Consider the following 136,967-nt stretch of genomic DNA (forward strand, 5'->3'; position numbering starts at 1 on the left):
CAGGGGGTGGCAGCATGTGGGAGCTGTGAGAGCTGTGAGCTCTTACCTGAGCTCTGCAGGGGCTCCACAGGCTGTGGAGAAGCTGCTTCTGTTCAGGATTCAGAGCAGGGAGAGGCTGATGGAGCTGGATGTCCTGGGAGATCCTGCAGTCCTGCCTTGGATGAGCCACCAGCTGAGCAGCAGTGGCATCACCTGAGCAGCAGGGTGGGGAGGCCCTGGCACAGGCTGGCCAGAGAGGTGTGGATGCCCCATTCCTTGGAAAAACTCACAGCCATGTTGGACAGGGCTTGGAACAACAGAGTGTCCCTGCTCATGGTGTGAGGGCTGGAATGAGATTGTCTTTAAGGTACCTTCCACCCCAAATAATTCCAGGATTCTGTGATTCCCAGGCTTGATTTCCCTGTATCAGAAACACATCAACACCTGCAACCCCTGCAGAGCTGTCCCCACATGGGAGCTCCTGTGCTCCACAACCAGGTCCTGACCAGGGCCACACACAGGCAGGGGATGAGTCCTGTGGGGCCTGACCTGCTCACCTCTTCCCAAAATACTCTGCCAAGCCTCCAAGGACAGGGCTGAGTCACCTCCACAGATCTCAAGGCATGCAGGGCAGTCTGGCCCTGGGAATTCTGCAGCTCATTTGTGCAGCTGGGCAACGGAGTCAGCAAAGGGTTAAAGTCCCCCTGCCTCTCCCTCCATAAGCAACAATTTTTTCGAGGAAGTTTGGATGTTCATAAAGAGTCTTTAGGGACAGACAGCCACAAACTCCCTCCAACCCACTCTGAGGAGAAAGGAGAGTTAACATCCCCCAGCCCACCACAGGTACATCCCCCTCACTGGGGATGGGGCTGAATCCAGCCTGGAAGAAAACATCCGGACAACCTGTTCCTTCTGTGTTTGCCAAAGCAGGTGTCCGGGATGCAGAGGTGCAGTGCTGTGCCACGGCAGTGAGTGAGCCTGTCCCAGCCCCATGTGTGCCCCTGACACATCCCTCACGTCCTGAGCAGTGCCAGTGCCACAGCTGAGGCACCTGGAATAACCCCCGTGGGTTATTTAGGGAGCCTGGCTCTGGGTGGTGACCCCGGAGGTGGATATGCAGCTGCAGATCCTGGCATGCCACCCCAGCAGCACTGCAGCAGGCTCAGCCCGTGCCTGGGATGGGGTCACAGCCCCCACAGCCGCTTTCATGCACTCTCCGCAGTGACCATCCCCTCCCGGAGCTGCCGTCCCACCCTGGAGCGCAGCCTGCTCCCAGGGATCGTTACCAGGAGCTCGTGTGTTTGGTTGCAAACAGAGCAGGAGCGGGAGCCAGGCGCTCGTGTTTGTGTGCCTGCGGTTGCTCAGGCAACTCGGGGCCAGCCAGGAGCTGCCAAAATCCTCGGTGGCCAGGGCCAAGCCCCCGGCACAGCTGCCCCGGGGCAGAGCGGCTCCGGCTGCCCGGCCGTGAACAGAACCAGAGCGGAGCGTCAGTGCGGACGGGGTTTATTGCAGAGCCGGGTTACAGCGTGGGCCTGCAGCATCCTTTGGTTTGGGCTTCACGAAGGGAGCGGGGCGCCACGGGGGTTCGGCTCGGACACCTTTGCCGATGGCCAGGCGACACCAAACTCTCTCCTGGGCCAGGAGCATCCCGGCAGCTCCGGCACCGCAGGGTCTGAGCCTCGAGTGCCGGGCAGCCCCGAGGGGAGGGGAGGAGGCGGCTGTGGCGGGACTGGCGCGGGGTTAAGGCAGGGCCCCGGAGGGGAGCACGGGCGGCGGTCCCCGTGGGACGAGGGAAGTGCCCCGAAAGCCGGGGCTGAGGTAGGGAAGGTCTGGGCGCCGGCGGGGCAGGGAAGCCCTGAGGAGCAGCGCTGTTAGTGCGGTGTGGGGCTGGGGTGACACACGGGGGACGCGGGAGGGGCGGCGGGATCACAGCGCAGCGGGGACGGGCGCGGCGCTGGGGCCGAGATCGCGGCCCGGCGACTTCCCCAGCGCCCCCAGGCCGGGCAGCCGACACCCCGCCAGCCCGGGCCGGCCCCAGCGCTGCCCCCGGGCCCCAGCGCAGCCCCCCGGGCCCCAGCGCTGCCCCCCGGGCCCCGGCTCACGGGCACGTCCCTGGGTGGGCACCGAGCCGCGGCCGGCGCGCAGGGACCGGGGCGGTGGCGCCACGGGCACCCGTCCCTACTTTTTGACTTTGGCGTCGTAGGTGCCCGCGTTCTTGTAGGCACTGACGTAGCCGCTGGTGTCCACGATGTTCTCCCGGCCGCTCTTGCCCTTGCCCTTGCCACTCTCGTCGAAGCGCTCCTTGTGGGAGCCCGTGTACTTGGAGGTGTCCGTCAACCTCTCCACGGCTCCCACTGTCTTGGCTTTCTGCAGTGGGGACAGGAGACAGGGGAGATAAGAAGATGCTCCTCAGGTCCCCCCTCACCCAGGGCCTTGGGGTCTCCCAGAAAGCATCTGCGCTGTGGGCAGAGTTCCATCCTCCCCTCCTGATGATCACTCCTGCTCCCACAGCCCCGGGGCTCTCACTCACCGTCACACCCACGTTGATGGGCTCCTTCCCTGCCACCAGCTGGCAGATGGCTTCGTACGCCTCCTCTTTGCTCTTGTCCTTAAACCTCTTGGGGGCCAGCTCCTCCAGAGCCTTCTTGAACTCCTCGTAGTTGATGACACGGGCTGTCTTCCCTCTGCAAGGACAAAACTCAGGCTGCCACCAGCACCTCTTTGGGTTCTGCCTCCAAATGGGATGAGCAGCATCAGAGAGACTCTGACTTTGACCTACACCACCCTTGGGTACCTCACCAGGTTCTAAAATTCAGCTACAGCTGAATGGGCCGGGCTGGGCACAGCTGGTGCTGAGCTCCAGGAGCTTTTCAGCCACATGCTGTGGAAATCCCTGTTACCAAACACCAGGGTGCATGGAAGTGCTCTGGGACTCAGTGCTGGAGTCAGGAGAGGAGTGCATCCATCCCCACTGCTCCCAGCCTGCCTGGGTTGCCCACCACACTCCCCTGTCAAATTTGGAAGGACATGCACAGAGTAGCTCTCCCCTGAGCTCCTGGTCCTCATCTCTGGGGCAGCACAGCAACCTCCTCTCCTGCAACCCAAAAACCTCCCAGTGTTCAGCTCCGTGTGACCTAACCCAGGAACATGGGAATTCCTGGACAGAGCACATGGAGGAATCAGGCTCTCTACCCATCCTTGTTCCCAGACCCTGGTGTGGAGCACGAAGCATCATTGTGTCCCCAGGGACCCTAAAAGCAGTTCCAGGTACCTTTTAGTCCTTCAAGCTGCCCGTGTGGCTGCCATGGACCAGAGTCCTCCCCCCCAACCTTGGGCGTTAGCTGGCCAGGCCCAGGGAAGGGCCACATCTCATGGGATAACCCTGAGCACCTTCCTCTGCTCCCTGTGGCACATCTTGAGAGATGGGAACCTGGCAGAGCCAGCCAGGCCGACCCCAGTTCTTGGAGTGGGAGCAGGGGCACAATCTCTGCACCAAATCTGAGCCTCCCACCCCCAAATTTGAGTTGATTCATTATTAGGTCTTGCAGAAGCAGCCACATGTCCCACCTGAAGGTGGGACACTGCAGGACAGCCCCCACAGCTCCGTGACAAGTGGGAAGCACAGCCTGGGCACACAGCAGGGGTAGCAGAGCTCTGTGGGGACCCCCACACCCAGACACCGACACCCTGCCCATGCTGCAAAGGCATCCAAGTCACTTACTTCACCTTGGAGAAGACAATGTCCACGTCGGTGCTGGTGACGCTTTTGCCGTCGGTGACTTTGCAGTCTTTGCACAGCTTAGCCCAGTTCTTGCCGTTCATCTCCTGCCCCGTGGCCTTGGTGTCGCCGTAGATGGCGAATTTGCGGAAGCTCTCTTCCAGGGATGCCATCTCAGCGTTCCCGGCCATGGTGCTCAGGACGGGGCAGACGGGCCCGGCACCGCCCAGGCTCCTGCTGGCTGCACGCAGAGCTCAGCCGGCTGCTCCAGGCCCTCGAGGGCAGCAGGAGGAGGAGGAGGAGGAAGGCTGGCGAGGGTGGCGGCTCTGCAGCAGGATCGGGGTGTTGGCAGCACCTGCGGGCGTGGGATGGGGGCTGACGGCAGGCTCGGATGAGCCCCGAGGCCGAAAGCCAAGAACGGGTCTTGGGGAATGGAGGCTCCTGGCCGAGAGCTGCCAGCAGCGAGGCTGTCGGCTCCGGGGCTGGCGGGGAGTGAGTGCATCAGCCTGTCTGTCCCCTCGGGAGTGCTCTCCGGGAATGACGCAATGCGTCCGCCTTCCTCCCGCTCGCACATCAGGAGAAGCGGCACCGCCGCCTGCCCTCAGCCCCACCTCTCCCCTGCCTCCATCCCCCCGTGCGGAGCCTGCAGCACCCCAGCCCTGTCACCTGCCCCCAGGGCTGGGCCGAGCGTGGTGCCCTGCAGGGTGACGAGTAGCCAACAAGTCTCTGTACCCCGTGGCGGCACTGTTGCTGCTGTCCCATCCCCGCCTGCCATCTCCTCGCCAGCCTCGCCCTGGCGGCTCAGCATCCCTCACCACGCGTGGAGCACCCACAGCATCTCGGCCAGGACCGGGCACGGCAGAGCTCGGGGAGCTCCAGCACCCGGAGGGTTCTCCGGCACCCCGAGGTGCAGAGCGGGTACCTCGCCCGGTGGGTGCCCGGGCAAGAGAGGCTGGCATGGGGCCCCGGGGCCACGGCGAGGGCCGGGGAGTGGTCCCTAAGACCGTCGCTAGGGAGGATGGGCGTTGCCTGGCGACCGTCGCTAAGGAGGCGCGGCGGGGCGGGGATGCCGCCGGTCGCCTCCCGGCCTCGTCCTCCCGCGGGCTCCCGCCGCCCCGGGCCCGCACGGCCCCGCAGCGCCAGCCGGGGCTCTCCCCGCCCGGCTGGGAGGTCACCGCCGGCGGCTGCGGGATGCCGGGGCAGCGACGATCCCCGCCCGCCCTTCCCCCGGGTTCCTCCCTCCCGTGCAGCGGCCCCGGGACGGGCACCGGAGGGGCCGCGCGTGGTCCCGGTCGCTCGGTCGCTCACCTCCAGGGCACTCAGTCCCCTCCCGGTCAGTGTCTCGCCTCCCGGCGCCGCGCTCTGAGGCGGGCGGGGGCGGCCCCGCCGCCTGTTTAAGGCGCCGCCATGGAGCCGGGAGGGGCCGGGCCGCCCCCGCCCGCCCCCCCGGGCCGCGGCACGGCGGGAGCGCCCTCGGGGCGGGGAGACGGAGCCCGGGCAGCGCACCCGGACCACCTCTGGGACCCCCACCACCTCGTGAAGCCTCTCTGATTCCCCACAAGACCCTACCGGCACCTGACCGGTCTTTCCTGCACCCCGCGAGGTCGCTCCATCACCCTGCAAAGCCCCAGCGTTGTCCCACAAGGTCACTGCAGCACCCCCGAGGCCCCACCATCAACCCACAAGGTCTCTCCACCACTCCCTCAGCACAGACTCCCTCCCCCTGGCACCCCGGCTGTGCCTTACCCTCCAGCCCTTTCCCCTGCCCCACACAGTCACCATGCCCCATAGAGGAACTGTCCTCTTGGTGGGTGACACCAAGGACCAAAGCCTCTGCCCAGGCTCAGGAGACAATGCCAACCTTTCTGGTGTGCCAGGGACTGTGGTGAGCACCTGTGGCCCAGTGAGACACCCTTGGAGCAGCCACAGGCCAGCCAGCACTGCCCACCCTGGCAGCTGCAGCATGACCACACGCTGGGCTCCCAGTGGGTGCTGCGAGCTGAGGCAGTGCCCAAATATTGTGGTTGTCATGGAGCCCCAACACAACCCACAGCTCTTACTCACTGCCCCACCTCAGCTGTTTGCCCAGAGCCTGCTTTGATCCCAGTGCCCTCCTGGCATTGCTCAGGGGTGCAGGGCATCGTGGGTGATCAGCTGCAGCACCAGCAGGAGCTGTGCACAGCCGGGACACACGGTGTGAGATTTGCTGCTGCCTTGGGGGTCCTGAGGACAAATCAGCAGCCTTGGGAACTGGGAAGTGGCTCAAACATCAGTCTTTGGCACCCTGTGGTCTGTCTGCCCTGCTCCCTGTGCAGAGAACCTGCAGGTTAAGGACAAACACAGGTGTCCCCACGGCTGAGCTGCCCCAGGGCATCAGTTCTGCTTGTGCACCCAGAGCATTTTGCTGTGGGGCACAGTGCCAGTGACAACCTCCCCCACTTGGCTGAGGGGTACCTGTTCTCTGCGGCTGAGCTGCCCCAAGGCATCAGTTCTGCTTGTGCACCCAGTGCATTTTGCTGTGACAGTGCCAGTGACAACCTCCCCCACTTGGCTGAGGGGTACCTGTTCTCTCCTGAGGCACTGTTGCCTGTTCTTGACTGGACAAAGCCATGAGCACCCCACTCACACTGATTCTCTCTTGGATTAGTGCCTGAAGACCTCCAGAGGTAACCACCAGCCAGCTCTGGGAGTTAGGGATCACTAACCTTACCTGTCCCTTCAGAGGTGAGTGCCAGGGCTGGTGCCAGAGGCCCCAGGTGTGTCACAGCCCCCAGCCAGCTGGTCAGGCACATGAAGGACCCCACTTTATTATGCCCCCAAACCAACCCTGGGGCCCCTCCATCAGGGGCTCCACAAGAGCTGCTCTTTCACAGCCCAGCCAGAGGCAGGATGGCAAGGACATCCTGGAGGGGACAGTCCAGAGTGGGAAGGGCAAGTGTGGAGGCTCACCTGATGCCAGAGTCCAGGCAGATCTCTCCAAGTGTTTTTCCTGTCTCTGGTTTGTCCTGGTAGAGCTCAGACATGGCCAGAGAGCCTGGGAGCTACCAGGAGGACTCTCCTGATCACACATCTTCCTGCTCCTCATACAATACTAAAGCAGGTTCCAAAGTGCAGGGGGCCAGAGCTGACAGTGCCTGCCTGTGAAGTGGGAATTTCAACCAGCCTCTCTGCAGGCCAGCAAGGACCCAGGGGTGTGATCCCACCTGCAGAAGGTGGGGAGGAGCTGTAAACTCTCTGTTTTAAGAGCAAGGGAATAACTACTGCCACACAGAGGAGGGTGGTTAAATCTTGAAGGTACAGTCCTATCCTACAGCCCTGCAGCTGCCCACCAAAGCAGGTGTCTGGCTCTGCTTCCAGCTGACAGCTCCAGACAGGAGCCAGGTAATATCAGCTGGAGCACCCAGCAGGATTTGGCAGCTGTGGGCAGCGTGGGAGCCTGGATCCTTCGAGCCAGCAGCAGGTGGAGGAGGAGTTGGACATGTGGGCAGCTCTTCTGTAGGAGCTCCAGCTGGTCCTGGGGCTGCAGAGCCCAAGGAGCCCAGCAGTGGCACACGGGGAGAGCCGGGTACGGGGGCGCTGAGCCACGGCTGCTGAGCTGCCCACGGGGTCGGGTTGAGCAGGTCAGATTTCGGTTCCTAAGGGCTGGGCTTTGTTGTGCGTTTGTTGTCACCATGACAGCCCTGTTGGGATGGAGCACGGTCCTTGGCCGGCTCCCGCTGTTCCTCATGCAGCCCGGAAAAGGAAGCCCGGGAGGAGGCTGTGACTTGGTCCGCAGCCCACGGGACGGGCAGGAATTGAGGGAGGTTGCACAGGTCCTGTGATGTGATGTGATGGAGGAGCATGCAAAAGGCTTCGTGCTCAGCTTGCCGGGGGCCTTTCCCTTCTAATCAAGGTCAGGATGTTCCCAGGCTGTCTCCTGCCCCAGGGACATAATAATGAACCGAATACTCCAGCGCTCACCCCAGACACACCGAGGTTCACACACAGCTGCATCCCCGAGGTGCAGCTTCGACTGCCGGGCTGCTTCCTGCTGAGTGTCCCTCTCCCCACCCTCACACGGAGCTCGGAGCGCTGTGGCTGCTCGGGTGCAGCTCAGAGCTTGCACGAGGGCACAAGCACAACCTCTGAGCACCCCCTGTGCTCACCCCCATCCTCTTTGCCCTCGCTTCCCCCGGGGCTGGGCACCGCAGCCTCCCGGGACTCATCCCGTTTCAGGAATGAGTCTCTGGCTCGGCCGTGTCTGGGGTGGGATGAGGTTATGCGGGAACGCCGCTTCTCTAGCGCGAGTTGCTACAAAACAGAGGGAAGTGTTTCGGAGGTTGTGCAATATGTACACGGTCACCCCAGCAACAGCGTGTCCACAAGGCATTAGCGGGGCTTAGCTGCGGCTGCCGAGCGGGACCGTGCCGTGCCGTGCCGTGCCGGGTGTGCCACCGAGCACGAGCTGCGGCCGTGCCGTGCACGGCACCGGGCACAGGAGCGGGGCAAAACTCCATCCCTCGGCAGGAACTTGCTTTTGCCCACCCTGCAACTCAAGGCAGCTCATGGAGATGCTCTCAGGACGTGTCAAAAGCAGCGCAGGAACAGCCTCCTACAAAATCATTTCCCAAAGGAAGGTCCCCTTGACTTCAAAGAGGAAACAAAGAAACTTGAGCCAGGCTCAAAGATGAAAGTAACCACGAGGTGCATCCCATGCCAAGGCGGAGGCTTGGAGCAGGCACTGCGGGGCCTGGCACAGCTGCCAGACAGTGGCCAGGGACCATGACATGATTTCAGAGGATTGTGGAAAGCTGTCATCCTGCAAATCATTGCTTCTTCCTAATAGAAAGCCACAATGTCTTGTGGTGGAAACAGCTGGTCCAGGGCACTGCCTCCAGCTGGTGGGAGAGTTCATGTCCTGGCAAAAACCTTTTATTTAGTGCTGGAGAAAGTGCTTGAGGATGTCAGACCTCAGTGTGTCTGCAGTGATGTGGAGCTGAAGCATCAGAACTTCTGCTGTCAGGACCTTAGCCCAGCTTCCTTATGGCCTTGGGCTGAAGCTTGTGGTCATTGCAACCTTCTGGTGCTGAGCCCAGCACTGCTGTGCCCATGCTGCTCTGCAGCAGCACCCCAATGTCACTTGTTCCTTCTGCCACAGGTCTGCGATGGACATTCCTCATGCAGAGCAGCAGAAATGCCATTGGCACTTGAACCTGCAGAGCATCAACATTAAAGGCGCAAGAGGATAAAAGCAAGGTTGGGAAGGAGAGTCCAGGAGCTAAAACCATCTCAGTCTCACCATTTTCACTCTTGGGTGCTCACTGTGCATCTTCAACAGTGCTCCTTGGATGTGGCAAAAACATAAACCCCAGCCAATTTCTACAACCATGTGGCACACACAATTCTCCTGCTGCCCCTGAGGTTTAGGAGATCAAAGTGCAACACTGGCAGTGCTGGGAGCCCATCCTGCTGGAGCCTGGCTCTTGGCTCAGCACCCAGCTGCTCCAATGCATGGACACAGCCTTGCATGTTTGGCAGTCTTGAGTTATTCAGCAGAGTGGAGCAAATGCTCCATGCTGAAGGCAGCAGAAGGATGTGCCTGGACATCTGCTGGCCCAGAAAACCCAGTTCCCCTCAGCCCAAAGAGCACAGCAGCCTTTCTGCAGCACAATGCAGAGCTGGCTGGGCTTCCTTCTTCTGGTGCTCATCCTGCTCCAGCACAAAAAGCAGGCTGGGTTACACAGCTCAGAGAGAAGATGGTCTGATCCCTACCCCTCAGGGAAGACACTCCCATCTAACACCCAAAAGGCCCCGTGGAGAAGGGACTGCTGTCACCCCCACAGCAATTACAATGCTGAGTCCTTCTGGGACTGCAGTGGCTCAGGGAGAAGTGAACCAAACAGCCTGGGGATCAATAGGACAGAGCCAGGAATTGCTGCAAAAGAAAGGAGGAAACTATTTAGCAAAGAATATAGAAAATTTTATTGTGGTCAGAGCTACCAAAGAGCTCCATACATGATTTTGGGACTGATTCTGCATGGACAGAGTAAGAAAACACACAAGGTCTGCTCAGGGGCACTTGCTGAAGAGGAATTACCAATGCTTTCTGGTGGAGGGACAGCTGGCCTTGGCAAACCATGAGCCCAGCATTGCTGCAGGACAGAGTTTCCTTGGATGACAGAGCACATGAGGAGAAACAACAGGAAGGATTTTGTCTAACTGGGACCCACTGGTGAGCAATGCCCTGGTCTCTGTGTACACCCAGTGCCATGTCTGCTGGTCCACACTCCCCTGCTTTCCCAAAGGGTCACACTGCCAGCAGGCACCACTGGCCACAGCAGGCAGGGAAGCTGCAAGGAGTGTGACCACAGGACAGCCCTTCCTGCAAACTCAGACAAAATTACTTCAACAGCTACATCAGACTTAACTTTTTCTGCTCAACAGATTGTGTAATTTGATGAAGAGTCAAAGCTCCTCATCCCAATTCTTTCAGGAGACAAAAATCACACAAGAGAAGAGTGGTAAGGCAGCCCTTTAAAACACTCCCAGGTCCTTCTCTCAGACTAGTCTCTCCCATCAAGGCTGTGAGACCAACCTGCCTGTCCCGTGTTGACTGTGCCCCAAGACCCTTCGACCCCAGATCCCCTGCCCTGCTTTGACCCAGGTCCAAGGAATGCTTGCAGACTGAGCTAGACAAAGTGACTTAGCTTGACTCTCACAGCACTGTGCTTTGTCCTTCCTTCCCTAATCTGCACCCACCATAGGCTGGAGAAAGGTCAGTAGTGCCTTCCATGCATCAAAGCATTTTGGAAGGGTGATGAAGACTCCCCTGGATTCCTTTTCTTTGCTGGTGCACCTGTTTGTTCACAGCACCAGCAGTGTGCTGTGCTGGGGATGTGCCTGGAAATGTGCATCCAGCCATGCCAGTGCTGCTGCTCAGGGCTGTGCCAAATCCTGTCAGAGATGGCCATGCTGGTAGCAAAGCCCATGGAGATGTGTGTGTAGCTGCTGTCAGGGCTCTGAGATTAGCTGGCTGCTGGGCAGACCTGGGCTTGCTGAAAGCTTGGCCTCAGCACTGAGCCAGGAATCTGGAACAGGGATGCTGCCTGGGGAAGCCACAAGGGCAGGGAGAGCACAGGTGCTGGAGGATGGCAGCCCAGACAGCTCTCTCAGCTCACCCAGCACAGGCTGCTGTGGCTCAAGGCACCGGCCATGTGCCCCACTGTCTGATATGGGATCTTTCTGCACCATGCACACCCCAGGCTTGGCTGTGAACTAATACAGATCTAGCAGCCCAGGAACTGGAAAGGTTTCAGGGCCTGCTGTATCCCAAAAGTTCTGATGAGAATGCTGCAGCATGGGGCACCCCAGACTGCTGGGAAGGGGGAGCAGGTCAAACTATGCTGCCTTACAGAGAAGATGCTGGTGGTGGACTTGGCTTGAGGGTGCACAGTGGAAAGCGGTTATAGGGATGGGGCAATCCTGAGGTTACTCCCTGACCACCTGCTGAAGCCCCTGAGCATGATCCAATGACAGGGAGTAGGCAGATGGAAATACAGCATTCAGGGTGCAGGGAATGGCAGAGGTGCATCCTTGTTCTTCCCCATACACTCTGCTGGGAACTTAATGCAGTATCAGTCTGCAGAGGGCCAAGAGGGGTTGGCCCTTCCCCAGGGAAAGGACTTGAGTTCTCATGAGCAACAAGTCCACCTCAGGTTTGCCACCCTGCTGCCTCTTGCCTTTGGCTGAGGATGAGAAATGTCCCACTGCAGCCTTACAGCACGTGCACAGTGAGGAGTGAGTCCTGTAGGCCTCCACACAGCACTAATGCTGTTCCCAAAGGCCATGGCTTTGGAAGGATGATCCCTAGGCTGCTGTGGAGCTTGTCCTTATGTCCTTTGAGCATGGATCATGTGTGCCCACATGCTGCTTGCTGGTGCATTTTCTGTGGTCAGGCTCTGACGTGCTCTCACTGGGCTGGGGCTGAGGAACAAGAGGTTCTCCACTGCTCTTACTTACAAACACAGCAGGAATTTTAGAAAAAAGCTCCAGGTCTCGTTCCACATGTCTATCCTGCTGGCAGCTTCTCCTTTTGACCTTGTGCTCAGAATACAGATTCTTCTTCCTGACTCCTCTGGGATTGTCTGTGGACAAGGGATAATGTTGAGAGTTGCCTGAGTTATTCTTAGGAGGCCCTTGAAGGACTGGGCTCCCAAGGCGAATCTGAGCCACAGGAATCTCATCCATGGACTCAGCAGACTCTGAGTGATAGTCAGCTGGGGGTCCTGCTGCCTGGATGAAGCCCGTGCTACTGGGGGACACAGCAGCTGTCAGAGGAAAAGCTGGCACTAAGAGGTGAAGCCTGTGGGAAGGTGAGGCAGCAGCCGTGGCTGGGAACTCTGCAGATGGAAATAAAGGGAGAAAAAACCTTAAGGAGAGAGAGATCTCTCAGCCCCACTAAGACATCAACAAGCCCAGGAGCTCTGCTATGGCTGATGCACTAGTGTTAAAGCAAATCATACATATGTTTATGCAAGTTTCAGCAGAGAAGCTGACTGGTTCACTCTCACCTGACAGGGGATCTGGGAATGAGGGCCGAGGTGGAGCATGTGCTTTAGATCCACTGTCCATTGCTGAGGAAGAAGCTTTCTGCATTTTCTTCCTTCTTTTCTTCTGTTGCTGTGAAAGCAAGTGGCCCAAGAGGAAGAAAGTCACTTCACCAGCCCAAAGTAAGGAGACAATTTTTTACTTGTTATCTCTTTTTAATTCTTCCTTCTTTGAATAACAAACACTAGGTATAACCAAAGTCCAAGAATATTTTACCATTCAAGACTGAGCTACTACGAAGCAGTAACAGAGAGCAGACATGTAATGAACACACCCCCACATTATCTGCATACTGTGACTCTCTCTGTAGGTACCTTGAAGCTGCTGTCTCATAGAGCTGGGGGCTGTACCAGACACTGATCACTTGCATTTGTAAAGTCAAACTAGAAGAGGGAACCAAAACTCACAGAGCACAGGATGTCCCAAGAAAGGGACAGTCCTTGTCCCAAATACAGTATAGATGAATTTTTCTTACCATCTAGATGGCAAGACTGATTAATAAGCTTGGAGGAAAGAGAAAAAGCACCACCACCTGCCATCTGAGCACGAGGAGAGAGCATCTGGATGCAGATACATGAGTATCAGGAGCCCAGTCCAAGACTTTGGAGAGCTGTTTCATACACTCAAGCTCCATATCCACACACACCATCTTTCCCTGGGCAGGTGCCTTGTTTGAACACTTAAACTGTTGAATTTTGCTCTACAGAAACATGCAGAGCTTCTTACATCAACAAAGCAGTATAGTCAGAGTCACTGAGCAAGGCACTGGATTACAGCTGTGTTACAGCTGTGAGCTTATGAGGGGACTGTAGGATAGCTCTGATCATGCCTCTGAGCAGAGACAGGAGAACATCACCTGGATTTGGTGACTGCAGGGCACAGCCACACCTGCAGACACACAGTGAGGGGAGGCAGAGCCTGTGTGAGCAGGGTAAGCACAGCCTGCTCAGAGTGAGCATGCCCGAGCACATGGCTGGGCTGTCAGCAGCAGGCTGGGTGTGTGGCAAATCCTCCTTACCTGAGAAGGGGCCACAGAGTGAAGAGATGGGGACTCAGGGGATGAGCTCTGCTTGGGGTCACCTTCTTGGTCATGGACATAGAGCTTTGGAAAGCTAAAAACACAGCAGACACACAAGGTGATTCCCTGAGGCAGCACTTAATGCCCTCTCTGCCTGCACGCACAGATCAGGCTGATCACAGCCTCCCCTGCCTTACACAGCATTCCCAGCAAAACTGCAGGGGAACTTTTCCTGCACAATTGTGCAAAATAAGAATGAAATCCCCAGGGACACAAGTTAACAGGAAAGGACTAATTAAGAGACAAGGATCCTGTTTTCTCATGAGTGCTTGCCTGTGTTATAAACTTGTAACTGTTGTGATTCATTCCTGCACAATCTGAAATCATGTAACTATAATAAGCTCAATAGAGGAGTTACAGGACAAATCAGCCAGCCCGTTTTAACACAAAACAATTAATAGAAAGCAGTTTTCTATAAAATATTTAATATCAAACAGCCTAAATAGAGTATTCTAGGAATGATATTTTCCCACAAGAGGGAAGGCAAGTATTCCTGCAGGTATCTACCCTCCTGAAACTCAAAGATTTCACCACACCTTGCTCAAAACACTGGTGCTCCCTATCCTTCTAAGAACTTTTGTCTTAGGGCCCACTAGTGACCTTGACAGCAATTTCCCATTCACCACACATGGTGCTGGGAGAATCTTATCCTCGACTTTTCTCACCTTTTTCCTGAAGTTACTGTTGAGAATTCCTCTACTTGAATTCCAGGGTCTGTGTAGCCAGGATTACCTGACAATAAGTCTGCTTCCTGGAAAAAAAAAACCAAACCAAACAACATTTTCAGACTAATACAAACATAGAGGGGAGAAGAGGGATTTTCATTACAGATGTACTCTTTCTCATTATGCCAGACATCTTTTGTCCTTACAGGCAGCACAGCAGGAAACTGCTGCTTAAGAAGATGGAAAACCCAAGACTGGCACAATTAGGAGTCCTTGATTCATTTGTTTAGTCCAGCCAGTATTTCATGTGACTCAAAGCCAAATCACACTTCTAGAGATCAGCTTGGTCATTTCTTGGGAGCACATTCAAAATACCACTTAAAGCTTCTATTAGTTACACAGTCCAATCTGAGGAGCTCTGCAGTGAATGCAAAAAGTGTCTTTAAAATGCAAAATGGAGGTGAGGAGAATGGAAGCATGAAATATACAGGGAAAACATAAAGTGTTTTCTATTTCTTGTGTGACCCTGTATGGTTAAGGCCTGTTGATTTTTAAAAATTAGTGTGATATATATTGTTTATTTGCCTCAGGTATGGATGAGTTCAGAGTAATGACAGCTGAACTTGAAAACTGCATATTTTCAGAAACATTATAAACATTATAAGAATAAGTCTACTAAATGCTACATTACAGGAAAGGACCCCAGTTCTCCCTCAAAAGCATCCAGTTAGGATGGTCAGAGTACCAAGGGATGAAGAGTATGAAGCCCTGCTATTAAAAAAGGATAAACCATGCTCAGAAGGACCTGGACACCATTTATCAGCTGCTTTTAAACTTGAATAATCATCAAGAGAACTTCTGCAGAAGTGTTTCACTGTGCAGTGACTATAAAGATATTTTAAAGTAACTTTTAGGTTAAGATGGAAGGATTTAAAATGTGATAGGCATTAGCTTCAAAAATAGCTAAAACAAGCTCATGAAGACCTTTTTTTCTGAAGAGCCTGATCAGCAAACTTGAGAAAATGAAGTCAAAGTTGGACATGCCACAAATGAGTTCCTGAGAGATCCAGGGCCTCTGCACTTGAACAAATTCATAAACAATCAACAAAAGAGCAGAGCAGTGAGAAGCCTGGTGATGACACTCCCTGATGTAAGGCATTAAAAATGAAAGCCAGCCGCAAAGAGCTGCGGAAGATCTTTGCAATATTGAATTACAGTGGCACAAAAAATCAATATTGCTAGAAGTAAAGATGGAAAGTGAAACATATGGGAAAAACAGTTTAAACTATATATACAAAGCAACAGCCTCTGAACTAGAAAAGAATCCAGGGAGCTCCACATTCAGTGACAGCCAAGGAATAAAAAGGAAATTCAAATAAAAAGAGAAAAAAAAATTCAGCTGTTTTATAGGTGGTAACATAACAACTGAAGGGAATTGGTTTAGAAATCAAAACCATGTCTTTCTGATTTAAAAATTTTTCGAAGTGCAAGATTAATAATCTGCAGAAATTTACTACATGTATTTCAATTGGAACTTGTAACTCAAGTCACATCATCACTCATCACCAACTGAACACAAAGCACACACAAATGTCTCCTCAAAGCTCCTTGGGACATTTACAGTCACAATTTAAATTCAAGCCTCAGCACCTGAGTCACAAGGGAAGGGGATCAGACACAGTCTTGTGTCACTGTGAGTGTACAGGCAGCAGATGCAGGTCTTTTCAGAGAGAAGCAGGTCATGGCTGAAATGAGCTGCAGCAGGAGAATTCCCACTGCAGAATAACTGAAAACAATCAGGACTCGATGTCCACAGCACATAAACAGGACTGCACGACTGGCATTTCAAGGGAGCTTAACAAATGATTCATCTTGAGAATAACATGGACAATTTCTTTCCAAGCAGGGAATGAAAGAGCCTTTTAAAATCCATTTTGTTCATTTCAGCCTTCTATAAATAATGTAGAACCAAAGCAGCCACATAAATGAAAGTAAAGCATTAGAGCTGACTACGAAAACAAATGAGACTCAATCAGTAGAAAAGACAATGTTCTCTCAGAGTGTGACACAAGCTGCAGCCATAGCAGAGTCCAAGCCTCCCTCTGCTCCCAGGCATTTAGCAGGAGAGTCAGAATCCTTCCACTGCAGCATCAAGACAAGCCACCCTTTGCAGCTGGGTTGCCAGGATTCAGCTGCTGCTCCTGCTGAAAGCAGACTGCTGGACTGACACACTGCCCAAGTTCTGTCCCTGCGCAAATCCTGGCCACGTTCACCAGCTGCCAGCTGTGACCAAGGTCCATGGTTTACAAGCCCAGGATGGATTCAGCTCCCTTGCACACTGCAGCTGCCCTTATCAACCACTTCAGTGTCAGGAAGAGCCCTGAAGTGCTGTCTGCCTGGAGGGGAAGCAGAACTGAACAGGAAAAAAGAGTTCTTGTCCCGAGGAAGGTGAGTCTGTTGCAAGTGTTGAGGCTGAGAGTGAAGACTAAGTTTGTCTTACATGGACATTGGAAGAAAGAAACAATTCTGAAAGTGTAAGGGAAGCTGAGTAAAATCTGTGTTTAGTATTTAAAATCAACCCCCACCAACCTGAATCAGTTTCCAAAGCAAGTTCAAAGCTTTAGGAATGTGAGAAGAATCACATCCCAGCTGGCCTCATATGAAAGCCTGCTCCCTGGCATGAATGTAATTATGCATTAAAGCATAGGGTTTGGTTTAGTTTATATTTCTTTGGACTGCAAATGACTACAGAAAAAAATGGTTACTTGCACATCCTGCTTTAGGCATGGTAATAGAAGCAAAGGCTCAGTGTGCCCAACTGTTCTGCATTTTTTGTGACATGTGAACCACTTAAATGTGCAAAATTAGGTCTCTTATTTTGTAGATACTACAAGTACATAAGAATCCTTTATCCTGAACAAGAATCCTTTAACCTGAACATAGCTGAAGACTTAACCACAGACCAAGATGGAAAACTGAAGCCAAAACCAACACCCAAGCTTGAATAAGGCTCAAAAACAAGCATTAAAGGGGAAATGCATGTTTCTTCTTAGTCCCTAAAATGAATGAACAGTTCAGACAAAAGTGGGAAGAGGATAATTTCCATTTTATGCTTACAACATGTTGGATCAATTACAAAGGGTTGCAGTGTTCAAGCTAAAGAAGGCTGTATTCAACACAGCTTACAAAAGGCAAGTCACTTGGTGTCCTCCTACTCCAATCTATTTGTTTGTGTTTATCTCTGGTTGCTATGTAAGAAACAAGGAAAATCTAGTGGGTTAACATTTTTCTTGACAATGTTACTGGGCATCATCCAGTCTTTCTTGTTCCCCAAGGTCCTAACTGCAGTCCTGAAACATCAAACTCCTTTTCACCCTGCTCCTTCCAGCCTTGCTGCTTCAAATGAACCATATTCACACATATCTAGATAACAACCAGTGCAGACAGGGAACAACACAGGACAGGAGAATGCCAACATCCCAAAAGTGCACACACACATGAAGTCCACCCCTGTTTAAATACATTTTCAGTATCAACTAAAATTCAGTAACTAGATGATTAGAGCTAATGCTTTATTATTGTTTTAATTTTCATAGTAAGCAAAGCTCTGTGAAACAAAGTGCCAAATATTTTTGTTGTTATGGAAACCTCTGTTTAAACTGAAAGTTTAACTTTTCCAAAACAGTAAAAAATATATATGGAAAGCTAGGGACTTCATATTATAGAAAACTGAATGAGCTCACTTTTCCCTTTGCTTTGATAGGAAGAACTATGGATGAATCCAGAGACATCCCAGTATCTCTATAGAGAATACTTGGATGAAGCTTGTATTTAATCAATTTCTATGAAATACAAAACTGTTTGTATAGCAGATAACATACTTGCATAAAATGAAAAGCTACACATGACTGAGAATCACAGAACAATTTAGACTAGGGAGAATTTTGGAAATTTCTAGTTCAAGTCCCTGCTGGAATCAGTATAGAATGTGTCCAGTCAAAAATTGAGTTAATCTAATAATTAATTTTGCCTTGTAGCAAAATAAAATACACTGAACTCTCAATTCAGATCCTGATATATCTGCCTCTGCAGAGTCTAGCAGCACTTAAGAGCTTGTAGAACTCTTGTTACAGAGATATCGATCAACATCATGGTAATAACAAGGACCCTTATCATTATACAGACTCATTTCAAAGAAAAGCAGCTATCTGGGTCATTTCTGAAAATCTGGTGTCCTTTTCATTTTCAGATGGTTAAATTACTGGTATTATTAGCTGCCCAGTGACTAGCCCCAGTTTCCCCAGCCCCAGAGCCTGTCTCATTTGAAGTCATGACACAAGCCCCCAAGATGTGCAGTGCCACCCAAACAGATGGTCCTGTCCTTTTCAGGGAAAGGATTCTTCCCACTCTTCAGTCACCCTCCTTTGTGCTGAGCCAGGCATTTATGTGACTGCTTGGTGAACCAAATGGGAGGGAGCTGGGCCAGCTCAACTGTTTTTTTAATAAAGTTTATTGTTACTCAGATGAGTTTCCCCACCCTGTCCTAATGAACAGCTGTGCTGGCAGAAGAGATGAGACAGTGCAGGGCCCAAAACAAGTGGTGGAGCAAGAGAGTGGGTGGGATTGATTCCTTTGAAAGCAGTACTTGCTTATATCTAAAGTGTTCATGGAATTACAGGCCTTACACTCTTTCACATCCTACTCAGCTCCATCAAAGTACCAAGTCTTATCTCTAGCAACTGCCTTTGAAATCTGGAGCACAAGAAAGTGAAGCAAAGTTTACACAGCAAACAAACAAAGCTGTTTTTGGGCAATGGGCTGAAAGTAGGATGAGTACCTGACTGGGTCTCACTTGGGAGGAACAAGACTCCTGTTTCTTGTCCACCTTGTCTGGCTGCTGCTGGGGACGCTGCTGCAGGATGTACTCATACGTAGTCAGCTTGTGCCACACTGAAAGGGAAGAGAGAGACCTGTCAGCACAGGAAAAGCCCCTCCCTGACTGCACTTACACAAACAGCCTGGATAACTATACCATCAAACAGTAACTATCAACATGAAGAAACTGGTAATCCAAGCCAAAAGTAGCTGTGCACTGTACATCCTACTACATCCTTTACTGTCACCATCACAATGCTTTCTTATAGTCCTGCTATCCTAAAGTGTCCTAGAATGGTACAGCCTTCTATACTGTAGCAATTTGTTCAGCTCATTTCAGGGAAAATCCATTATTCTTGACTAAGAGGTTTAAGATCTGCACTGTACAAACAGCTCAGTGAGCAATCAGAAGGTATTGCAGAAGGTGGTGCTAAATGGAGAGAAGAAATTGAGCAGGTTAGTGTGTCCTGTAGTGATTGAGACACTTAATGTGCAAACCAGTAAGCCAAACAGATGTGCCCAGAGTTCACATGCCCCTGACTTTATGAGCTCTCCAGGTCCCCATGCAAACACATCTGCTTCCATGAACGACCAAAAGCATGTGACATTTCTGAGCAACTTGGTTTCTTCATGAGACTCAAAAGAGTCCAAAATGCAGACATTCTTCCCATAATGACCTTAAGTATTTTTAGAGAATAAACCCAGAAACAGATGCTGAAGGGTTTTAGTGCACAGCCTGGTGGTTATTCCTCCTTTTTTACAGAAGCACAGCAGTTAAAGCAGATGCCTAGGATCATCTGGACTAAAATCCTCCCTCTGCCTGAAGACATTTAGATCACTGACATCTTACCTCTCAAAACCATGACCTTGAAAGAAAAGTGGGGGAGAATCACTTTATGAAGAAATAAAAATCACCTCATGAAGGAATCACAATCACCTTATGAAGAAATAAAAAATCAGGATCCATTTGGCCAAGAAGGGAGAACATAGAGATGAATGTGAGTCTTCAGCCAAGTGATTACTTAACAGGAACAGTGCAGGGTGCTGGCAAGTGCTCCTAGAATGGCACCCTTTGCTTTCTTTGAAAAACAGAATGTTTCTTCATAAACAAAGGCCTATTAGCCATTTTAAATTTGGATTTTGTTGGTTTCTGAATACTTACAGTGTAACTTTTAAAATATTTTAATAGAGCTATTTAGTTTAAATTCTGCATTTTTGGCCAGATAACACTGCAGCACATAACATGCAAAATATAATCAGTCTATGAATAATGCTATATGCTTTCCTGTATTCCCTACTACTTTTTTTCTTTTTATTCTACTCTCAGCCTCTTGGTATTGAAGAAAAAAATCCTCCCTCCAAGCTTCTGAAGTGTCATGCTTCACCAAATGCCTCCAGAACTGAGTCTGAATCAAGACTAGTAATTTTGAATACATGGACCTACTATTTTGAGAATAACCTACTTTCTTTGAGTGATCATAGTGAGTAATTAAAATCTGGAGAGTAACTTTGAGATTTTCACTGTGCTTGTAACAAAACTAGATTCTAAATTTTAATAGCCATACCTGACTTAGGCCATTTTGTAATGGGAAGCTTAAGGGCAGTACCACTCACAGAGGTGCTATTTAATTTCTGTAATTTAATTACTGAAAACCAAAAATGTATATGAAGAAATACTGACCAACAGTATTTATACTGGAGTTGGTAAAGTGTATTTCTAGTCTCAAAAGAGGGAAGACAGCTCATTACAACACTGTCTACCTTAAAACATTCAGAGGACACTATTGACAATTACAGGTATAAAATAAGAGGAGTTTAAGTTCAGACATTGTCTCCCTGAAAGCCAGTATTAAGTGCAAATGCAGTGGTAAGTGCAATGCATACTCATATGCAGCACACAATAAAGGCTTCAGTGTGGTGACACCCCTCCTTTAAAGCAAGGTCTTACAGACTATATTGTGCACAGCTGGGAACAGTTTCATTAGGGCAGCAGATTATAATGTAATAAAACATTAAAAACATTACTAATAATTATGTTTCCACGTAAGATGGAAGATAAAGATTTAAAACTGGGTCAAAAGTAGAAGTTAATTTGGCTCGAAATTTATTCTGAAAGAGGAAAAAGAATCACCCCAAGACAAGAGCAGCAAAATCTCCCCCAAGCCCAGAGCACAGCTAGGGGCACACGCAGAGGTTTCTGTCTGACAGATAAAGCAGCTCATTATCTCAGGCAGGGAGCACCCTCTTGTGGAAGCTGCACACAAGGACAGGATAAATACCACTTAGGACTAAACAGAATAATCGTTTTTCATTCAGGAGAAACCTTCCTGGAGCTTTGTTAAGCTTTTTGTCTTTAAAAAGTGCTAGATCAGCCTTTCAAATCTCCAGGCAGTGCCATTAACCCAGAAAAGCCAACTGTCAATTCTGCCAAGGAAGTGACATTGCAGCGTGCCCAAATTTCAGTCAAGCTCAAAGAGGCTGTAGAAGAAAATGATGCTCAGTGTCCTCACTGAGTGCACTGTCCATGCCAGCTGGGAACACTCACCCATCAAACACCACACTTCAGCAGTGCAACTGTTTTGCTTCTGGAGCCGTGCTGGTTTGTGCTGACCTAGTTTGTGTTGGCATCTGCAGGTCTGTTAACTGAGAACCTGAAAATCCATCCAAGGATCCTCTGTAACTGCTGTCCTCACTTCTCTTCCACCACATCCCTTCTTTCCTACTTCTGGCACCACCACCCACTGCAAATATCAGATCTTTCCCTATCATGACTTTCATCAGCAGCCAAAAAGCATTGGCTTCATTTTAGACGATGGCTGAAAATATGTTTTTGATGCCCATCTCCACATAAACAAACATAAATATCCTTTCTTGACAGAGCAACAAGCAGTAGATCTAAAGAGAAGCCTTTCTGAAAGCCTCTTCTTCTGAATTCCACAAATCTTGTATCAATATGGTTCAATTTCCATAAAGGGACCTTAACCTGGATGGCAGTGCTCCAATCAGAAATTTAGCTCCGTACATCCACATTTCTCTGGGGTAAGGGGAAAAAACAGGTTCTTTCACAAAACAGAAGTACTGAGGAGCACAGTGAGGAGACTCACAAAGGCCATGTGTGGAGTTAATCTGAATCTGCCATTGCTGGCACCAAGCTGGGATTGACCAGTTCATCCCACTTGGCCTCTCCAGTACCCTAACATATGCTTTCAGTTTCAGGATAACATAGCTTAAACATGGCTGCAGAGGCCAAACACAAGCCTCACACTCACAAGCACTGATAAGCCTACCTGGTACGGGGGGAATTCAGAAATATAATGTTAAATCCCAATTTTGCACAATAGTTGCATATTAGTGACACGGGTGAACACACAGTGAATGCAGGATGAGTAGAAGGTCAGCAAAAATGAAATGGGGGTAGAGATGACAGGAAGAAAACACCTACAGAGATAGATGTGAAAGGTCAAGAGGTGGCCCAGCAGGATCATGGTCACTAGGCTCAGAAGAATAAAAATCCCAGCTGTCACCAAAATGGCAGGTGCCCGAGTCTCAACAGGAGATGCAGGAAGAAACACAAACCAGCGGTCCATGTGGTTTCTCAAAGCTGTAAAACAAAGAGAGTGGGAGGTAAGTAGATTGTCCAGGAATGAATTATCTCTAAATAAACTTTACAGCTGGAAATCCTGTTAACTCAAAAGTAGCTGCAGACCCCATTGTGCACTGGAGGCCTAAGAAATCCAGTGTCTGCAAGGCTTTTAAGAAGAGCAATTAGCTCTGTAAGGAAAGACATTCCATCCAGCTGAGCAGAGATACTCTAACAGAACCATAAAATGGAAGCAGTAAGGAATGGAGTTCCTCCTCAGTGGAAGAGCTGACAGAATCCAAACCCCCATCAAGACATGCTGGCTGATCCCCAGGATGCTCATGTGAAGCACTGCAGTACCATCGAAGTGCTGGTCAGAGCGAAGCACCGCGGGGTCCACGAAGAACTCCACAAAGACGTAGAAAGCGACGAGCAGCAGAAGCCCCAGGCCCAGAATGGCAGACAGCACACTATTCAAAAAGAGCCTGCCAGGAAAGGGAGAGGTCTCAGTGGTTTCAATAACATCACACACACAAATCAATATCCCAGCCTCTAATAAACAGAGAGATAGAGAGAGCTATCTCAAATTACTATCATGTTTTTTACACTTATGATAGATACTGGTGAACAGCTTTACTTATTATTTGTTACTCTGAGGAACTAAACTGTGACCCTTTAGTGAAACCATGGTTACAAAACAGTCAAGTATATCTAGGACAGACAAAGAGCTCCCTTGCATAAAATCTGAAGTGTAGTGTGTGTCAAAGGCAAATCCCTTCCCGATCTGCTTCACCAGCCATCAGTGTAACATGGCACCCAGTAACAACACCACTTTGCTTTCCATGGGGTTTAAGTGCAGGAAAGTAAACTGAGAAGCATCAGTGGCAGTGTCCTTATTCTTATCTCAAACCTGGCATGGATTAGAGGTCCCTATATGCTTCTGTGACTCCTGCCAACTGGCAAGTCTTGTAGGAAAAGCACATGATGTGGATGTCGGTTGTTTCAAATGGGAACAGCACCATCATGGTTTCATTCCTACTCCAGTTTTCAGAAGCACTAAGGAACTCAATTAACATCCTGTAAGCATTTCCTAATACCAAACAGTAATTCTATGCTCTCTGTTTTTACTTACAGATGTTCAGCTACAACATTCTAAGTTTAGGAACATTATCCCTGGTTATTTGAATGTCATGATTATGCTTGTATTTTCCATCTAGTTTTCTCATTACTGATTCTATTCAGCCAGGGGATAAAAGAAAAGTGGTTCTGCATGGCTAACTACAGACTGGACTGAGATACAGGAGAACCCTGGAAAGAGAAGAAGCCACATTATTGATGCAGTGTTGTGCTTCTGCCACAATGCCAAGCTCTTACCAGTAATTCCTCTCTCCCACACAGTTGTTGAGCCATTTGCAGTGATGATCAAAGCCACATACACACTTGTTGCAAGTTCCACAGTGCTTTGACTTGGCACTCCTGCCAAAGAAAGGGTGGCATTAGCATGGCAGCACCAGCTCATTACTATGACTTTTCAGTGACTCAAACAAAGAGGGATACAGCAGCAGAGATCCTGGTAATAATGAGTAAACCTTCTGCATCAGGAGTACTTCATCTCCCAAACTTATCTATCACTGCTGGACCACAACCCCAAAATTTGCCCTTCAATGCACTGCATGATTTTTAATTTGGAGATTGTTGAATTCTTATTTGAATCCCTTTAGCAATACTACAGAGCTTGATCTTAATGCCTGCCCTCCAAGTGTTTCCTGCAACTGGCCAGCATCCAGCCAGAGACAAGCACACACATACACACACACTACTTCCACACTGATGGGTACAACACCAACACCCAGGGAACATGGCACACTACAGCCTTCTCCACACAACGTGAGCAATGAAATAAAACACAGAACCCTGTGCACATTTGACAGAAGGCCCCTACCCAGCGACCTGAACCCCGCCACAGGATGAAGCTTAACTTGCACTGTAGCAGTTCAGGGGCTCGATTTCAAATCCTACAGTCTGACATTAAGGACTAATGGAGAAATGCAATGGTGAAGAAGACAGAGCAGAGAAAGAAGAGATACTTACACATCTACATCACAGACATGGCAGTGGTGGTTCTCAATGACATGTGCGTGCTGGTTACGGTTGAAGGTGGCCAGAGGCCCCAGATAGTTTTTTTCTCGCACGTTTGCATCCGCAGGATCAATGGAAACTGCAGTAAGATGAACAACTAAATGGTAGATAAAACACACTCCTGGACACTGAAGCACACAGTTAAGGATTTAACATCTTTTAACCCTTAATACATAAACCCCACACAGATGAAAAATTTATGGAACAGAATTAGAAATTGCTACATAACTGATCACAGCACATTAATCTGAGCTCTATTGATAGAGACGTTTGCCTTGTAATAAATATCCCTGGAAGAAGACAACTAAATCTACAGGAACATCCCTCCTCACTACTCTGCCTTGCAGAAGTGCCCTTCCTAGCACAGAGTGTCTTCAAAAGTTACCTGTACTTACCAGAATCTGAGCCCAAGTACAGGCTGCTGACAAAGGTCCAAGTTTCTTAGTCCATACAGACTCCTTGGAAAGGCTGTGCACATGCCCTTTCACTGGACCAGACTTTCAAGGAAAGAAAGGTCACATCAAGAAAGTAGTATTGATTACCTTGCTTTCCTTTTCCTTAGAATCCCAGGGAAGAGGAGCACACCTGTAAAGCAGGCTCCTACAATGGATCCAGGGTTTGTCATTGTTTCTATACACCCAGATGTGCACATCACTGATCATACTAAGACCTACAGAAAATAGATCAGTGTAGTAAGATAAAAAAGGAGGCCTCTGAGAGGTCCAGCTCACTGGAGCTCTGATGGCTGGTGAAGCAGATTGGGAAGGGATTTGCCTTTGACACAAAAGAGACATTAGTGCTTTGTTAATTGGAAGTAGAACTTGAGGAAATATTAATCTGTTTAATTAAGAGTAACTTTAGACTGCATTACTAAGATATTTGGTAGACAAATTCACAGGGTTTGAACTGTGATAATGTCAAGGATTTGAGCAAGCTAAGTAGATATAAGACCACTGAGCTAATTATATTAATGTCTAAATCATGCAGGTGTAAAAACTATAACAGTAATAAGTAAAATCATCCCAAACATATCAAACACCTAGAGGCATCTGTGTCAGATGTACAAATTATGTAAGTGCACACCCCATCCCTTTAGAACAAGGTCTGGTCTTGAGGAAGTTCCTTCCCTGGGCACAGGTGATAGTACAGGTGGCACTGGGAGTACTGGGAGCACTGGGATCACTCCCCAGCTGCTCAAGGCTGAACAAGCCAAGTGTCCTCATCTCCTTCTCCTCTAGACCCTTCACTGTCTTTGTTACATGTGTACTCCTCAAAAACTGCTGCTGCAGACTGTCCCAAAAGAGACCTCTCCTCTGAGGTTCACACCACACCACCTGTGTGTCATTCCCAGATTTCCTGCTGAACACAGGGGAGTGCCCAGGGAGCATATCCACTCTGAGCCACCACAAGCACCCCACCATGCAACCACGAGCATGCCAAGCTGCCTTTCATGACTCACCCAGCCAGCACAGACAGGTGGGGCTGCCTTCACAACCAGGATGTTTCAGGAGGGGCTTTTTTGTATGACTTCCCTCAAACCCTGCAGCACACTGGTAGAAGAATATAAAGCAAAGGAGACACACAGGCAGAAGCAGGCAGCAGAAGAGCACTGGAGGCAAAGGCAGTAACATGATGGAGAGTGATGAAGCAGAACATCAGTGACCTACAGTAAGGATCTCAAAGCAACTGTTTTTTTATAGTCAGGAGATGACCAAGATGATGGTGACACTTCAGAGAAATGTTCTCAGAGAAATGCTCAGGTGCTTGTCTCCTGTGCTACCTGACAAGTGTTCTGTGCCAACAACCCCCGGTGACAGCTTGTCCCAGCCCCTGCTCTCCTCTCCATCCAAGGATACGATGTAGCCAGCGGGCAGCCAGTGGCGGGGCAGGAGGGGAACCAGGATCCCAAAGCCAACCAGAGCAAAGAACAGGAACAGCAGCCAGGCAATGACCTGGAACAGGTGCAGGGGCCAGCTCCAGCCATTTCTTCGAGCACGCTGGACCTTCACCTCAGGGACAGCTTCGCCCAAATCCTCTGGAGCTATCTTATTATGGGGTTTATTGCAGATATTCATCTACAGAAATCAAAAATGGAAAACAATGTGAAACAAAAGTACTGTGACTGAGCCCTCGTGCTGGAGAGATGCTCCAAGGCAGGCAAAAATGATGACACATGTGAAGAGAAACAGCTCTGAGCTCAGAAGCAATTTCTCCTTTTCTCAGTTTGTGGTGGACTATTAGATGCTGCTCTTCACTTGCCACAGGGCCAGGAGAGTTTCTAACAACAGGGAGTTGGGCTGCTCTGCTTCACAGAAAACTTGATAGCAGGGAGAGCAAACCAGGCAGGAGATCAGGGGCAGCATCCCAAAACCAGCACAAAGGAGCTCTGCTGGACCTGAGCTGACACAAGGTACCTCTGCACCACTCCCACCCTTCCCTAGTAACTAAAGAGGATGTGAAATTTACGTCTAACGTGACAGACAACTTCAATTAGTCTGATTAACGTGCACAGGAGAGTGATGAAAGAAAAGGAGGAGGTCTCGGGCTCACTTGTGGTATTTTTGATCATGGTTCCAGTGCCAGAACAATTCCACAGGGCTGGAAGAGAAAAAGCATGGCAACTGCTGAAAGGGTGAGCAGGACAATTCCAACCTTGGTACGCCTCAGTCCCTGGCAAAGGGCTGGAAGTGTCTTTTTGGGCCAACTGGTAGAGGAGTGGGTAAGAAAAGCAGAGAATGTAATTTATGTTCATCAGCACGGTCTTATCAACATGTAGGCTGGAATAAAAAATTCCTAACTCCACCCTTTGATTTAATTAGCAGTAGCAGTATCTGCCTGCCTTCACCATTTAAGTTGCTACCTTGCAACTGGCTCATCACTGATGAGAAATCATTACCAATCATGTCATCCTTTTCTCATTAGGCTGTTGAAAACTTGCTCGTGCATCACTTTGAGCTACCTGTTACAAAACCCACAGTGGGTATACCCGGCATGCCTTTATACCCAGCTCCAGAAAACGCTGAATATAAAAACCAGCATGAAGTCACTATCAGGGTACACGGAGAGAGAGGCACCGGGACGCAAGGGCAAGAAGCACCAGCAGCCGGGCTGGGTCAGCGGTTTCCCGGACAGCCACTCTGGTGAGAGCCGGTAGACCCCTCCCGCACTCCACCACCGCCCACCCCTCACCTTCTTCCCGCAGAAGCGGTTGACAGCGGCCCCGGCCCCGCCTCATGCCCAGGCAGGGCGCGGGGCCCCCGGCTGAGGCCTCCACGGCAGCTCCCGGCGCCCCCGCGGGCCTCGGGCCGCTGCGCCCGTCGCCATGGCAACGGCTACGGCGGCGCGCAGGGGGCAAAACGCGCCGGGCGCGATCGTTCCGCGGGGGTACGGGAGGAAGGAGCGAGGCTTCGTCCTACAGCAGCCCCGGGGTGGGGTCCTTTCACACCCGGGAAAACCCTGCCCGCGCCACTCCCCAGCCTTCCAAGGGGTGACATTCCATAGAGATGGGGCCCAGTGAGCCAGCGGTGGAGGCTGGATGGGAGCTAAAGCCATCCCACTCCCGGAAAATTCCATTCCCTGTTATATTGACCAGTCTTTATGGCATAAAAATGTAGTACTTTTGTTAAAAATATATATATATTCAGATTTACACTGTGTCACAATGAGGTTGCAGAGTTTTATTGGGGAGCTTGGAATTTTACTGGAGGCTTTGCAGTGGTTTGTGCTTAAGTAAAACAAAGTAAAGTACTTGGAACTAAGGACTGCTTTATCAGTGAAGGATAAAGGATACCCCTGGGCAACCAGGATAATATAGAATTTGATGGATTTGAAACCCTCCTAGCATCACCTGGCATCAGTAATTCCAGAAAGATGGATTCCAGGGATGCCTGGATCATGGAATCGAGTTAGAAGGTATTCACAAGGAACATCAAGTCCAACTCCTTACCCTGCCCAGGACTACCCCAAAAATCACACCATGTGTCCAAGCGCTTCCTGAAGTCTGTCAGCTTTGGTGCTGCAAACATTTCACTGCATCCCCAGACAGGCAGCAAGAACACTGGGAAAACAGGATCACAGCAGCAGTAAGGCTGGAAAAGCTCTCCGAAGATCATCGAGCCCACTAAGCCAGCACTGCCATGTTCACCACTAAACCTTGTCCCCAGGTACCACATCCACACACCTTATGAGCACTTCCAGGGATGATGATTCCACCACTGCCTGGGCAGCCTGTCTCAGCACCTGGCCACCTTTTCCATGAAGAATTTTTCGTTAATATCCAATTTAAACCTCTACTGGCACAACCTGAGGCCACTTCCTCTTGTCCTATCATTTGTTACCAGGGAGAAGAGCTGATTCCCCCTGGCTCACCCTGCTCTGAGGGAGTTATTGAGTGACGAGGTCCACTCTGAGCCTCCTTTTCTCCAGGCTGAGCCCTCCCAGCTCCCTCATGAGCTCCTCACCAGCGTTGTGCTTCCTCTGTTGCCTTCTCTGGGCTCACTACAACACCTCCATGTCCTTGTAGTGACCTTTGCAAACTTTCACTGTCATTAGCAGTCAGTGATGTGGCTGTCAGTGACTGCTCCAGCTGTACCAGCGTTTCAAGGGTAGAAGAAACCCTGCGCAAAACCCGGTTGGTTTTGTCCATTTTGGCTGGGACACCTCATGCGCAGGGATAAATATTTACCTCATAATTCCTGACTTTTCATCCCAGCCCGCCGCTGCAGTCGGCACGGGCCAGCTGCGGGTTTTGGTGCTGCAGCCCCCCCAGCCCAACCTGGCCCAGCCCGGCTCGGCCCAGCCCAGCCTGGCCCGGCCCGGCCCGGCCCGCTCCTCTGCTGGCCCTGGGGAGGCTGCGGTGGCCATGCCCCGGCAGACCGGCCTAGAGGAGCCGGGCCGCGGTGGCCGTGCCCCGCGGGGCACAAGGAGCTCTTTATGGCCTTGGGTCGGCGCACAGCGGCTGCTTTGTGCGCGGGGCTTGGCCGGACACTGGGCTCACAGGGGTTCTGTGTGCGGAGGGGAGGGCGGCCCGGAGGCGGCGTGTCCTTCGCTCGCTGTCCCCAAAGGCCCTCGTCACCTTTTGAACCCGCGGTGATCTCTCTGCACGGGGTTCTGGCCGTGCTGGCGGTGACAGGGGGTGCCCCAGGGGTGCCCCACTTGTTCTCACAGCCCACCCTCCTCCAGATGGGTGCAGGGGGACAGCTCGAGTGCTTGGCGAGCTGCGGAGCTGCGGTTTTGACCAGCTCGTGTCAGGGCTGCTACAGAGGGAAGCCTCCTGCACACAAGGAAGAGCAGCCACTGTCACTGTCCCCTGCTCACCAGTGCCAGCGAGCCCTGCTGTGCTTTCCAGGCACTGCCAGGGAGGCTGAGGACAGTCTTGGCTGTGTGTTGGAAGTGAACAGTGTACCTGCCCATGGCAGTAGAGTTGGCACAAGATGATCCCTTCCAACCCAAAGCATCCTGTGATTCTCTGTTCAGCCCATCTCCCGTTTTTGTGCTGGGGGAATCTTCAGCGTGGCCCCAGGAGCAGTGGTACTGGGAAGGGCATGGATACTGCATGGTATCCATGGATGGGCTTGGTAGCTCTATTGGTAGCTCACCCCAAGCTCTGCAAGGTGACCCTGCCATTAGCACAGCCACCAGCTATCCCCAGGAGCCTTGCCCAAGGAGGACAAAACATACAGCAAGGAGGACACTCTTCCTACAGCCACTTTTTTTTATTAGAGATTACAAGACATAAGAAGCTGAATCTGCTAGCCAAGTGCTCTTGACTCACTCTGTCTTTCCCCTCTGTGTGCCATGTGGGCAGAGAGAAAGGGGGCTAGCAGAGCCAGGCACCCCCAGGCCAGTCCTTCCATTGGCCATGGGGTTTTTCCTACAGGGACACAGTTTTTGCTGTGATGGCTATAAGAAAGCATTATGGCAGAGGGATATCTCCAATGGGACAAAAACTGGGATCGCTGAGCTGAACCTGCTCCATTCCTCCCCAGGATAGGCCCTGGCATGGCTCCACGCCTGCCTCCAGAGGGAATCAAAACACATATGGGGACACAAAGGCTGTGACCTTGAAGATGTGCTTGCCCAGGAGGACTTTGTGGGAGAACTCGCTCATCTCCAGCTCCACCTCCAGCGTGGCTGGCCCTGCCACGGGGCTGGTGAGCAGCAGCTCTCCCGTGTGCCGGTCCGAGCGCCGCACGGCGAAGACGCCCTGGCCCCGTCCGCCTGTGATGGAGAAGCGCAGGCTGTCCCCCACGGAGCGCGAGGTGGACATCTTGAAGAGGACACGGGGCACGGTGCGGTTGGCCTGGAGCGGCAGGTAGTGGAAGGAGATGGAGCTGGCAGCCAGGTGGCAGGCTCGGCTGTCCATGGGGCAGGGGTTCCTCTCGCACTGGCTGCCAGGAGAGAAGGGTGCCACCGCTCAGTGCCGTGGTTTGCCTCTCAGGGAGCTGCCCATGTCCTTGCACACAAGCCCAGCCCATGGCACAGGCATCATCTCCAGCCCTGCTGTCGGCCCTGTGGCAGAGCAACCCAAGACAGCCACATCCAAGTGTACCCATCATTGAGTCTCTGCCTCATCCCTGTTTCTGCCAGGAAAATGCCACGGCTTGCAGGGACACAGCTCTGGGTGGCACTGAGGCTGGGACTGGGTGAGTGCCACAGTCCCAGCTGAAGGCCAGGGATGGAACCAGATATGTCTCCTGAAGAGGAATCTGTCAGGATCAGGGATGCTCCTCTATTTGAGTGGCACAAAGCAGTTTAATCTCAAGAGTGGGATGTCTGGGAGTGCTGGAAGGCAGCTGATGGTGCTACATGGTTGTGCAGCAGAAGAAAATCAGCATCATTCCCCCCAGGCTGGAACTCTGAGAGGAGCCAGGATCCTGGATAAAGCCACCACATATTGGGGCGCTACCACCTGCACCCCCAGCATCCCAAGACCATCAGGGAACATGCCAAGCACACCTATGCATCCCATGTGGCAATTTGCTACCAGTGGTGGCTGCTACCCTCCCTGCTGCCCCTGGGTGACACAATACAGCCCCCAGCCCACAACAGGACCCATCACCCTGGGAGAGGCCATGACACAGCCCGAGCCATGCACAGTAGGGTACTCACAAGGCAGAGGTCTTGACATAGCTGGTGTTGTGGCGTGGTGGGGGGCACTTGGGGCGCACGCAGCGGTGGCCCCCGAAGGTGTTGATGCAGAGGTCACCCTGGCTGCAGTTGTGCTGCTTCCCAGCACACTCATTCACGTCTGTGGTGGTGACACGGGGTGAGTGGGGCTGTCCCCACTGCACCCCTCTCCCCATGGCAGGCTCCCTCCCCTGCACCCTGGGCTCTTACCCTCACAGGCATTGCGGTCAGCATGGAGCAGATACCCAGGGGGGCAGAGGCAGCGATAGGAGCCAGGGAGGTTGAGGCAGTCATGGAGGCAAATCTGTGTCTGGGGGCTGGACTGGTAGAGCTGGCATTCATCCACATCTAGGGTGGACAAAGTGGGGAATGGCCAGATGTGCCATTGCCACCAAGCCTTGGTTCTCCACCCTCCATCGTCTCATCATCTTCTTCACCCCCCTTTTACCTTGGCACACACCACCAGGTTGCAGCTGGAAGCCGGTGTCACAGCTGCAGCGCCGGGAGCCCGAGCGGCCCTCGGCACAGCGGGGCTGGCGGCTGAAGGAGGTGTTGCTCAGTGTCACCCAGTCTGCAGGGGACAGCAGGTGTCACATGCTGAGGCACGGGGAGATGGTGGGGGCCAGGGAAGGGGCTGCCAGGGAAGGGGGAGACAGGTGCAGCATGGCCAGGTACTGTCCCCATGAGAATCCCCCTCCTCCGCAGCCCAAACCCGAGCACGTACAGGAGTAGATGGGGCTCTGGCAGCTGGGGCCTGACCAGCCTGGAGGGCAGAGGCACGTGTAGCTCTGGTTGCCATCCACGCAGGTCCCACTGTTGGCACACGGGTTGCTGGAGCAGTCATCAATACCTAGGGAGAAGGAGCTCGTGAGCATCAGCTGGAGAGGTGCATCCTTGCCCAACCCCGGTGCTCATTGCTGCAACCACTGGGCAGAGCAATGGAACAACCCCACAGCTCAGGGTGACAGAGGAGCCCCTTGGGAAGGCGGAGCTCATGGCACCCCAACCCTGCTCCACTTCACTTCTGCAGAAGGGTTGGGTGCCGCTCCACGTGCGGTTGTGCCGGCAGGCGCGTGTCTCCGAGCCCACCAGCCGGAAGCCGGCGTCGCAGATGAAGTGAACCTCGTGGCCCACCCGCAGGCTCCGGCCCAGCATCCGTCCGTTCAGGGGCACTGCCAGCTGCGGGCAGATCTCTGTGGACAGACAGACACGGGTGGGGATGGGCACTGCCAGCCTGAGGGAGCTGGGCGCCCTTGCCCAGGCTGTTGTGTGGGGCCAGGGATCAGAGCTGGCCCCGTGGGGATGTCACCCATGGTGACATGGTGACCAGCCAGGATTACCATTGCGTTTGGTGGCCGGTCTCTGGAGGTGGCTCTGGAGGATGGAGAGCTGGTGCTGGAGCCCGCGGGTGCCCTGCAGGTGGGCAGCCTCCTGTGCCACCAGCAGCTTCTGCATCTGCCGCACCACACTGAGTGCCTGCTGCCGGTTCAGGCATTCCTGGGGGATCATGGAGACACCTCAATCATCTGCTGGGTTCCCCTGCCACAACCTGGGAGGATCCTTCCAAGCAGGCAGCATCTTTAGGGTTGGCTTGGATGCCCTGCCCTGGACAGATCCCCTTCCCGTCCTGGCTGGGGTGTGCCCCTGGCTCCGTGTCTGCTCCAGGTTCAGCCCCCATCTCCCAGTCCTGCTCTGGCCCTTGGATGCTGCGGAGAAGCTGCATGCCCTGAGTGCATTTAACATCATTTCACTGCTGCAAGGGAAAAGCCCCATGACAATCCCCCTGGACCTGGCATCTCCACAGGTGCTGTGGCTGTGCCGTACCTCCCACTCCGGGCTGGTGTCAGGGTGCTGGGGTGTGAGAGGGGGGTGCTGAGCAGCCCAGAGAGGGAGATCTGCTGAGAGGCTGGAGGGGAGGGAATGCAGGTCCTTACCTGGGAGCTGCTGAGGGGCAGCTGCAGGATGCCCAGGGCCAGCCAGGCTGGCAGTGGGATGAGGAGCATCACGCCGGGGCTGACTACAGGGGCAAGACGCTGACGGTCCGTGTCTGCTCCCAGCCGTGCTCCTGCACTCGCAGGGATTTATCCGCAGCCTGTGCCCATGTGTTTGTTGGTTTTTCCCCTGCCTGAGGCCGAGCTGTAGGAAAGTTTCCCCTTGGCACTGGCTCTAGCCTCTCCCTTCCCTTCCCTTCCGTTCCTTTCCCTCTCTGCACATCAGAGGCTTTGGGGCCTTTCATGTCCCGGGGCCAGCAGATATCGGGGCCAGGCGGTGGCTGTCACGGCACTTACGGTGGTACCGGCGGTGCCGTGCTCACCAGTCCTGGCTCTGGGGCTCCCCGGCATGCAGAGATGCAGGATGAGGCTAATCCCGTGCACTAGCTAAGCCTGGGAAAGTCTCCTGGGAGAAAAGATGACTTTGGGGTCTGTGTGGGGGTTCTGCTCACCGGTGGGGCTGGGGCTACTGGGAAGGGTAGCCCAGGAATGCTGAGGACTCACTGGACTCAGCACAGCTTTGCTGGGGTGAGCTCGGCCTGGCTAGAGTTCGGAGGGGAACCCCAGTGTGCTGCTGCAGCCTGGAGCTGGGATGCAGTTGGTGTTAGGTCCACATTAACATAAGGCTCAGGGTTAATGTTAGAGTCAGCATTAGGGCTAGGGATGAGGTTAGGATTAGAGTTGGGGTTAGGGTTGGGGTTAGGATTAGAGTTGGGGTTAGGGTTGGGGTTAGGATTAGAGTTGGGGTTAGGGTTGGGGTTAGAATTAGTGTTAGGTTTGGAGTTAGCATTAAAGTAATAGAGCTAAAGTTAGTTTTTTGTTAGGGTTAATGTTAGTGTTAGGATCAGTGTCAAGGGTTCAGATCCATATTAAAAGGAGTGTTTGTATGAGAGTTGGGGTTGGCATTAACATCAGTGCCAGGGTTCAGGCCAGGGTCAGGTTTAGACTCAGGCTGAGGCAACTGAAGCATTTACAGCTGGGTTTATGCTGACACCCAGCTCAGCCCTGACAGCTGGTGCATAGGATGCTCCCAGTCCCTCCTGCCTGTGACATTTCAGAATCCTGAGCAGGGATGTCTGAAGCCCTCACCTCTGCCCTGTGCCAGGGGAGCACCTGCCGTGGGTTCTGCCAGCCCTGTGCTGGGGCAGAGCTCTCATGGTGCTGTTGAGCCCCCTGAGCAGCCTGGGCTGTGGGACCCCTGCTTGCCTCCAGGTGCCCACCGAGACACAGCCCCCCTGGGCCCAGCATGTCTCCCGCTACTGCCGGCCCCCCGGCTCTCACATCCTCCCACCCTGTAACCACGCTGCCCAGCTCTCCGGAGCGGGTATTTGGCTTCGTGCCTGCAGCGGTGTGTGTTACCTCCCCGGCATGTTTAATTCATGGGGCAGGAGGAAGGCTGGCAGCAGGGGCCCCCTTGCTGCCCCAGCCCCTTGGCTTCCAGTCTCCCAGTGTCCCAAAGTGGGTGCCGGTTGCGGCCCCTGCTCCTGCTGCCTTCACAGCCCGACCCCGGCTGGGCAGCGGGGCTGGGGCAGAGCACGGAGGGCTGACCCCGCTGCGGGACATCCCGGCGGGGCTGCAGCCCGGGGCCCCGGGAGTTGTCTGCCACATTCGCTCCAGCGAGCAACTGTTTTGACAGAGCCATTACTCACCCGTCAAGCTTTTGTTCCCGCTGCCCAGCGGTGCCTGTCTGGAGTCCTGAATAGGATCAAATCCTGCAACCAGACACACACACAGGCACGCAGGAGCGCACGGCCGAGCTCGCCCCAGAGCGGGGCTGCTGCGGGACGGCTCGGCTCTCCCCAGTCCTCCCTCCGGAGCTTGGGGGTCTGCTCCCCACATCCCGGGACCTACATGAAGCTCTTGGTCCTGCTGGTTTGCAGCCTCCTGGTGTGGAGGGTGGGTGAGACGAGGTCGGATGCTCCAGAAAAGTTGTCCCCGCTGGCTCCGGGAGGTAACTGGTGGAGGGGCTGCCTCTGGCAGCAGGGCTGGGAGGCAGATGGTTTGGGGGATGAGTGCACCCTGAGCACCGTCCCCTTGGGCCAGTCCAGATGTGTGGGGGATTGGGTGGGTGGTGGTCACCCAGGGATGGCAGTGGGGGGCTTGGTGGGTGATAGGGGCTGAGGATGGAATGGGGCTGGGAGAAGGAGCATGGACTTGATGATGGGATGGAGTTGGGGGGGCTCTGGGGCTGGTGTTGCAGTGGAACCAGGGGGCTCTGGGGCTGGGAATGGGATGGAGCCTGTTATGGAATGGGGCTGGGGGTCCTGCAACTGGTGATGGGGGCTAGTGGTGGGTCTTGCCCAGTAGGGTCTGGATCCTGGCAGGACAGAGGCGGGGGGGGGAAGAGGGGGGACATTCCTGGCAGTGTCAGCCCACCCGTGTGAGACAGGGGCCCAGCGGGCTGCCCCCCCTCGGCCCATTGCCCCTTTTGTGCTCCCAGCCCAAAAGCTCTTTCTTCTCTCCCCTCAAGTCTCCATGGAGACCCGGGTGCCTTCCTGGTATCCCCGGCTGCGGTCGGACCCTTCAGGGGGAATTCCCACGGCCCCCTGAAGGGTCCAGCCACAGCCAGGGATATTGGGAGGGCACTTGTACCTCTCAGCCCCCTTGGCCCCTTCCCTATCCCCTGCTGTCCCCCCAGCTCTCAGCATGAAGGAAACCTTCCTGGTGCTCTCGCTGCACAACAAGTTGAGGAGCAAAGTGCAGCCCCCTGCTGCCAACATGCAGAAGCTGGTGAGCCCCCTTGCAGGTCCCGTGTTCCCCACCTTCGATGTCATATCCACCTTCCTGCCCGTGCCCGGGGTGGTGGGCACCCATAGGTGATACACAGTAGCTTGCTAACAGGCTAATGAAGCAGAAGCGCTGGCTGGAGTGGGGCCCCTGGGGAAGAGCATGTCACTGCGGCATCCAGGGCACACCAAAAACAGGGCTGATCCCTTCTGGTGCCTTTTGGTGTCCCCCATGTCCCTCTGATACCTCCTAATCACCCAAGGACACAGCAGGGAGTGTGTGTGTCCTTTGGAGTCCTTTGTGGGGTCCCCCATTCCCCATGATGGCCCTTGATATTCCCTGACCACCTAACACCTGAACACACCAAAGGCAGAGCTGGTCCCTAGGCGTGTCTCCCATGTCCTGTGGTGGCCCTCAATGTCCCTCCATCACCCCCCAGCCACCCACACCAGGGGCAGGACAGGTCCCTAGGGGTCCCTTGCAGCATTGCGCATCGTCGACCCTCTGATATCCCCCAGTCACCTCCTGGACTGACCATCTTGGTGGTCCCCACGCCCCCTGGGGCTGTCATGCTCATCCCCGCAGGAGTGGAGCGATGAGCTGGGGCGGCGTGCAGGGGCACGGGCAGCCAGCTGCCTGGAGGGCCCCGCGCCACCGCCAGCCCCGCAGCTGGGCTGGAGCGAGGTCCTGCTGCCGGCGGCCGTGGGAGGCTTCGGGGCCGTGCTGGAGCTCTGGTTTGCTGAGGGACAGCGCTACGACCACAGGACGGGGCGCTGCGCCGGCAATGCCACCTGCAGCCACTACACCCAGGTGGGCACGAGGGGCACGGGGGGGGCTGCTGGGGACCGGGACCCCGGTGACAAACGCTCTCCCACAGATGGTGTGGGCCACAGCGGGGCAGCTGGGCTGCGGCCGGCACCGCTGCCCCGGCCCCCACGGCCCCAGCGAGGCCTTCGTGTGCGCCTACTCGCCGGGGTAAGGGGCTAAGGGTGGGGCCGGGGCGTGGTGGGTGTGACTGAGAGGGCGGGGCCTGGGTGTGGGGGGTGTGGTTGAGAGGACAGGGCCTGGGTGTGGTGGGTGTGGCTGTGAGGGCGGGGCCTGGGTATGGCAGAGGGGGCGTGGTGGGTGTGGCTGATGGGCGGGGCTTGTTGTGAATGGGCGGGGTTTAGCGGTGTGGGTGGGGTCTCAAGCAGGGAGGCGCATGGGTTGACCTATGGGATGTGTGGCAGGGGAGGGGGAGCTGGTCCCGGTGCTGGGTGGGACTGCGCACTGAAGTGGGTGGGGCAGGGTGAAGTGGGTGGGGCTTGGAAATGCAAATAGGGCCATGTTTTAGAAGAGGGAGGGTTGGGGTGTTCTGGGCGAGGTTGAGTGCTGCGGACAGGACCGAGTGCTGGAAGTGGGTGGGCTGGGTAACGAAGGCAGGGCGGTGATTTAGGAATGGATGTGGCTTCACAAGGTGGGTGCGGGCTTGCCCCAGAAAGGGGTGTGGCTTGCCCGGGTGGGTGGGGCATCTTCCTCCAGCTGTCTGTGGGCCAGGGGCAACTGGGAGGTGGCCGGGACGCCCATCCTGCCCTACAAGCAGGGACCCTGGTGCTCCCTCTGCACCGCTGGCCTCTCTGGCTGCTTCAAGTCCTGGGACCACAGCGGTGGGCTCTGCGGTGAGTCCCCCCTGTCACCATGGCCTCTGCATGACCCTGGAGATGCTGCCTCCACCCCTGATGCCCCACTGTCACTCTGGTGCTTCCAGAGGTGCCCAGGAACCCCTGTCGCATGAGCTGCAGGAACAGTGGGCGCCTCGACATGAGCAGCTGCCAGTGCACCTGTCCCCCCGGCTACACGGGCAGGTACTGCCAAGGTGAGAGGGCACCGTGCAGCCTTCAGAGGCCTGTGCGTGGCTGCTGCAGGGCATGCGGGCGCAGCGTTGGTGCAGGGCATGCACGGGCGCAGCCGGTGCAGTGTGGGCAAGCCTGCCGAGCCCCCTGGCAGCTAATGCAGGGCTGTGCCCACAGTGAGGTGCAGCGGGCAGTGCCTCCACGGGAGGTTCAGGAAGGAGGAGTGCTCCTGCCTCTGCGACGCGGGCTACGGAGGAGCTGAGTGCGGCAGTGAGTGTGTGATCTGCAGGCAGGGCACCCCAAGGTGGGGCAAAGGGTCCTCTGTGGGCCCATCTCTGCTGGCACAAGGACCCACCTGCTTCTGCCTGTGTCCCCAGCAAAGATCCATTTCCCCTTCCATGCCTGTGATGTGCGGATAGACAGCGACTGCTTCATGGTGTCCCCTGAAGCTGACACCTACTATGGAGCCAAAATTAAATGCCAGGTGAACTCCTGGGGTGCTCTGAGCATCTCTGGGCAGCTGAAAAGTGCCTCTGGGCATCTCTCCTCTGCCTGGAGCAGTGCTGAGCCATGCAGGTGGGGCAGACTCACTCCCTTCCCCTCAGGAGAAAGGAGCAATGCTGGCCCAAATAAGAAACCAGAAGGTTCAGGACATCCTGGCTTTCTACCTCAGCCGCTTGGAGATGGGTAACAGGGTGACAGACACTGATTTTGAGACTGGAAACTTCTGGATTGGTGAGAGACAGCAGTAGGCAGGGTGCAGAGTGCCTGGGGTGCTGGCAGACATGCCAACCCAAGTCCTGCTCCCCCAGGTCTCACCTACAAGACATCCAAGGCTTCCTTCCGCTGGGATGTGGGCGAGCCATCCTCGTTCACCAGCTTCGCTTTCGGGCAGCCGGACAACCAGGGGTAAGTGGATCTAGAGGACACCAGACTGTGCATGGTGTTACTGCTGACTGGCTTCACCACCATCCTGGTGGGACACAGGTTTGGGAACTGTGTGGAGATGCAAGCGTCAGCTGCCTTCAACTGGAACGACCAGCGCTGCAAGACCCGGAACCGGTACATCTGCCAGTTCGGTGAGTGAGCGGCTGTGAGCCCTCCCGGGCACCCTGGAGGTGCCAGTCCCCTGCTCTGCTGTGTCTGTCCCTTGCTGCCAGCCCTGCCCAGACTTCTGTGTCTGTTCTGGGGTGGGAGGCACTGACTCTACACACGCCATTGCAGCCCAGGAACACATCGCCCTGTGGCAGCGGGACCCCTGAGCTGGTAGCCCTGGGAAGTGGCCGGCGCTGGCTGCTGTGCTGAACCTGGGGCTCAGGAGGAGCCTGGTGCTGTGCAAAGCCCGACCGTGCCTCAGGAGGATCTCTGCATGGCTCACTTGTGCAGGGCATGAGGGGCTGAGGGGACCCATGGCACTGGGACCTGGCAAGAAGGGGTGTGCTCTACGTTAGCATCCCTGTCACAGCATCTTCTTCTGCCCCTCACCTTCCTCTGTCACTATCACTCTGCAACACCCTGGGCAGGAGACATCCCTTGCAACAGCCAGGTACAAAAGCATCCTCCTCCAAAACTGGCAGCTGGGCTGTGTCTGGACTGTGGTCTCAGCATTATGAGGGGCCAAGGGGGCTCTTTGGGGGTGCAGGCCTTGGCATAGCTCAGGGAGGACTAGGCTCAGCTCTGAGCCATTGTCCTGACCTGGGTGAGAATGCTCGAGCCTGGTGGGTTTCTCACCCTCACCTGGTCCTTGTTCATATGCCTGGTCATTAATAAAGACCCTCTCTCTTTTGGGAAGAGCAATTTGTCTTTTTCCTCCCCTAAGCCCATCAGACTCTCCTTAGCCATAGTCCATATCCTGCCTGCACTGGATGGAACCTCCAGTTTCATCTGTGGAGTGGGTTCTGGGGTTGCTGGAGCCAAGGCCAGCCTTGGCTGAACTCATCTTCAGCATGTGGGGTTGCCTTGGAGAGATGGTGTTAGCCAAGAGCTGCTTCTTCCAGCCCCAGGATAGCCCCAAGTCACAGCACCCCATGTGCTGGGTGTAAACTGGTCCCCCCAGCACTGGTGGGTGTCAGTGGATGCTTTTGGAGGCAATGTGCCACTGCCCTCCTCCTGTCATAACAGCCCATCCGGTGCTGGGCTGGGAATTAAAATATCTTCATCCAGGGTGTTTAGTGGCCTTTTGGTTGTGCACTGTCCCAGCCGAGGGAAGGCACCATCCACATCGCTGAGCTGGGCTTGGGGCCCCGGGCAAAATGGGCAAACGCAGGGTGAAACTGAGCGACGGCCAGGAGGGGAGGGTCCAGCAGGTGTGGGGTGGGAGAGGATGGAGGCGGAAAGGAGCCCAGGGAGGGTGAGGGTGAGGATGGAGACCCCGAGGGCAGGGTCCAGCAGGTGGAGTGGGAGAATGGAGCTGGAAGGATGAGGATGAGGGTGAGGATGGCGACCCCGAGGGCGGGGTCCGGCAGGCGGGAAGGGGCGGGAGGATGGAGCTGGAAGGAGCCCAGGGAAGATGAGGGTGAGTCTGGCGGTACCCGGGGGAGGGTGAGCCCGGTCCCCGCGGTGCCGGCGGTGGTGCGGGCAGGGACAGACAGCGGCGGGGACAGATCCCCGTGCGGGGCTTGGTGTCCCCGGCCGTGCCGCGGTGGTGCGGCCCGCGACCCTCCGCCCGGCGGGGGTGGCGCCGGTGGCACCGCGTTCGGTCGGGTGCGGGTGCGGTGCGGGGTGCGGGGCCCTGACGCTCTTGGGCAGCAGGAACGCGGGCTGGAGATGTGAGTACAGGCCGGATCCGGCCCTCCACCCTCCCCGAGTGCCCCTTCCCCCGCGGGATAGGCTCTCCTCTCGCACCCCTTCCCCGGGAGATGCTCGCCCGGCACTGGGGTGCTCCACAGGCACCGGCAGCTCTGACCCAGGCGGGGCTGTCCCCCTGCAGCCTTCTGGTGCCTCTAAGGCCGCCCGACCCGGACATGGCACCCCCCGGGTGCCCACCACAGTGGTACCTGTCCCTTCCCAGGGTTGGATGGCCTCCCAATACCCGGGACGCCTGGTCCTCCCAATGCCATCGCCCCTGGGACAAGGGTGTCCTCCCAGTACAGGGATGTCCCCTTGCCATTACCCCTTCACACCGTTAGCCCCAGGACAGGAATATCCTCTCAAAGCTGGAATTCCCCATGCCATTCCCTCCTAGGACAGGCATTTCTTCTACTTCTGGGATGCCCCCATGCCATTAAGTCCAGGTCAGGGATGTCCTCTCAATACTGGGATGCCCCCTTGCCAATACCCCGCCAAGGACAGGAATATCCTCCAAGTACCGGGATGTTCCCCCATGCATTATTCCCCATACAATTACTCCACCAGGACAGGAATATTCTACCAATACCCTGGGAATTGGTGCAGTGGGCATGGGTACAGCCCAGGATGGCTTTCAGAGCTGCTCAGCATCCCACCACAGGAAGAAGGAACCGCGCCAGCCAGCTTCCTAAAGCCAGCTTTAGGAAGCTTCTGTGGGATTTTGGGATGGTGCCAAGCCTAGCTCTGATGTGACCTGCAGGACCAGCAGTAGGGCAATGCCAACCCAATCTCTCCTATTTGCCCCAGTTCCCAAATGTGTTTTCCTTACTGGTTTTCCACAGGCTGTTCTCGGTCAGGCATTGCATCTGCAGCCAGCAGGACTCTAGTAAGAGCTTTATGAAGGCCCCTGGCCTGCACCCAAAGAGTCCTGGTCACCCCTGTGCTCCCAGTATCACATTTCAGTTCCATGTCCCTCATTTCTCAGTCATCCTTCTCTCACTGGTAGGAACTTGTTCTGTATTTCTAATTTGCTCTGGTAAAACAGTGTATTGTATTGGAAAGAAAAATAATTTATATTTCTTTTCTCTGGTTATTTGACTCCAATGCAGTTTTCAACCATCTGAAGTGCAGTTTTGTACCCCATTTTTTGTGCTGCCAGCTTTGAGTGCTTTCTTGGATGCTGCCTTTCCTACAGCTCAACCCAGAGATACAGAGTGCAGCTCTGCCCTGTATCCCAATGAAAAATATCCAGAATATTCCCTACCAGCCCACCATGGTGCATCCTGGCAGACAAGACCACCTGCTCCACTCCATCCCCAGGAATAATCAGACTCCAAGGAAGCACCCAGCTCCCTCCAAACTCCTCAAGGACAGTGGGAGCAGAGGGGGTGACCCTGATTGTAGAAGCACATCTTTCCACCTCTGCCCATGGCTGGCAGAGGCCCCAGGAGGGCCATGCAGGCAGAAGACTCACCAGAAAAAATACGATTTATTATTATGAAAAAACTAACAAAACACAACTCTGCCACCCTGAAGCACTGCCTGGGCAAGAAGTCCAAGGGATGCACAGTCCATGCTGTGACTGGTTCCTGCCTGGTGCTGCCTGCACAGATGGATATGGTGGGGAGCTTGGAGTGAGGGTTTCAGCCTGGTGCTGTGACCATCCCGGGGGGAGATGTGGGGTCCTAGAGTGCCAGCAATTGCTTGGAGGGAGGTCTCGGGCAGCCTCTGGCTGCTGAGGCAGTATGGAGGTTGTTCTTGGAAGGCTTCAGCAGCGTGCAAGGCTGTTTGGGTCCCACTGTGCCAGTTGAAAATGATCTTCTGCAACACGAGGGCTTCTCCGCTGCACTCTGGGGTGCCTGGGCAGTGTGGGGGGGTGCAGATTCCCGTGTCCTCGGGCACAGTTCTTGGGCCTCCAGCTGTGAGGGCAAAACGAGGGGTCTCCAGCAGTGCAGAGGCTGGCTCATCCAGTCTCCAGCAGCGTGAGGCGTGGATCAGGCCGGGTCTGGGGGTTCACCAGCAGTTACAATTAAACTTAATAAACTTTTAAGACTCTAAAAGTAAACTTATTTTAATCCCCAACAACGATGTGTGGATCAGGCAGGCTCCAGGCGTCTCCGGCAGCACTGAAAGCAGCTCGGGCGGGCTCTGGGACATGCCCCATCCCCAGAGTGGGGCACGCAGGTCTCACGGGCACTCAGGCACTGGTGGCGGCGGCGGCAGCGGCGGCGGCATCGCGGCGCTGTGCGGCCCGCAGCAGGCTCTGCCGCAGCACCGGGTACTGCCGGTGGCAGCCATCGAGGCCGAGCCGCAGGGCTTGCGCCCAGTCCTCGGGCGGGCCGCCCCGGCCGCCGCCCAGCACGGCCGACACCTGGTTGAGGGCGGGCAGCAGGGCCAGCGTGAGGCGGGCGGCGGCGCGGCGCTCCTCGGGCTCGGCAGGCTGCAGCATCCATGAGGCGGCGGGCGCGGGCGGCCGGCACAGCGCGCAGCCCACGGCCAGGTCGTACATCTCCACGCCCGCGTCCGCCAGCGCCAGGGCGGCGGCGCTGACGGCGGCGGCCAGCGCCGAGCCCCCGTCCTGCAGCAGCAGCGCGCTGACGGCCAGGCGGGCCCGCGGGTAGCGGCCCAGCCGCACCGCCGGCTCCAGCGCCTCCCGCAGCGCCNGCGCCCGGCCGGCCCCGCGCCCCTCGGCCCGCGAACGGCGCCCGGCGGAACTCGCAGATCAGCCGGCCCGGGCCGGGCTCGGCCGCGTCCCGCGGGCCCCAGGCGGCGCAGAGCACCTTGGTGCCGCTGCCCAGCTCCACGTAGGCCGAGCCCTGCGCCTGGCTCAGCAGCCCGGCCCGCGCGAACAGCGGCCGCAGCGCACAGGGGTCCCGCGGCGCCGCCCCCGCGCCCTCCTCGTCCTCCTCATCCTCGGCCGCGGTCGCTGCCCACAGCGCCGGCGGCTGCGACTCCTCCGGGCCGCGCAGGCGGCGGTGATCCAGCGGCATGTTCGGCGGGACGCCGTGAGAGGGCGGCGACGGGGCGGGCCCAACCAGGAGGCGGGCACCACGGAAAAGCTGTGACTGGCAGCGGGATCCCTCCCCATCCGTCCCATCCCGCCCCGCCTCCAGAGCCGGGGAGCAGAGCGCGGGCCAGGGAGCCTTTATTACAGGAAAGCTGCGCAGGGAACAGAGAGGGGGACACAAAGGGACCGGGGTTCCCCCCTCAGTCAGTTCTTCAGCTCCCCAAGGCGGAGCCTGGCAAAGTCCGTGGCCAGTTTCAGGGCTTCCTGCAGGCAGCCCACATTCTTGCCTGTTGCCTGTGCAGAGATGTCCTTCCCACCGCCTTTGCCGTCCATCAAGCCAGACACTTCCTGCACCCACTGGCTGGCCTTCAGGCCCTTATTTGCAGTCTCCTGGGCAGGAAAAGAAACCCAGCGGTCAGCACGGAACAGCAAGTTCCCTGCCCTGTGCCTACCACCCATTAAATCCTGACTCTTCCCCTTCCCTGTTTGCAGAGCATAACCCCTCTTTCCTCACTTCAGCAGCCTGACAATAAGCCCAAGCACAAAGGCTGTGGCTCTTGCCAAGCCCCAATCAGTTCTGGCTGTGTAATGTTAGATAGTTCCTGCCTGGAGGCTGCAGCTCCTCCACGGAGCAGCTGCAGGGAGAGGCAGCCACACAGCCTTGGCATTACCTGGGGTACTTGACACAGGCAGGTGATCCTGCCAGCTTCATTATCCACAGCAAAGAGCATAGCAGCAGTCTGGGGGGAATTAGTCTTGAAGAGCTTCAGAGATTCGTTCAGGGCCTGGAAGAGAACAAAATCATTTTGTAACTGCCTCCCTGCACTTGCACCCAGTCCAGCCCCAACAGCAACCACAGAGAAGATGCTTTTATTTCCCCACTTTGAGGTATACAGCAATTGGCAAAATCAGCCCCAGAATAAACCTTTGCCTGAGTGTACTGGCTGGAAGGGAAAGAGCTCCTCCCAGCAGAAGGGAGCAGCTGTTCCAAAGGGAATCAAGAGTACTCAAACACAGCATGAAGAGCCTGCAAGGGTTATCAGACACAGCAGGCAGGGAAGAACCAGGGAGACTGCCACACATTCTATTATTCTCAAGGAGACCATCATCCCTCACTCACACAGACAGCACAATGCAGCACAGAGACCCAGGAGCGGGTCCTCTGGTGAGCAGTGCTGCTCTGGGAGAACTGGGAACATGCAGCTCCCTGGGCTGCCAGCACTGCCATCCCATGGGATGCACCCTTCTGCCAGGGAAAATGCTGCAGCAGCACCCCCTGGGAACAGAAGCGTGGGTATCATGGTGATGCTGGTGGCCACAGAGAGTGAGCAGGATCAGCTCCAAGACTCTCAGAGAGGAAATTTTAACAGAGCATTAGCCCAGAGAGGTCTAAGCCCAGGCACAACCAGCTCCACTGCCTGACACTTACTGGGCTCAGCACTGTGACACAACACACACAACAGAGCATTCATTCCAACAGAAATCACTTGGAAAATAACTTGTGTGTGGAGGAGGGAAGGAGCAGATTCAGCCCTGGCCAGGGAAGAACTTGAAGCCAGCTGAGCAGACAGTGCTGGGAGCAACTCTCTGCCTGGCCCTGTCCACACTCAGCCCAGGACACCACTCCTGGAGCTGATCTGCAGGGGCCACAAGCATCATGACTGTCATGGCTCAGCAGAGCTGCTGCTCTCAGTCCCTTAAGTGCATTTCAGTGACTGCAGCAGGATGAGTCTTACCTGGGACACAATAGGATTCCTGCTGGGCTCCATGTCTACCAGAATGTCTGGAAACTCAGCAAGTGGTCAAAACCCCACCATTCCTGCAAGCCCATGTGCCAGTCCAGGAGGTGGGACACAAGAGACTATCCTAGTGGTCCCTTCCCCTGCTCAGGGATGGGAGGTGGCAAGAGGGACAGGTCTGTAGCACTGAATCGCCTCCCCAAGTGCTGAAAAACCACCCAGCTGCTCCTCAGGCAGAAGGAAGGCTGCTGAGGACAGATCAGACTTTCCCATACCTTTGCTGAGGCTCCATTTTCCATTTCCATGATGACCCATGGCTGGTTAGGGTGACTCTCAATAACTTGCTTTGTCTTCTCCAGTACCTGAGGACAACAGTGGTCAGCCACTAAACCATCCACACTGTGTATGGACACAAGAAGCACCTGGGTAGAGCAGGGACAGAGGTCCCCAAGCTGCCCAGACACACCCACAGCCCAGCCTGGAGCAGCCTCACACTATGAAGCCAGGAGGAATGCACTCTGACAGGCAGGTCATGCAAGATGGCATGTCATGCATGATTCCTCCTCCAGAAAACTCCAGTGGGATCCAGGAGGAAGGCTGCACCCAGGGGCACTGTTAGGGCAGGAACAGGCTGCCATGCTTCAACTCAGGAAGCAGGCACAGAGGTAATTCTGCTTCAGGAGGGAGCAGGAGAAGCTGAAAGGCTGAACAGTGTGAGGGGCACTGCCACACATCAATTCTCTTCCATCTTGGATACTAACAGAGCTCCCAAAGGAGCTCACCACAGCCCTCCCACACTGTCCTTTATTCCAGCCCACAGCTCACTCTTTTCTGGATGTCAGCTTTGCTTGCTCGGTCCAGGTCATCCATGACCTTCTTCAGTGCTTTAACAGCCTCTCTCAGTTCATCTTTCTGCCACTGTGGGATAACAGCAGTGGCCAGTGTCTGCAAAAGAGGAGCAGGTAGAAAAGGTTAAAGGCACCAGCAACCACGGTAGGAGATGCAGCACCTCATGAACTCTGCCTCAGCTGGCACAGCCCAGTAAGCTCCACTCTGCTCCCAGTGCCAATGACCTGAGGAAGCAGGTGCTGACTGCAGCACCCATGGGATGCAGGGCTGTTGGACAGGAGCAGGAAGGTGAACTCAGGCCTCATGAATACCCAGTTCTGGCAATCAAGGTCCCTTTCACTTTGGGGAGGCAGAGAACTGCTACCATCCTCACCTCACTGAGATCCGTGATCTCCTTCTGCACGTCTTTGTTGGGAGCTGTCTGGACCTTCACCTTGGCCTCCAGGGCTGACAGCACTTTCCTGAGGCTGTCGACTTTCCTGAGGGCCTAGGAGGATACAATCTGAGTTAAATCCAGCTGGAAGATTGAGCAGGCTGGGCTTTTGGTCACCCCAGAGTGCAAAGAGGTGAGCAATGCTGGAATGCCCCAGGATGGAGCTTAGTAACTCTTGGAAAGCCACAGGACCAAAGCAGGCAGCACCTGACCAGAACCAGGGTGTGATGCTGGCATATGGGCTCCAGGACTATTTCCTTTGCCAAGATCCCACCAAAAGAGAAATAATCTCCCCCATGAAACCCCTTTCTCCCACTTTAGGGAGCACCAGCCCACATCCAAAGTCATTGCCTCCTGCAGCAGAGGACTGGATTCTCAGAGTTCACCACTCTCCTGCTGGCCCTGCCAGCTGCTGAGAGCTCTACATTGGCAGCCACTTTGAAAAGCAACCTGAGCTAACCCTGAAGCCATTCCACACACCCACCCAGGTTTCTCTGCCACAACACCTACAGCTAAGACTTCCCTCTCTCTTCCCTGCTCCGACTGTAGTACAGCCATGGTCTCCAGAATAGTCTTTGGCAACAGCAGCACCCTTTTCCATGAGTCCCTCAGAGGATATTGTGCAAATTTGAACAAAATGAACTTTGGCACAGGGTTAATAGGTGGAATTTCACAGAGGATCTCTCCTGCCTGCCCTTACCTTCCGAGCTTCAGCCCCGGTGACTGCAACTATCCTCCGAATGCCTTTAGCAATTGCTTCTTCTGAAACAATCACAAAGGGGCCAGCATGGCTGGAGTTCTGCAAGTGCCTTTGGAAAGAACCCAGACAGACCCAAAAGAAAGTTAGAAGTCCACTTCTCATCTCAGCAAGAATCAGCAAAGAAATAAGACAACCATCCTGCCAGGGAAATGCAGCAGTGTGGGGACAGGCAGAAAAAACAACCAGTGCAGAAAGCAAATGAGTGAGGAAAGGGTGGTAAGACCTGTGCTCCCAGCACTGCCAGAGACCCTGCATGAGGGCAGGGGCAATACAGGCAGTTTCCTGCCTGCAAAAGGTAATTTTAATAACTAATTGACTCAGGAATGGGAATGCAAAGGCACATCATCACCACCACCTCCATCTCTGCCCTGGATCTGCCCAGGGTATGCTCATGACACTCCCAGGAGCTCAAGCTCCACAGGAACTCCTTTCAGCCACCCTGCCACCTTCCCCAGCCTCTCCAGGCACTCACGTCCCTCCGCAGAACTCAATAGAGGTGATGGAGCCCCCGGGGCCAGAGGGGTCAGCCAGCAGCTCCTCCACAGGGATGCCAATGGAAACCACACGGACAGGATCAGGATAGGTCTCGTCAAAAACTGCCCGAAGCCCTTGGATAGCTTTGGCTTCTGCAAGAGGGCAGTCCTTGGCATACACAGTCTGCAGGGAACAGCAAAGGGGTGCAGGTAAGAGCCAGTCCTGTCAGCTGTGACTGAGGGCCCACATTCCCAGGAAATTTCTTCCTCTGAAAGATTCTAGAAGTGAAGCCTTGTGCCTTAACTGAGCTGGGGTTTGTTGAGCTACAAGAATCACAAAGTTACTAAAAGATGTCTCATCTTCAAAACTCCCAATACCCCCTGCTCAGACTCCCTGTGTGTTACTGCACATGCAAATGGTTCCAAGCACAGATTCCAGGGTCTTTCTGGGTCAGCTCTAACATTTGGCACCAGACAGGGCAACTCTCCTGCCACTGGGAACACATCACTGGGTTGTCTGTAAATCCAGCCAGGCCTGCAAAACTACTCTGCCAAACTTCCCAGCTCTTGCAGCTGATTTGACACTATTGCAGGCATGGGAACACTTCAACCCTACAGAGGGTTTGAAACCAATGAACTGAACAATCCACATGGGGTTTTCCCAATCAAAACCCTCTAAGGTGATGGCAATCTGTGCACAGTACTGCACCAGCAGCTCGGAATCCTCCTGTGCATGCCAAACTCCCAGCAATCCAGATCATCCAAAACAGAGACTCTAGGTACACAACGCGTCACCCACACCCACCTTTGACTCCTCGATCATCTGGTTGGCAATCCCCTCAACTTTCTTGATTTCCTGGGTGGACAGGGCTCCCTTGGCAGTGAAGTCGAAGCGCAGCCGGTCCGGTGCCACCAGGGACCCCCTCTGGTCAGCCTCCCCCAGCACGGAGCGCAGGGCGAAGTTGAGGATGTGGGTGGCCGTGTGGTTGCTCATGACCGGCCTCCGCCTGGCCTGAGGGAAGAAGCCACTGTTAGATGGGGTCCCACACCCCAGAGCCACAACCACCTCCAGCAGCTAAAGCTAATGCCCTGCTCCAACAGAATCCTTAGCTAGCTCAGGACATCAGAAACAACTGGTCACACTTGCTGCCTTGGAGCTTCAGCTACAGGAGTTACCCACCAAATCTGTGCGTGGCTTTTTTCCTCACAGTTCCCTTGTTTGGCCTGTGTGGAAAGAGGCCAAGACACAGATAACTAATCTCTGTTCCTCAGCAGGGAAAAGCACTTCAAGATGGAAGCCTTCCCTCTTCCTCTAAAGGTGCTGCCTCCATAGGGAAGGGAAATTCATCAGCTGACTGTGCTCAACCCAGCATTCACTCAGCAAGCTGAGCCCAGAGGAGCAATGTTTGGACTGGGGCAGATAGCCCAGGCTGTCTGCTGGTGTCCCCACACAGTTGAGCACCACATGTTCTCCCTGCAAGTCATGACCCAAAATGTGTTTCTGCCTGTGACCAGCGAACCCAGCAAGAGTGGCTCCGAGCTAGCTGGGCATTATCTGCCTCGTGGTAGGAGAAAGCCAGGTGTGAAGCAGGAGAGACAGCCAGACACTGGTTGATCATGTGATGCAGGGAGAGCAGGACCCAAACATCAGGCCCCCAGAGTGGCACTGATGAAAAGAAACAAGACAAAATCCAGAGCGAAAAGACAAGCCCATGTGTTACACCATGTTTTAACTCACCTCATCAATAGTCAAGTGGACTTGATCTCCTACTTTCAAGCTCCCATACAGAGTTCCTATGTGGAGCACGTAGCCTCCCCGGACCTGAACATTCTTCACAGTGAATTCTGTTTTCTGTACAAAGAGGGAAATGCCCCATGTGAGCTGGGGAGACATCCAGCCAGAGGTCTGAGCTGCAACTGGAAAGGTCCCAGCTGGGAGCCAGAGTAATGTGTGTGCTGGAGAAAGCTGAGTGTCCCCAGGACCAGCACACAGCAAAGCAGAGAAGTGATAGAAGGTGGGGCACAGAAAGAGCTTCCCACCTCAGCTCCCCATCTTGGCTTGAGAGCACTGCCCTTGGGCTTGGCAATCCCAGCAACACCACCACAAGCACCCACATGCTGGTGACAGCAGCACAGAACTGAGCTCCTCAAGGAGCAAGGGGAACAAAACTCCAGCACATCCATGGCATTCTGCACACCCAGAAAGGAACCCCGTGCAACGCGTGACACCTGACATGGATGGGAAATTGCTGGAGCTTGCTTGGCCCCTTCTCCCCTCTGCCCAGCCCCGACTCAGACTGAGTCTAGCAAAAGGCTCTCAGGCCCACTCACATCCTCCCTGCTGTCGTCATCCTTGACCATGTAGCCCTGGTCGTAGATCTGCCCACCCTGCTCGGCGTAGAAGCAGGTCCGGTCCAGCACTATGCCGCACTCCTGGCCAGTGGACACCTCCTCCACAAACTTCTTCTCCCTGCGGATGGCTTTCACTGTGGCCACGAGGCTCCCAAAATCTGCCACCGGGATGACAGGCAGTGTCAGTAAAACAGGAAAACCTTGTAGCCACCACATGGGAGCAGAATGTCATAGCAACACTTCCCAGTTACTGCAGGAGCTCATGGAAGATAACACATTTGCAGGGGGTAAGGAGAGAGGAGTAAGGCAACAGTGAGTTGGAAATTTTATTTAGTGCCCTCCAAGGCAGGGACTGTCACTGCCTTCCACACCTATGCAGCAAAAGTCAGCAGCACACATGGCTATGAGCCTACAGCCTCCTGAATCTCCATCAAACCAAAGCATTAGCAGATGAGCCAGGGCAAGCAAGCCAAGGGCCTTCCAACAGGCCAAGCGGAAGCTATGAGCCTGCAGCCTCCTGAATCTCCATCAAACCATTAGCAGATGAGCCAGGGCAAGCAAGCCAAGGGCCTTCCAACAGGCCAAGCGGAAACTGCAGTCTCCTGCAGCACTGGCAAATGAGCAGCTGAGCAACACCAACATAAGAGTGTGGAGGCATAAAGCTGAAGGAAAAGGAATTCCCTTAATTTGGCAACAGGAGTACAGTTGTACTCAACAGTCTGTCCTCTTTCTCTGCTCAATTAGTAACAAGCAGACTATTCACCTGCACAGCCTCCCCCTTCCATGTCTCAGGAAAGGGAAGCCCAGAGGTACATGCCAGGGAAGGTTTAGAAGCAGAACATGACCATGAGAAGGTGTTTTCATACCATAGGTACCGCTCGGATCTGAAGCATAGCTGTACTTTGGTGAGTCATCTGTCACCTCCAGCCCTCGGGCTCTCAGCTCCTCAATGGCATAGATGTCCAGCATGAGGAGATCTTCCCCTCCAGCACCCTTGCCCTGGGATTTGAGCTGCCAAGGAACAAGGTTTGAGAAATGACCTGCCAAATACCAAGGTTTAAGAAACACCAATGCATGCCAGCCTAGCTGCACATTTCGCTCACATCCCTCAGCACTCCCTGATTTAGAGCTCTGCCCTGGGAAGCTGTGTGCCAGCACCTGGAGTGTGCCACTTTTTCTGGCTTCAGAGCACCCAGTTCCAGCATGCAGACCTTATCAGCCTGAGCCCAGTAAGGACCAGGCAAGTACCCAGCTGGTCAGTGCCACTCTCTGCTGCTGCAGCAAACATACTGGGAAATGCACCCAAGGTGCAGGCCTGTCTGGATACTGATCCTTGGACAGGGAATAACTTCCCTAACCAGAACAGGACAGGAGAAGTGCTCCCAGCACTTTGCTGTCTCTGTCTGAAGGCTGAGCTCAAGGTTCCAGGCTTTGCTAGTGAGCAGAACCAACGCCAGCTGTACAGAAAAGACATGTCCCACAGCAACTGCAGTTATCCTGTTTTTTTCCCATGGGACAAACCATGGGGCATATGGGGTGTGAGCAGACTCAATGAGAAAGGAGCAACTCATGACTACAAACTGCAAGGAAGGGAATTCTTCCTTCCAACTCCTAAACTAGCTTCCCCTGGAGCTGTTACCCACCTGAGCATTTTTCCGCTCTTCTTCAAAGCCCTCCATGTCTACAACAAGGCCCTTCTCCTCTGCAATCAGCCCAGTGAGATCCGCAGGGAAACCATAGGTGTCATACAGCAGCCAGGCAGTGTCACCTGCAGAGAAAGGGCAAAGCAGTCACCTCTTGTGTTCCATGAGACACTGCTCCCTTCCCTGCTCCCCCTGGCTCTGAGCTATGGCAGGACAGTAAACAGCTCTGGAGAATATGAACATCCAAAAGGTTCCTCCCTGGCAGCACAGAGATGTGTGTCTGGGCAGCTTAGAAACCTCAGCAAGTGAGCACAAGCCAGAGGAGAGATGGGTGGTTCTGCTCTAAGAGATGTCTTCTGATTCCAACTTTGTCTCCCCACCACCTTCCACCACCTCTAATTTTTCCAACCTTTTCCCTTTCCCCAACTTCCCTAAGCTTTTATGCAATCCCAGACAACAAATGCCTTTTGCTGCATCCAGACACATCTCACAGCCTTACCAGGAATGACTTTACTGTCCCCAAGGCTCTGGATCTTCCTGTCCAGGATGCGACGGCCTCTGCTCAGTGTTTTCAGGAACTGATCCTCTTCTTCATTGATAATGTCCTTTACCATATCCGGGTCCTTCTTCAGCTCAGGAAAGGCATCTCCCTGCAGACCCAGGAGGAGGAGCCCTTTAACATGGAGATCTGCACAGCTCAGCAGAGGAAGTCTTAAGCAGATACAGTGGAATAGAACTTACCAGTGACTGCACCACCACATCAACCAGAGTAGCAAAGAAACCCTTGGGGGCATTGAGCTTCTCATGGGAGTAGCGCACAGCCCGTCGGAGAATCCGCCTCAGCACATACCTGGGGAATAGCAGAGCCCCCCAGGCAAATGTTACACATCTGAGCTGTTCTCAGGGCCTCCACCAGCATCCACCTACCAGCACCCCCTCCCAGAACCAAAAGCACAGGCTTTTCTCCTCTCATTTTCCCTCTAATAGCTGCTCATGGTAGCAGCAAGGCACAGATGAGGTGCTAGGTCCCAGCTCCATGACCCACATTCACTGTGTGCTTATGGAGTCCACTGGCACCTGCAGCACAATCCCCCAGCCCAAAATTCCTTGATTTTTCAACAGCAACATTGCACTGAGCCAGGCTTTGTGCCTTTCTGCCCACAGTCATCTTATCTGGGGCTGGCACAGCAGCAGTGGTGCTCACAAGAGCTTTCAGACTTGTGCATCATGTGGGTGTAAACCTTACTACAGCGAATATCCCGAGCAAACACTGCTACCCACTGCTTTAATGATGAATCCAAAGAGATCCCAGAGACACAGGAGATCCCAGAGCCTTGAGAGAAATCATGCAGAACAGAATGGGAGTGGTGACAATGCAGCAGCTCCTTCTTACCCTCTGCCAGTGTTGTCAGGCCTGCCCCCATCCGAGAGGGCCAGGGTGATGGTCCGTGCATGGTCAGCCAGCACACGGTAGGCCATGTCTATCCCATCAGCATCCTCGGCCCCAACCTGCCCCAGGTATGGCCTGGCACCTGTGCCCTTTGCAGAGGAGAAGGCAGTGGGCAGAGGGAACAATTACAGACAGTGTCACCATGGCAGAATTACAGGGAAGGGCCTCAGAAGCCAAGCCAACCCCACCACCCACAACCACAGAGGAGAATATTCCTCTTGGAATGAGGCAACACAGTGAACCTAGGGGAGGCACAGAGGGCTCTGCATGGTGCCACAACCCACATCTCAATGTCCAAAAGCTCTCCAAACCAGAGGGAAGAAAATCCAATTTATCCCATCATTAAGAGCCCAAGAGAGAGGAAGAGGGAGAGTACAGGGAAATAATTTGTTTTGCACGTTGGCTCAAGCACTCCAACCTGGCATAACCTGCCCAGCCAAGAAACCTTTCAATTTCTGTCACACAGGAGATGGTCCCAGCTTTACTCTTTAGGATGTTTTTATCCATACCCTAGGGAAAAATATTGCTGTAACCATGCACTGCTTGCACATGGTGCAAACCTCCAGCCACGGGCACAGTCCCCTCAGCCAGGCTCCCTGAACACAGCAGGAAGGCAGACAAGGACACAGGGGCTGTGTCTAGCCAGTGGACTTAACACTGAAAAAAGGCAGCCCTCCAGTTTAAACTCTGGAGCTTGGCACCTCATTCCTTAGAGGTAGCAGGAACCTGGGCTCTTCTTCCTGCATTTTATCCAGTGTGATCTACAGTCAGGAAGCTCTGCTTCCTTCATGGAGGAAAAAAAAGGCTTGGACCTGCACACAGAACTCCCAGCATGGGTAACACGGTCCCCACACAGAACAATGCAGCAACAGCACACAGGTTCTGCCAGTGATTGTTGTGGTTTATGGCAAAGCACTCCTGGCTAAGGGAATTTTCTACAGATCAGCATGTTCCAGGTGTGAGACTGAAGGACAAATTGATTCTGGGTTAGCAGCACCACGTGCTCTCTAGCACGTGGCAAAAAGATGGCACTTGGCCATGTTGGACTGCAGAGTATCTCCCACTGGGAGAGGACCAAAGAGTGTCCATCAGGACAGTGCACAGAAACTGGGAAAGCTGCACCACTCACTGTCTTGTTTTCCTCTGGAAATATGTCCCAGGGCAGCAATTACTGTGCCAGCCTGTTTCCTACCCTCAGCAAAGTGCAAATGTGTGGGGCTCACAGCAGCTGAGAAAGCACAGACCACCCTGTCCAACCAGTCCCATACATCTCCCCAAGAATTCAGGGAATGGATGCAGCTAGGTCAGGCTGCAGTTCATACCTTTTGGATGGCTTCAAAGTAGGGAAGGAAAAGGTCAGTGTCATAGTTGGACATCTTGTTCTGCAGCACAGAAACCAGCCTCTCCAGGCCCATTCCAGTATCAATACTTTTCTTAGGAAGGGGTTTCAGTGTCCCATCAGCTTCCCTGTCAAAGAAAGGTGAGATGTTATGGATGGAGGTTCTGCAAGGGGAACCCCATTTCTCTCTTAATCTCTGTAAGATTTAGTTCCATCAGATTTGTGACACAGGCCCATACACAAACAACACAAAGGACAACTTTGCTAAAATATAATTAACAAGACCCTCAGCAACAACTTAGACCCAGAGCAGACAACAGCTTATTCCCTACTGAACACCTGGCAGATAATCAGAGAAAATATTCTCAGTTTGTCCCAAAAGAAGCATGACCAACCTGTTCTGTACCAGTGGGTAAGGGGACAGAGCATGACAAAGTGCTCAGCTGCTGGATAACTGGGAATGGTGAGTAAGCCATGGGCAGTTGAAAGAACACACAGCCCAAGCAGCCTCCCAGACTGAACTGGAGTAACCTGGCTCACCTGGAAGCAGATCTGGCTCACCTATTGAACTGTATGAACACCAGGTTCCAGATCTCCAGGACGTTGGGGTCATCCTGATTGACCAAGTGTGAAGCATCTCTGTCCCCAATCCGGTCATAGTGGATCTCGCTGCAAGGGCCACAGGGGCCGGTGTCTCCCATTTCCCAAAAATTATCCTTCATACTGCCAGGCAGAATCCTGCCCTCAGCCAGCCTGTAAGAAGAAATTTATTGAACAACATAGACTAACTAAAAAGAATTCCCCAAACTAAAGGCTATGCCAGAGAAACCACAGCTCACTAGTTCCCTAGATGTGCTGATGAATTCTTAGTGTCTTGAGACAGATCAGTCCAAGAGCCTAATGCTCAGGATCCCTGCTGAGGGGATCAGTGAACACTGGCACCTGGCAGTCATCTCAGGTGGAGACACAGATTTACACAACACCTCAGTAAAGCCATCAGCAAGAAGACACTGATGGGATGAAGAACCCCTCCTATGAGAAAAGGCTGAGAGAATGTGGATTGTTCAGCATGGAGAAGAGAAGGCTCTGGGATTGCCTTGTTGTGGCCTTTCAGTACCTAAAGGAGACTACAAGAAATCTGGAGAGGAACTGTTTTGAAGGGCATGGAGTGATATGAAAAGGGCTCTAAGCTAACAGAGGGCAGATGCATGTTATATATAATGAATAAATTCTTCCCTGTGAGCATGGTGAGGCAGTGGAACGGGCTGCCCAGAGAAGCTGTGTCTGCCCCATCCCTCAAAGTATTCAAGGCCAGGTTGGACAGGGCTTGGAACAAGATGAGCTGTAAGGTCCCTTCCAACCCAAACCATTTTACAGTTCTATGATTCCATGATCTTCTCAAATGCTGTCAGTGGCAGCACACTGGGCAGGACATCCCATCCACCTCACCAAGCAGAACTCTTAAGCTTACACAAAAGATTTTGAAACCAGAGCTCTCAGTATCTTCTATCTAATATGAATACTTTGCTTTGGTTTGGAGGCTCCACCACCCTGCAAATGGTATTTGTGACACTTCAATTTTGTGAAAGTCTCCTTTTATATGTGTTCTACCACGTAACACAGGCCACCATTGAGTCATAGAAACATTAGAATTGGAAAAGATCTTTCAGATCCTCAAGTCCAACCATTACTCCGATACTGTCAAACTCATCACTAAACCATGCCCCAAAGTCCCACAGCTACACAGCTTTAAAATCCTTCCAGGAATGGGGACTCCACCATCGTTCTGAGCAGCCTGTTTAAAATCCTTCCAGGAATGCGGACTCCACCATCATTCTGAGCAGCCTGTTCTGTTCTGCTTCTGTGAAGATTTTTTTCCTAATATCCAAGCCAAATAAATTACTATTGCTCAATCGTTCTGAGCAGCCTGTTCTGCTCTGCTTCTGTGAAGATTTTTTTTCCTGATATCCAAGCCAAATAAATTACTATTGCTCACCAAAACATGCACCTTCCTCAGTGAAAGGCCTTACCCCAAATCCAACCAGATCTGCTTGCACTCCAGGTCTGGCTGCAGTCCTGCAGCCTCATTTCCACCAAAGTAAGTGACATAGAGTCTTTCAGCAGGGATGCCAAACTCCTTGGTGAGAAGTTCCAGTGCCAGTTTACAAGCAAGTTCCTGCAGAAGGAAACATGAGGTCAGCAAGTGAATGCAAAGACAACTTCTCTTCAACATCCAAAGTACTGGCTAGTACTGATACTGAAACATCTCATCTGAGTTCTGGATGCAGCCAAGTTAGCACGTAGCATGTCCACTGCTTAAAAAAATACTTTTAATTCTAACTTTGAATACTACACTAGCAAGAAGCTTGGTTAAGAAAGTCATTATTGCATGATCACTCCTGTTTGAAGGTCAATCATAGCTGCCTAGCACATGCTAGTCCCCAGATCTCCAGGACAGCCACTAAAATCTCCACCTGAAGACAACGAGCAGAGTTAATGGAATCAGCTTTGTAAACCTAAAGTAATTAATCTGCAGGGTTGGGGCAGCTTCCAGGCTCATTTATTCCAAAGGAGCCACATGCACCTCTTTGCCAACATATTCTCTTTCCTCTTGGCAACTGCTCTGCTGAGCTTACAGAGATGGATAAATCTGCGCAAGAGATTCAGAGCTGCAGCCAGACTGTTTCACCTTGAAATAATCCCCAAAGGACCAGGACCCCAACATCTCAAAGAAGGTGTGGTGGTACACATCTTTTCCCACGTCATCCAGGTCGTTGTGCTTGCCCCCTGCCCGGATGCACTTCTGAGTGTTGGTGGCTCTGCTAAGTTTAGCGAGCGGGTGTGAGGGGTCGATGGTATTGAGGAAGATGGGTTTGAACTGCAAGGAGAGAAAAAGGACAAGTGAACTGTTAGAAAAGCTGAGAAACTGAGGAAAGCACTCAGAACCTGTTTTCAAATGTTGCATGCAACAGCAAGGCAGTGTCATGATATCACTAGTCTGAACATACCCAAAGCACCTTTCAGAAACAAACCTGCTGCTCCTGTCCATGAGAAGGCTGCCTAGAACTCAGCACTTGGACACACACACAGGTCCTAGAGCCCACCAAACCCCAGGCCTTCCAAAGGGACTGAAAGCTGTCAGATTCCCAGCTGCCAAAAATAAAAAACTGGGTGCTGATCTGCAGCAGAGCCCTTGCAGCATCCCAGTCTCAACTGCTCTTCAAAGACACTGTTGGTCATTTGTGCCAGGACTGCTGTGGCACCAAGGGTCAAGGAAAGAGACTGGCAGAGCTCTCACCATAGGAACCTGTTCCAGTGCTCTTGCCAATTTTGTGAGAGCACAGAGGACTCCAGAGGACACACCACCCATCTCTCTGTGACCAGAAGGGAGGTGGAGTAAACAATAATTCTGCCAGCAGCTCTGCAAACAGCTTCACAGGTTCCAACAGGATATGTTCATAGGACCACAGTGCCAGGGAATCCTACCTGATTCATACCAGCATTGGCAAAGAGCAGTGTGGGGTCATCCAGGGGGATTGTGGAAGATGAGTGCACATAGGTGTGCTGGTTTTCCCTGAAGAAGTCAATGAACCGTTGCCGGATCTGGCTGGCAGTGAGCGGGGTCTCCATCTGGAAGCTGGAAGTTGCCACTGTCCAAAGCAAGTGGCAGGAAAGTGGCAAAACCTCGGTGCAGTCTGAACAAATGAAAATAAACAACACTCTGATGTGCTATCAGGATCATTGTCTCCAACTCCTGAAAGGGTCTCCCCACATTGTTAAGTAGTCACTGACACTTCTGTTCAACCATCAATCCTGCCCCAAATAGTGGTGGCCCAAGCTGAAACTTTCTCTCCCCCAAACTCCCTGATTTCTGGGGCTCTACCTCAAGTTACCTGTTTTGTGAAAACATGTAGTTATAAAATATCAAATTCACATGGATACTAAACTTAGAAGGTTGCGTTTGCCTTACTGGGGGCACAGGGACTGCCAAGTCACCAAAGCATTCAATGTGATTAAATACAGAGTGAGGAGACATCATTACGGCCTTCCAGTATTTAAAGGGGCTTATAAAAATTATGGACAGCAACTTTTTACATGGACAGATAATGATATTACAGTTTCATGAGGGAACAGTTTTAAACCAGAAAAGGAGAGATTTAGTTTAAGTATTAGGAAGAAATTATTCCCTGTGTGGGTGGTGAAGACCTGGCACATGTTGCCAAAAGAAGATGTGGCTTCCCCATCCTTGGAAGTGTTCAAGGCCAGGGTGGATGGGGCTTGGAGCAGCACTGTGCAGTGGAAGGTGTCCCTGCCTATGGCAGGGATGTTAGAATCAGGTGGGCTTTAAGGCAGCTTCCAATCCAAACCCTTCTGTGATTCAATGGCTAAATCACAGAACAGCCAAGTTTGAAAATGACAGCTGAACACAATAACCCTGTCCACCCTCCCTGCCCAAAGCAGAGCCAGCTGCAGGGATGCCCGGAAGCCTTCCTTGAGGGGACCCACATCCCACATGCAACCAGAGACAAGTGACAGCCCGGAGGGCAGCACCGCCCGTGTCCTGCGGGCGCACAGGGCTGTCCCTGACAGCTCAGCGCAATGCGGATCCAGGGAGGCAGGCGAGATCCCTGCGGCCTGCTGCGGCGAGGAGACGGGAACTCCCCACGGCAGCAAGGCCTGGGAGCACTCACAGCACAGAATCAATTAGGCTGGAAAAGTCCTCTGAGATCACCGAGTCCAACCTCGATGCTGCAGGAGGGAAGGACCAGGGGTGGGGAGAACCAAGCACAGCAGCGGCCCCAGGACCTATGAGAGCCTCTGCCCAGACACACCCGCTCTCCAGTGCCCGAGGAAGGTGAGGGCACAGCGGCGTCCGGCAGCGCCGCCGGCCGCCCGGCATCCCCCCGCGGGCCCGCATGGGGCGCGACCAGCGCACCGCCACCCTCCCGCCCTGCCCTCTCCGTGCCCCTCTCCCCTGTGCCCGCGGGTCCCGGCCGGGCCACGGAAGCCAAACCCAGCAGCGGGAGCTCCCCAGGCCCCTCGGGCCGTACCTGCGCGCCCACCGCCGCCCCTCACTGCGCTCCTCCGGCCGCGCCGCAGCGCCGCTCCGCCCCGCCCCTCTGCCGGACATCGCCTCCCATTGGTTGCGGGGGCTGTCACTCTCCCGCCAGCCCCACCCATGCGCGCGGCGCCCCGCCCCCGGCTGATGCAATGGCGGGACACGGCGGCCACGTGACGCGGGCGGGCTGAAGCCTCAGTGGGCGCCGCCATTTTAGGGGTGCCGGCCCTGCGGGCGCAGGGAGGTTGCCTCAGAAATCAGGTTCACTCCCTGGTGTGCAACGAACGATAATGACACACTCGAGTGAGACATTGTTTCAGAGCTGCCCCAGCCTGGGTGCTCGGTGGTATTACACAAATCCAGCAGACTTTCCATGCTGTTAATTATACACAGAAATTCAGGGTTAGTAACTTCTCAAGCACAGCCATTCTGTTAGGATTGACCAGTACCTTCCGTACAAATCGTGCAACCCCAGCTAACTTCTACTCATGCTCAGGGCAAGGGTCTTCAGATGCAGAGGGTCTCCTTGACCTGGAGGTGTGATTTTTAGTGTTACAATGCAGATAGTTTAGCTCTAACATTCACAGACCTGGAGTATTTTGCCAAGTTAGCAATCCCTAAATCTTGTTAGTTCCAGAATGTCCTTGAGTGAGGGATGCTGGCTGCTGCCTCTTCCAGCGATTAGGTCTCCTTTCCTGCTGATTAGGCTTGAAACTATAGAAAGGTCTTACATCAAAGAACAGCCTGACTTAAGATAATACTGACTGACACAGTCCACATTTTGCAACAATGATGCTGCCTGCTGCCATGGCGGGATCAGGGAGCTGCGGGGCTCAGCTGGGAAGGGGCTGTGGCAGAGCAGGAGCTGGCTGGGTGCTGGAGGGGTGAACAAAGCCCTGCTGGGGGATGTAATGGCTACAGGGTCTTTGCAGGGGTCTGCGGTGTCAAGGTCAAGGCTGTGAGATGCAGGAGGGATCTCTGCATGGCTCTGGCCATGGAGCTCACGGGAAGGGCCTTGTGGACCCAGGCCAAGGGGCACAGCATGTATGCAGGGGAGGTGCCACGCTGACCAAAAAAAAAAAACAAAAAAAAAACTCTGAGGACAATCAAGCATTGAAAGGGGGTTTGGGAAGACTGCAGGGTCCCTGGAGGGTTTTGAGGTCAGGTTCAAGTCCTGGGCAACCCGCTCTGAAGTCATTGCTGCTCCTCCTGAGGGGCCTTGGAGTACAGTTCTCTCCGTTCCTCTCTAACCTGGATGGCTCCCAGGTGCCTCTATAGCATTGTAGCCTGGTCTCATCTCTTCCCTGGTGCATACTTTCTGGCCCTGGGCTGTGATTCTGGAGCCATGAGTGTTCCTGTGTTGCTGTCCTTGGCTGCCATCAGTCAGCCCTTTCCAAAGGTCATTCCCCTGCTTGGCACTGGCCTGTAGCCATTCCTGGTCATGCAGCCCTCTTCACTTGTTTCTGTTGCTTCCTTCCCGAGGAGCCTGGAAGGAAAAGAGGAAACTCCAGTCTAATTTGCTCCTAATGGGAGCTCTGCTCTGGATGCTGCTGGAAGAGCAGGCAAGTCTGTGCAGTGCAATTGTTTGTGCAGGTGATTACACCTGCAAGAACGTCTGCAACAGCAGGTCCGACTCCAACACCATCCAAATCCACGCCCAGCATGCTTACCTCTCATGGGGGCCATAATCTGTCCACTACCAAGTTAGGAAACATCACTTCTTCTTCCCCTTCATGATCTGTGTAATCTGAAAGCTCATCTTCCAAATGTGGGGGCTTTTCACCATCTCCCAAGTGTTTCTTTGGTGATTGCCAAATGTGGAAGCACTCAGCTACGTGGGGAACAGACACTACTCTCCCCCCTGCCACACTGAGCAACAGGTATGTGCCATGAGGCACATCCAGATGGGATGGACCCACCCCCACTACTTTTCTTTTTTCCTCCCCCACCTCATATTCTTGTTGCCCCAATTCTTCTGTTTTAGCCGAGGCTTTTTTCATGGCAGGTCTTTGCTTCTTTTAACACTTCTACATCCTAAAAATCCATGCCCCCAGGCTGGCCTGGGTGGCAGCAGCCTTGCTTTTACAGGCATTTCTTTGGCTTATAAGCTTCCAGCATTATCCTCCAGCAAGGAGAAAGGATGTGAGCTTGAAGCCCCAGCAGTCAGTGGTCGAGGCTGCAGGGCATGGGGGGGATCCTTCTCTGCTGGCTCCTGGATGCTCTGGGGGGAAAGTGGAACTTGCAGTACACAAACAGCACTCCATGTGCTTCCCAGGCTGGGCTTTGGGTTAGCGTCTCATAATTCAACCATCCCAAACTCACCCCCCAAACTGGGAGACTGCTGGTCACAGCCAGATTTGAACCTGTTCTCCTTTTCCTCGTAGTGCTCTTCCAAGCCTGTGGAAGAGGTGGACTCTTCTGCTGTGACAGAGATTTGGGAGCTGGGGCTTTAGAGGAGCATAGTGACAGTGCAGGTGACGTGCAGCCCCATGTGCCAATTGTCAGGGAGCCCTTGGTCCTCTTGGGACCCTGGCTCTGTTTGGGGCAGGCGAGGGGCCAGGTACTGGCACTTTTCCAGTCCCCATGGGTGCCCAGAGCCACACCCTGGGCTGTGCCGGGCTCCTCTTCACGCCAAGCAGGCGGCAACCCTACCATGTGTCACCGCCCGGCGCAGAGGCTGGGGACATGGCTGCGCTGGCTCGGAGCGTCCTGGTGACAGGGTCCAACCGGGGCATCGGACTGGAGCTGGTGCGGCAGCTCGCCGCCAGCCCCCGGCCCCCCCAGCACATCTTTGCCACCTGCCGCGACCCCAAGGGTCCAAGAGGGAAGGTCAGTGCCAGCACGGGGAATGGGATGGTGCTGAGCCAGGTGGGCAGAGGGGATCCACGGTCCCCACAGCCCTGTTGGCTTGATGCCCTGGCTGGGCAGCGCAGGAGTGGGGGCAGAAGTGCTCTGGGGGTCTCATAACCCCCCCAGCTCCCTGGATAAGGCAGTGCCCAGTGTGGCCGGGTGGGATGAGGCTGGAGAGGCAGACATCTCTTCAGCACTCGCTCCTGGCTGTGCCCATGGCTGGCCAACCCCTTTTCTGTGCTGGGATCCCTCAGGAGGGGGGGCAGTTCCTAAGCCCAGCAGCACCATTCTCCTGCTGGCTGTGGGGTTCCTGCCCTACCCCATCCACTGGGAATGGCCCTGTGCTCTCTCCCCAGAGAAAGCAAAGCCACCCTGGCTCAATGACCTGGGAGCAGGGGTGGGACACCTGACCATGCAGCCAGTGGCTTCTAATCTCCTCCTTTGCCCCATCACTTTATTTCCAGGCCCTGCAAGAATTAGCTGCCCAGCACTCCAGCATCAAACTGGTCCAGCTAGGTATGGAGCAACCTTTCTCCTTGCACCCAACATTGCTTCCAGCTCTCTGGTGACTTTGGGGGTGGGAGCAGGGGCAGCTTTTGCAGGAAGCTCTAGCCCTGCCAGGTAGGGAGGGATCCATGGGGAGGGATCCATGCACACCTGGGCAAGCTTCTCCCTGCAAATTAAGCTATGCCCTGGCTGGAGCAGTCAAACTGGCTTCAGAGGAGGCAGAGGTGGGTCCAGACATCTCAGCTAAGCAAGTTTCATGAGAAAGGCATGACGTCTCTTCCCAAAGATGCTAAATACAGTGCCCAGCTTTTGGGCTGGGACACATGGGTTCATAAAGTGAAGCAAGGCAGGGCACAGTAACCACCTGCATGGTTCCTAAGTAGGACGGTTGGTTTGGGATCTGCTTGGAGGTGGCCATGGTTTGCATTTCTTTCAAGTACAAAAGGGAGAAAAAATAGCTAAAAATGGCACATGGGAAATCTGCCCAGACTGGTATTCCAGGCTGATGCTCTGACCCAGAGGCATGGGATGTCCACAGCCTGGACTGGGGAGATGTCCTCTTGGCCGTTCCTCCTTCTATGGATGTGGGCCAAACTCAGTGACCTTTTTCAGCAGCATTTGGGAGAAGCACAAGGCAGCAAATAGACCTAGGCACCATAGGGAGAACAGCCAGGCTGGCATTTGGAATTGACAAAGTTGGGGTATTCACAGGAAAGAAGCTTCCAGGGTGCTGGACAGGGACAGGGCCTGGCTGGGGAGGACAGTGTTTGGGTGAAGAGTGGGGAGATAAGGAGCACCAGGCTGAGGATATGTCTCAAGGAGCAGAGATTTCCTGTGTCTGAGAGAGTGGGGGCTGCTTTTACTAATGAAGAATTTAAAGAACATCTAAATCCAAAATAAATGTTTTGGCAAAGTGTCTGCACTAGGATTGCCATTGGTGTAAAAAGTGAGGTGGGAAGCAGCCATAACTTCTAAATATTTGTATTTCATTGAAGCCAATAATAAGAAAACTGAATCAAGGCTATTCTGTATCAGTACCTACCTGTTTATTTGTTTAAAAGCACCTGAAAAGTTCAAGTAACTTCAGTCCAAGCTATTTTTTTAAAATATTTCTTAGAAAATAAGACATTCTTGAATTCAGGTTGTACTACAAAGAGGCAGCAAATCTCTCTTTTGCTATTAAGTAGATTATTAAAGGAAAATAGCTTCTCTGTAATAAAAAAATAAATGAGCTGTGAGCCCCAACTGGCAGTACCTGATGGGAAGAGCATGGCCAGCATAAAAGGGACATCTCAAGGGACTGGCCACTACATGAACAATCTTTACTAAAAACATACAGCCCAAGACCCAGATTGTTAATAAAGTCCCAAAATAAGCTTAAAAGTGCTTAAATACCAACAGCAACAAGATATTTTTTAAAAAGAGAAGTTGCTTCCAGCTCTCTTGCTCCATAATAAGGAAGGGTTGTATTCAAACTAGTAACAGGCATGGTCTTTTCAGAAAGAAATGTTTAAAAAACCCATCAAAAGTGTGTAAGATCTGTCCCTTCTTTTCATTCTCTCTCTTTCTTTCCCACCCTTATTTCTTCCAGGGAGACAAGAGTTGGTTATTTCACCAAATTTGGGGATTAAGGACTAAAAATGTGTTGGTTCCACATGCCTTGGAGCAATGACTCAGCTAATACAAACAAAGCAGTTAATCATTCGCCAGGTGACCAAAAGATCCCTCACATGTGCTGGAGTGACAGAACCTTGAACTTCATCCCATTGTTATCCAAAGAAATAACTCCAAAGCAGTCTGTGATTTGTGCTGCAACTGGACATGCAATATCCTCTCGAATCCCAGGGCTCCTTCCCCTCCCAGCATCCCCACAGCAGACTATGGTGTTCCCCTCAAATGTTTTTAGGACACCTCTACAAAGGTCTGCGCTGTGCAACACAAGGTAGCAACAAGTGCCATGCCTTTCACATAGTTGCTTACCACCATAAAGACATCAGGCTAGTTAAAAATGCCAGGAAAAAGGATCTTTTTGCTGCCCATCAGTGTATAAGTATTCCAAGAAAGAAATCTTCAGCCTTGGAAACCTTTGCTAAGTCACTCTTTTCTAGCATGAGAACAGAAACACAGCTCAGGGGCCAAAATGTTGCAAAAAAATAAATAATCTGCAGTCCCCCACTCCCAGCAGGCTCATCACATTGGCATCTGCAAAAAACAGGCAGAGAAATGTGCAGGGAGCAAGGGCACACTCCAACCTGCCCATACACGTGAATATTCATGGTTTTAAGGGCTCTGGGTATACCTGAGGTCTTAAAAGCCAGTATATAAAATTTAATGTTGGCCTAACCAGCCCGTTTCACTTTCTGAAGGTATTTAGATGACCTTTGTAAACAAGCAAACTGTGGCCACTTCAGTTGGTGAGTATCCAAGACAGGATGTAAATCCTAACAAGCAACCCTGGCAGCTGGACACAACAAACCACCACTTTTATTGCCTAAGTCAGAAAAATCCTGCAATTAAAGCATGGCAGAATTTCAAAAGCAATACCAATACTTAAGCGAAGAGGAAGGCACTGAGAATGCTTATCCCTGTTAGCCCAATTTCAGTTGTGCCTTGCTACTTGAGAGGGGTTGTCTCCACAACTCAGTAGGGAGAGGATCAGTAGGGATAGGGAAGTTCAGATTCAGAGCCTGCAACCAAATACTACAGGCTACATCCCAAGTCTTTTATTACTTGTGCTCACCTCAGCTCATCTGTCAGCTCCAAAACCTTGTGGGTAACAGTATGAAGAAAAAAATGGCTCCTTGTGGAAGTTAACTTGGGAGTCTCAGTGTGCAAGGACCAAGCAACCCTTGTACAATCATAAATTCCTTGAATACAGAAAGCAAATACAGACAAGGTTTTCCTACCAGTAGCCCCCACATGACCCAAAATGACTTGAATTAAGGTTTCATTCAGCTGAAGCTGCAAAACCAAGAGGTGATGACAAACTGCTGCTCATTCCAATGCACTTAATCTGCTAAACCTGCTGCATCCTTTCTGGATAAGAAGTGCTGGTTCCAGACACAGCACGATTTCCAGTATGTGACCTATCAGAGCTATTCTTCATTTTGCTTTTTCCCTGCAGACACAGTGAATTTGCCCAGCATCCAAAGGGCCATGCAGGCTGTGGGGTATCATCTGAAGGATCAGGGCTTGAACCTGCTCATCAACAACGCAGGCATCAGCTCCCACGCCACACTGTGCTCCCTGGACTCGCAGGAGATGCTCGACGTGTTTGCCACCAACGTGGTTGGGCCACTCCAGGTTGTCAAGGTATGTCTGGACGTTTTGCGTTTCTGCTGCTTGGGAAGATGTTCCCTGATGGGAATAAGGGCACCTCCATGGATCTCCCCTGCCTACCCAGAGAAGCTCAGCAGCTTAGCCCAGCCCAGCATCCCCTGTGCTTAGTTCTTCCCCACCTGGAACGGCTGCCTGCATCAGGCTCACTGTGCCAGCTCACTCCTTTCCTGGGGATGGGACAGGCTGGAGCCTGCAGGGCCCCTCCTTGGAGCATCTTCCCCATCCTCTGCACTTCTGCCAGGAGTGTCTGTCCAGCTGCTTGTCTACAGTCTGTGACAGAGCCCTCCAGGATGGTCCCCAAATTGGGGCTCTGTTGCATGTTAATGAAGCATTGGTGTCTTTGCATCAGGAATTTCTGCCACTCCTGGAGCAGGCGGCGAAGGGTGCGGGAAAGGAGGGTGTGAGCTGCAGCAGGGCTGCTGTCATCAACATCTCCTCCAAACTGGGCTCCATCGGGCTGTGCCTCCGCGTGCCAGAGGCCCCCATGTACCCGTACCGGGCCAGCAAGGTGAGGTGCCAGGGGAGGTGCTGGAGATGCTGCCCCAGGCACGGTGCCCCTGGAGGGGAGGGAGCCCATGGGTCACCCCCTGGCCCAGCCACCCACCCCCTGCCTGCTTCTCCCAAGTGGAAGTGCAGACAGCACTTCTGGGATAGCAGCAGCCAAGACTGAGCCTTTCCAGCAGGTCATGCTTTGTCGCAGGACCAAGTCCCATTTCCCACCTCCACAGATATTTTGTGGCTGTGAAATGTCTCCTGTCCTGCCTACCCCCTCCCTGGGTTGTGCTGGCAGGGCTGTGCCTCTTCCAGGCTGCCCAGAACATGGTGACGAGGTGTCTGGCTGCGGAACTCCAGGACAAGGGGATCTTGTGCGTGGCCATCCATCCTGGCTGGGTGAAGACTGACATGGGCACAGAGGAGGTACTGGGCTGTGCAGGGGAGAGTCAGCAGGACCTCCACTGAATCCCCATGTCTTGGGGAGGGCAGGGGCACTTGGGGGATTTTGTGTGATGCTGTGGGCTGCCGGGACCATCTTCTGGAGCAGAGCAGGCAGGGAGCAGGTAGCAAGCTGCAACATACTGAGTAGGTGGGATAGCCAGCCCTGTCTCCCCAAGCCAGCCTGGAGAGGTGTGGCAATAAGGAAAAAACATTCCCATGAGCACCATGGATGCTGCTCCTGGGCATCCACCCTCCCCAAGAACTGCTCTCTGTCCTTTTCTACAGGCACCACTGACAGTGGAGCACAGCGTGAGGGGCATCCTGACTGTGCTGGCCAGCCTCTCACAGGACACCTCTGGAGCATTCCTCGACTGGGAAGGGAACAGCCTGCCCTGGTGATGGACAAATGGATGGTGCCTCTTGCCCATGCTGCAGCCTCTGCTCACTGGCTCATCACTCTGCATGGTCACCCCTGCTCACCCTCAGCCCTCTCCACACCGCTGGGGAGAGGGATTAGGCTTGGGAAACAGCCTCTTTCTCCTTTCCCACACCATGTGTTCCCTCTGTACCCCTCACCTGTGTAAACTCTGGCAGCTGATGCCTCTCTGTTCTGTCTCCACACCCAGTCTCAAACCCCCAGTCTGAGCCCGGGGCAGGATCCCTATGCTCTCCTCGAGCTCTGTGTGTCCCTCTGTCCCACCTGTGACCAGGCATCCCCCAGCTGAGGGGAGAGGGCCGCTGGTCCCTGTGACCCCCAGCCCCTCAGGCAGCTCAGCCTGGGCAGGGGAAAGCCGGTCCTGCAGGGGCTCAGAAGATCTCTCTCCTCTGAGCAGAGGGGCCTGCTCCAGCTTCTCCAGTGCCTCCTGGAGGGGAGGTCTCCAGAGGGCAGTCACGGTGCCATGGGACCTGCTGGCTGTCACTCATGGGGATGCCAGTGACAGCCGTGGATTGGGGCAGCTGTGGGCACCACCAATCCCCAGTGGAGCAGTGGGATATCTGGAAAGGGCCACCCCATGAGCTGGCACTGCACAACAGAGCTGGGGGTCTCAGCAGGAGTTTATTGAGGATGTGGGGGAGGTGGGAGCAGTGCCAAAGGGACCTCTTGGCTGCCAGGATCCTGAAGTGGTGCCTCACCAGGGGATGACGTTCCCTTCCCAGTCCAGGAAGGCGCCGGTGTCCTTCTCAGAGAGGGAGGAGAGGACCTTCAGCATCCCTTGCACGCTGTCATCCACTGTCACAGGGGGCTGTGGAGCAGAGGGGGAGATGCAGCCCATGCCCAAGGCCTGGCTGAGGGCCCTGGAGCAGCTGGAGCCAGGGGAAAGAACTTCTCCAGGGCAAAGGGAAAGCTGAAAACCCCAGTGAGAGGGACTGAGACGAGAACTGAGGGGATGGGGACACCCAGCACCCAGCACCCAGGACCAGGACAGGGGGAGCTGCCCCAGCAGGGATTAGGCGGTCCTGCAAGTCATGAGCAGGGGCTCAGGATAGCAACTCCCACCCTTGCAAAATCAGCACAAGAGCTCTGATGGACCCACCCCAGGGGAATTCCTACCGTGTGTCCGGCAGAGCTGCCCATGTCCTTTCCCAGACAAAGCCCATGCCGCTCCATCTCTGTCCCTGCGTCACTGTGTCCAACACCAGCTCCAGCTGACACATCAATGGGGCTCTGTGCCTTCTATACATGCCTTGTGCCATTCTCCCCTCGTGTATCCCAAGCACAGCTGGTTCTGTGGTGTCCCAAGCCAGCTGACCTGTGCTGCGGGTGCTTGACTGCAGCTCCAGCCCCTTGCAAACACCGTTCCTGATCCAGTTTCCCTCTTCCCAGTCTCACCTGTGCTCGCTGTCCCTTGGGGTCCCGACAGCCTGCAAAGATCCACTGTGGTGGGCTTGGCATCCTCAGGAAATGCTGGATGAGCCCCAGGCCGATGCCTCGGTTGGCCCCAGTCACCAGAACGGAGCGGACGTGGAGCCCTGCCATGCTGCCCTGGCTGTGGCTGCACTGCTCTCGCCTGGACTCTGCCAGTGCCTTTTGCTACTTGGTTATCTTGCATGTTCCCATGAGGACTTGCATCAGCTCGTGGCTCTTGGAAATTCTCTGCCTGTACCTCAATCTCTTGGCTCTGGTCCATACCCATGATCCACTTTTCCTGCTGGCTGTGGAATGACACAAAGGGAGCCAAGTGTCCTGCCCAGGCAGGGAATGCCCTGGGCTAGGTGTCAGGAGTGCTGCTTTATGTACCTTCCCTGCTCTACCAAACCTGAACCTTTTGGTTTTCAGGTCCAGCACTATCCACGTCCTTGCAGTGCGACACCCTCTCCCACCACCTCCCTCCCTCTTGGGTTCCCAGGCCTGTCCCTCCCCTTGCCCAAGGTCAGGCAGGCGAGGCTGAACTCGCCTGACTCTGCACAGTGCAGTTTGTTGCCCTTAGTTCGTGCAATGCCAAAGCCAGGGTTGGGGATGGAGCAATCAGGACAGGTGAATGCCCCTTGAGGACTTGAGGATGGAGCAGCCAGGACAGACAAGCATTCCTTAGCCACAAGAACAGGCTGAGAAACCTAGAAACCCTCCAGGACCACTGGGAAAAACCCTCCAGGGCTGACCAGAGTGAACCCTTTCCTCAGAGTCTGCTCTAACAGCACCTATAATATTTAAGTGTGATAGAAGGATAATCCCTGCCCCATTTGCCACAGTGGAATATACACATTTAAGATAATTCAGAGATGTTGTGTAGGTAGTTTAAAGTAATTAATAACCACTTATATGGGATGTGACTGAGCAGGACTAGGAGGCATAAGATTGTGGAACTTCTCTTGCTCCAGCTGGAGATGCTGCTCTAACTTTGCTTTGCAGCTGGACAATGATGAGCTGTCATGTTCAGGAGATCTGATCCTCCATCCAAATGCAACCTTTCCAAATAAATCAGCTTTTGTCCGTAAGAGCAAACCCTGCTGCCTACTCTTCTGTGTGTGTGGTGAGTTGACCCTGGCTGGATGCCTGGCATCCACCAAAGCCACTCTATCACTTTCCTCTGCAACTGGACTGGGAGAGGAAAAATGTAACAAAGGTTCATGAGTTGAGATAAGGAGAGATCACTCACCAAATACCATCACAGGCAAAACAGACTCAAACTGGGGATGTTAACTGAATTTCTTACTAATAAAATCAGAGTAGGATAACGAGAAGTAAGATAAATCTTAAAAATACCTTCCCTCCACCGCTCCCTTCCTCCCAGCTCTACCTCCCCCTGCTCAGTAGTGCAGGGAGGCAGGGAATGGGGGCTGTGGTCAGTTATTACATATGTTCCCTGCTGCTACTCAGGGAGAAGAGCTGGAGTTCTGCCCCTGCTCCAGCATGGGGTCCCTTCCATGGGAGACACTTCTCCATGAACTTCTCCAACGTGAGTCCATCTCCTGGGCAACAGTTCTCCACAATCTGCTGCAACATGGATCACTCTTCCCTGGGATGCAGTCATTCAGGCACAGGCATGGCTGCACCCTGGGCTGCAAGAGAATCTCAGCTCCAGTGCCTGGAGCACCTCCTCCCCCTCCTTCTGCACTGACCTTGGTGTCTGCAGAGCTACTCCCCTCACATATTCTCACTCCACTCTTCTCTGGCTGCACAATAACTTTTTTATTTTCTTCTTAAATATGTTATCACAGAAGCGTTACTACTGTGGCTGAAGGGTTTGGCCTTGGCCAGCAACTCGTCTGTCCTGGAGCAGTCTGCCACTGGCTCTGCTGGACATGGAGCTTCCCACAGAAGCTACCCCTGAAGCCCACCCCCTCACCGCCACCAAAGCCTGGCCATGCAAACCAAATACAGGGTGACAATTATACCCATCTTGTCGTGCCATTTCACTGCCCTCAGTGTCAGCCCACTGATGGAACCACAGCCTCTGGCACGGCGATGAAAGGCACTGACTGCCCCAAGTCACAACTGAACTGGGTGAGGGGATGGATTTGCCATCCCTTCAGCCAGAACATTTCCCAGATTGCTTGACAGATTTGACCAAATGGCTTTAATACGTTAAGATGAGACAAAGGATGGGCAAGGCTGTTGTGGCAGGATGCTTCTTCCCATGTGCAACCATCTGGGAAAACCTGGGGATTAGCTGGAGCCAAAACTAAAAGAACACAAAACCAAGGCAGAGTTCCAGGGACGGTTTGGCATCACATGTGAACCACTGAATGGGAAATTGCACTGACTGGGGTTGGAAGGGACCTGTTGTCCCAACACGGCGCAGGGCAGGGTCAGCTTCCCTCAGGCTCAGAGCCCATCCAACCTGGCCCTGAACACTTCCAGGGATGGGGCAGCCTCAGCTTCTCTGGCAACCTGTGCCATGACTCACCCCTCATATCTAACTCCCTCCTCATATCTAATCTAAACCTGCTTTTTTTTTCAGTTTGAAGCCATTCCCCCTTACGCTATCACCCCACGGCGATGTCCAAAGTCCCTCCCCAGCTCTCTTGTAACCCCTTTATGTACTGGAAACGGCTCCAACATCCCCCCAGATCCTTCTCTTCTAGAAGAGGACGCGTGTGCCCGGAACAAGCGCCGGGGCTGGGCACAGGGATAGGGCGGGCCATAAGGATGGGGACTGGGAGTGGGAGGGCCGGGAGCTGGGCCCGCGCCGGCGGTGCCGCTCCGCCCCGCCCCGGTAGTGGCGCTGCCGGGCGCCGCTTCCTGTTCCGGGCCGCGCGGCCATGGCGGCGGCGGCCGCTCCGCCCGGCGGGGCGAGCCCGGGGCTGGCGGCGGGGGAGCGGTGAGGGGGGCCGGGAGGGGGGTCAGCCCTGCCTGCCCTGCCTGCCCTGAGCCCCCGCCTGGCCCCAGCTTCGCCTGGCCCAGTCCCGCCTGCTCTTAGCTGTGCCTCTCCTCATCCCCTGCCTGCCCTCAGCCCTGCCTCTCCTCATCCTCTGCGTGTCCTCCCTCGTCTGTTTTCATCCCCTGCCTGCCCTCATCCCCTGCCTGTCCCCAACCCTTACCTGTCCCAGCCCAGCCTGTCCCCAGTCCTTCTCCCTTTCACAGTTCAGACAATTATAGTTAAGACTTGGTCCCAGGAAAATTGTTATTGGGTGATAATAAACAGTATGGAAAGCGGTAGAAATAAATGTCGTCTCCTGTGTGGGGAGACTTGCAGAAGGCCAGGCACACGCCAGAGCTACGAGTGTCCCCCTCCAGTGTCGGAGCAGGATGCAGCAGGACCTGTGTGCCCCCAGTAGCGTGGCTTCCTCGGCACAAAGCCCTTAGGATGGGTTGCAGAGAAGTGGGTGCACTTGGGTGGATGTGAGCAATCTCCTGGGTTTGTGGCTGTGCTTGGAGTGCTAAACCCTTCCCAGGGTGATGGAGCACTGCTTGGTGTCTTGTCTCTTCTCATGTAGTCTTGTGTGTGTGGACAAGAATGTGGCTTCTCCCAAACTCTACGTCCTAGAGCCATGGATTGCTGACCTCTTGGTGAATTACGAGCAAGTGGATGAGCGTGAGAATTACCTGGCTGGGCAGGTGGTGCGGGTAGGTACCCAGAGGGACTGTCCCAAAGTGCTCCAACAGCCTTTCAAATCTGAATTCTGGGAAGTGTGCAGTGGCTCCCACTTTGGTGGCTGTGGATGTGCAACTCTTCCTCCTCAACATCTCTGATTTTTTTTTTTTAATTTTTTTTTTTGAGGAGGAAAAGTTTGATGTCGTGACCGCTTTCCTGTGAAACTTGTTCCAGGTCTACGAGTAAGAGTTGTGGTTTTTTTTTCTCTTCTCTAATCTCTTGACAGGTCTTGAGTGACTCAGGTGCAGCTGGCCAGCCTGGGCTCCTCCAGGACGCTGTGGTGCAGGTCTCTGATGGATCCTGCTTCATCCGTGTGGTCATTACAGCCGAAGCTCTGCAGGCAGAGGAAAAGTGGGTTCCACCCTGACTTGGCGTGGCTGGGACAGCAGTTCTGCACAGCTGCTGGGAGGAGCTGGGGCTCCTGCCTGGTCTTGTTTCAGGTTGTGTTAAGCTAAAGCAACCTCAGGGTGGGAAGTTGGTGTGAAAGAGCTGCTAAGAGAAGAAGGCTGGAATGCCCTTGCTCTGGTGTCTGCTGGTTGGGATGGGCAGGGATCCATGGCAGAAGCTGTGATGCCATTAGAAAGGACTGTAGAGCCCTTGGGTTTTGTGGAAGGAGCCAGATCATTAACCATGGCAGCCTGGGTTGCTCCTTCAGTGCTTTCCTCCATTTCCCCATTTGGACACCCTTAAACTGTTGGGGTGCTGGCAGCAGAGAGCCAAGGATAAGCAGCAGAAAGAAGCTGCTCTTAGGCAGGAATTACTAAGGAATTACAAGGAGCCCTTGGTGCCTGCTGCTCATGCTGAGACATGTTCCAGAATGCCCCAGTGTAGTTGGCAGAGCTCTTGCAGGAGCCCCACTGTGTGTCAGGGGGGGTCCAGTTCTGTTCTTCAAGGCACTTCTGCTCTGCTCCTTTTCCAGCGCCCACCTGCAGCTCAGGCTTTCCAGCCTTAATTGCAGAATCATTGTCCTGCAGAAGTACACGGTGTGTTTTCAGGACGAGGCCAGGCTGGTAAGTGCTCTGAGGAGTGGAAGCAGCCTGTTCCTTTACCTTGCTGTGCTTCCTGCACTCTTGCCTGCTTCCAACTGCTCCCAGGAGCTGAAGGCAGGTGATGGGTGGCCTTTCATTTTCATCTGCAGCTCCTGTGGGGTCTGTGGCAGCTGACCTGGGTAGAGATGAGCCCTGGCTGGGGATGGGGTGCACCTTTCCCAGGGTCACCTGGCTGTCACCTCTGCCTGTTGGACAGCTGCAGAAGGCCTGCATGGGCTGGTGGCAGAGCAGTCCTCTGTCCCCTTGCAGTGGTTCAGAGGTGTCCCCACAGACTCCCCTGGGCTGGCCCACCCTGGCAGAGCCATCAGCTGATGCAGGAAGGCACAAACTCCTGTTTGAAGGGGGGTTGTCCTTTTTGAGGGAAACTTCTCTTAGACTGGAGGGTTGGTGGCAGAGCTGGGGTGGGTGTGGGAGTGCTGGCTGGCCCCAGGGAAGGCAGGGGCAGGTGGGACTCGGAGGTGCCTTACAGGCTCTGTCCTCCCCACAGGAGGACTGCGAGTTTTACCTCACGGCCCAGCAGTTCATCGTGCTGCCCATGCAGAGGCAGAGGATGGAATCATCTGATGGGTATGGCCCATGGCATGGGGGGGTGGGGGCTATGCTCAGGGGAATGTCTTCATCTTCCCCACAGCAGCACTGACCCTGGCAGTCCTGATTTGACCTGCTTGTGGCAATCCCTTCCTCAGAAGGGAATCTCTCCTGAAGGGATCCTCAGAAGGGATTGCTTGTGGCAATCCCTTCTGAGGATTTCTCCCTCCAAGGCAAGGGAGAAAGGAGATGGGGATTTGGAGGGAATCAGTAACTGGCTTCTCTCTTGCTGCAGGAACCAGGACCCCTCTGTGATGAAGAAGATAAAGGAGCTCTGGCTGTGAGTATGGGGCTGAGGGATGTGTCCAGATACTCTTGACATGTGCAGCCTCAGACTGGGGTTAGAGCAGGCTGGCAAGGGCTGGCACGGGTTATGGCAGCTCCTGGTTAACCTGTGTGACTCCTTGCCCTGGAATGTGACAGAGTTGAATAGACTGTGAAAAATGAAATTGTGGTGGCACATTGCCAGCCTCTTCCTCTGAGCTAGGAGGAAACGCCTGTGGGGAGCTTGTTCTTACCAGTGGTGGGCAGCACAGCTGTGTGGGTGAGCCCTGCACAGCTCGTTCTTCATCCTTGGAGATCCAATCCTGGAGATCCTCAGGGCCTTCAATCAGTCCATCTCCAGGGGTGAGCCTTCCTGATGGCTATTCTTGGCATACTGAGCATGTGGTCAGTGGCCAGATCAGCACCCAGTGGGGGATCCACTACTTTCACAAGCTGCTTCTTCCAATCCAGGGTGCTTGATCTGTGACCAAGAGCTGCATATGTCCCAGCCCTAACCTGGCTTTGTCTTCACCTTGGTCATTACAGGAGGAATCTTGCTGTGAGGAATGCTCCCAGCTCAGGTAAACGGTTGTGGGGGGCATGCAATGCTCTGACTGCCTGGGGGAGCCCTTGGCTTTCCTCAGCTTGGTCCATGTTAGGCAGAGGTAGCACAAACCTGGTCAGATCTCACAAGCATATGTTGCTAAGCCCAAAGCAGGAAGAGATGATGCTGACAGCTAAAGCAGAGTGGGTAATTAAATGCCTGTGCTCATGCTCCTGTCCAGGATATGTGAAGAGAGGAAAGATAGTTTCTAGAAGCAAAGGAAATGTAGAATTGTGGGTGTTCCCACAGGTTTCAGTGTCATGACAGTCACCAAGTCATGCAGCAGGGTAAAACTGTTTGCAAGTGAGGCTTGCCTGAGTTCAGCTGTCTCCTCCACTGGTGTCTGTGTGTTCTTGCTTTAGAGCCCTCTGTCTCTCAGCTGATTGATGCAATCGGACAGAACCAGCTAGAGATTTTGAAGGAAAATGCTGAGGAATGCTTGGATTTACGGAAATCAAAGGAGAAACCAGAGACAGTGGAGGACGAGGTTCCCATCACCCAGTGGGAGGCAGAGCGCAAGAAGGAGGTCAGTCTGTCTGCTGGGACCAGCTGAGACAGGGCTGTGACAGCTTGGAGTGCTCTGCTGGGTGGGAGAGGGAAGGGAAGGGACAGTGGGCAGAGCTGGAGGTTTGCTGGGGAGGGAGATGGTGTTGGGTTGGCAGGTACAGGTGGACTCCTGCATCTGGAGAGGGAGTGCCCAGCAAAAACCTTGTCACATGTCTCATTTCAGCAGGGTGAGGACGTTTTCATGGCCCCAGTCAGTGCCCTGGTGATCCCTCCTGAGGAAGAGGCAGTTGTTTGTGACTCTTCCGAGGCAGTGTCTGCAGGGTACACAGGTAGGCAGTGCAGCACTCAGGCATGTGAAATTAGGGACTCCCTAGGGTGGGGTGAAGAGTTCCCTTGCTCTGGGTGTCCCTCATGCTGGGGGTATGACCAACAGTGCCCCTTTCATTGCAGATACAAGCCAAGCAGCTCCTGGAAAGAGTAGTGATGACAGGACAGTGCCAGGAGAGCTGAGTGTTGTATCTCAAATCAGCTGTGAGTTGTGGAATCTCCAGATCCTGGAATGATTTGTGTTGGAAGGGACCTTAAAGAATATCTAGACCCAGTCCCTGCCATGAGCAGGGACACATTCCACTAGACCAGGTTGCTCCAAGCCCTGTCCACCTTAGCCTTGAACACCTTCCAGGGCTGGGGCAGCCACATCTTCACAGGCAACCTGTGCTAGGGCCTCCCCACCCTCACGGGGAAGAATGTCTTAAAAATATCTAGTCTAACCCTGTCCTCTGTCAGTGTGAAGCCATTCCCCTTTGTCCTGGCACTCCATGGCCTTGTCTAAAGTCCTTCTCCAGCCCTCTTGGAGCTTCTTTAGATACTGGAAGGTTCTTGAAAGTCTCCTTAGAGCTTTCAATTCTCCAAGCTGAATAACCCCAACTCTCTCAGCCTGTCTCCATAGCAGCAGTGCTCCAGCCCTTGGATCGTCCTCATGGCGTCCTATGAATGCTCCAGATCCCATCCAGCCTTTAGTTTCCTCTACAGTTGGCTCAGCCCATCTCCCTGGATTCAGTGGAGGAGGTACTGGTGTGGCCAGGTTTTTGGGAGACCTTGAGCAGGCATGGGATGGTCCCAGTCCTCAAGGTTCTTGAAGCTGCAGCTTTGGTGTATTGTGCTGGGAGCACAAGAAGTCATTTTGATGCCATCACTGATCTTCTGCCCTGGTGTGGGCTCTTCTCTGGCTCTGGCTCAGCACCACAATGGGTTTTGTCACCTTACTTGGCTTGGTGTCACCATGCTTTGCTGCAGAATTACCTGTGGAAGCTCCATGTGGAGGAGGAGCTGAAGGGAAGAACTGTCCAGTGCAGGGTGTAGGAGAAGGCCTTCTTCATACCTGCCTGCTCTCTGGGCACCGTCTGCTTCTCCACTGCCTGCTCTGTGAGATCTTGGAAAGGGTCTCACTGGAATATGCCACATTTTGGGCTGGAAAGGGCTGCAGAGCTCCCTCAAGAGCTGTCCCTGAGACCTTGTGCACAGGGGACCCACAGGGAATGGGCAGCTGCTTGCTTTGCCAAAATCTACCCTCCGGCTTCTTCATTGCAGGTGCTGCATCACCGACCTTGTCAGATAGCCTGGAGGGATCCCTGGACAACCCCTGGAACGGGATGCCCTCGTTGTCTTTGACCCCAAGCTCTTCAGATGGTGAGTCCCCATGTCCCAGGGCATGCAGCCTGCCTTCCTGGCAGGAGACAGCTCCACTCTTCTCAGTGGGTGTAGCTCACCCTGGATGCTGGCTGGATTTCCCCTGTCATAAAGCAGTGCTGTGGTGTTCCCATAGCCCTGGATCTGCATCATTCCAGCCCTGACACTCTTCTTGTGTGCCAGGGCAGGTCCCACCACCAGCCCCCTGCTCAAATTGATGATGCTTTTCCTCTTACTAGAGAAGACCTTTCAACCTGACCCTCCCCTGAAGACCCAGAAAGATGTGGCTGCTGACAGCAACACCACTGACCTGTTGGAAGTGTGTAGCCAGAGCTCTCCTGAGGGCTCACCCCAGGGAGGGCCAGCAGAGACCTCCTCTCCCTCCCTGCTCCGCTGCTACAGCAATCCCAGTCCAGCAGAGATCAGCACCAGTGAGGCAGCATCAGCTGCAGAGGCAGCCTGGGGTGCCCTGTGTGCTGATCAAAGGCTGCAGCGATCCAGGGGCTCTCAGGCCACCCTGCCCACTCTTTCTCCAGTTTTTCCAGTCTTGCCCAGCAGCAGCTTGCAATCGCCACCTGGCAGGATTCCTCACAGGGAGCAGGCCTGCTCCAGTGGCACGGCTTCCTCTACAGAGGCGTTGAAGCCTGGACTGGCTCATGCCAAGACAAAGGGAGGAGGGACTGTGGGTGCCAAGAGGAAGGTGGTGGAGGAAGATGAGCAGGCCTCCAGTGGGCAGCAGCATCTCCCAGGAACCTCAAAGCGCAGGGGGAGAGACAAAGGCAAGAGATCGGTGCTCATGAGCTCACAGGGTGCAAAGAAGAGCAGAAAGGAGACAGGGCTGCAGCGTAGAAAGAAGTTTGAGGAGGAAGAGAAAGAGGAGGAGAAGGAGGAGGAGGAGGAAGAGCAAGCATCCCCTGCAAGATCTGGGCCCAGCTCCAGACCAGAGCAGTGCAGAGCTCCAGAGCCGGTAAATACCAAGCAGCTGGTGAGGTCCCCTGAGGGCTGGGGGTGCCTGGGGAGGCTCTCTGTGCCCACACCACTGGTGTTCATCCTCAGGATCTTTCCTCACCAGGTTGGTGGGGATGGGAAGGTGAATGCAGGTATCAGTGTAGATGGTGGAGGATCTGGGAACCCTAAGGGAGCCCTGAGGGAATCATGTAATCACTTAGGCTGGAAAAGAGCTCATGAGATGGAATTCTAACCATTCCCCAGCACTGCCAAGCCCCCCACTGAACCGTAGCCCCAGCTGCCATATCCACAGGTCCTTAAATCCCTCCAGGGATGGTGAAGATGTGGTTTAGCCTCAGCTAAACAATTGGGTGGGAACAAACAATTGCTGGAGCATCTTCTGAGCTATCTGGGTAAAAGAAGAGCAAAAGAACAGGAAAGAGACACCACAATCCTAGGTGTTTTCCTGGGGTTATTGGGCTCTCAGGCTGCATGGGGCAGCACTCTGGGTGCTGTGGCTGGAGCAGACCCATCTCACCCTCCCCTTTGCTTTTGTAGTTCGTGGAGAGACCATCCCAGTACCAGTACGAGGCACCGAGCCCCGAGCTCTGCCAGCAGGTACAATCTATCAGGTCAGTGCCATATCAGCCATGGACTCATGACTGTCCCTTGCTCCTGCAGTGGGACTCACCTACAGTGAGTCCTCAATCTCTGCCCTACTCCTTGTCACCAGCTGCCCCAGTGGTATGTCCACAGCTGGGTTTCTTCTCACGCTGGCTCCTTCTGTCTGGTTTTTCAGGATCTCAAAGGCAATGCTGAAGTGGGCATGCTGGATACTGGCTGAGGAGGAGGACTCCTGAGCCCATCTTTCATTCCTTTGTTTCTTCAATGGGTTTGTCAAAACACTAGGAAGACTGGTTGGGGGAGGGATGTGGGGATACCAGAAGCTCTGTGCCCCAGGAGACTGCTGGATGGGCTGGGCTGGCCTGGCTGCAGAAACCCTGGTTCCAGGGGTGCTGGCACATGACCTGTTGAAAGCCAATACCCTCAGTGCCAAGAGGGGAGAAAAGCATTCATTCAGGCATGCCTATATGTGAGCCAGCATCCCTCTCCCATCTCTTCATCCTTTTCAAATGCCTTGTCCCAGCAAGTGGGGACAAGAGGTGACCCAGTGCCACCATAGCAGCAATGGCAGAGGCCCCACAAGCTGATCCTGCTCCGAAGGTACCCCAGGAGCTTGGATGGTTTATTGAATAAGTTTGGGTAGGGTCCTGCACTGTTTATTACAAAAAATATCCCGCAGGGTTATGCTGTAGAAATTAAAAATTGTATATTTTTTAAATACACAGCTCTTGTATTAAAAAAAAAAAAAAAAAAAGAAGAAAAGAAAAAAAAACCAAAACAAGCATCTTGCTTTGTCGTAAACATCCGTGTGAGGAATGCGTTTGGTCCGGAGCAGAGGGCAACACAGGAGAAAGCCACGGGGGTGTCAGGATCACGCTGGTGCCTCAGGGAGCTGCGGGGATGGAGCTGCGTGCTGAAAGGCGGTGGGTCGCGTCCCGCTGACGGAAGCCTGTGTCTGGCGGGGGCTGGAGAGAGCAGTACCCCATGGGGTCAGGAGCTGGAGTGGTGGAAGTGCCTTGGGAACGCTTCCTAAAAATAGCTGGCTGCCTAAAATCACCGGCTCCCCCGCTGCAGCCCACAGCGACAGAGGGGCACTGGGGACTGCCACACCACTGGATGCATCCTGCAGGCTCTGACAGTCCCTGGGCATCCTGGGCAATGCTGGTGGCCCGGCTGTCCCCATGGCGAAAATTGGGCGATGCCACCATTGGCATCCACGCCAGCCTGGTGCCCTGTCTGTCCACTCTGCACCCCAGCTGCCAACACCCCGGCACGGCGCACTTGCTTGCAGGGTTTTATTGGGAACAGCCTGGTGACATGCGGGGGCTTCACTGTCCCAGGGCCGGCTCCTCCCGGCCTGGCACTGGGCGTCTTTGGTCTACGGCAGCTGAGTCTTGTGCATTCCCAACAGTTTGTGCCAGGGCTTGCGGCTGCTCACCCTCAGTGCCTGTGCCAGCCTGCGGCTCCTCCAGCCCGGCACGGGGCCAGTCCTGCAGCGTGGCACCTACAGAGGTCACAGGTGCTGGTGTAAGCATGGGGGGACCCTTGGTACCCCAACACCTGCTACAGCAAGGAGGGGAACATCTCACCTTCAGCATCCGAGGTTGGTCCAGGCTCACCCTCCATCTCTGAGAGGGACTCGTGCTTGGTCCTGTGCCTGAGCACAGGCGAACGCCGCAGGCGCAGGGGAACGGTGCCCACTGGGGAAAACACAACCCAGCCCCATGTTAGGGTGGGGCACAGTGGCCTGGCTTCTGCTGGAACTAATCCCAGTGTTGGATTCCCCTTGGGACCTTCCCAGTGTGGCTGTGCCATTGTCTATCACCCACAGCTGGGAGAGGCAGCACCAGCACACAAGTGGAACACCACCACCAACCTCTGTTGGTGTTAAGTGCAAGGAGGGCTTTGGGTCTGACTTCACACCCAACATACCTCCCAGCTCTGCCGGGCACTCGGGCTCCCTGAGCTGCTCCTCATGGACGGACAATGCTCGGCGGCCGGTCCCCCGTGGCGCTGCCAGCCGTGCCATCAGCCGGTTGTCTGTGTAAGCAATGGGGAGGTGCCATTGGAGGACAGCCCACAGCACCCCACTTGGCAGGCCCCAGCAGCACCCAGCACCCACTGCATGCTTGGCTTCCTGCTGCCCTTCATCCCAAGGGCTCCAAGAACAGGCCAGCAGTGGAATGAATCACCCATGGGCACCTCGTGCATCCCTACCTTCAGTACTGGGTGGCGTGGGCGGGGTGCCAGCACCCACCTCCCCACCATGGCTGACCCTCCGTGGCAGTGCCACCGGCACGTTCCTGCCCAGCCGTGGCAGGCTGCTGCTCCAGCCCTCCCGGCCCCCGGGCTCCGGCAGCCCGCTGGGCTCTGCCAGGGTGAAGGAGCGCCGGGGCTGGTCGGAGCTGGTGGCCGGTGGCTCAGCGGGCAGCTGCCTTCCCAGGGCTTTCCAGGCTGGCCGGGGCTCGGCGCTGGGCTCCGTCCTGGCGGCTGGGCTGCGGAAGGGTGCGTCTGTGGGGCAGGCAGGATGCAGCTGTGGGCGTCCAGAAGCGACAGCCCCAGGGATGGTTCTTGGTGCTGGGAACCAGCCTGCGGTCAGCCCAGGGACTGGGCAGTGGGCTGGTGTCCATCTGCCAACGCCAGGGATGGGCACCCATGGGGTAGGGCACCCTCCCGAGGGTGGAATTCTGCCCACGTGCTTGTGCCCACCAGTCCCCGTTGGCTCCAGACCCCATGCTTGGTGCTAGGAGAGGGGATAAAGCCCTCTGCCCCAGGGGCTGGTGTGACCCCCCAGCATGCACTGCTGACCCACCTGTGGACACAGAGTGTGTGCGGGCCTTCAGGGATGGGGGCGAGTCTGCAGAGCTGTCTACGATGTCCCCTGCAAGCACAAGCCACCGGCCAGCATCAGTGAGCTGGGGTCTGCCCAGTGCCACCAGCACCCAACAAGGGAAAGATGTAGTGGGACCCACAGCTGGGAGTCCAAGGGGGCCTGCCCATGGCCACCCATGGGTGCCCAGCTGGGTGGGGGTCAGGGTGGGGAGGGAGCAGCCCCTCACCATCTGAGCCGGCTTTCTTGATCTCGCTGTCTTTGCTCTGCAGGGGGGAAAAAAACTGGTAAGGGGGATGTCAGGGAGGCAGTGCCCACAGAGACAATGGGTGCAGAGGGCAGAGTGCTGCTGCCAGGCTCTGATGTGGCTGCAGGGAATGGGTGCATGCCAGGAAAGGAGGGACAGACTGACAGACACCATGCAGTGTATAGGAATTCACCCCTTGCAGAGGGTCAGGTGACAGGGCAGAGGCTATGGGCAGCAGCAGCAGAGCTGGGTGCTGCCATCCCAGTGGGGAGATGTCCCCACCCTGTGGACCACCATCTCCTATCACCCTTGGAGGGGCAGGGTTCACCCCAAAAATGGAACCAGTCCCCACCTGCTGCTTCTTGCTCTCAGCAGCCGGGCCCTTGGTGACGCCGATGCGGTGGAGCATGACCTGCATGCGCTGCTCGAAGGAGCTGGACAACTCCCCCTCGCTCTTCTCCAGGTGCCTCTTCTGCAGGAGAAACACAACCCTGCCAGGAACATGGACCCACCACAGCACCTGTGGCACCCACACTCCTGCCTGCGGGGCACCCACATTCCCAACCCCAGCCATGCTGCCAGGAGATGGTGACATGGACACGACCCAGTGGGGATATCCCCAGCCATTACTCCAGTGTCCCCACATCCCCTGGTAACCCCACCAGCATCCATGGATGGGAGCAGCACCCACCAGGTGAGCTGAACAGTGGTGGTGGCTTGATGACTGTGACACTGCTTACCTTGTCATGCCTGACCCCCAGCGCATCTTCATCCTCCCCGGACAGCAAGATGAGTGACTGGGATTTGCCCTCCCGCGAGTACTTGGGCCGGATCCTCCGGGCAGAGTCAGGAGTCTGGCAGTGCTCAGGCTCTGCTTGGGGCTCGGCAGAGAGCCCCCCCTCCTCTGATTTACTCAGCGGCTTCCCTGACTCGCCTGCCTTGCTGGGGGCTCGTAAAATGTCACTGAGCATCAAGCGCCTGCTCCTAGGGGCAGTGGGACCACCCTCGGGCTCCTTCTCACACCTCGAGCCCCGGCTGGATTTGGGTTTCTTGAAGGCAAAAAAATTCCCAATTTTCTTCTTGAGGGTGCGGGAACCAGAGGGAGCCAGAGGGGCTGATCCCAGGCAGGTCTCCGGAGTTGTGGGGCTGGGGAGAGATGAAGTATTGGAAAAGGTGAGCTCCAGGCTGCCAAAAGGTAAGGGATTAGTTTTTTCACCCTGCCCACGCTGAAGGGATGGATCCAGACCCTGGACACCCCACCTGAGATGGCAGTGTCCTGGCAAGGGCACCCATTCCCATCCCCTGGGTGCTGCCTCATTGCCTCCCCGCTGTGGAACAGACTCCATGGCCACATCCAGCACACCATGGCTGCCATCCCATCCTCCTGCCCCAGCCTTGCCCTTGGCAATATCCCTGAGTGTGTTGCCTTCCCCAGCATCCCCTTTGCACTGGGACCAGCAGCATTTGCAGTGAGTCTGCTGAAACCTGGCCACGGGTGTGTGCTGGGCAGGTGAGGGGCCCTGAGCACCCCGGGCTTACGGCAGTGTTTCTGTGATGAGCCTCTTGGCAAAGAAGTCCTCCAGCCCCTCGTCCACGCGGGTGATGCTCCTGTCCTCGCTGTTCTCACAGGCCACGGGCTGCACCTGTGAGGGACAGCTGCTGTCAGCCCAGCACAGGGCAAAGGTGCCCCCGGGCATGAAGGTGTGTCTGTCACCCACCCCTGGGCATGAGCAAGTGGGTGCCCCTGCAGGATGGGTGCTGGCACACTCCGTCTCATACCCAGCATTAAACCAAACCACGATGTTATCAGCTGCATCCCACCTCTAATCCTGCTCCCTGCCTTGAGCACTGGGAGCTCCAGGCAGCCCCATGCTCCTTCCAACCCCTTGCCCAGCACGGTGGCTGAGGTATGGCACTCATACTGTGGGAGAAGCCTTTGGCAGGGATGCCTCCTCCATCTGAGCTCCAAGAAAGGGACCCCTCTGCTGCTGGTGGGTGATGGAGCAGGTGACCTGCAAGGACCCACATCTGCATCCTTCAGATGTTTCTAGTCCAACCTTGGAGTGCCACCACAGCCTGCCTGAGAGCCACCTGCTCCATCCCCATAACAAGGTGGTCCACGCCATGGCCAAGCCTTCCTCCATGGCACCTTCCTCTCCCTGGCATGTGCCACTGCATCAGTGGCATCCTATCGATGAGAGGGAGGCGCTTCCCCATCGGTGGCATTTCAATCCATAATGACTTTTCATTACGGCTGGATTGATGCCGCTCGGGAGCCGTTCCAGCCATCTGAGATCTGCTCTCCCTGTCATATCACATCCATCAAAGCCTGTCCTTGCTCAAGCCTTGGCCCACCCTGGGTGCCAGGCACGCCTGTCCCACTGTAGGGTGATGACCCCCTGGCACTGCCAACCTCCAGAGCCCACCCTGCCCGTGGGACACAGCTCCTGCCTCCCCTCCCGTGCCAGCCCTGATCCCACCATGATCCAAGGGCAAGCATCACCACAGCCGTGCAAGTCAGGGCTTTCCAGCAAGTGCAAGGATCCAGCTGCATCACGGTGGCATGGGGATGAGGTGATGCCAGCAGGATCCAACCCCAGGGACAGTGATGGAGCTGTACTCGCCACTGACTGCACCCAAAAGTTACTTTTCCTTTGGGAAGAGGGGTGCAAAGGCAGGATCCCCATCCAGTCTCCTGTTGGATGGGGGGAGCACAACCCACCTCATCACGGCAGGCAGAGCCCCACCAGCATCACCGGGAGCCGTGGTGGCCACCAGTGCTTCAGGGATGATGGATTTTGGATAAGGGGGAGCAAATGGAGCTCAGGAGGGAGGCAGCTGGAGCCATTGCCGAACACATCGCTGGCCCTCTGCACCCAAACTCTGCAGGGTTTTTCATTCCTCTCCTGGCTCCCACCACTCAGCATCTCCCAGTGGGGAGCAGGAAAGAGGACGGATGATTCCCCTCGCCCCCCCCCAGCCCCCTTGCCCATCCTTTCAGGCTGCCCCCCGAGGAGGAGGAGGCTCCGGCAGCAGCTGAAATGCAGAATAATAAACCCACCGCGTCTTTGCGCATCTTATTTTCCTGCCTTGCAACAAATACTGACCGCAATAATTCACCCAAGCGGGAAAAAAAATGGGAAAAACACCCCGAATACACCCCACCTCCCTTGCCAGCCGTGCCCCCACCCTTACATTCGGCTTGCTGGGCGGCTGCTTGTGCCGGCGGTTGGGCCGGGGCCTGGCTTTGGTGCAATGCTCCAGCTTCTCGCCGGCGGTCGGCAGGTCCATAAGGAATCCGGTGGCGGTGGCAGGCTGCGTGGCGGGGAGCGAGCCGCTCGCAGGCTCAGCATCCTTTGTGGAGGCAGGGCGTGCCGGCGGCGCGGCGGGGCTGAGTGACGGCGGCGCCCGGTGAGCTCGGAGCCCGCTGGCGTCTCGACCCGCTGCCGGCTCCAGCTCCGAGACACCTACGAGAGGCGACAGGGTCCCTGTTGGCACCCGCCCTCGCCAGGCCTCCCCATCATCATCATCACCATCATCATCACCGGCGCCGTCACCCTCGCCCACGCGCGGAGGGTCAGCGAGCGGGGCCGTGGCTCCGCCGCGGGGCGGGAGCGTGCCCGTGCCCGTGGCCCTGCCCGTGGCCGTGCCCGCCGGGAGCGTGCGTGGCGGCTTTGCGGCGCAGCCTGGGATGGATCCTGCCTCCGCCGCCGGAGGTTTGCGTGCAGGGGATGGTGCTGTGGGGGGATTGTGCGGGGATGCTCAGGCAGGGGCAGAGCCGAGCCCCGCAGCCAGCCCTGAGACGTGCAGCAGTGGAACGGCACAAACTGTGCCAGCAGCGAGCAGCGCTCACAAACATTGCCGTTTTGCTCTGCAGGCAGCTCCTCACCCCCTCCACGTACCCTCTGGATGGGTGGCAGGGTGCTGCGGGGCTCAGGGACCCCCTGGGGACACAGGGGTGCTGAGTGATGGAGTCTGCATGAGCTCTGCTTCAGCCAAAGCAGAGTGACCCATCAGCTGCTCCTGGTCTGTGCCCCCCTGAGATTCACTCCCCTCCCAGGCCTGTGGGGACAACACCAGCAGCAAGGGAAACCCATGGGCAATGTCTTCTCCCCAAGGCTGTTGGGTGAGTGAGTGTGTCTATGTCCAGCGTGGCCGTGGGAGATCCCATGGCACCCACAATCACGGACAAACTGCCTCCCCCTGGCTGGCTCTGTGGGGAGGGATTTCAGGGCATTTACTCCACTGCCCAAGGGCACTGAGCCAGCTGAGGCCCAAAACCAGCACAAGAGCAAGGTCAAGGTCAACTTCCCCCACAGACCCCCACCACAGCACTGGGAAAGGTTCTCTGAAGGGCCCAGACCCTGCTGCCCTCAGCCCATGACCACGGGGGGCTCGGACCATGAGGCTCCCCCATTGCTGCTGCGAGCCCCCCGCCCCTGCCATGCCCTGTGGAGGCAGCACGGTGCCACTGAGCCACAGCAGGGGGACAGCTCCACGGTGACCTTACTTCTCACAGTTGGTGTGGGCCGAATGCTCCTGAAGTGCTTGTTTCTCCTCCGCAGGGCCATCTTGTACTGCAGGGAGAGAGGGATGGTGGCAGCTCTGGCATGGACAGGCTGGCTGTGCCAAGACACATCCCATGGCAGCCAGAGCCAGCCAGGCTTTGCCCAGTGATGGGTGCAATCCCCCATCACCCCTAGGCTCCGAGGCTGCACCCCTTCATCTTATCCCAGCTCCAAAACCATCCAAAGTGCTGGATTGGACACTTCCCCATCCAGAGCCATGCACTACACTGGACCCAGGTCCCAAAGCAGCAACAGCAGGACAAGGTACGAGCAGCCAGGCTGCCACAAGGACACGTTCCGGTGCCAGCAGCACGGCCTGGAGGGCTGATGGTCCCATTTCCCAGCACTAATTGCCTTAGCACTACCCTGGGGGCAGCCGGGGGGTGCGTGCACCCGGAGAGGCTGTGGTTAAGCCCGGCATCATCCGGTAAGGCGGATAAAGGGCGGCTGTACCGCGGGCATCACGCGGCGGCGGCGGGTCCGGACCCTACCTCCTCTGCAGCGAGGTCCGGAGGATTCCTGCTCCTCGCCAGCGCGGTGGCATCGTCCTCAGCCGACTCCGGCAGCAGCACCAGGAGGTCGAGCCCCTGCTTGGAGAGGCTCTCTGCCTAAAACCATTAGGAAGCGCTTAAATTATCCCAGGGGCTGGAGCGTGCTCGGCTGCCCTGTGTGCTCTGCGCCGCTCTGCTCCCTACCCACGGCTGGGATTTGTGAGCGGATTTAGGCCTGATTAGCCGGTGTCCAGCCCAGCGCAGCTGCCCTGCTGCAGCAGTGCCCCGCGTCACCCGGCAGCAGCGCTGGGACTTTGCTCAGGGTGCTAATATTGCTGTGACCACACTGGGAGAGGATTACCTGGGAGGAAAACCAGCCTGGGTGGGAATTGTCCTGCTTCCCAGACTGAAAATTCATGGTCCTGGCATTGGTGTCCAGGTATCTGGACAATGCTGGGGTATCCAGACCCCCATCCTGCATCCCAGCCCCACATCCCCATCCTGCAGGTGCTGGCAGCCCCCAGCACTCACCAGTTTGCACTGGGCTATGGTCAGGTCTCCCAGCACGGCATCCACGATGCAGTCGGCTACAGCGGCTGTGACGGACAGCTTGATTTCACTGGGAGCAGAAAAAGCGTGCTCAGGGCCAGCACCCACCAGCCCTGCAAGCCATGGGGCCATCTCCCCAGGGAGGGCTTTGCTGAAGAGATGGATGCTTGGCTGTGGCACACAGAGGGGCTCCCAGGACATGCCCATGTGCTGCAGCTTGCTGGCCTGTGCTGCCAGAGCGGGAATGGGAATCAGCACTGGCTGGGATGGAGAATGCAGAATGCATCCCATTGTTGATGGTCAGGGCCACCCAAGGGGATGTGTCTGCAAGAACATCATCACCCCACGGGTTTCCCCAGCACCCTAGGGACTCATCCAAAGTGGATCCAAGCAGAAAGCAAAGCTACAGCTGGAAAACTCAGCAGCAGAACCCAGCACACCTCTACCACAATGTGGGGAGAGGAGAAGTTGCTAGAGAGCCCCCAGCAAGCTCCTCTGGCCCCAGGGCTCAGTGCCAGTGCCTGAGCAAGAAGGAAGAACAGCACATCACCCACTTCAGCTTGCTGAAGACATCAGTGACCATCTGGTCCAGGACAGCGCTGAGGCTGAGGTGGTCCTGGAGGCAGATCCTCTCCGACATGGCATTGACCAGCTGATCCCTGGCCCCGCTCTTCTGCACCACAGCTGGGCACAGGCTGTGGGCCGTGTCCAGCACCGCCTGCATGATTGCCTGCAGTTTGGGCAGGAAAAGAAGGTTTCACTTTCTTTTCTATCAGGATTCACATGGTTTTCAGTAGAACTCCCTTATCCATGGGCCAAGGCAGATGAACATCCCGTGCTGCCCATGGGTGCCCACCTGGATTTCCCGGCTGCAGGTCTGTGATGCTTCCTCCGTGAGACACTCCAGCTTGTGCTGCAGCTTGCCATTCTGGTAGGGGGTGTTTCCCGCCTCATACAAGAGGGGCAGGATCTGACATGGGAAGGGAGACAGTGTGGATCATCCCATGTCACCTCATCTTCTCTCCCCATATTTCCATGCACAGCCTGCACCCATGGCTCTCCCATGGAAGAGCATCACCCGCATCAGCTGGGGAGACCCAGTGATCTTTTGGCTTTGCTGGGCCAGGTTTGGGCATCCTTGTCCCTCACAGTCCCTGCATCCCCTCCCCTGCCACTCACTGACTCTCCTTCTCCTCTTGCACCCCACTACACTGCTTCCTGCATCAGGGAGGTCCTTAACCAACCCTTCACACCTTTCCCACATCAGTACTGTCTTAAATCCTGTCTCTGCCAGATTAAGTAACCAGGGGGGTGCCAGAGAGGTGGGGGAAAGGGGAAAGGAGGTGGTTTGAAGAGAAGCAGAGGAGGAGGAGGAAAAGGTGCAGTGGGGAGAGAAAACCAAGACCGGGAGGATCAAACAAGGTCTGACAGAGCCAGAGCTGTCAAGTCAACATGACAGATTTTGTCAGGGGCTGATGGAGCACTCTCATTGCTGGGGTGGGATGAAGATGCCCCAGGGAGGGACCCTCAGGATCCAGGGAGGTTTCTCACCAGTGTGGGCATCTGTGGGTTGCAGGGTTGGAGCACCCATCTCTCCCAAGGAGGGATGTGTGAGCATGGGGTGCCAGAGGAAGAGGGGTTGTAACCCTGTGGGGGGTGTGCACACAGCCGTGTGTCTCTGGGACAAGGGGACTAAGAACATTTTGATCTTTGTTCCAGAAGGGAATTCAGAAATTCTCAGCTGTTCTTTGATGTTTGCAAGTGCTCCATGCTGTGCATTGACGTTCTGGAATTCCCTGACTGCTGGTTAATGATGCCATTAACTAATCAATGCCCTGCTTCGATCCCAGATGGATGCTGGGTGAGCTGAGGGGGTTTCCCACGCTGTGGACTCACGCTGACGCAGAGGTTGGCATTCCTGATGGCCTCCTCGGCACACAGGATGTCCGTCTCCACCTCCCTGCCCGTGCAGGTGCTCAGGATGTCCACGTGCTTCTGCACACTCAGGCAGATCTCATTCACCATCTGGAGCACAGAGAGGCTGTGTTATGTGCCAGCGCTGGGGCAGCACTGCCAGTTCCCCTCCTTGGCTGTCCCAGAGAAGAGTGTGCTCAGAGGCAGGTTACAGCCTCTAAGAGCATCCCTTCCTAATAACCAGGGATGGACACGGCAGGGATGTGCTGGCAGGAGTGCACAGGGGGCAGGAACACACTCCATAGGTTAGCATAGCAGCAAGTTATCTCAGCAGTGCATATTCATGAAATGCATGGATGCAACCAGCAGGATTCCAGGAGATCTGCTTTCCATCCGCCCCCACCCTCACCACAGAACCATGACATGGTTTCAGCTGGAAGGGATCTTAAAGGTCCTCCTATTCCAGCCCCCCTGCCATGGTCAGGGACACCTTCCACTAGACCAGGTTGCTCCAAGCCCAACCTGGGCTTGAACACTTCCAGAGATTTGGCATCCGCAACTTCTACAAGCAACCTGCTCCATCCCTGAATCTGCTCTGCCTTCCACTCAGGAAAGGTTAAAAGGGTGTTTTGCTGCTTGCAAGAGCTCTCATGAGCAAGCCAGGGTGGTTTGGGGCAGGGGAGGAGCAGCCCCACGCAGTGCTTTGTCCATCAAACCTGCTCAGAGGAGGTGGTGAGGATGCCCTGCTGCAGCCGCAAGGTCTGTGCCGGCAGCGTTTGCCGCAGCTGGTTCCTCGTCAGGCAGGACTGGAGCTGCAAAGGCAAGAGGCCGTGAGCAGTGATGGTGGCACCTGGCCCCGTGTTCCAGCCCACTTCCCCCACCTTGTGCACGGCCTCCTCCGTCCTCTCGGGGCTGCTGCGGTAGGCCTGCGCCACGTCGCTCATCGGCAGCGGCATCGACTTGAGCGTGAAGTTCCTGCCAGGCAGAGGGGGGTCAGCAGCTGCTGCACCCAGGGCTCAGCCCCCTGCTTGTGTCCCCATGGACATGACACAGGCTCAGAGCCACCCAGCAGCCTGGATGTTGTGCTGGGGTCCAGCCCTGGAGATAGGGATGGCCAAACTCTGGCCCCCAGCAGACCCTGGTGGGGTGGCAGTGACCACGTGCCCAGGCTCTCCATGCACCCCTCTTTCTTCAGATCTCTGGAGATCCGCACAGCCAAACACCAGACAGGGAGGTGGGTGTGCCCAGTAGGTGAACAAACTTTACCCATGTGTCACGGGCAGGAAGGAGAGGACCAGCACATCACCAGCAGCAGCAGATCACCCCGTGCTCAGCAGGTGAACAAACTCTACCCATGTGTGTCACAGGCAGGGAGGAGAGGACCAGCACATCACCAGCAGCAGCAGCAGCAGATCACCCCGTGCTCACTGGGGGCTCCTCGGGTGACATGAGGCTGTGCTGGTTGGGATGCAGAGCCCAGAGGAGTCCCTGAGGCTGGTAATGGGGGTGTCATCACTAAATGGGTGTCAGGTTGCTTTTCTGGCTGCAAGGCCAGAGCTGTGGACCAGCTCCCTTGGGACATGTATGAAACTGTGTGATGGCCAGGGGAAAAAAGGCCCTGGGGACAGTGACATGCTGCTGACAGAGGCTCTTTTGCATGGCAGCAACAAGCCAGGAGGACCAAGAGGCTCCTTCCTTACCTCTCCAAAGCTTGAGCCACCTCTAGAAGCCCATGGGCCGTTGTGTTGTTCCTGTCCCAAACCACAGTCCTGCAAAAAGAAGGACCTGGGTGAGCCCTGCCCACACCCACACCACCCTGAGGTGGGTGCTAGTAAGAGTCAGCCCAAGGCTGACCCCAGGCATCAGAGAGCGTAAAAGTGGGGTTAAAATTGCAATTTTCAGTATCCAAAACCTAAACTTGGACTTTGCAAAGAGCTATAAAAGTTAGGTGGGTGCCTGGAGGGAGTGAAGGGCTGGGAGGACACATTCAGGCACCATCCTGCAGGCAGGGACAGACATCCCCAGAGGAACAGCCCATTCCCTCTCCTCTGCAGACACCCCTGCTTTGGCTTTGTGTACACAATGTGGTCAAAAATGGTGTTTGAGGAATTGATGGCAGGGCATGAGGCGAGGGCAGTGACCACAAAAGTGTCTGCAGCATGCTGGGCTGGGCAGGAGCCTGGAAAAGAGGTGGCAAGCACCAGGGCAGGGATGGAGCTGCTCTCTTGTCCTTCACATGTCCCTGCCAGCACTGCCAGATGACTGCCATGGGTGCAAAATGCAGTCATAGCATCTGACCTTGTACCAGGAGTGGTCCAGGACCTCATCCATGGCCATCAGGAGCTGTGACAAAACTCCTCTGATGGCATCAGCATCACAACCATCACACCAGGGCCACCCAGCAGAGGGTCACCCACAGGGTGTGACAGAGCTGCTGCTACCTGAGCTTGGTGTTGATCTGCAGGGCCTTGGCGAGCATCTTGGCCCCCATGTCCCCCATGGCGTTGCCACTGATGTCCAGGGACACCAGGCTGGTGTTGCTGCCCAGGGCACTCAGCAGGACGTTGGTTCCCAGTTTGAGGCGTGATTCAGCCACAGACAGTGACTGGAGAGGCTGGAAAAGGGACAAGGAGGGGACCAGGACATGTCAAGGTGCTCGTCACCCTTCAGACACAGCCTCCACCCCTGTGCAGCAGCCTCTGGGCTGGTGCTGGTTTTGGAGAGAACAAGGGATACCGAACCCTGAGAACAGAAGGGCAGTGACTGCTTAGACAGGCTGGATTTGGCTCAGATGCCCAGCAGGCAGTGAGGAGAAAAGAGAGGCTTTTTTGGGAAAGCTGTGCTGAATGCAGGTTACAAGTATCTCCTCCATGACTTTAGCCAGATACAGGCTCCCATTTTCTCAGATTTCCCACTTCTCTGTCTGAGCTTCTGCTTCAGACTGAGGAAAAACAAAAGCAGAAGGACTTGAACGGCAGTGGGAGAGAGGGAGGATTGCTCCCAGCCTGTGCAGGAAGGGATCTGGGTGGCAGCCCTGCATGGAGACTGCACAGTGGTGGCTGAGGGTGACCAGGAGCATGGATGGGATGGTTCTGGTGGCTGAGGACAAGCTGGACTTACACAATCCTCCTCCTGGGTGAGCTGGACAATGCGGTGCAGGACATCCAACAGACCTTCCCGCAAGAGAGGTGGGCGCTGTGAGGGGGTTACTTGTGCACGCCCTGGCGCCACAGAGGCAGAGCTCTGACTTCCCTCCCACTCTTGCCTGGGCTGTGACCCATCTCTGACACTGCACCAGCTGCTGGCAGTGCTGACCCTCCCTGGACCGGCAGGCAATTCCTACCAGCCCACGGGATTTTGATGGGGAGAGAGGCTCAAGGTGGCTGCACCATTCCAGCATGGCTCCAAGCCTGGGTGCTGCTGCCTTGCACTCACTTGGATTTGATGTTGAAGTTCTTCCCCAGGGAGACGTGCCTAATGGATTTGCTTCTGCCAATGGAGAGCACCAGTGTCACCATGTCGGGGTCAAAGCCTGCAGGAGATGGAGACACCCAAGGGGATGCAGCAAACCCATGGAGGTGGCACCAAGGTGGTTCCTCACAGGAGACCTGCAGAGCCACCAAGCTGCCACAGTGGGATGTTCCTGGGCAACTTCTTCCCTTCCTGGCTTCCCTGAGGAGACTGAAGACGTGTGCAGAGCTGAGGTCCCTGCTGGAGGTGCCCAGGGATGTTCCTGGGCAACTTCCTCCCTTCCTGGCTTCCCTGAGGAGACTGAAGACCTGTGCAGAGCTGAGGTCCCTGGGAAATGACCTCTGGGAAGGAGCAGCCCCTGTGGGCACTCCTGGAATGGGGGTGCCAAGGCTGTGCTGAGCCACAGGGCACGGAGGGGGCTGGAGATGGCACTTGCTCTCTGCCATCCCTCAGGGATGTGCCCCTCATCACCCACCCACCACCCTGGACACCATGGGGGGATTTCAGCTTTCAGGCAGCTGCCTGCACTCCCATCCTCGTGGCTGCACCATCCCCAGGGAAATCCAGCAGGGATATGGGCAGGGATCTGCTCACCCTGCAGCTCAACCAGCCAAGGGCACAAGGCACCAACACCCACCTACGGACTGCTCCTCCTGCACAGAGGTGCTCTACTGGGAAAGCCAGAAATATGAGTATATTTTGGCAAAGGTTGGCCAAAAATTTTGGGTGAGAGCATGAGCTTCTGGAGCATTGGTGTCCTGAAGGACTCCAAACCACATCAGCTTTCCCAGAGCCATTTGGCTACTGAGGAATTGCATGGTCTGCTGTGAGAACTTAGCAAGGCTGTTTGAAAGTTTTGGTGAAATTAACAACTGGCAGAGGTGATGTTTGTGATGATTAGGATCACTTGCCCATGGCTTTGGAGGGCACAGCAGGACAAGGCTGGCAGCAGGGGCTACAAACACCTGCAGAGAGGTGGGAAGAGTTTCTGCCCAGGGAAACCCTTTCAGTGCTTCAAACTCTGAACCAGCAACATGAGACCACTTCAGATTCAGTGAACTGAAGAGGACTGTATCATGAAAGATGCAAAATGAGAAATTTTGGCAAGTCTTGAGGTAGGAGGGCATAAAGAAATCACCTCACTCCCTGTGCTGGGTGACTGGACACGAAAGTCCAGGAGATGTAGGAGATCTTTTCCCAAGCTGGGAAAAAGCGACCTACCATTGTCAGACAAGTCCAGGTGACTGATGGAGCTGGCATCAGGGATGAGATCCTGGATGACTTGGGCCCCCGCTGATCTCAGCTTGGAAGAAACAGCAAGACATCAGTACAAGGGAAGGCAGCGAGCCCTGCAAACGAGATCCTTCTGTGGGGAGCTCAGGCAGGGCACAGAGCATCCCACGCTGCCCCACTGGGACCCCCTGGCTGGAGGGGTGCTGCCCGTGGCTGCTGGGCCCTCACCTCACAGCTGCTGAGATCCAGGTGCAGGTCACTGATGTGACTGTTGTCTGCCAGCCCCTGCAGCAACGCCCTGGAGAAGTCACCAAAGCCCCATCAGTGTAAGAAATGGGGGCACCAGCACCCACCACGGGCACCCCCAGCAGTGCAGGCAGTGGGAGGGGGGTGCTGGAGGAGGCATCCTTCCCCAAGCTCTGCCTCTCACAGCCCCTTCCCTCCATCCTCCCCACCAGCCCTGGCCAAGGTGTCCCCAGGCTGTGCTCACCCCAAATCCATTCCCGCAGCCCAATCGCACCTTACAACGTCGGCTGGCAGCCTGGTACCTGCCAGGGAGACATGGCTGAGGGAGCAGGCCTGGCTGAAAAACTCCTTGATGGCAGGGGAGATGGATTTCACCCTCCTGAAAAGGATGGGCACAACATGGCAACAACTGCAACCCAGCACCAGCCACCCCCCTGGGTACCCCACACCCCTGGGTACCCCACCCCCCTCACAGCATCCCAGGCTTACTTGTGGGAGTACACGTTTTTGGAGAGATCCAGGTGGACGAGGCTGGTGTGGGATCCGTGGAGCAGGGCTCCAAAGAGCTGCCAGGGTGGGGATGTGAGCCATGTGGAGGAGGACCCAGGGGGACTCAGCCCCTCACACAGCCCAGGGATGGAGGGGACTGAGGGCAGGGCTCACTGCCATGGTACTCACAGCATCCAAAGGACAGTCTGTGCCAGCCAGGCTAAGGTGGGAGAGTGAGTGGCAATGCTGGAGGAGGCTCTGCAGGTTCTGTGAGCAGAGGGGGCTCAGCAGCTTTGCCCCTGAATCCCACCCCCCACCCTGCAGCCCTGGAGTCCCAGTTCCAGCCTGACTCTTCCCTCCTGCTGAGCAGGGGTGAATCCTGCACAAAGGAACCCACTCTCTCATGGGATACATCACTGCTGCAGATGGCATCTGCCACACTCCCACAAGGAGATGCAGGGGGATGTCCCCAGGCTGTCCCCAGCTGCTCCCAGGCAGGCAGGGGGTGCTGCAGCCATGACCCCCCCATCCCTGGGGTGCTACAGGGCAGGGCACAGACCAGAGGAGACCAAAGCCATCCAAACCAGACTGGGGACAGTCTGAGTGGTGTCACCCTCCCCATCACAGCATGGCACTCACACTGATGTCGTCCCCAGCCAGGGTGCCGGGGTTTCCAGAGAGGTCCAGGTGCCGGAGGGAGAATCCAGTGGCTTTGTTATCTGTGAGGGCCTTGCATAACATGCTCATCCCTGCTCAGAGAGAGTGAGAGATGCAGGGCTACAGGCTCCCTGCACTGGGGAGAGCCTGGCAGCAGAGCAAGGGAACTTCCCTCCAGCCAGGACAGCAGGACATTGCATCCATGAAGGTGCCCCTTTCCAGGGTGTCCCTGCAGCCCCTCCATCACTGTTTCCTGGAGTGGGGCAAGGGCATCTGGGCTCTACCTTTGGCTGTGAGCATTGTCCTGGCCAGGCTGAGGCTCTGCAGACCCTTGGAACTCTTCTCCACGTGTCGGCTGAAGGCAGAGACCCCTGATGAGAGCAGAGAGCTCTGAATGGCTGTGCCAGCCCACCCTGAGCTGCAGCCTCCAGGACAGGACTCAGCTCCTGGTGGGATCTGGAGTTGAACATCAGTTTTTGTGGGTGTAAACTCATCCCAGCCCAGAATCTGAGTACCTCTGTCTTCCAGCTGGTTGCCAGAGAGGTTGATGGTGTGCAGGACAGAGTTGGGATGGCTGCTGAGCGCCTGGGCCATCCTCTGCACAAAGTCACTGTGGAGAGAAGGTCACCTATCTGAGCAATGTTTGGACACCTCCAGGAAAGACAGCCACCAGCCCTGTAGTCTTACAGGGACATGCCACCAGCTCCTGCCTGTGTGGCAGACCGGGCTCATCTGAGCAGCCAGAAGGAAGCAGAGCATCTCCAGGGGTGGGGGTATTCACTTCCAGGCTATGGGAGTCTCTGCTTCCAGTGAGCTTCTCAGTGTGGAGGAGATGGACCCTGGCACAAGGCTCCATGCATGGACCTCCCTGCCCCCTGCACTGAAGGAAGAAGCTGCCAAGGTCCTGCTCATCCTTGCCTTGCAACCCCTTCACTTACGCTTTCAGCCCACTGTTCTCCAGCACCAGCTCCTCCAGTGCCACTGACTTGCTGAGCATGTAGAGCAGCTGCTCTGAAATCTCCTGATTCTGGCAGGGAAGAAGAAAGCCTTTCTGGGAGCCTGGCCACATCCAGTGCACCCACAGCCACAGCCCTGGCACTCACCAGCCTGAAATCCTTGCAGGAGAGCTTGGTGAACCACAGGTTGAAGGACAAGGCAGCAACACTCAGAGCCACATCCCTGCAGGGTGACAGGAAGGAAGGAGCCAAGGGCCAGGATGAGCCAAAGATAATCCCAAACAGGTGACCCAAAACACCCAACTGGGGCATGTCCCAAGACATCCAGCCCCAGGGGGCCCCAAGCCACCCAGGATGCCAGGACACAGCCATTCCATCCAAACTGGAGGTGCTCCAACTGACCCAACCCTGGGATGCTCCAAGACACCCAACCTCAGTGTGTCCCAACACAACAGAACAGGACTGAGGATTGTGGGTTTAAAGCAACCCACAGGTACAGATCATCTTCCCCAGATTATTCCCTTGGGGAGAATCAAATGAATCAAAATATTTGCATGTTTCTACCTAAACCCCGGGGTTTTAAATTCTTTTTAAATCTGAGCTCTCATGTGAGCAGCACCACAGGTTTTAGGTGAGTGGAAACAAGTTTCTTTTTTACTTCCTCATCCAAAGAAATCTCTAAAACCGTCTCCTTTTTCACCAGCTGAACACAGATCCTCTGTTCCCCAAAACACTCAGACCAGAACTTTGACTCGCTGTGGCTCAGCCTGGCAGCTGCCTCCCCTGAGAGCTGAGCCCTTGCTCTGTCTTTCTTGGGATGGAGACGTGGCTGAGCCCCACAGGGAGAACTCAGCTGGAGCACACAGCCCCACTATCAGGCTATAACCAGGTGATAATGAGGTTATAACATATCTGGGGGGGCTGGTAGGGAGCAGTGCAAGTTTCAGGGTGGCAAGCTGCACCAGCTGCTTTGCATAGGGAAACACCTGACAGCCACGAGCTGCAAGAAGCCACGGTGCCATGGGGGTTTCAGCCCTATAAACAGCTCCCAGGATGATCTGAGAGTTAAAAATGAACAGAGAGGCTGCCTGGACTCGCAGCTGCTGCCCCGTGGGACGGGGCTCAGAGCGTTGGTGAGGGGGAGTGTCAGGCTGCAGATGTGGCATCCCTGGAGCGTGTAACCTACAAAAGCTTCTAACACGGGCAGGAGAGCACGCTGGGCCCCCAACAGGGGCAGGGAGAATGAGGATGAGTGCTGGGACAGTGCAGGCAGCATGGCTTGGGGACTCACCGGCTCTCCAGGTGGCTGAAGTCCAGCAGGTTGAATTCCCGGCAGTCCTGGCTGTGGTAAATGTTGTCCACGTCCTTCCCAGAAGGATGCACACATGGATCAGGCTCAGCACCGGGTCCTGGGGAGGGCTCAGGTCCCTGGTGCTGCTGGAGGGAGCTGAGCCCTTGGGGAGCCCCTTCTGGGGAGTGCCTTGCCTAATCCCAAAGCCTAAAACCTTCCCTAATGCTCTGGCTGCCAGGGGACATGTCCCAGCTTGGTGGGACTGACTGGTGAGTCTTGGACAACTTCTGCAGGGAATGGTCAGAGGGCAACACAGCCCAGGCTGGTGGGAGAGAGGGTGTGGGGAGAGGTGAGCTGGGATCAGTGTCCAGAGGAATGGGGAACAGGGAGTCCTGCTATGGCTGGGTTCCAGCAGGATTCTCCTCTATTAGGACACCCAGCAAGGTCCCACATCGGGGGACAGGGAGTCCTGCTGGGTGGGTCCCAGCAGGATTCTCCTCTATTAGGACACCCAGCAAGGTCCCACATTTCCAGGGCCTCTCTTTAGGTGACAGTCTGGGAAACAACCTGGTCCAAGGCATGCCGCTCCCACCTGCACTTTGGTTCCAGCCCACCGGGGAGCAGGGGGCACTCAAGCCAGGCAAAGCTGCAGCTCCCAGCCCCAGCAGCTCCGAGGGGCAGGCACAAGCATCCTGTCACCAGGTGACACACTGCCACCGCTGCATCCAGGGGCTGGGCCAGCTTACCCACTGGATCTCCTCGCGGAAGGCAAAGCCGTTGTAATCACACAGGGCAGCGTAGGTCTCTGAAAACCCCCCTGCAAGGAGAAGGCAGTTTGGGGGCTGACCTTCCCAAGGGGACACGGAGGAGAACTTTGGGGAGAGTGGGAAACAGGAGAGGGATGACAGGGACTCAGAAGTGATGCTCCCCCTTCCCTCCTCACAGGGGAGAGATCTACTGTCAGCCCCCAAAGGGGCTGTGGCTTGCTTTGCTTGGTCCATGTGGATACCAGGCAAGGCACTTTGCTGTGGGGAAAATGGAGGGATCCTGCTCCAGACTGCAGGAAAAGCTCCTGGCTCTGCAGTGGTGCCGTATGAGGTGGGTAGAAGCATGCATAGCTACAGGTCCTTGCAGGTAGATTCTGAGCAATATTGCCTGCTGTCCTGCTTCTTCCTGGGGAGCTACACCCCCTCAAACCTGCTCCTGCCTCTTGGGATGGGGCGGGCTGGTGGACAGAGACCCCAGCAGCAGGGCTCCATCTGACCAAAGCCATCACAGGTGCCCTGCCAGCAGAGGTGAGGGCTGTCAGCAGAGCTGCTGCTGATGGATGCAGGGCTGGAATGGTCCTCAGTGCTCCAACCCTCCTGGTCCTGCCTGAGGGGGGGTATGGCAGGACTTACCACAGGGCCCAGGGTTGCTCTGCAGCATTTCCTCCAGAGAGTCTGTGATCTGCTGGATCCTCTCATACAGGCTGGGGGGGCAGTTCTTGAGCAGTGTCCTGGGGAGGGAGCAGAGGGCTGTGTCAGGGTGGGCCAGGAGAAGAGCATCCCCACCACTCTATGCCAAGCTACAACCCTTGTGTGTAGGGTGGCCAGAAATATTCAGTCAGGGAATAGGGTCTGGCCTCCATCCATGTGTTTTTCTCCTGCTAAAAGCAATGTTGCAGATCCATCCTATATTTGGGATTTTCTAGCTACAGGTGTCCCAGTTCATGGCAGGTGGGTTGGAACTAGATGATCTTTAAGGTTCCTTCCAACCCAAACCCTTCCAGGATTCTGCAGTCTGGGGCTTTTCTGGGCAAAGGGGTTGCTCTGGTTCCTGCACAACCACCCCTCAGGAGCAAAAGACCCTTACCCAAGGGATGAGTCTGGAAAGACCTTCTTAAGTGACATGGTGACATGGATAACAACTTGCTCCAAATCATCCAAGGACATGAACCGGAAGGCATAAGACGCTGCATCTGTTTCTATGACAACCTGCAGGGTCCAAAAGATGAGAGATTCCTGAGTGAGCTGGCAGCACACAGCGTCCCCAAGCCCCCAGACACAACGGTGACAGCCATCAGCTCCTCACTGCCAACCCAGCCATAAGCACAGAGAATGCCGTGAGCACCAGGAATTTAGGATAAAGTACATTGGTGTGCCAGAATAAGGCATAAACCTCCTGAAAATTCAGCTTAAGCTGATGCAGAGGCAGCCCGATGCAGCGAGGTGAGAACAGCCTTGTCTCTGCCTGCAGCAGCTGCAGCTGGAGCATGGAGGTTTCATCCCTGAATTTATTTAATCGAGGTTTAGGGCTTTTTCAGCTTATGGTTCCTACCAGAAAAAAAAAAAAAAATCCCATGGCAACATGCTCCCTGATTTAATTACACGCTGATTGAGGCGTGGGAGCAGGATGACAATTATCTGCTGGCATCGTGCAGGACGGCGCTTCCGCCAGTGCCCGGGGCTGTGGAGGCAGGAGAGCGTGGGACCGCCTGCACTTTAACAATCCCTGGGCTTTCCACGTCCCAGTCAAATGTCTTGCCCCCCTCCACCCTGAGGCATCAGCTCCCTGCACCCCTCTGTCTGTGCCCAGCTCCTTCAGCTCTCTCCTGGAGCTCAGCCACGCAGCCTGCAGAGCAGCAGAAACCCCGTGTGGAGGCTGAGGCCGTGGCTGCTGCTGATGCTTTAGCAAGAAAAAGACATCCAGAGAGGATGTCAGAAAGGACCAGACAGGAGGTTAACCAGGACCACAGCCCTGTTTTGGCCAATACATCCAAGCCTTGATATCCAATTTCTCTCTTCCATGGTTTCCACTGCCACATCTGCCCTATGTGCCCGCCCCTCTCTAAGAGGATTAACGGGGTTTAAAACACTCTCCTGCTAAATTTGTCTTCACCTTGGTAAGCCTGCCGCCATTTGTCACCTTGTCCCTGCTGAGCAGGAGGTGCCATGGCCAGGCACTGTCCGTGGATGCCAGAGGGGAAGAAGTGCAGGCACCCACCCAGCACCCCTGGGCGCCTCCCTGCACCTCCAGCTGCAGGGCAATGCCCCTGATGAGGTCAACACTGGTGGCCCTCAATGTGCCACGGGGGACCAGAACACCCCCAGATCCTGTGGTGGGCCCTGGACCAGGGTTTGCCATGGGGGAGTGGGCAGAAAGAGTGGTAATTCCCAGGCTGGGTTTGTCCCAGTTTGTCCCACTCACCACGCTGGGCTCTTGGACTGTCATCTCCCTCACCTCCAGGAAGCTGAAGCTGCTGTGAACCTGTGGGTGAGAAAAGCAGGATCAGCCCCAGTGCTGATGGAGAAAGGAAACCCAAGGGTTCCCCCCAGCTCCCACACTTTCCCATGCCTTAAGCAGTGCTTGGCCTTGGCCTCACCCTTTACCAGCCCCCAAACAAGACCCTCTCCCCTTCCCCCACCTCTCTCCTCATCCTGCTCTTGAGGGCTTCCCAGACCCTGTGGCCCAGGTGACTCAGGGGTCACTCCCTGCAGTGCCCCAAGCCCCCCCAAACCCCAGGGCTGTACCAGGGTCCCCACACTTACCCTCACGGGCAGCATCACAGGCAGCACATAGGCTCGCCAGGGTGTCAGGACCTAGGCAAGGTGTGACAAGGGACCATGGTGACATGGAAGCCACCCTGTCCCTCATTGCAACCATAAAACACCTTCCTGGGGGACCCAGGAAAGCAGGAACCGGACCAGACTCTACACATACCAAGATAAAGTCATCATACTTGGATTTCACCTGCAGCTGGATGCTCAGCACCAGGAGCACCTTCTTTGTCCCCAGGAAGGCGGTGATGCCCTCTGAAAAGACCAATGGCCACATGAAATTAGGTGGCTGAAGTCCCTGGTCCTCTCCCATGCGCCCTGTTGCTCTTGAGGATACTGTCCCCACCTGAATCATGTCCTCTCCCTCCACACCTGAGTCAGACCCTGGTTGCTGTCAGACAAGCCTCACACTCACCACCTGTGGGTCTCCTCTGCTGCTCAGGTGATGCACCCACCTCCCCATCTTCTGCCACAGCCTCAACCAAGCACAGGCTTTGGGGTTGCTGGTTCACACTGCCTGTGCTGCCTCACCCACTGGGAGCTGGCACTGAGAGATAAGAGGGTCCTGATCTCTCTTCCTTTCCAAATTTACCACCAGGGAGCAGCTGGTCACCAAGTCCTTCCTCTCCACAGGGCAGCCAGGGTGGTCACATGTGCCAGCCTCCCCAAGGTCACAGACTGGTCACTCCCACCATCCCTGGGCCGGTGAGAGCATCGCTCCTGCCCTGAGCACCAGCTCTGTGCCTTCCTGATTCATGCCCCTCATGGGAGAAACGGGACCAAAACCACAGCTGTCCATCACTGTGCAGAGCAAACCAGGCTGTCACAATGCCATCAGTGGTTTGAGCCACGGGCCCCAGGGACCCACCCTGGTAGAGCCTGGACCTGAGGCTGTGGGGACGCGGTGACCCAGCTCCTTCCCACCTCACCACAAGCCTCGGTGGGGCTGAGGAGGCTGAAGGGCCCCGAGATCTCAGTGGCCTTTTGCTTTTTCAATCAGCCAAGAGAGGCTGTGAGCAGTGGTATTTCACACCCCCCATGCTGTGCTTTCCTAGGGAGCTTCTGGGGACCCCCAGCTGGCCAGAGGAGCCCAAGCCCAAGGGACTGAGCCCACCAAGCTGCACCCACAAATCTGAGCTGCACAGAATCCCATCCTTGAGGAGCCAGGTTATCTGGGGATGCTCCTGGTCCAGGGTCCATCCTCAGGCAAATTCGTAGACAAGAGGAAGCCCCAGACACTGCAGGGCTGTGAACCCCCCTGAACCTCATCTGTTGCAGCTGAGGGACCCAAAAGTGACTCTGCCAAGCCCAGAGAGGGCCAAGCAGGCCCGGTACGGGCAGCTTCCATGTGGCAGCGGTGCCCCGGCAGCGCGGCGGCGGGCGATGCTTACCTTGCAGCTCCGTGGGGATCCCTCCGGGGGACACAGCCATGCTTGGGACCGCGGGGCCACCTGCCCGGGGATGCGGGTGTCAGGGCAGCATCCTCGGGCGCCGCGGGAAAGGCACCCTGCCGGGAGGAAGCGCTGAGGTTACCAACCGGCAGCGCCGCCGCCTCGGTGCCTCCTCCCCCTCCCGGTGCCTCTTCCTGCCCCGTCAGGCGAGATTTACCGCCTGAGCAGGAGAAGAGAAATGAAAGCGACGGTGCCCACGGCCCACCGGCCCCGCCGGGAGGAGAGGGCGTCACTGCCAGCACCCTTCTCCTGCCGTGTACCTTCCCCTGCTGAGCAGGACACCCGCCTGCACGAAGCATCTCCCCACGGTTCCAGCCTTCCACGGCTGAGGATCCGTGACCTCTCCCTATCTCCTTGAGGTGCTTCAAGGGACCTATTTCTGCCTGAAGATGGTCGGGGTGTGGGGTAAGGGCAAGTCTCCCCTTCCCAGCACTGGGCAGCCAGCCCAGCTCCATCACCTTGCACTGGGAATCTGCAAGGGGAGCTAATGGAGATGGGCGCTGGTCCCACTACAGGCTGCTCTCTGGAGGATGGATGCTGCTGCCCATGGGAGGATGCTGAAGGAAGGGCCTTTCCAGGCCTTCTGTCAAAGCCACAAAACTGCAGTCCCAAAGCAAGGGTGAGAGGCAGGTGACCTCCTTGGAGCAACAGGACTGAGCACATCAACCGCTCCAACTCATCCGGGAAGATGTTGGACCAGGAAGTGCTCCTGTGTCCCATGACATGCTGCAGATCTTCCCTGGGCACAGGATTTCCCACTGTTGGCTCAGCCTGGCCCCATTAGAGACTCAGGAAAGGTGCTGAGGGAGAGGCAGAGCTGCTCTCAGCTGGCAGCCTCGGTCCCTGTGACCAGCACCCACCTGGATGGAGGGTGACAGCTGCCTTCTTCCCCTAAATTGTCCTTTTCTGACAAACTTCCAACTCCAGGCTGAAGTCTGCCAACCAGGAGCTCACTGAGCTTTCCCAGAGGTCGAATGACTTGGGGGAAGGTGGTTTCCGGAAGGGATGGGTGAGTTTGCCCTCCTGCTACATGCACTTGGGCCACAGTTCTTCTGAAACCACCTTCTGTGTGAGGGTGAAGGCAGGAAGTGTCTCCCTGCAGGGATGGCATCTGCACAGAGCCCAGCCACAGCACAAGCTCTTTTCAAGGAGATGACTGGGGACAACATGGCTCAGGACAAGGACCAACCTCTGCCAAGGCACCTCCTCGAGCCTCCTGAGCTGTGTCAGCGGATGGATGAGCACCAGCAGGATGAAGGGCACAGGGTGCTCAGCACCCAGTGCAGCCAGGGGCCACCAGCAGCAGTCCTGGCTGGATCCATGTTTTTTCCAGGATGCGAGAAGGCCAGGCTATTTGAACTTCTCAAAAGGGCACCATCTCCCAGCTTTGGCATGCAAGGATATTCAGGACACAGAGGGAGCAGCTGTCCCCTTTCATGCATCAGAATGGCTTCTATGGAAGACTAGAAGCACAGAAGAGAAGGCCAGGCTGTTGGTATCTGAACTTCTCAAAAGGGCACCATCTCCCAGTTTGGCATGCAAGGATATTCAGGACACAGAGGGAGCAGCTGTCCCCTTTCATGCATCAGAATGGCTTCTATGGAAGACTAGAAGCACAGAGGAGCTCCAGCCAAGCTGCATCCAAAACTCATTCCCCAAAATACTGGTTCCCACACGCTGGAACATTCTGAGTGCCAGTGCAGCAGGACATGTACTCCAGCAGTGGGACAGACATCCGTGTGCACAGGTGTTCCCTGCCTCTGTGCAAGCCCAGGCACATCAGGATGTCCGGAACAGCACACCTCTGTGTCCAGCAGAGAACAGCAGCCCAAGCACCAGGGATGGCAGCCAGGCCAAGCCACTGGCAGAGGCAGCAATGCTCCTTGGATCCATCCCAGCCCTGGCTTCCCATTCAGAGCCCAAGGCCCAGCTTTTCCAGCACTGATAACAGCTCTTGGGTTGCGCAGAATTGTTCTGTCCATATCCAGGCTTTGGATGCTGCTCTGGATGTGTGTCCTTGGCAGCAGGCTGGGATATTGATCTGCATCTCTCCAAAACAGCTCCTCCGAGGGCAAACCAGAGCCTGCAAGAGGCACAAGCAGAGATCCCTGCCCAAGGCAGGAGCCTCAGTTCAAATCAAATAAAACCCAGTCTGCATAACAGGACTGAGCAAGCACAGAGAAACCAGGTCAACTGAGCAGATCGCAAGGTAACATGCAAGGCTGGAGAAAAAAGGAGGATGGCCAGAGGGTGACAGCTTCCATCCTCACTAAACCTCTACTGGGGTCTGTGAAGAAAGTTCTAGAATCAGAGCACAATAAAAAAGCTGCTCATAAATTGCTCCTCAGATCAGGATTAAGGCAGGGTTACCCTTAGGGTTAGGGGTGAGGGAGCCAAAGAGCCCAGAGCTCCGGGGACACTGGTGCTGGGAAAGACCTGCCAGGGCGATCGTGGCAAGGCCCCAACATTGCTGCTCCTACTCCTTTCTGATCTGGACCTCCTCATAGGAATGGGCACCTCAGCCCCAGTGACAAGTGCCCTGTGCCTTAGGCTAAGGCTTCAGAGCACTGTCGAGCCTCCAGCTCCAGGGACACTGGCACTGGAAGAGGCAATTGCAAGGGCATCACGGCAGGGTGATGGTACCTGTGGCAGGAACCTGTCAGAGACTGGATGCTGCACATCTCACAGCCCCTTGGATTGCCAGTGCCAGTGTCTGGTGGGAAGGGCTGGCTGGGCTTGGCTAAAGGTGAGGCCAGACCCTGCTCTGTCCCCAGAGCCACCACACCCTGCCTGGGCTGTCAGGCATGGACTCTTGGCATGGTGCTGCTCACCTGAGCCCTGGCTGGCCGAGCCACCAGCAGTGCCACCTTAGGGGCTTAAAGGATGGAGCATGAGGTCAGCACATGGTCACAGCCCATAACCCTTCAGGGAGTGGTATTTCCCCAGGTGAACACTACAGAGGGCACTCAGCACCAACCACGCCTGTGGTCTTTGCACAAATACACCTCTCAGGCTCTGGTCCTTTCAGCCTCCCATCAAGCTGTTCACACACAGCCACCTCCCCCAGCTCTTCTGAATTCCAGGAGAGCTGCAGCACCTGGTTTGGTGTCACCCAGGTCTGGGTACACAGAGCATGAGGTACTGCACATGAAAACTCACACAGACCAGGGGAGGTCTCTGCTGAAGCATGTGTGGCACCTCCTGGGGCCACCACCTAAAACAAAGTCACTGCACCATCCTTCACACCCCACTTGTCAGCACCAGCTTGAGCCACAGGATTTAAGATATGATGGTGTTTCTCCTTACAGATCCCAAAAACACCTTTGGTTTTCCCACTCACCACAAAGCCCCCCTAGCTCCAGGCTTATGTAAAACCACCTCAGCACTGCCTCAGACAGAAACATCTTTGGCTTCTGAGCACACAAGCTCCTTGCCCAGCTGGGAAAACACTCGAGGATTTACCCATTTCTCAGCCAGACCTGACTTCTCACACAAGCAGCCCTTACACAACCTCCCACCTGCTGCAACAAGCCTCCAGCCTGCTCAGGACTCCAAACTTCCACCTCCAGACAGGCTTTCCTTGGCAAGTCATAGAAGGACCATCACTCAAGACCAGGGATAATGTGTCACCAAACACCTCGTGAAAGCCAGAACTAGCAGCTCTTGTGCTTGGTTAGTCTCCCAAGCAGTGCCATTTGCAATGACTCCTGTACCAGCAGTAGGAGGTTCTCTGCTGAACCTGCAGTGACTGCCCACAGCTGGCACCCTAAGCTGCTGTCACAGGTAACTAAAAAAAACACACCACAGCAACTCCACCCAAGTACCAGTCCCATTTTTCAGAATAAAATGGAAACAATATTCCTGTTAACTAAACCATCAGCTATAACCACAGTCAAAACAAACAGAAGTAACAACTACTCCTGTGTTACTCCAAGCTCAAGCTGTCAACACCAACATTTGCATTTTACATCCTCCCTCCTCTACACACAGAGCAGCACACCCTGATTTAAGGTCATGGACAGGTACCTTGCATTTGGCATGGGGCAGAGGGAACACCTGCAGCGAGAAAGGAGCCAGTCCCTGTTGACAGCATCCTTCTGGGAAGAGCAGTTTTTCCATCTGGAGATGGCTGCCAGGTCGCGCCGTTGACGTACACAAAGAAAGCAGCCAGTGAGCACACGTGTTAATCCGTTATTATTTATTAGCTGTACAGCAGTATATTCTCCTTCCCAGCTTTCAAACCCCATTACATATTTTATAACAGTATTTTTTTTCCCATGTTGGCTTCCTAAAATAATGAAAAATATCACACAGTACAGCTAAGTACAAAAATGCATCAACCTAGAGTCTGATAGCTAAACTGATAGCTCTCTTAAAAGCGATACATAGAAGAAAAATTTGTTTGAAATCAGCAAGACTGAGGCTCTATAAAAAGCTTACATATTTTAACATGTGACATTTTCATATACAGGCATCATTTGTATTTCACATTATTCCTTTTTTTGTCTTTATCAGAGATTCAAAAATTGTAGAATTACTGACCTATTAATAAAATTTCCTGGCCCAGGTTGAGGGCTGCAGTGACCCACTCATAAATCACCACTTTTGTCTTAACATAGGATTCATAAACACAAAATACAACTACAAGATAGAGCAAAGAAAATGTATTTGTGAAATTACAACTCAAAAAGGTTAATTATATGTTTCAAATTGGTTGGATGGTCACATCCAGAGGGCAGTGGTCAACAGCTTAGACTCTGGATGGACAGCAGTGACTGGTGCCCCTCAGGGCTCCATACTGGGACCAGTGTTATTTACTACCACCGTTAATGGCATAGATGAAGGGATGGAGCACACCCTCAGCAGGTTTGCTAACACCAAGCTTAGGGTGCAGTGACACACCTGAAGGACAGGGCCATCCAGAGGGACCTGGACAAGCTCAAGAAGTGGCCCTTGGGAATCTCATGAGGCTTAACAAGACCCAGTGCAAGGCAGCGCACCTGGGTTGGGGCAACCCTTGGGATCAATCCAGGTTGGGAATGAACAGATCCAGAGCAGCCCTGGGGAGAAGGACTTGGGGGAGCTGGTGGGAGAGACTGGACATGGCCCAGCCATGTGTGCTGGGCTGCATACAGAGCCCTGTGGGCAGCAGGGAGGGGGAATTGTGCCCCTCTGCCCCGCTCAGGTGAGACCCCACCTGCAGCGCTGCATCCAGCTCTGGGGTCCCTGGGACAAGGAGGACATCGAACTGTCGGAGCGAGTCCAGAGGAGGCCACAAACATGATTTGAGGGATGGAGCACCATTCCTATGAGGAAAGACTGAGAGAGCTGGAGTTATTCAGCCTGGAGAAGAGGTTTTGGGATGACCTAACTGTGGCCTTACACAACCTTGCCGGGATCCTACAAGAGTGCTGGAGAGGGACTTTTGGCAAGGGAATGGAGAGACAGGACAACAGGGAATGGCTTTAAACTGACAGAGGGCAGGGTTAGATGGGCTATTAGGAAGAAATTCCTCCCTGTGAGGGTGGCGAGGCCCTGGAACAGGTTGTCCAGAGGAACTTACTGCCCCATCCCTGTAAGTGTTCAAGGCCAGGTTGGACAGAGCTTGGAGAAAGCTGGTCTAGTGAAAAGTGTCCCTGCCTGTGGCAGGGGGGTAGAACTAGATGGTCTATAAAAGTGCCTTCTAACCCAAGCCAGTCTAAGATTCTATAAAATACAATTTTTTGTGCTTCAAAACCAGATTTCACTGTGGGTTTCTCTTGTTCTGCAAGCAATAGTCTGGGTACATATTTTCTCTACCTTATCAACAGCTTTTCCAACATTTACACTCTATCAATTCTCTTGTCACTTAGTTTGAAAGGAATTAGAATACTGGGGTTTCTTTAAACTGCATTTTTGCATACCTCTTAATTAATGGAAAAAGATTAAAATGTAAAAAAAAAAAGTTATTTACAAGCTTGACCATTACAGAAATGCTTTGCAGAAAGCAAAGCATATTAAGGACAGAAACCAGTTGGAGCATGCCAAAACTACCATGTGCAGCCGACTTGGAGAACCGGAGCTACTCAGTGGGAGAAAGCAAAAACAAAAAACAAAAAAAACAACCAAAAAAAAAAATTTCAAAAGTCTAGAACCCTCCCAAGTCTGCATTTACAGTTAAAAACACTACTGAGAGAAGAGGCTCAAGGACTCTGGGAACTGGAAGGGCAAGTCCGGAGTGGTTTTCCACATACTCTACTCAAGGCTTCCACTTTTGTATATTAAAACTTGGTGCATGTAAACACGGCCCTTGGACCAGCTTTACAATGCAGTTCAGAGCAAAACTAAATCAAGCATCTCAGAGGAAACCCTCAAGGACTCCAAAATATTTCCTAATGTTCCATGATCCTGTAATGCTAACATAAAACAGCAAGTTCTAGTTAAATCACATTCTAACATCGTTTTATTCCCAGTATGTTTGGTAAAATGGTCTAAAATGATGCACTTCCCAAAGCCAAGAAAAAAGATTAAAGGAAAAAAATAGATTTGAGCCGCTTAAACACAGCCCAGGCCAGTTCAGTCAGCCAACGTGGTCTTCCTCCATCACCGGTCCATCATGCTGAGAATCATCTCAGGGGTGAGGTCTCCATTGGGAGCTTCCACTACAGCAGGCTGAGCTTCCTCCTCTTCCTCTGCTGTTTCTGCATCAGGTTCTTTCTTCACTTCAACTATAATGTTTTCAATTTCACCAGTGTTCTGGTCTTCAACCTGAATGATTGCTGCAGCTGGAAGGGCAAAGACAAAGGAGGAGGGGGGAGAAACAGATTATTTTACTGTTTGCAGAGCCAGCCATGCCTCTAGCAGGTCTTTGGTAAGACTATTCCAAGGCAAAGGAAGGTGAGGCCCACAGTAAGCACTGCCACATCAGTGGGGAGCAATTCAACCCACCATCAAGCACCAAGTATCTATTTTCTTGCCTCTTTATGAAGACAGGCCCCCAGTACAAGTTCCAGTGCACATTTTCATATTAAACCATTTTTCAAACAATAGATTTCGCAGAATAATGAACAAAACCAAACCCCATATCAACATATGGGCCTAAGACAAAACTTAAGTTTAAGAGGAAATTAGTGATGACAAATTCAGTATTAAATGTTTCCACAGAATAACCTCAGAGAGAAAACAGGCTACACTTGTATCACTGAGCAGACAGCCAAGCCACTGAGGAAGCCACCACCTCCTTAAAGGAACTAATTTCCTGTCCTACTCTGAGCCTAAAATGTACTTACTTCGACTTTGCACAGTTACAATCTCTATTCTTAACCACATCCCTGTGGAGCTGAAACAACACCTGCACTGGTCCTTGCTCAGAACTAATGGCCTGAAGCAAGTACGTTTCTGGCAATACCTGCAAAAGCCAGGCAGGTAAGAACACCATGATGTTTTACTGCCAGCTGATTTCCCAAGGACTGTAAGTCGGCAGAGACACCATAACTGGTACAAAAAGAAGTGAGCAGTTTGCACAACTATGAAATGAAACAATACTAAACAAACATAATGGCCTTTCTTTTTTACCATGGCCTGAAGTGGCCATGTTCCCTCACGACCAGGAAACCCTTGCAACAAATTTCAAGGTGAGTTCTTAGCAATGTAGAGACAAGTACATTTCCTACTTTTAAAATAATCTCATTTGCAGGGATCACATCTACAAGACTGTCCAAATCCAAGGAAAAGGTGCTCAAGCAAGCAGGGTAAAGTGAGCTTCAATTAGTGACTTACGCTGGGATTGTTTTGGTTGCGCAGCAGCTTTGCCCGGTGGTCTTCCTCTTCTTTTCTTACCAGGAGGTGGTGCAGGAGCCTCTTGCTCAACTTCTGGCTCAGCCTCAATTTCTACTGCTGTCTCCTCCTCATCTTCATTATCATCCAAATCTGGTTCAGCATTTTCCTCTGTAAGAAAGGATGTCAGATAAATCTTCAGTTTAAACAAGAATAAAACACATCTATCTACAGAGAAGCACCATCAGATCCCATCCAAAAGGGATGGATTTGAAGGAGTCAGCTCTGCTGAGAAAGAAGGCAAGTGAGGCCTTTGTTCAGAAGGTGTTGCCACAGACTGTTAATCTGTTACCCTCACTTAGAGGGAACAAGCTGTCCTTCAGAAAGCAAAAGGTAATTAAATTATGTTCGATTATGTGGTAAAAGCTACTCTGCACATGCACAAAGGAGCTCAGAGACAACAGCACAAGCGAGACCAAATAACACATGGCTGGGCTACTCCCAAGCCCTTCAGAGGGTCCAACAGTCCATCCAAGTCCCACCTGCACAATACAGAAGCACAGCATTGCACAGTGGAAGGTGGGAGCCCAAATTCATGGCTTTTGAGGAACAAACTTCTTGTCCAGGACACCCTCAGGAGAGCCACTAGGTGTGAAACCCATCCCAATGAGTCACAGGAAGCAGCTCTTGAGATCACCTTTGGTACTACTGGATGTTGGGGAATTTCTGGCTGGGACATAATGGGATGCAGGAGGAAGGCCATTTTGGATCACAAAGGACTATCTGCAGGATATTTAGGGGAGGGGATGAGGTGATTTCAAGAAGAAGTGTGGGGAAAATAGAGGGGCAAGAGGATAAAGAGGTAGATCCCATGTAAATTGCTGTAGCAGCCATTCCAGGATCTCTGTGAAACAGGAGAACCCCAACAGGCATCCAAGAGCCAGTCTCCTACCCCTCAAGCCCTACACTTATTTTTCACAACACTCCTTAAGCCTAATAGATGTGGACCATCGACATGTTCAGAATGTGAAAACACAAAAAAGCAGTGAGAGATGTCAAAGAGAATAATATTGTATGGACAGCAAAATAACCATCCTTAAATTTGTAAGGCTGTTCACTACAGGAGTGGCTTCACTCAAGAATACACGGGCCACAAGGATACTTCCTTTTATCTGACTTAAGGGAAAAACTCCAACCCACACTGGGGCATGTACAAGCTGCATGATTTTACAATCACTCAAGGGTTCCCCACCATGAGGAATTTATTTACTGGATTTCTTAGGTCCCACCTTTTTACAGGTTCTTGACATTCTCCCCTCAACTCAATGTCCATCAATTAACATTCTGTCTAATGTTGGGCAGCCAGGAGACAAAATTGTCACTGTTTGGTCTTTAGCCCACCCCTCCCATTAACAAAAATACGTCTATTTCATCCCAACTTTGCTCATAATTTTTAGGTATTTAGTAGTTGCCAAACCTCATGAAACTGCAGAAATCCAAATAAACACAACAGTGAATAATGCATTTCCTCAAGCAGGTGATTAGCACATCTTTCTTACAGCTACTCAGCTCTCACTGGTCAATTCTTCATATCTATCAAATGACTTCTGAGGTCAACCCACACTTGCCACTTCCACTGAGGCTGAAGGGATTCCCCCAGCACAGAGCCTGGCATCATTCACTGCATATCATCACAAAGCTCATTACAAAGCCTGACTTTGGACGAGCTTCCCCTACAAAAAACTGTTTTAAACTCAGACCAAACCAACTAAATAAAATGTGAGTTTTCAGAACAGGCTGAACTCCCAGGAAGATTTCAAATCAGATACCAAGAAGGCAATAGTCCAGAATGCCACATATTGAATTACCTTCCATCAGTTATTTTACCCTGCCTCCATTACCTTTTCATGTTTTAAATGCACAATTGCATGTGCTACATTGTGTTAAATGTGCTTCATTCACCTAATACATTTTTTTCTGACACCCTTATGAATTTAAGTATCAAGTTCTATAGTTTTTGAATCAAGGTTTGCAAATCATTTGATCATACTCATCCTAAAACCTGTGTGCCGTGTGAGATTTTCAGATATGCATTGTCTAGCCAGAAATATTCCTGTTCTCCCAACCTACACCCCTTGATTAACTACATGAAGCACTCCAGATAAAAGACTAATCAGCAACATTCCTTTTGCAAAATCATCTTTGAACTGGTTGGTCTTGAGACTCTACTTGGCTCTTCCTGTTGAAGACATGATGAAGTTTTTCCTCTACCAGGAGACAAGAATAGGACTGAGTTTTTCCTTCACATACAGTATTAAATCTCCACCACTCCCTTGGATGTTGCCAGCCTTTCTCCACAGAAGTAGCCAAACTATTCAGAGGTGGAGTTGTCTGGACATGCCACCCAGTAATGGTGAAGAATGATCAAGTAACACTTCATAGCAATGCACTGCAGAACCACACAGCCTCTTTTGGGACTCTGAAAAAAATTACCAGAGAGTTTCCCACACAGATAGGGCAGGAATGACACAAGGGGTGTCAGAAAGTGTTTTTTAAACTACTGTCTTGGAACAGGCCTGGGACAGCAGGCTCTATATTATCCCTCACAGACAGTACATCCCTCTGTACTTGGCCATGCATCATCATGTTGTGTTTGCCAACCAGACAAGACTCTTTCAAGTGCCAGAAGAAACCTGCAGAACTGGCAAACCAGCAGCTAACACACAGTGAATCACAGACCTGTAACTCTGAGAAGGCACTGAGCTGTTCTTACCACTATCAGAAGAATCTTCTTTCTTAGAACGCATCTTTCTCTTTCGGCCACGTTTGCCTTTCTTTGTCTCTCCTCCATTCTCTCCTTCCCCACCATCTAGGCCAGAGCAGTTATCAGCATGTCTGGCCATTGTGTTCTGCTCAGTGAAAGATCAAAAACACAAGAAAAGTTAAAACATGCATTGAATTCAAGATCAGACATTCTGGCTCTGTATTTTCAAATGCGTTTCTGGTAACTTTATCTTTTGCTCTTTAAAGAGAGATTCTTTAGGGGAAATGGGTACATTCATTAACTTCATGAATGGAGTTGCATTTCCAATGCATTTCCATCATTGCTCATGATGTGAACACTAATATTCATCAGTACCAATTCTCAATTCTCTCTCCTCTCTTTCCCTCTCAAAGACAAGGGCTCTATTCAAAGATTCGTATTTTACCCTGTACCTCACCCCTCTTTCCTTTTGGGTAAATTTCCCTCCCCTTGGCTACAAAAGCCTCATTCCACCCCTCCAAGCATATTCCTTTACCCTGCGAGTGAATGTTTTGCCACACTTGGAGCAGACAAAGGCAGCAGGGACAAAGTTGGGATCGTGGTATCTCTTGAAGTGCATGTCGAGGAGCTGCTTCTGGCGGAAGGTTTTATCACAATGGCTGCAGGCATAAGGCTTTTCTCCAGTATGGGTCCGTTTGTGCATGACCATGTGCCGCTCCTGGCACGGACAGGAAAAACGGAAACTCATGTAAATACATACAGAAAAGTGAATTTTCAGCTAAAACTCGGCCAAAATTTTATGGTTAATAGCAGGAAAATAATTATTCCATAGCAATGCAAGAACATCTTGATTGACAGCATATTCAGTCCTAGCTATTCCCATACTATATGGACTCTTATTCCTTAATCAAGGGGTACATCAAGGTTATGAATTACAAGGTTCTTCTCTACAGGACAGAATCACACCAAGAAAAGGCCACTTGTACTCTCCTTTACACCCTTCAAAAATTTAGAGAGCTAATTTGATCTTGACAGCTGGTCAAACCTAAAAGCTAAGATTTCCATCCTGTACTTTCACCTCCTGTCCTAACACTCTTAAGAGGTGCCAGTGCCCCCAGCTTACCTGTCTGCAGGCATAATCACACTGGTCACACTTGAAGCGCTTCTCGTTCTTGTGGGACTTTTGATGCTGGATGAGGGCATACCTCTCGTGGAACACAGCGTCACAGTAGCGACACTTCTTGCCCTGCTCAATGTAGGAATGCTGCTTCCGCAAGTGGACACCTACAGGAAAAAGAAACAAAAGCTTTCACCACCATGGCTTTCCAAGCATGAAAGATGAGCCCACAGTCCTTCAGCGATCCTCCCAAACTCAGCCAAAACAGTAGAATTTAGGATTCAACTAAACACCTGAAGGACTCGCAAGTCAAACCAACTAGAATAATTTCTAGACACAAAGAGCTTCCAGAAAAACTCCATTAAAATTTTCCACAGGATTCCAGATTTGGTTATTAGTTGCAATCTATGCTGATTCAGGATACTTGAATTTGATGACATGTGACTGTCAAACTAAAGTGTCTTGTGGACTGTTATGTTTAAGACTAACTTGAATTGCCTGGATACAGCCAGAAGCCAGGTAATTCAGTGGGGGAAACAGGATTTTCTGCAGGATTAGAAGTCAGAGTGACAGGACTAGAAGGCAACAGGGATACCAGCAGATAATCCCCAAAAGGTTTTAGTCACTTCCTTAAAATCCTCCAACTAAGAGCATACCACAGCTGCACGACGTAGCTTAGGGTAGATTAAAGCATTATTAGAAGAAAAATTCTTCATAGCTAACATCAGTTTTCCTCTGTTGTAAATCAGCTTGTTTGCTCCTGACATCAACTGACTGCCTTCCTCTCAAACTGCCTCTCACTGTAGCACTTGCCTTTACTGGAATGGAGCCTGCTTTCCCATTACTTGGGTGGTAATTCTGTTTAAAGACAGAAAGTTCTGCCAAATCGTGGCTCCTTCCTTTCCCTCAGCTGCTCTGGGCACGATATTGTTTGTCACCTTCTAGAACATAAGAGCTTGCCTGCTGGAATCACACTGGGTACTGCTCACTAGATCAGGAATGTCCTACTGCAAGGACTGAGGGCTTTTTTGAGCACACAGCTCCAAATCCTGGAAAGTTCAATACTTGCTCTAATTCAAATCTTATAACTTGATGAAACTTTGCATGAAACAATGGCCTCCAATGTGCAGGAGGTTAAGCCAAGTGATCTTGCTTTTTAGATCCCAGTGTTTATGCTGTTGAAATCTCAGTCCAAGTTCAATAAATGCCTTGCAGCTATGGGCAAACAGTAACTTACCTTGTATGCTTGGAAAAAAAAAATTCAAAAAATGAGAAGAAACTGAAAATTGTTCTAACTTGCAGCAGCTATGGTAAGCTAAAGGTGTGTGTTACCAGCCCCAGATGTGAAGCTGTGCTTCATGTTGTGCATTTACCGGACTGGGTATTGGGTTAGGAGACAGCAGCTGGGTTATGTGAACTCTGATTCTGGGAAGTTTTGTACCATCTTCAGCAAATGGCCACGTTTGGGAGACACATACCCAGGTCACTCTTTCTCGCTATAACAGTATCACAGTGAGGACAGTGGAATTTGGCCACATTCTCCGTGTGCTTCTGCAAAATGTGCATCTTCATGGTACCGCTCTGAGTGAAGCGAGCATGGCAGATGTAACATTCATATGGCTTCTCTCCTTCAGGAAAAAAAGGAAAAAATAGAACAAGTACTTTTATTAAAAAGAAATCTCACCAAGAAGCCCCAAACAACCTCCCAGAAACTTGCAATACGCAGCTAGACAACAGAAATCGTAATTCTATGAAGTGCTCAATAACATCTTTCTCTGCAAGTTACAGCTCCAGTAAGTGTCTTTCCACAAAGAAACTAAAGTTCAGTCCTTAAGGAAGTTAAATTATTCTTACTCTGAGAAATATAGGCAGGACCTACATGCTGCCAGAAGAGAGCAAGTGACATCAGATTTTTTGGGGTGGAAGTTCTGAATGTTCATGTATACATAAAAGGGCATATTTCTCCCCTTCAATTTTAGTAATATGATTAATTTGGCACTGCAGTAACATTCTGTGCTAAAATCATCCCTATTTATATTGAAGAAAAAATTAGCATCTTTATGAACTAACATGCATGAGATGCTTTTAAAAATGCACTGAAGCATGAAACTGCAAATGGCTCTACTCTTCAGCTGGAACACTGCAAACAGAAGAAACTTCTTCTGTTCATACTAGAGGTGCCTGCATTTTATCACCTCACAGTCAAACTAGAAATCAGAACCCACCAAGCTAATTTCTCAGTGAAGTAATTTAACCTGGTTTTAAATTTACAAGTGCTTACAAAATGTGGTGCATTCTCTTCACCTACACACTTTATAAAGGTCTTATATTAAACTACACAATAATATTTGTTTGCTGTGTGCCAGCAGACTCTAGCCTCAGCACCCTGACTGGGAGAACATGGCATCAGTACCGGAGTGGGTCCTCATGTGCCTCTTCAGTTTGTAGGTGTCTCTGCTGGCATAGCTGCACAGGCTGCACTGGAACGGGCGCTCCCCGGTGTGCGAGCGGATGTGGCGTTTCAATTTGCTAACCTGCAAGCCAAAGGCAAGACTGAAGTTAGCACAGATGAGCAGGCCAAAACCACAAGAAACAAGTCAAGAGTTTAAGGCAGTTTATATTTACTTAGGCACAAAACCAAACAAGCACATTTGAGTGCCATTTTCCCACTGTACACAGCCACTTGCCCCTGCCCACTCTACCTCACCTCCCAGTCTCACTCCCAGTCTTGCCTGATGCTTGTTCCCACACTCAATGAGGCCTTTAGACTCTGTGCTCACCTTATTGTTATTGACCATTTCAGCATCTGAAGACACCCTAAAATTTTAAAATATCCTGGAGAGACACAGTGAAGTGGTGTGGGGAAGCTTAATTCTTTTCTCCTACTTTTATTTCGAAGGTACAAACCCAGCTCAAAGCAAGAACACCAACAGTATGGCATTTTCTACTCCAGCCTGATCATGCTGCTTAATCACCAACTTATGCCTACAAAAAGCAGCATGACCTCATAAGGACCAATGTGGTTATTCTTTCCTAATTTATACTCTGAAAACCTCTGCAACATAACTTATTCAGCACTCAAACCACAGGACCTGAAGTGACAGCACTGCAGGCATAGCGTGGGCTGAAAAAAAAAAACCCTGAAGCCCCTACACAAGCTCTCCCACTGTAGCCTTCTTCCACTGCAGACATCCCATTTTTTAAAAAATTATGTAGCTCATCATCTGGCTCAAATTTCCTTTCACAGTATAAAAGTTGTCCTATAAAATATCTAACAATACTGCATGGAGGGAAGGCATTCAAGAATGTCTAATCTGCTCAGGCAAATTAAGCTATCATCTAACATTAGCAAAGCTGCTTTTCACCAATACTGAGACAAAGGCTCATTAGTTTTAGCTGCAGACACCTTCATGGCATAAACAGATGATGTGCAGAATGCATGTTTCTAAAATGGGAGAGCACTGTGGACTGAAAGGACATCCCACTGCAGCAGGAAATGTCTGTCTCCTTCAACACGAAGCACACTACAATTCCTGCAATCAGCTTAAAGGACAAATCATTTAAGAAACTGTAACAACTATTGTCTCCAAAGAGGAAATTGGTATCACCTAGAATTTCTGTAAGTGATCTCAGACTGCTTTCTGATTTACTGAGGAAATCCCACCATTTGCTTCCAAGAGCAGCCCTGATTTATAATTTCTTTTTCCCAGAGCCTTTCAACCAAATGGCCAAAGAGGAAATGCCTAAGAACAGAGTTTGTAACAGATGGTGAACAAGCTTTGAAGTGCACAAGGAAGCAGTCAGCACTGTAACTAGCCCCATACCTCCACACTGGCATAGTCACACATGGAACATTTGAATGGTTTCTCGTGGGTGTGTTTGTAGCGGCGATGCCGAACCAACTCTCCGCTGGTCACAAAGGCCATGTCGCAGTCTGGGCACTTGTGAGGGCGAGTACCTAATGGTGTGCAGCAGGACAGGAAGACAGTGACACAGATTTAGTGGCTAAAGAAAATATGGGGCAGCACTGGCTGTGGATATTTTTTTTGTTTTTGAAGTGAATTATCAAGACTGCTTTCATGTTCTGAAAGATTAAATTAGAGCAACAGCATGCACAGAAGTCAGAGCTTTTGTATAAATAACTAATAGATTTAAGATCTTAGAGAATTAATATTCTTTCAGTGAGCAAATAGACTCCTTTATTTTTGTACCACTTGGTTGCTTACACATTAGAAACCAGCTAGTTAGGCGTAAATTCATTAAGCAGAGAAAATGAGGGATTATGAATTACGCTCTTGTTTTTGGCAGTAAGGCACAACAAGCTGAAAACATGAGTGCTAATGCTCAAGGCAAAGAGAACATTTCTGTAACTTCAGGTAACTTGAGATCGAGCCCAGGATCAATTTTGTACCTGTGAACAGGATAAGCTCTGGCCAGGCAGAAAACAACTACACCATTTCCTCTTTTTTAGCTTGTTCCAGAAGAGAAAGTAGGAAAACAAGAAGGGTCTACCTTCAACTTGTTCTGATGGCAGAGCAGACCCTAAAACACAATGCATGTAAAACCAAGAGTACCTGTGTGAGTGTTGAGGTGGTTCCTCAGCAATGTGACTGTCCGGAAAGCCCTGCCACAGAGATGGCACTTGTGTGGTCTTTCATCGGTGTGGCTTTTCATGTGGCGGTCCAGGTTGGAACGACGCGGACAAGTGTAACTGCACAGCTCGCACTGGAATGTCTTCTTTACACCTGGTCACAGAGGAAATCATCTTTAGTCTTTGGCAGTAGTGTGGTCTACTGTGTAAGAGGAAAGATTCTTGGGGGTGTAACTACTGCAAGGAACCACCATGCACCAGTCAATTCAACTGCATTGCCTGCGGCTCGTTTGGATTTAATTTTCACTGATATGCCAGCACTTAATGTTCCTTCTGCACTCTAAAAAGTGTTCCCTAACTTACAGTTTTAACAAAAATCAAACATACTTATTACTGTATTTTGCACCATCTACCTTACCCAGCAATTGGTTACGAAAAAGCCCACAGAATTAATTATACCATTGGCTCCTGATGTAAAACATGCACACAAACTGTTACATGCGTAGTACAGCAAAGAGAACAATCTTTTCAATCATACTTGTATGACAATATTAATGCCACAGTATCACACTTGTGGAAAATGATCTCCCTGTCAGCCTATAGAGAGGAGAAGGGAGGTGTGCCCAAGAAACACTGTAGTCAAGCACTGTTACATTGTGAGCAAGCAGCATTGGGCATGCCGGCTCTCCTCCTACTTGCACATATTCATTTGCCTCAGTCACACTGCAATCACCACAACAAAAGCATTTTCAAAATCCATTTGCAGATGGGGAACTTACCTTTCTTTTTAATTTTTGTTGGTTTTGGTGGCTTCATATTGCCCACCACCTTTTCTGCATTAACCTCGGACAACAAACCCTCCTGCTGCTCCTCTTCAAAGTCATATACAGAGACATCCACATCTTTGCCTTCCTCAGTGTAGCGAAGCTTACTCTTTTTGTTTTTCTTCGTTTTTTTGGCTGGTGGCTGATAGTCTGGATCTTTTTGCCAATTGGGATCTTCCTGTGGCTGAAGTTCACCTTGTTCCAGTGTCTCCACCTCACCGTTTGCACCCACTTTCACAACTTGGAAGCCTTCTGGCAAAGGGAGGGTGTGACAGATCATGGGCTCCCCCTCCTGCAGGCCTCCTTTGGAAACCTCATTTTCATAAGCTCCCTGCAGTTCTTCCACAGACGTGGTGGCAACAGGTACAGTCACTGGAACAGGTACTTGGACCAGCTGAAGCTCACCAAGGTTTATAGGCTGCTCTTCCATATTAACAACCTGAAGTGTTATGATCTGTGTGTCATCCACAGTAGCCTCAGTTTCTTGAGGCACTGCACCTTCCATTACTTCGGTTTTCATTTGAAGAAGAGTTGGATCCAGCTGATCCATCATCACCATCTGCACTCCACTGCTGACATCCTGCACCACTTCACTTCCATCTGCTTGGTTTGGTGGTATATGACAAGCATCATCCTCCTGCCCACCTTCACGGCGTCTTTGATAGGTTTTCCTCTCTTTTCCCTTAATGAAAGTTTCTGATTCCTCCACAATAGCGTCGACTGCCTCACCTTCCATTTCACCTTCCTGCTGTAAAAACAAGAAAATGAATGCTGCACACCACCCAATGTATTTAACAACTGCACAAACCCCACAGAAGGACAAGCTGCCCAACTGGAAACACCCAACTCATCCCAGTCATATTCAGAAAACAGGAGCTGAGAGCTGTAGTTCTCCACAAACCCATCATCACTGCAAACCAAGGCAATCACAGAACGCTGCCTGCAGTGAGACAACTGTATCAGCTTCTTGGAAAGGAAAGAAAAGCAAGGAAGAGAGATTAAGTGATACACATGTTCCTGTTTCTCAGAGACCACAAATCCCACCAGCAAGATGCACAGCAGTATTATTCCTTACTGAGCTTGTTTAATCATTTCACATAGCTTAGCAGTACCAGAGGCAATCTCTGGCTATAAACTTTAAAGGTACAAAATCACCACACTGTTAAAATCAAAAAGCCAACCTTAAAGATAAGTACTATATTTGAGAACTGCAGAACTTTTCCAGGAAAAGGCACTAAGAATTAAGCACAAGAACATAAGTTGCACTTATTTAATATCAAACTACTATTACTTCAAGTCTAAACTCCTCTGAACAACATGAGGACATGAAGGAGTTAGGCAAGTATCTCTCCTGTCACCAGCCTGGAGTTCAATTCCTGCTCCCACCTCTGGCACTGCTGGGCCCTGAGTGGATCTCAAGATGCACTGTGCACTCCCTCCTCAGCTGAGCCATAGCAGGAGACACAGCTCAGGTAAAATCTTATTTCAGTGTAAATGATGTGGACTCTGAGCTGGCTGGACTAAGGCTCTCATGACACCTGTGTTAAATCCATCCATACAGTCACGAACAAACAACAATACAGAAGCCCATTTTGGTGGGCCTTAACTGTAACTCTGCCAATAGCTGCACACAAACATAACTGAGATTTTTTGCCTCCTCACATCATCCAGTGCTCTCCACTGCAGTTGGGGAAAAATATTAAACTCCTGTATTCTCACTATGCAGGAAGGTTTGTTTCAAGAGCAATTAAGAGCTAAAATAAATTATAATTTTGCAGCTTTTTCCCAAAGGAAAGGAATAGTAAAGGAGCATTTTGTAAGTTCATCTCTGTTCCAGGTGGTTTACTTTATAAAAATAAAAGGAGGTCCCCAACCACGCCAAACACTTTCCCTGCATCAGGACACCATTTCTTATACCCCTCATTAAGCATTAAAAAGGTACCAAGAGCAATTTTGGGTAAGAAGAAAGTGACAAAAAAGCCAGCTTCCTTACTAAGCCTGTAAAAAATTCCTGAATCCAGCTCCAGATTTGCTAAGAAACTTCTGTATTTTCCCATTAGACTGACTGGCCTCTCAGACCAGCTAAGTGAATTAATATAAATATTTAATCTCCCTTCCTAACTCAACACTTTAAAATCCCCATACTATTTTCAAACATCTACATTTAATCTTGTGTACTCAATTTTGATTATACACAAGACACAAACATGAAGCACAGCTAAAGTCTCCACCAGCTTTAAAAATGTAATTGCTATTATTTTTAGAGAGTTCTTGCTTTTACTCTGTCTTTTCTAGTATCCTCCACTTCTGCTGTAAAAACAATACAGCTCATCTTGTTCTTGAGCCTGCCCAGACGAGGGACATAAATTAGCGTGGTGTCTTGACACTCGTGATGTCGTGGGCAGCCACAGTCTCCAGAGGGCACCAGATACCCAGGAATACCGACATATGGCTCCAGGAGCACTCCCTGCAGGGATCCCGCCTCTCCCTTCCTTCACCACCCGTCAGCTTTTCAAGTCGGAGCAAATCCATATGGACAAACAGCTGAAGCACACGAGATGATGTAAGTACTTAACACCAGACAGCAGGCAATCAGAACAGAGCAGGTCTTTGGCCTACAGCAACTGTAAAAGTGTTTTACAATTATCTTAAGTATTTGCAGAGAGAAGACTTTCCAGGTGACCAAAAGTGTCTGAACAAAAAAAAGGAAGGACACGGCTAAAAACACATAAAAATGTGGTAAATGGGCAAGGAGATAACAATAAAATATGTAAGAGAGAGGGAAAAAATGGCAAAAGTCCATCTGCAAAGCTAATGCAACTTTGGTGCTGAGCAGAGTTTTGCAACCTTGATACAAGCACAGGCAGCTCTGAGCAGAGGTGGGACCCTCACAAGGACCTTCACATTCACTGTCAATACCAGCTGGTAAAAACGTCATTAAATCACCTGAAAGCAAGCCAACAGGCCAAAATCCGCCAGCATCCTCTATGAGTCTATAGTGGAGTAGTAGGAAAGCACCACTTCTGACTTGTAAAGCAGAAAATCCTGTGTCTGCCAAGGAACAGGACACTGGCATACACGAAGACTTTGGCATATGGCTCACAATGTCAGGAGGTTTGCCAGCCTAGGAATGCAGGTGTACAGGGAGACCAAGGAAATGCCTGCAGCAAGACTCAGGTTAAAGACACTCACAGTGAGGGGTGTACCTGCGTGAAAGCAATGGATGGATTCTTACAGCCGTCCGGGAAAGAATCTCAGACCCCGCTACTGCTCCCTGTCCCTCTGTCACCTCCCACCCCGTTTCTGTCGCCGGCTGCCAGGGCTTACACGGCGGGGCACGGCCGCCCCCGAGCGGCGAGACCCGGCACTGCACCGGGCTGGGGCCGCCGCCTCCAGCCCCGTGTGCCACCGCACCCCGAGCCTGCCACCTCCGTGTCACTGCCATCCCTGCCTGCCACCGCAGCCCGACCCTGCCATCTCCGTGTCACATCCATCATCCCTGCGTGCCACCGCACCCCGACCCTGCCCCCTCCGTCACTGCCATCCCTGCCTGCCACCGCACCCCGATCCTGCCACCTCCGTGTCACCTCATCCCTGCCTGCCCCCGCAGCCCGACCCTGCCACCTCCGCGTGACATCCATCCCTGCCTGCCACCGCAGCCCGACCCTGCCACCTCCGTGTCACTGCCATCCCTGTGTGCCACCGCACCCCGAGCCTGCCACCTCCGTGCCACCTCTCTATCCCTGCCTGCACTGCATCCTGACCCTGTCACTGCACTCCAACCCTGCCACTTCCGTGTCCCCTCCATCCCTGCCCATCACCTCCATTGTCCCCTGCCCACCACTTCATCCTGACCCTGTCACCTCCATGTCACCTCTCTATCCCTGCCTGTCCCTTCCACTGTCCCAGTACACGCTGCATCCTGACGCTGCCACTTCCACTGTCCCTGCCTGCTGCTGCGTCCTGCTGCTGACCCAGATTTCCTGGCCTCCAACACTCAGCACATGGATCAGCACTTACTCCTGCTTATTCCAAAGTATCCACTATAGTCCATTCCTTTCCATCCAAGTTAGTGCATCTGAAAATGTCTGGTTTTAAACCAAACTCTTGCCACAGGGGAAATGTCACAATATACTAAATGTCACAATAACAATGTATAAAATTGCAGAAATATACAGGAGCAGTCTCACTTGATGCTTTGGACAGTTGAAAAATCTCAGGAAACTGCTGAGATTTCCACTGAAGAAGTGTGGATTTACAAATTTCAAAATTCTTCAGCTGCGGGGTGATGACACAGGATATACCCTAAACTTGAGAGGAAAATGTATGGGTGCTTTCCTGTTAAATAAACTCTCTGTAAGACTCCATTTCTGCTGCAGCAAGCTTTGCACTGGCTGTCCATGTCACTTCTCAATCACTCTGTCTTGAACAACTGGCTACTTCTTTTACTTAATTTTTTTTCTTAACCCTAATTCTTCTTTTTCATGAAGTGAGTCTCACAGGCAAGTTTTGTATTTATTGGAGGACATGTGCCATTTGCTATAACTAAGACCATTATAGCAGAACACCAGGAATAAAAACTGCAGAGTTTCTCACAACTTTTTATTTCTGGCTTTTGTCTCCAGCTCTCTTCCTACCAGTTACTGCTACCTTACACCAACAGCTCGGTTCCACAAAGACTGAATCTAAAAAGGAAAACAAAGCAGCAGGTTAAAAGATGCAGTAAATGGAGACGGGAAAAAAAAGCAAAAGAAAATATTTCATAATAAGGAGAACGACCAAAAAAAAAAAAAATCAAAGAAGACCTGAAAACACAATTCCCACTAATAGCTCAAGCCAGCCCTTACACATGGGCTCACCCAGCAGGCTCTACTGAGAGACACCGTGACACCGAACAGCTCAGTGCACTGTCACAATCCAATTAGCCAGGTAAGGAGCTGTGACATCCAAACAACAGACCTAAGCTTGCTCAGACAGCTCATGGACAGCCCATCTAAAAAGCTGGAACAAGCAGAAATACCAAGTGCTGTGCATTTCACACAAGTGACACGTCATTCTAATGAAAGGAACCAAAAGGTTGCTTGAGAGAAAGTCATTTAGGGCCGGCTGTCCTGCTGACTACAGCACAGGAGAGTCTCAGCCCAGATATTCTCACTTTCTTCCCAAAATCCAATCCAACCATGCCCTGTGTCAGTGGGAAGACATTCCCCCCTTCCTGTCAATCCATGCCCTTGTCCAAAGTCCCTCTCCAGCTCTCTTGAAGCCCCTTTAGGTACTGAAGGGAACTGTAGAAGCATTAAAAACAACTTGCTGTCATTGCCAATGCAGAAAGTACAAACCCAGAGACAAGGATGGTTAGTGCCAGTGCCTATTTTTTTACTAGTGTTATTTATAATAAAGCTACTATCAAAGAAGCATTAGTCTGCCTCTCAGGCACGTTAAAATTAAGGAACCCTGAACTGCATCAAGTTTCATGTACCAAATTACACAAAAATATGTACTTTTACCAAACAAGGCACAGTCTCAATAAAAACTGCTGGGAGACTAACGCAATTGAAATGTGTCACACACTAAATGTGACGCATTTAATGCTCTAATACGCACTTGAGGGGAAAAAAAAAATAAAACTCCAATAGACACACTGAAGCCAAATGCTGTCAGTAAATTTTTGATATTCATAAAATAATGCAAAGTATCAGCAGCTGCATTAGTGCAAACAACCCTATCACCTTGCAGCATATTCAGGCCTTGAATTCAAGTCAATCTACACATAGATCCCACCCAAAAACTGACATGGCTTTGACACTTGTAGATTAGCCACTTATTAAAAATTACATGGGAGTGGAAATAAATCCTAATGTTAAAACATAGGAGACTTATGTTTCTCCTGCATTCCCTGAGAATCCCTTTGAAAGCTGAATAAATGAATAAACAAAAACTTCAACTAGGAGTCTGCAGTTATGCACTGTATATGCCACTTAAAGCAAGAGAATGAAAAAAAAATACATATCCAACAGGGTTTATAGACAACAGACTTTTTTGTCCCCTGCTTGCAGTCCACACATGTCTGTGTAAGTATTTTAGGGCATGAGCAGATGCAGATTAACTGCAGGAGTGCTTGGCCATTCTCCTTCCCACCATGAAACAGCCCTATCTTTTCCCTGAAAAGTCTCCCAGCTAAGCACAGCCCGAGATAAGGCAGTTTAACAGGTAGGCAGCCTTTCCATTTCCTCCAGCAGAGCTGCCCTGATGAGAGATGAACATGGTGTGAGCGTAACTTACTCTAAAGCAGACAGACATACATCCAAACAGGCCAGCTGTGCCTTTCACATGCAAAACACCAAAGAGTTACTACCAACAGGAGAAACTAAAACATTGGGTAAATTTCTTTCACTAAGTAATTTTCTCATAGTAAAAGCTTAAGGCTTTCATTTGGCTACTGCAATCATTCCCATATTCACTGGTTATGACTGCTACGCCCATCTCCAGCTGTTTTCTCATTTCTTCCTTGCCACTTACAACACTGGTACTGAAAGCAAACAAGAAGAGTAAAATGGACAAACATTTACTGCACATTTAAATGAAAACAAAAAGGTAGTCTCATTAACCTACTATTAAGCAATTATTCTGAAAAATATTTCAGCATCTTGGAGGGCATAAGGAAAAACAAGAAAACTAGAAGTAAAAAAGCAAACTTTACCACAGGTTAATGAACATTTTTGCTTTTCCTCTGCATGAAAAGGGGCCTGTCAAGATTATGCCCCAAGAAATACATAAACCAGCCGTGGGAATGAGAACTGCAATTGGAAAATTCAGAGTTGTAGAAGGATGGTTTCCTTGAGGGCTGACCTTGTGAGGGGGTCAGAGAAGACAGTCAGCGTTGGTGATTACCTAACCAAGGTGTCTGTGCTGAGAGGTTGGTCTAAATAGGGCAAGAAGAGCACATTGTTCAGGGAGTGATTCAAAGCTTTTAAGTGGATCCCTACAATAAACTGACATCTAGAGAATCCACTTTTTCCTTACTAACAAGACAGGAGACCAGATTTTTAACCTGTGTAATAGTTTCATGGTCTCTGTAAGACAGCTACACACAGCACTCACTGTCCAAAGAGCTGCTCTCAGCTTTTTTCCTTCACACTGACAGAATAATTCACCATAATGAACTCAACTGAGAACTAATTTGGCCCAGATGTTCCACCCCTACAAACTCTCAAGGGCACAGCCAAGCCAGTCCCTGGCTACAGGACATTCCTCCCCACAGCCAGCTTGGTGCAGTGTTAGAATCAAAATGCATCTTGTGCCATTTCTGTGCTTCCTCCTTTTTCTTTTTTCCCCTGCTCCCCCTGTAACCTACAGGAGAAATCCTCCTGGTTGCTACTGCTGCCCAGGGATCCCAGCAGAGCTCTTTCCAATTTCATTGTGCCTCACTAAATGACACGAAGCAATGAGAAGCTTCAATCAGCACTGACCCCTATTTTTCAGTCAGCAAGTAGCACACACCTGTGATCTCCTGCAATTACTCAGAATAAAGCTGACCTTTCACTTTGGATCAGAAACTCAGGGAGCCCATGCAAGACATGGAAACAGAGTATATACCCAGGGCCCCCAGCCAGGCAGAAGGAAACTCAATTCCACATCTTTCCTCAGCTGTTTGCTGAACAAGCTCCCTCTTAATCCTTGCACCTGACAGTGGCAGAAAGCCCCAGATCATGGCTCTTCCAGAACTAATACTGCTAATTCTGCTGTAATAAGCTGCAGCCTACAACGGAGAGGAAAGCAGATACAATAATGTCAACTGCTTGAAACTTGCATTGTGAAACAAAAGATAAAAAAAACATTGCAGTTACTGACAACAAATCCCACACATATTCAAGTCACTTGGGATATCCTGTAACCTGACAAGGAAAGCCTTAATGAAGAAAGCAGATTGATGAAAGCATTTTCAGCTTTATTTCTAGAATAGTTTTTTTCCTTGCTTTTATTTTAAATTCGGAGAATTAAAGTCTAATGAGAAGGTAATAGGGACAAAATTAGTTAATGTTCTTAAAATTTGTTCCATTCTTCCTTAATTTCTCCTTCAATTCCTATCGACCATTCCTTAAAATCTCAGTTTTATTTTTTCACTACGTCTTTCAATAACTGCTAGTGCATTTCACTAGATGACACTAGGTCTTTATTCATTCAGAGAATTCTCTACTGAAAGCTAGGAAATGCAAGTGAAATATACTCTTATCAATAATTTTTTTTAAAGTTTCCCTTTTTAATGTAGTAAGGAAGTCATCATGTTTTGCTAACCTGACAGTCCATTTCAGAAGGACAAACATGCAATCTAATCAGGTGTAGAATACAATAAGACTTACACTTTAAAAGAACCAGTCACAAAGGAATTTCTTTTTAGCTGATGTTAGATCATAAAACTAATCAGTCCCTCCCTTTCACAGGTCTTCATAATGTAAAAGTGATGAAGAAGCTGATGAAAGACCATCAGAATACTTGAAGGTATTAAATTGAAAATCAAAAATTATTTCAGGTTAAACAGCCTGTAAAATCCATTGCTACAAAAAAGTGAAGCCTTATACTGTAGGTAGATACTGTAAAAGATTCTTAGTTTTATCAAGTATTTCTGGTCATTTCTCCCATCACACATTAATTTAGGCTTTCATTTAATTTACTGGCAAACAGCTAACAGCAGAAAAAGGTATATCTCAAAATAAGTCTGAGCAGACCAGGATTCTTTGGCCATCTGATGTAGGGTTGCATGATACCAAAATGGCAACACCAGCCACTCCCACACCTGAAAAAAGACCTGTGCAACAAGTTTCATGGCATTCTAGAGACTTCATAATAAGTATCTGGATTTTGTTTTCCTCCAAGGCTTCACCTAGATGAACAGGCATCCAAGAATAAACTTTTGGGGAACAGCTATTTCTTTTATCTTTGCACAGGTACTCACTAAGTAGTGATACTCTACCAGCACGAGGGAATTCAGGCTTCAAATTGGAGGAGCAGGAAGTGCTTATCACTGGGATGGTAACTTGGGTCCTACCCCATGAACAACAGCTGCCCATGCACTATTAGTCACCTCACAAATCACACCCTGATGCACATAAGGAAAACTAAAGTCAGTGCTAGTTAACCTAATGTCAGGCTATCAAACACAGAGGTGCAGTTTACTGTTGCTGCAGCAGGAACAGGAAATTCCAGAAGAGTTTTGAAAGCACCTATGGCAGAAGGGTGGTGGACAAGACAAACTCTCAGAGCCTAAATTAAGACAACCTTGCTTTTGAGTCACAGAAAAGTTAGTCTGAATTAGTAAGTGCTGGAGCAGACATAAACAGAATCAAACCCAGGTGACTCCTTTAAAGTGACCCTCATGCTGAAATTTTAAGAAGCTTCATTGTTTTACACACACCCCTAATTCATTTGGACTCGTATTCCAAATATTCTCATACACCAAGCCCTAAAAGTGCTACAATCAACCTTCAAAGCAAATGAAGCAAAAAAACCCCAAAATCCCACAAAGGCACTCAATCTTGGAAGAAAAAAACCCCTGTCTCCCAGAAAGCAGTAAGGTCTCATTTCCAAACACACCCACTCTGCAAAGAAACCATCCCTGCCTTTAAACTGCCCATTCATTGCCTCCATCAGCCCAACTGTTCCTCATGTTTGCACAAGCACCTTCAAGACTGCAGCTACTGGTCAGGAAACCAATCCAGGCCAGAACTCCCCCAGCCAAGGATACTTATTTCAATCCAGACTAGGTCTCTGATATGCCCCAACACTAAGGGCAGCCAAAAGAGAAGCAAGGCAAAAGGGTTTCTACTAGCACAACGTTAAGCTTTATGTTCAGGAAACTACTGCCTCAGCATGGAACACATACCACACTTTCAACCCCCTCAATTTACATTTATGTTCTTGACGCTTCTGCACTTCTGCCTGGACTGATTTGTTCTCTTCATGCTGGCTATTCTTCATGCAGCTCCTGAGGTCAGAACTCACTCTGGAACAGAACAGATGAACTAGTGAAACTACATAAAACAGAAAGGTAAGGGGGGTTGGGTGGGGGGACAGGGAGGGGGAAATAAAAGCAGTGTTCAATATTTAATGCTTGTTTAACAAAGGTGTAGTCCCACACCCCTAACAGAGCACTACTGGTAACTGCTTGAGGACCCCTCCACTTACCAAAAGAGCCATAAGCAAAACTGAAGGAATATTTTAATCAGCTTTAACACTTTCACTAGGATGACTGAACTAATTTTACAAGCTTCTCTAACTACCTGTTCTCAAACTCTTTAGCATTTACAGTTCTGACAACCTAAAGCTCTGCATGCCTCACGTCAGATTACAAGTGCAATATGACATTCTAGAGCCAGCTCTGCCTACTTCAGATGGCCTCTTTGTCCTGTGCTGTGGAATAGCACATCACACACTGAAGGAGTTTTTATTGCTGAAGAGGTGTAAATGAGAGCAAATATCACTCCTTACACACTGTCAATTCAGCAGTGGATATACTGCTTATATCAAATAACAAAATCAGCTCTAACACAGTTCTAACCTTGCCACCCTGAGGAAGACAAGCCTCTCTCCACACTGAAGCAAGCTTCATTACCCTTATCAATTAAGGGCTTAAAATACCCACATTGACAGAAATAAAGTATTTACAAGACAGCACATCATTCCTTTCTGTAATCCTTGTCAGTCTGCAGTGTGCACACATGCTAAAAACCCTGGGAATGGTGAGGAAGTCCAGAGGAGTGATTCTCAAGAGAGGCACGTATTCTTGCTGCACTCAGTAATGAAGGCCAAGCAGTGTTGGATTTCACACTAGTTGGATTTCACACCCTCTGAATTTAAGTGCTTCCCCTCCAGGTTCTTCTGTCATTTATTTAGTACAAGGCACTCAAGTTTGGGTCCTGGCTGCATTTATTACATGGCAAGTCTATTTTTAATTGTTTACCAGCTTCAAAAACCATTACTGATAAGAGGATTGTTGGAGCTGTGGATGCTCAGTGATAGTGAGCTTTTAAAAAAATTGTGGCATTATCTCTTTTTATTTAACACTCACTCTGCAAAAACCACAAATGCTACATACAGGCCATGACCAGGGAAGAGGATGCTCAGAGGACACATGTGGTATGCTCTACTGCTAAGGGCATACTAAGACTGCTGATGAAAGCTGCATCCTTGCCAGGTTTTGTGCTGTGCAACACTGGAAAAGATTTCCTGAACTTTACAAACTTTTCAATTAATGAAGAAAAGCCTCAAGAGAGATCTTCTCCCTTCAAAAGACACTTGATACAAAATTAACACCACCCACGTGAAATATTACCACCTTAGAAGTTTTGTCACACACACAAGAGGACAACACATTGAATTGAACAGAAGCATCTGTTTATCCACTTTGGGGTTCCTGAAATTTTGAATCAAGAAATAGTTTTCTTCTATTTTTCAAACCTAATCTTCTGCTTGGCAAATGATTTAACAGTAAAGAAAGCTGTTTTAAATAAAGATTGTACCCAAACTCTTATGAGGGGAAAGAGAAAACATACCAGTAATTGCAGCTCTTTTCTACACTGAAGACAACACAAATAGAGAACATTTCACAGGGATCTCTGCAGATTAGCACTGGTGGTGACTTAATGCAAGGCACAGCCATTGCCCCTCTCTGTTTACAAGGTATTGATTCTGATTAAGGAAATGTTACTGGAGTTTTTAATGAGATGTTTTGAAGCTGCTTGGACACCACTCAAGAAGTATCAACCTACTAATGTACAATCCAAGGAGCTCCAAAAATGCAAGGCATTCTTGTTCTGATCCACTCCAAGGGAATGTCCTAAAGGGAGAGCAAGTCACTTCTACTCTCCTTTACTGCAGAGATGATACCAAACTTCTGTTAAATGCCTGGTGTATCTTCTGGCATAAAATACCTTGCATGAATTTGCATTCCATCAGATCTTTGACATATGGGCAATGTTTGATAAGCTTGAAGGAAAACAGGCGTAAACTGAAAATTTAAAGTGCTTCACATGTCCATTGCTGAGCTCAGAACACATGGGAAAAAACACACCAGAAGGCTGCCAGAACAATGAGGTGGCTGGAATACAAGACCTACACAGCAGAATGACAGAGCTAGCTGTGAGAAGAGAAGGGGAGATCCTACTCCTACCTCCAAAGGGAAGCAAAGAGTAGATGGAGCCATACTCTTGGAAGCAGAGAGTCAAAGGACAAGTGCAACAGACCAGCTACAACAGTGACTGATCAAACACTGGAGTAGGTTGCTCAGAGATGCTGTGGAAACAAAAACACTTCCTAAATACAAGCCTAATTGATCTCATCTAGCATCAGTGCTGGCCCTGCAGGGCCAGAGTCAGGGGCTGAACCAGGGTACCAGAAGAGGTCCCATCCAACCAAAATTATTTTACCATTCTCTGGCACTACATAAAATGAAGGACATACTTAAACTTCAAACACAAAACACTGAGACATTTTTCCATCTATGCTGTTATAACCATGATGCTCCTAGGACTGAGATTTACTGGTCTCAGCTCTCACTTCCACACAAGATGTAGAGGCCCTGGAACACTTCTGCAAGCTCTCATATACTGATCAGTTCTTCAGCATATGAACAGATGTACAGTAACTCCTGGCAATCTACTGGGGACCTGCACTTTCAGAGTGGTGGATATCCACCCAGTATTGAAGAGAACAGCATTAAAAAAGCACACATACTGTGTTTTATTGTTTAGGAGACAGAGAATCACACGTGCTATGAAGTACAAAGATCCACATCAGACAAGACTCCTGTAGGGACTTCAGTAGGACAAGAAGGAAGCAGTACTGACAAGAGACCTCACTACTTTTTTTTTTAAATTGCAGGAGAAAACCCAGGTTCACAGTGAGTAAATCTAAACTAATAAAAAAGGAAAGATCTGTCTTTGAAGTACTAAGGGCTACTGTATCCTCTTTTCTCCAGGATGGCAACAAGAAATTGTATCTTGTCTGATAGGCAACAGGAAAGGTGCCAAAAGGCAGATGAAAACTCTCCCTTGGCTGCCAGCACTGGACAGCCTGTTTCATGAGGCAGCACACCATACTGACCAACAACTGCACTGGATCAAGCACTTCTAACCAGGAAGATCCAACTGGTAACACAGCAGGACAAACATTCAATCTCACTCCTTTCAGTGGTGGAGATGGAGAAATCATCCCTAAGGATTTGTATGCACAAGCCACTCAAAGCAGATGTCTCCAAAACCATTACAGATGTCATGTCAGGCAAGTGAGACATTAAATATTTCATAGTCAGCTCCATCATACTGTCATGGAAGCTCACAAATTCTTCTTCATGTAGGTCAAAATGTCGGGAGGACAAGGAGAGGATGCAGCTGCTTTAACAGGACACACACTACAGGAGCAAAGCATAAAGTACTCTGGGATCATGTAATGCTCCAGGTAGCTCAGAGCAGGCAGGAGTCAACAGCAGTCACTCTTTGGCAGGAAGGAGAGAAGAGTATTAATAAATATGGAAGGTAGGCAAGGATCAAGTAATCAATGAGTACCTTTTGAGTATTCAGTATTGCCACAGGAAGCGATAAATCTCTCTTCAAAGATCAGAAGTGGCAGTAAGTTATATACTCAGCAGGAATGCTGGATAACACTAACTTCTTCCATCCTCCAAAAAGAAAAGAAAAGAAGAAAGATTTTAATAATCTGATAAGCTTTGACTGGAACTACTAGCCTTCAAAAATGTCATTTTTCTCCAACCTGTAATCTGGAAACTCCTGAAGTGCCTTTAAGGGGTGTTCTTGCAGTACATACTGAGAAAGCAAAACTGAAGTTTAGATTGTACTTCCACTGCAAAGAGTTTAGCACACAGGAGAAAGCTACTGGTTAAAATGTAATACTATTAACTTATGTCATGGAATTATACAATCAAAACCAGGAGGTTTTGAAATTTCAAATTCAGTAGCATTTCCTGCTTTAATTTTAAATCTCTGGATGTTAGAAGCGGTTTCAAGGGAAGAGCTTTGCAAATCAAATACAAGGAGACAGAAAAACTATACAAGAAGCTGAAGTAATTGGCCAAAAATCACTACTGGTTCTACTGCAGTGAAAGGCTCTTCCAGGAGACGGTCCAGAGAAACCATGTCTCTTTCAACATTAAACAATGGGAGAATTGTTGCCTGGACAACAATTTTAAACATACAGGGAAGTTTACAGCTCCATTTCAAAAGAGTAAAAAATGTTTACAAACAGCCAAATGTTGCTATTACTACTTGTGCTCTCAGCTTCCCTCACAGAAAGCCTCTACTTACCCCAAAAGATTTTGGGGCATGGCTCCACAAAGGCTCAATTCAAACTTGAGGCAGCATTTTTTCCACATCCACTTACATGCTACTGCCCTCACGAAGCAAATTCCACTGACCAGTTCATCACCTGGGGATGCAACTGCCAGCACACACATGGAAAGAGATTGGGTCACAACCATCCTGATGCAAGCCAACCTGATTTTCCAGGAAAGCCTTGACTTTCACCTCCCTAAGTGCTTTGGTGTCTATTCCCAAAACAGCAAGAATTGCAAATTTCCTTGTATAACTTTTTTAATAGGTTGGGAAAAAAAAGAAAAAATTTCCTTCATCCAACATGAGCATAAAAAAAAAGCCCTACAAGGACAGATCACTGTCCATTCAGTGCAGCAGTTTGTCTCCAAAAACCCTAGCAGGAAACACTGTGTAGGGAGAGCAATCAGTCATGTCTGTGGTTTACCACCCTTATCCCAGCACCCAGTAAGGGATTAGGGATCGTTGCCTCTGGACTTGCGGATCCCCTTCTGAACCTACAGCGTCTCCACAGTCTCTTACCAAAACTGGTTTCCCATCAATTGTGGTGTATTTACCTCATTTTTCACTCCTACAAGCTATAGGCTCACCACAAAACTCCCTGCATTTACCCAAGAAGTTGGCCTTGTGTGAGCACGGGGAAGCACAGCAGCCACACTGGGCACAGACTGAGTCCAGTGAAGAACTCAAGGGGCAGCAGCAGAGTGACACCATTCACCTTCTTATGAACAGCCAGGAGAAACCGGAATTGCCCAACTCGAGCATCATGTGCTTCTGATGAAATTACCACGCAGAGGAGCACATGGATTACATGCAAGTTTGCTCTGTAGCTCTGAGTTCTCAAGATTACATATCCCCTTTCCACCTTTTTAATGTAAGATGTGAAAAAAACACTTAGCTTCCAGCAATCTCCACCTAGAGATGCTTATGCCACCATCAAGCTATTCACTGCAACATCCCTGAGAGCTCAGAAAGTGTCAAACACTTGTGTCAAGTCTCCACACATGAGGCATTAACATAGCTTAAAATTACTGAGTTGTTTACTCCTTCTACAGCTTTATGCTTCATAGTTTAATTCCTGATTAAGTCAGTATTTTACTCAGCATGCAGTTTAAAACTAGGATCACTGCAGAGACTATAATTCCACAAAACAAACACAAATGCCATATATAAAATGAGTCAATAAATAATTTTATGTAACACAATTTTATGGAGCTATGTTTTCTTTAGTGGATTCAATAAAAATCACCTTGCTTCACCCTCTGCGCATTTGCCACGCTTAGAACCAGGACGAAGAACTCCTTTGCTGATACAAAAAGTGTCTGGGCAGCAGGGCTTGTGCCCAGGTCCTTGGGCTGCTTGGTAGGCAGCGAGCTGGACACAAGCCAGCAGCTTGTCCTGGCAGCAGAGAAGTAACATTTATCTTCCCAAGAGCTCCCCAGTGCCACAGCCTCAGATCACGATGCATTAGTCACAAGTCTGGACCGAGTATACAGGACACATCTCCAATATATATCAATATCTGCTTATTTTCTCCATTCTGAAGACTTTACTGGTTTTATCATGTTCTTGATTGAAAAGGGAAAGTCCTAAACCTCTCTCTGTTCAAAAAGAGGGAAGGTGGTTCAAGAGAAGAGGAGGTGCTATCCATCCTTTTTCTTTAGCAACCCTGGTTTATCACCAAGCCTGATCTCTCATGAATTACAGTTTTCTAAATATAAATGAAACAAGAAAAGATCAGCACCTTGCAGCTGGCTGAAGCAATTTTCAGACTTTTTTTCCCCACAATCTTGATTCAAAGATGTTAAGAAATTAAGAAACACGTGACTGCTCTTGATATCAATCCATTAGTTAATCACCCTCACTGTGAAAAACGTAAGCCTTTTAATTTGAACTCACTGGACTACAAATTCATATTGTGTTTGTCAGCAAGATTAGAACAAGATCACTAATATCCAGTATTATTTTGTAAGGGACATCTCTGAGGATTCTCATCAAGTCACCTCAGTTTTGA

The 136,967-nt window shown here is 52.4% G+C and overlaps 10 protein-coding genes across 14 annotated transcripts in view; 3 read left to right on the top strand and 7 right to left on the bottom strand.

Moving 5' to 3' along the window:
- Window positions 1–1,466: 1,466 nt before the first annotated feature.
- On the bottom strand, window positions 1,467–5,130 carry TPPP3 (tubulin polymerization promoting protein family member 3). Its single transcript, XM_041400869.1, has 4 exons — window positions 5,006–5,130; window positions 3,701–4,052; window positions 2,510–2,663; window positions 1,467–2,346 (listed from the first exon to the last, which is right to left on the bottom strand). Exons 2-4 carry the CDS (start codon window positions 3,886–3,888, stop codon window positions 2,158–2,160), a joined length of 531 nt encoding a protein of 176 aa, XP_041256803.1. The 5' UTR covers window positions 3,889–4,052; window positions 5,006–5,130; the 3' UTR covers window positions 1,467–2,157.
- A 4,532-nt stretch (window positions 5,131–9,662) lies between these two features.
- On the bottom strand, window positions 9,663–27,936 carry ZDHHC1 (zinc finger DHHC-type containing 1). The gene is made up of 11 exons (XM_041400649.1): window positions 27,810–27,936; window positions 26,477–26,695; window positions 24,573–24,748; window positions 23,856–23,957; window positions 22,842–22,966; window positions 22,344–22,502; window positions 18,864–18,976; window positions 14,027–14,112; window positions 13,302–13,395; window positions 12,247–12,355; window positions 9,663–12,075 (listed from the first exon to the last, which is right to left on the bottom strand). Exons 2-11 carry the CDS (start codon window positions 26,693–26,695, stop codon window positions 11,543–11,545), a joined length of 1,716 nt encoding a protein of 571 aa, XP_041256583.1. The 5' UTR covers window positions 27,810–27,936; the 3' UTR covers window positions 9,663–11,542.
- Window positions 27,937–30,648: 2,712 nt separating this feature from the next.
- Window positions 30,649–33,751, bottom strand: LOC121333997 (fibulin-7-like). The gene is made up of 8 exons (XM_041400852.1): window positions 33,683–33,751; window positions 33,089–33,245; window positions 32,771–32,941; window positions 32,473–32,598; window positions 32,197–32,319; window positions 31,959–32,096; window positions 31,731–31,869; window positions 30,649–31,009 (listed from the first exon to the last, which is right to left on the bottom strand). The coding sequence occupies exons 1-8, from the start codon at window positions 33,749–33,751 to the stop codon at window positions 30,649–30,651; spliced, it is 1,284 nt and encodes a 427-aa protein (XP_041256786.1).
- Window positions 33,752–35,590: 1,839 nt separating this feature from the next.
- On the top strand, window positions 35,591–39,560 carry LOC121334005 (C-type lectin domain family 18 member A-like). The gene is made up of 12 exons (XM_041400862.1): window positions 35,591–35,690; window positions 36,378–36,469; window positions 37,052–37,276; window positions 37,344–37,441; window positions 38,003–38,124; window positions 38,214–38,321; window positions 38,476–38,568; window positions 38,676–38,782; window positions 38,904–39,033; window positions 39,111–39,207; window positions 39,286–39,377; window positions 39,523–39,560. The coding sequence occupies exons 1-12, from the start codon at window positions 35,591–35,593 to the stop codon at window positions 39,558–39,560; spliced, it is 1,302 nt and encodes a 433-aa protein (XP_041256796.1).
- A 2,995-nt stretch (window positions 39,561–42,555) lies between these two features.
- Window positions 42,556–44,217, bottom strand: EXOSC6 (exosome component 6). The gene is given in 2 exon segments (XM_041400583.1): window positions 42,556–43,748; window positions 43,750–44,217. Coding segments are annotated over 2 exon segments (792 nt in total). The 5' UTR covers window positions 44,076–44,217; the 3' UTR covers window positions 42,556–43,282.
- Window positions 44,215–60,236, bottom strand: AARS1 (alanyl-tRNA synthetase 1). The gene is made up of 21 exons (XM_041400582.1): window positions 60,182–60,236; window positions 58,617–58,825; window positions 57,820–58,008; window positions 57,161–57,306; window positions 55,692–55,883; window positions 55,114–55,258; window positions 53,735–53,880; window positions 53,083–53,191; window positions 52,841–52,991; window positions 52,342–52,466; window positions 51,565–51,709; window positions 50,678–50,856; window positions 50,085–50,198; window positions 49,152–49,358; window positions 48,346–48,530; window positions 47,814–47,922; window positions 47,054–47,167; window positions 46,657–46,776; window positions 46,107–46,193; window positions 44,764–44,877; window positions 44,215–44,482 (listed from the first exon to the last, which is right to left on the bottom strand). The coding sequence occupies exons 2-21, from the start codon at window positions 58,758–58,760 to the stop codon at window positions 44,297–44,299; spliced, it is 2,907 nt and encodes a 968-aa protein (XP_041256516.1). The 5' UTR covers window positions 58,761–58,825; window positions 60,182–60,236; the 3' UTR covers window positions 44,215–44,296.
- A 2,537-nt stretch (window positions 60,237–62,773) lies between these two features.
- LOC121333835 (C-factor-like) lies at window positions 62,774–68,220 on the top strand. Its single transcript, XM_041400584.1, has 6 exons — window positions 62,774–63,018; window positions 63,504–63,555; window positions 66,671–66,858; window positions 67,235–67,393; window positions 67,693–67,803; window positions 68,107–68,220. Exons 1-6 carry the CDS (start codon window positions 62,875–62,877, stop codon window positions 68,218–68,220), a joined length of 768 nt encoding a protein of 255 aa, XP_041256518.1. The 5' UTR covers window positions 62,774–62,874.
- A 4,305-nt stretch (window positions 68,221–72,525) lies between these two features.
- Window positions 72,526–80,396, top strand: LOC121333798. Its single transcript, XM_041400504.1, has 15 exons — window positions 72,526–72,584; window positions 73,201–73,330; window positions 73,585–73,709; window positions 74,278–74,368; window positions 74,895–74,974; window positions 75,231–75,275; window positions 75,806–75,840; window positions 76,226–76,389; window positions 76,594–76,699; window positions 76,821–76,901; window positions 77,307–77,438; window positions 77,961–78,059; window positions 78,299–79,026; window positions 79,566–79,639; window positions 79,807–80,396. The coding sequence occupies exons 1-15, from the start codon at window positions 72,526–72,528 to the stop codon at window positions 79,865–79,867; spliced, it is 2,010 nt and encodes a 669-aa protein (XP_041256438.1). The 3' UTR covers window positions 79,868–80,396.
- A 563-nt stretch (window positions 80,397–80,959) lies between these two features.
- Window positions 80,960–103,543, bottom strand: CARMIL2 (capping protein regulator and myosin 1 linker 2). The gene is made up of 41 exons (XM_041400493.1): window positions 103,504–103,543; window positions 102,276–102,367; window positions 102,104–102,154; window positions 101,763–101,822; window positions 100,428–100,549; window positions 99,974–100,071; window positions 99,320–99,390; window positions 98,574–98,647; window positions 97,430–97,505; window positions 97,265–97,353; window positions 96,842–96,936; window positions 96,611–96,697; window positions 96,309–96,418; window positions 95,859–95,936; window positions 95,670–95,746; window positions 95,455–95,559; window positions 95,163–95,232; window positions 94,923–95,004; window positions 93,666–93,762; window positions 93,546–93,550; window positions 93,351–93,403; window positions 92,672–92,844; window positions 91,931–91,999; window positions 91,112–91,205; window positions 90,947–91,042; window positions 90,213–90,341; window positions 89,173–89,286; window positions 88,871–89,046; window positions 88,299–88,386; window positions 87,768–87,884; window positions 87,219–87,285; window positions 85,904–86,175; window positions 84,248–84,351; window positions 83,449–83,854; window positions 83,061–83,180; window positions 82,691–82,727; window positions 82,444–82,512; window positions 81,849–82,142; window positions 81,564–81,671; window positions 81,221–81,331; window positions 80,960–81,135 (listed from the first exon to the last, which is right to left on the bottom strand). The coding sequence occupies exons 1-41, from the start codon at window positions 103,541–103,543 to the stop codon at window positions 80,960–80,962; spliced, it is 4,452 nt and encodes a 1,483-aa protein (XP_041256427.1).
- Window positions 103,544–107,746: 4,203 nt separating this feature from the next.
- Window positions 107,747–136,967, bottom strand: part of CTCF (CCCTC-binding factor) — a 31,294-nt gene continuing 2,073 nt past the window's right edge. The window contains exons 2-13 of one of the 5 annotated variants that reach the window (XM_041400499.1): window positions 134,174–134,286; window positions 130,520–130,614; window positions 120,570–121,362; window positions 119,774–119,944; window positions 119,024–119,157; window positions 117,613–117,733; window positions 116,678–116,827; window positions 115,206–115,366; window positions 114,618–114,800; window positions 114,092–114,227; window positions 111,322–111,489; window positions 107,747–110,327 (exon numbers count right to left, since the gene is read on the bottom strand). In XM_041400499.1, the coding sequence (XP_041256433.1) occupies window positions 110,146–110,327; window positions 111,322–111,489; window positions 114,092–114,227; window positions 114,618–114,800; window positions 115,206–115,366; window positions 116,678–116,827; window positions 117,613–117,733; window positions 119,024–119,157; window positions 119,774–119,944; window positions 120,570–121,362; window positions 130,520–130,573 (2,253 nt within the window). In that variant the 5' untranslated portion in view covers window positions 130,574–130,614; window positions 134,174–134,286 and the 3' untranslated portion in view covers window positions 107,747–110,145. Of the gene's footprint in view, window positions 110,328–111,321; window positions 111,490–114,091; window positions 114,228–114,617; window positions 114,801–115,205; window positions 115,367–116,677; window positions 116,828–117,612; window positions 117,734–119,023; window positions 119,158–119,773; window positions 119,945–120,569; window positions 121,363–130,494; window positions 130,615–134,173; window positions 134,287–136,967 lie in introns of those variants that run through there. The other 4 variants (XM_041400501.1, XM_041400500.1, XM_041400503.1 and 1 more) reach the window with 4 other exon arrangements.

The sequence above is a fragment of the Onychostruthus taczanowskii genome, unplaced genomic scaffold, assembly GCF_017590055.1.
Source record: "Onychostruthus taczanowskii isolate IOZ18803 unplaced genomic scaffold, ASM1759005v1 scaffold18, whole genome shotgun sequence".
NCBI lineage: Eukaryota > Metazoa > Chordata > Aves > Passeriformes > Passeridae > Onychostruthus > Onychostruthus taczanowskii.

Excerpts from the sequence above, each read along its gene's own strand:
- LOC121334005 (XM_041400862.1), top strand. The coding sequence starts at position 35,591 with ATGAAGCTCTTGGTCCTGCTGGTTTGCAGCCTCCTGGTGTGGAGGGTG. Across the intron at positions 38,569-38,675 it reads CGGAGGAGCTGAGTGCGGCA|CAAAGATCCATTTCCCCTTC; the intron begins GTGAGTGTGTGA and ends CTGTGTCCCCAG. Across the intron at positions 39,208-39,285 it reads GGGCAGCCGGACAACCAGGG|GTTTGGGAACTGTGTGGAGA; the intron begins GTAAGTGGATCT and ends GGTGGGACACAG.
- TPPP3 (XM_041400869.1), bottom strand. The coding sequence starts at position 3,888 with ATGGCCGGGAACGCTGAGATGGCATCCCTGGAAGAGAGCTTCCGCAAA. Across the intron at positions 2,664-3,700 it reads ATTGTCTTCTCCAAGGTGAA|AGGGAAGACAGCCCGTGTCA; the intron begins GTAAGTGACTTG and ends TTGTCCTTGCAG. Across the intron at positions 2,347-2,509 it reads CCATCAACGTGGGTGTGACG|AAAGCCAAGACAGTGGGAGC; the intron begins GTGAGTGAGAGC and ends TCCCCACTGCAG.
- AARS1 (XM_041400582.1), bottom strand. The coding sequence starts at position 58,760 with ATGGAGACCCCGCTCACTGCCAGCCAGATCCGGCAACGGTTCATTGAC. Across the intron at positions 53,192-53,734 it reads CCTGACAACACTGGCAGAGG|GTATGTGCTGAGGCGGATTC; the intron begins GTAAGAAGGAGC and ends GCTATTCCCCAG. Across the intron at positions 44,878-46,106 it reads AAAATGGAGCCTCAGCAAAG|GCCCTGAACGAATCTCTGAA; the intron begins GTATGGGAAAGT and ends GTTCTCTTCCAG.
- LOC121333835 (XM_041400584.1), top strand. The coding sequence starts at position 62,875 with ATGGCTGCGCTGGCTCGGAGCGTCCTGGTGACAGGGTCCAACCGGGGC. Across the intron at positions 67,394-67,692 it reads ACCCGTACCGGGCCAGCAAG|GCTGCCCAGAACATGGTGAC; the intron begins GTGAGGTGCCAG and ends TGCCTCTTCCAG. Across the intron at positions 67,804-68,106 it reads CTGACATGGGCACAGAGGAG|GCACCACTGACAGTGGAGCA; the intron begins GTACTGGGCTGT and ends CCTTTTCTACAG.
- LOC121333997 (XM_041400852.1), bottom strand. The coding sequence starts at position 33,751 with ATGCTCCTCATCCCACTGCCAGCCTGGCTGGCCCTGGGCATCCTGCAG. Across the intron at positions 33,246-33,682 it reads TGCCCCTCAGCAGCTCCCAG|GAATGCCTGAACCGGCAGCA; the intron begins GTAAGGACCTGC and ends ATGATCCCCCAG. Across the intron at positions 32,599-32,770 it reads CACCCAACCCTTCTGCAGAA|GTATTGATGACTGCTCCAGC; the intron begins GTGAAGTGGAGC and ends CCTTCTCCCTAG.
- LOC121333798 (XM_041400504.1), top strand. The coding sequence starts at position 72,526 with ATGGCGGCGGCGGCCGCTCCGCCCGGCGGGGCGAGCCCGGGGCTGGCG. Across the intron at positions 73,710-74,277 it reads GCTCTGCAGGCAGAGGAAAA|CGCCCACCTGCAGCTCAGGC; the intron begins GTGGGTTCCACC and ends CTCCTTTTCCAG. Across the intron at positions 77,439-77,960 it reads CCCTGGATTCAGTGGAGGAG|GTGCTGCATCACCGACCTTG; the intron begins GTACTGGTGTGG and ends TCTTCATTGCAG.
- ZDHHC1 (XM_041400649.1), bottom strand. The coding sequence starts at position 26,695 with ATGAATATCTGCAATAAACCCCATAATAAGATAGCTCCAGAGGATTTG. Across the intron at positions 18,977-22,343 it reads GACCTTTCACATCTATCTCT|TGTGGCACAAGCTGACTACG; the intron begins GTAGGTGTTTTC and ends CTTCCCTTTCAG. Across the intron at positions 12,356-13,301 it reads ACTCTGTGGCCCCTTCTCAG|CAACAGAAGAAAAGAAGGAA; the intron begins GTAAGGAGGATT and ends TTGCTTTCACAG.
- CARMIL2 (XM_041400493.1), bottom strand. The coding sequence starts at position 103,543 with ATGGCTGTGTCCCCCGGAGGGATCCCCACGGAGCTGCAAG. Across the intron at positions 82,728-83,060 it reads CTGAGAGCAAGAAGCAGCAG|AGCAAAGACAGCGAGATCAA; the intron begins GTGGGGACTGGT and ends TCCCCCCTGCAG. Across the intron at positions 82,513-82,690 it reads CAAGAAAGCCGGCTCAGATG|GGGACATCGTAGACAGCTCT; the intron begins GTGAGGGGCTGC and ends TTGTGCTTGCAG.